This window comes from Pristis pectinata, chromosome 9 (genome assembly GCF_009764475.1).
Source record: "Pristis pectinata isolate sPriPec2 chromosome 9, sPriPec2.1.pri, whole genome shotgun sequence".
Classification (NCBI taxonomy): Eukaryota; Metazoa; Chordata; class Chondrichthyes; order Rhinopristiformes; family Pristidae; genus Pristis; species Pristis pectinata.
Window position 1 is genome coordinate 100,804,225 of NC_067413.1, and position 121,896 is coordinate 100,926,120.

General features: G+C 42.3%; 4 protein-coding genes across 8 annotated transcripts; 1 reads left to right on the forward strand and 3 right to left on the reverse strand.

Moving 5' to 3' along the window:
• Positions 1-24,160: 24,160 nt before the first annotated feature.
• gdf6a (growth differentiation factor 6a) lies at positions 24,161-36,542 on the reverse strand. The gene is made up of 2 exons (XM_052022924.1): positions 36,061-36,542; positions 24,161-27,027 (listed from the first exon to the last, which is right to left on the reverse strand). The coding sequence occupies exons 1-2, from the start codon at positions 36,410-36,412 to the stop codon at positions 26,144-26,146; spliced, it is 1,236 nt and encodes a 411-aa protein (XP_051878884.1). The 5' UTR covers positions 36,413-36,542; the 3' UTR covers positions 24,161-26,143.
• Positions 36,543-55,900: 19,358 nt separating this feature from the next.
• LOC127574161 (cytochrome b-c1 complex subunit 7) lies at positions 55,901-62,410 on the reverse strand. Its single transcript, XM_052022928.1, has 4 exons — positions 62,298-62,410; positions 58,012-58,083; positions 56,951-57,117; positions 55,901-56,286 (listed from the first exon to the last, which is right to left on the reverse strand). The coding sequence occupies exons 1-4, from the start codon at positions 62,404-62,406 to the stop codon at positions 56,209-56,211; spliced, it is 426 nt and encodes a 141-aa protein (XP_051878888.1). The 5' UTR covers positions 62,407-62,410; the 3' UTR covers positions 55,901-56,208.
• A 2,578-nt stretch (positions 62,411-64,988) lies between these two features.
• mterf3 (mitochondrial transcription termination factor 3) lies at positions 64,989-86,256 on the reverse strand. Of its 3 annotated transcripts, none has more exons than XM_052022920.1 (8): positions 85,921-86,256; positions 82,213-82,561; positions 80,033-80,185; positions 74,696-74,885; positions 71,786-71,933; positions 70,528-70,599; positions 68,225-68,386; positions 64,989-66,745 (listed from the first exon to the last, which is right to left on the reverse strand). In XM_052022920.1, the coding sequence occupies exons 2-8, from the start codon at positions 82,538-82,540 to the stop codon at positions 66,551-66,553; spliced, it is 1,248 nt and encodes a 415-aa protein (XP_051878880.1). In that variant the 5' UTR covers positions 82,541-82,561; positions 85,921-86,256; the 3' UTR covers positions 64,989-66,550. The 3 variants fall into 3 exon arrangements, with proteins under 3 accessions (XP_051878880.1, XP_051878881.1, XP_051878882.1); XM_052022921.1 differs by having other exon boundaries at positions 85,909-86,256; XM_052022922.1 differs by lacking the exon at positions 85,921-86,256 and adding an exon at positions 85,372-85,523.
• Positions 86,257-86,698: 442 nt separating this feature from the next.
• On the forward strand, positions 86,699-119,389 carry ptdss1b (phosphatidylserine synthase 1b). 3 transcript variants are annotated; one of them, XM_052022918.1, is made up of 13 exons: positions 86,699-87,138; positions 87,953-88,044; positions 88,166-88,210; positions 91,278-91,402; positions 93,550-93,708; positions 95,197-95,348; positions 98,306-98,447; positions 100,557-100,669; positions 103,221-103,286; positions 106,947-107,046; positions 110,890-110,958; positions 112,880-112,958; positions 117,914-119,389. In XM_052022918.1, the coding sequence occupies exons 1-13, from the start codon at positions 86,960-86,962 to the stop codon at positions 118,021-118,023; spliced, it is 1,431 nt and encodes a 476-aa protein (XP_051878878.1). In that variant the 5' UTR covers positions 86,699-86,959; the 3' UTR covers positions 118,024-119,389. The 3 variants fall into 3 exon arrangements, 2 of the variants coding, with proteins under 2 accessions (XP_051878878.1, XP_051878879.1); XR_007956872.1 differs by having other exon boundaries at positions 86,929-87,138; positions 106,967-107,046; positions 117,914-117,972; XM_052022919.1 differs by having other exon boundaries at positions 87,002-87,138; positions 87,953-88,019.
• The last annotated feature ends 2,507 nt before the right edge of the window (positions 119,390-121,896 follow it).

Here is a 121,896-nt window from a genome sequence, read left to right on the forward strand (position 1 = left end):
CAAGATAAGAGAGAAACAAATTTTTTACTCTAATTTGCTCCACTTATGTCTTCCACTTTTAATTCTTAAAATAATTCCATGGTACTAAAACACTAACAAATATGTAACAGTACTAGGATTATTTATTTGTATTAAGTTCTACCTCCACTTCAACCTGTGAAAGATTTGTTGCTCTGGAACTCTTAAAATGTGTATTAGCCTGTTTTACCTGTCATCAACATACAGAGGTCAGCCTTAGGTATGAACACCATTTTTTTAATTAGTGCCACTAATGCTGAGGTACAGTACTTCAAAATAATGGGTTTGAAGTACAGTAAAGAGTGAAGATTGCAGAGCAGGCTGAGTTAATTAGACAGGTGGCTGCATCAACAAGAACAGGAATGATTAAAAGGCTTAAAACCCACCACCACCTGGGTTAATGGGTGGGAGTCAAGGGTCAGGTAACCAGTTTGTACGGTGGATTGGAAAGCTTGGCTTTTGGTCTGATCCTTCGGTCTGGTAAGAGTCAACCAGTTAAGCAGCAAATAAAAGAACCAATTCAGTGAGACATGCAAAGAAGCCAGGCAATTCTTGTGAACAACTGAGGAGAATTTTGTTTACTCACACCATTCATCCATGACAGGCTCCATCTCCCTTGCTAACATGCCCTCTTCAGCTGTGAGACAGACCAAACTAACAGTATGGATGCATCACAAAGAGCAGTGAGACTTTTCTTCTCACTCTTCCATGCAGTCCTTACTTTGCTTTTGTGTGGAGCTGAAAGACATTCTGCTAGTGGTGCTAGATTTCTTCAGCTGAGAGTTGCCTTTCACTGAGATGAAGTTCAAATACAGGTCAATCACTGCTAAATAGCAATTCCTTCATCAACTGACCAATCACTCAAAAGCTTTTTATATCATCTATTTTCTTACTTTCAAGTAAGGAAGCAATGATAGTACAAACATGAAATGGAAACCCCATCACAGCATGATTGAAAATCAAAAAAACTTTCAGATTTGGACATCTGAAATAACAGCAGAAAAGTGTGGAAACATTCAGTAGATCCAGCAGCATCTGTAGAAAGAGAAATGGAGTTACACGCACAAAATGCTGGAGGAACTCAGCAGGTCAGGCAGCATCTATAGAGAGAAATAAGCAGTCGGCGTTTCGGGTCGAGACCCTTCATCAGGACTGGAGAGGAAGAGGGCAGAAGCTGGAATATGGAGGTGGGGGAGTTGATATTTTAACCTTGAAATATTAATTCTGTTTCTCTTTCTACTTCCCAGCATTATGGACTTCTATCTGAACACAGAAAGTTATCCAGGATGATTCAACTTGGCTCCTGTTTTATCCAAGAAATGTATATTTTTGAAATGGGACTCTACTGTGGATGTTAGATTTGTAGTCCATGGAAGACTAAGTCGACATAAAATGCATTAAATATCTTGTTGAAGACATTTTCCAATTCCAGTCAGGTTATGCAGATAACATTAGCACCAGACCCACCAACCAGTTTAACACAATAGGAAGTCCTTTCAGTAATATTGTGTGTGGGGTGGGAGCATGTGTTTAAACATGCTTCACAGTAAATGTTGAGGTCAGGAACTGGAATCCACTATTCTACATGCTTGTGAAAACCTGCCCTGAATCTCCTCTTTTCAGCATCAAAATGTGCAGTACAGTGGAGAGGTCTTAGTGTGAGATTTGGCCTCAAACATGTGTCAAATAAAATTACCTTTATCCATCAAGGAATTGTTTAACCATTAATTACCAGCTAAACTGCAGTCACTGCAGTAATCATCAGCAGAAAGATATTCATGGCTGAGTATAATCACCTAAAAGTTGCTTGTGTTAACTTTATGAGCTACCCCACCTCATGTTGCTATCTGCAACTGAATTCCATTGTGATGCAGCTGGAAGAAGTTAATCCTATCTGTTTGCTGTGGTGGAGTGCTGTCTATTAACGTTAATTTTTTATGATTATCTGCTGAAGTTCTATGATCTGCAAGTATTGAATTCCCACCCAATGTGGCCTTCCAGTTCCATCTATTTTGCACCACCTCACTTCAGCTGGTGTAACCAGCATCCTGTCATTACCACATCTTCAGGGTGAGCTGGGCAGTGAGTCGGGGGGCACCAAAGTCCTCTCACAATAACTTAAATTATTCCCATCTGAGCCTCCTCACAAACTCACATCCAAGCACTACAAAAGCTGACATACCTTTTACCCTCCTGACTTCTTGCAGCAGCTGAATGTTAAACTTTAGTCACTTCAGCACAAAACATCCAAGTTCCTTTGAAAATCAACATTTCCCAATCACCAGAATTTCAGAAATACCCCACTTTTCCGTGATGTGCACCAAAGCGATGGCCTCACCCATCTGCTGGCCTATCTATTTCTGCCAGAAGCCTCCTTAAACCCTTCTCACTACTCACAGTCCTGCCCAGTTTTGTATCATCAGGTCTATGGATAGAAACGGGGCCATGTTGTAATATCTCAGACATAAAACAGCATCTAGATGTGGCATATTATTGCTACAAGTGTAATGTAATATAACAGCAATATAATACAATAAATCAGATTGTAGCATATCATAGAGAATAATAATCCTGCCTCATAGGTTTGATCCTGACCTTGGGTACTGTCTGTGCAAGGTTTGTACAGTCTCCCTGTAAGCGGGTGGGTTTTGCATTGATACTCCAGTTTCACATCTCACATCCCAACATTACGTGCTGGTAGTTTAACCAGCTGCTGTAAATTACTCCCTGACAGAGCTAAGTGGTAAAGAAATCAAAGGGGAGTTGCTGGACATGTGAGAGAGAATAAGTTGCAGGAGGGCAGGGAAGTAAGGAGGGAGAATGGGGCTGACAGGTTTGTTCCTCTGGGAGCTAGCATGGACTTGGTAGGCTCAATGGCCTCCTTCTGTGTCACAATAAGTATGTATCTCCTGCAGTAGTCAGTCAGTAGTTGCTGATCCTGTACCTTAATTTTCATTAAAGACATTTTATAGCGCAAACGTCAGTCTTAATCTTTGTATTCCGAGTGTAAAGTTTTGTTAACAAAGTGGTCCTGACTAAGAATATTCTGACCTAAATGCAAGAATGCCACCAAACTGAGCCACAGCAGATCCCAAGGGTACAAAGATTCTCAGTAAGTGATGAATCAATAAAAATATTGGCCAGATGCTGTTGTATGTAAGAACATTAAAAGCCATTATCCAATGGAGACACTATTGTTGCAAAGCCCATTTGACATAGGATGACATATTGTGTAAATATACCACTGAAGTGGTAATGAAATATTCAAAATGGACAACTCCATGTGGCACACTTTCTACTTCTGGTCTATTCTTTCTTAAGTCCTTACAATTATGGAATGTCTTAATCTCTTCTTAAGCTCCTTCTCAGATTTCTCAAACCCAAGGCTGGCACCAATAATTACTTATTAATTTTACTCATCCACTTTGCTCTTTTGTCTCTTCACTTGAATATTCAAAAGATATTTAATAAAGTTTAAACAATTCTTGATGAAAATGAAAGCACGTGAATTCCAATGGTTGGACTGGGGACATGAGCAGGTGCAGGAAACAGATGGAGCACTGCAGATGCTGTCAGTCCTGATGCATGGTCTCAGCACAAAGGCTGACCATCCCTCTACCCTGGCAGATGCTGCCTGGTCCACTGAATTCCTCCACCTGTTTGTTTTTTTGTAGAAAGCAAATATTAGGGGCAAAGATGTGATTGTAATCTGTAAATAACAGTAGGATCGGGGAATCAGCGTTAGGATCTCCTTAATCTTTTATTTAGTGACTATTCAATCTCCTTTGAGACATCATGTAGGGGCTCTGTGTCAAGTCTTCATGTGAAGCAAATGAATCTGAGGGTAATTGGACAAAGGCTCAGAGATGTGTGACAGGAAATACGACAACACCAGCATGATAACGATGTGTAAACTCTGTGTTAGGTTCAAACTTGCCACATAATGGATAAGTATGTGAGAGCTCACATTAATGCTCAGGGTGTTACTCTAATTTGCACTACTGAGGGGGAGTCCTGCCATACACATATCTGTTCCTCCAACCATCCATTTGTGTGGTTGAATAAATTACGTGCATTCCACACTCAAATGTACCCCGTGGTTCTGCAGACAAGGCCAGCGCAAGTCTGAAAATTATCCCTTTAGAAGATACAAGGCAAAGAAGAGCCATTGGGTGGATAAGAGGAAACAGTGTTCTTAAGGGGCAGGAAGATCTCAAGAGCACATTTAAGGAGAAAAATGATGAACTAGAAAGAAGATCATTTGAAAAGACAATGTAAAACAAGGCAAAGGAAACTATTCCCTGGTAAGAACAGGAAGAAACTATATATCCCTTTAAAAAAAATCAAGATGCCCTAACAGCACTGAAAAGTTGTGTTTCTTGAAATCCTTTGAAAAGTACTTCTTAAAACATGGGGCCTACGTTTCAGTCCTGTGTATGAGCATTATGTACACTTGGAGATCTGCAGGGTTCAATGTTGGACCATTCAGGTGTGTTGAATGTCTGACAGGGGCAGCATTATCAACCACCATAACATCACATAAATAAAACTCTATGTCTGAAACTTTTTTGGCCCCTGTTTGTACTTTGAGCACATCGGCGAGTGTATTTAGCATTCGTGTATTGAATAGATGAAGAAAAGCTATGATGTGAGGAGATATTATTTCATTCATGGGATATGAATGTTACAGGCATTTCCAGCCCATCCCAATTGCCTCAGGACTGAGGAGACAGTTAAGAATTAACCGTGATGGTGGGTCTGGAGTCACATACAGGCCAGACAGGTAACGATGACCAATTTCATTCCCTGAAGAACATTCGTGAACAAGGTAGGTTTGTGGAATAATCTGGTTTCAGTTACTAATACAAAACTTCTATTAAATATCGGAAATTTTTATTTAATTACTTGAACTTTAAATTTCCCATCTGCTAAGGTGGGATTCAGACCTGTGTCTCTGCACCAACTGTGGCTGTCAGTCCAGGGTTAAGACCACCATGCCGCAGCAGTCTGGAGTGGCTCTGTTTGGGTGCAATCACACTGCCACTTTCACATTGACATAAGCTGCCTTAGGTACACGTCGATGCAAAGGTAGCCATAGGATCAGATCGACAAATTAACTAAATTAACTGCACAAATGGATCCTTGTGTGCAATTTCACATCGTTTCAAGTACATACCACGTGTGGTGCAGCTACAATAAAATGTGAAGCTGCAATGAAAGTATATTGGACCTCCTGAGGATTTAAGTATTGAATTCTGTTCCTATTTAGAAGGGAAGTCATATATCCCTTGAGAGAGTTGGCTAAAAATTGTGGCAAAATGAAGTGTGGCCAATGGTCCTATTGGAAGAAAAGCTTCCCTAGTGTGTGCCAATTAACTTAACATTATATTGTCACAACTCTTTTTACCTCAAGGTTTAACTTCCCTAATATTGACTGGGGCTGCCATAGTGCGAAGGGATTAGAAGGGACGGGATTTGTTAATTGTGTCCAGGGCAGTTTTCTTAAGCTATGTGTCGATGGTCCTATAGAAAGGAGGCAACACTTGACCAGCCCTTGGGAAATTAATCTGGGCAAGTGGCAGAAATCAAAGTCAAACCAGTGTAGGACTTATATTCTGAATGGTAGGGCACTAGGGAGCGTAATGGAACAGAGGGACCTAGGACGGCATGGTAGCGTAGTGGTTAGCGCAATGCTATTACAGTGCCAGTGATCGGAGTTCAATTCCCGTCGCTGTCTGTAAGGAGTTTGTACGTTCTCCCGTGTCTGCGTGGGTTTCCTCCGGGTGCTCCGGTTTCCTCCCACATTCTAAAAAAGACGTACGGGTAGGTTAATTTGGGGTTTAAAATGGGCGGTGCGGACTCATTGGGCCGAAAGGGCCTGTTACCACGTTGTAAATAAAATGTTAAAAAAATATTTTTTTAAATTTAGTACAGTTGCATAGTTTGTTGAAAGCAGCATCACAAATAGACAGGGTGATGAAAAAGGTGTTTAGCATGCTGGCCTTTATCAGTCAGGGCATTGAGTATAGGAGTTGGGACAGTATGTTGCAGTTGTATAAGTTGTTGGTGAAGCCGCACTTGGAGTACTGTGTACAGTTTTGGTCACCCTGTTATAGGAAAACTGTGGTTAAACTGGAAAAAGTGCTGGGAAGAATATTTATGGGGATGTTGCCAGGACTAGAAGGCCTGAGTTATAAGGAGAGGTTGGCCAGGTCAGGTCTTCATTCCTTGGAACGTAGGAGAATGAGAGGCGACCATACAGAGGTGTTTAAAATCATGAGGCGCATAAGGTGGATGGTGACAGTCTTTTCCACAGGGTAGGGGAGTCCAAAACTAGGGTCATAGGTTTAGGGTGAGAGGGGAAAGATTTAAAAGGGACCCGAAGGGCAACTTTTTCACACAGAGGATGGTGAATATATGGAACGAGCTGCCAGAGGAAGTGGGTGAGGCAGGTACAATAGTATCCTCCAAGAAGCACTTGGATAGGTACATGGAGGGGCAGGGCTTGGAGGGATATGGGCCAAAAGCAGGAAATTGGGACTAGCTGGGTGGGCACCATGGTTGGCATGGACTGGTTGGGCCGAAGGGCCTGTATCTGTGCTGTATTGCTCTATGACTCTCTATAGTTACTAAAAGGTTTGATGGAATGAAAGACTGTATCACACCAGGGTTGGATTACAAAAACGATGCAGAAATGGGTTGAGTATATGTAAGGCAGGATACGATACGATATCTTTATCAGTCACGTGTACATTGAAACACACAGTGAAATGCATCTTTTACGTAGAATGTTCTGGGGACAGCCCGCAAGTGTCACCACATTTCCGGTGCCAACATAACATGCCCACAACTTCCTAACCTGTACGTCTTTGGAATGTGGGAGGAAACCGGAGCACCCAGAGGAAACCCACGCAGACACAGGGAGAACGTACAAACTCCTCACAGACAGCAGCTGGAATTGAACCTGGGTTGCTGGTGCTGTAATAGCGTTACACTAACCTCTAAACTACCATGTCCGCCTAGGCACCTTGGTTGGCATTAAACGAGTTGTGCTGAAGGGCCTGTCTCTATGCTGTATAACTCTACCAATTTGTGACTATATCACTACCTTTGTCTCTGTCCACACTGCTATGGGCAATTTCTAACCCTGATAATAAAGCATGGACAATAGAAGTTGGAAGAAAATTATTTCTGTCAACAATAAAAGAATCTTCAGCTTTTCTCAATGAAAACATTTGGAAGACATTTTGGGTGAATGAAGCCAACTGTTTTGCTGCCTAGATAACCTCGGAGTGCCTGTTGTTTGTAGAACATTGTGAACTATTAAGTGTCTTCTGGCTGCATCAATTTCCATGGGAGAAGTTTGGGAACCTCACTCTGGTGGAAGTTTGGGAACCTCACTCTGGTGGAAGTGAAGAACCAGGACACAAAAGTAAGGGGAATAAACAGAGCTGCAGCTGCAGACTGCCCAACCAACCAGAAACACTTATCTTCCCCACACAGTTTCTAAAGCCAAGGTAACATGCTTGTAGTTCTCAACAGCAGCAGAGAGAGGGTTTTTTCTCCCAAAATTGTGTCATCACTGGCAAAAAAAGGCTTGTGATCAATTATCAAAGGAGCACAGTATAGCTTGTTGGAGACAACATCGGTACATCCCTCAACCTCTCATGGTAACCCTCAAATTCTTTGCCTCTGACTCCTTCCAGGTGTCCTTTAGCTTGATTCAATGTAGGATGATGGGTCATGTCAAACTGCACACCTCTCACAAGCAATGAGAACGCAGCGTACAAATCTCACTGGATGAACGATTTAACCATGATGGTGGCACAGAGAACATCAGGAAAGTAGTAGTAGTCTAATCATTGCCTCCAGAAAAGGTCACCAGCTCATTCATGTTCCATCAGCCAATGTATGCAGTGCCTGCCTTGAGACAACTTATCAAAAACATTTTAAAACTCCTGATATTTATCTAGTCTGCCCCTTCTCAATACCTTTGTCAAATATAACTTGTGTTCAACTAAAACATGTCCCAGATTATCAGATACATTTCCAACTGCTCGTGAGTGCTTGAAGATATATGAGTTGTAAAACTTTGCCTAAAACTGACTTACTTTGTTACCCAGTTTATCCTTTCCCTTCCTGGCAGAGGTTTTACACTGACTACCCTGCATTGATCACGAGAATACTTAATTGATGTGTCAGCAGTTTGGTTATGCATCCAGAGAACTGGACTTTTAAACCGGAGATGTGAATTCAAATCCAATTCAAACAGTTAAGGAATTTAACTTTAGTAGTATGTGGAATTTCAACAACTAGTATCAGTAATGGTGTTCTTGAAACTACTGGGTTTTCACCCTTCTACCACCCCACCATCACCTGGCCTAGGTGTATCTCCTGATCCATCAATGCGATTGACTCCTTGGTTAAGTGCAAATTCGGAATGGATAATAAATGCTGATCTTGCAGAAATGTCAGCATTCCCAGAACGAACAACTGTTTAAAATATGTACATTATGAGGGTTGTCATCTCCTCTCTGAATTCATGCAACTATCCAGTATTAATAAAAATTAAAAAACTGCAGATGCTGGATACCTGAAACAAAAGTAGAGAAGGTTGGAGAAACTCGGCAGGTCAGGCCGCATGTGTGAAAGGAAAACGGTCGACGCTGTTCTGACAAGGGGGCTGTGCTAGCTGACCCACTGACTTTTTCCAGCATTTTCCACTTTTGTATTTAATACACATGTTAGTTTCTTCTAATACTTCAGGTCAGGGGAAGGAGATTGATGACATTTGAATTACTCAGAGCTAGTCAGCACTTTACGTACCTTACAACCACCACCACCGTGGTGTAGAATGCATATTGAGGAGGTGGCCCAGTGTAAGTATCACAGCCTGCAGATGAGCAACAGCAGAGTGATGCCCAGGAGGATCAGCCAGCAGCACCATACATCACCAACAAAGCCACAGACATTGGGCCAAGTTGGACAGCCACATAGCAGCATGGTGCTCAGAGGAAAGGAAGAAAAAGGCTTAAAAATACAAGAGCAGATCTATACTGCCACAGATAAGACCATTACTTTGGGAGCCTTGTCTCCAATAGTACTTCGACCTAGCACAGACATGTGGCTGGAAGTTTTTTTCAGGGCCAGTCATGAAACCCAAGATGAAAACAGTGTGGTTTAGCCTCTTCCAGGGAGATGGATCACATCAGTGGCGGAGTCTGGAGCCAATATCTTTGGTTATGTCAAAAGTCACTGAGTGGACATTTCACCTTATCCAGTGCCAAAGAGATACAGAGTTGGGAAAGTTAACTGTGAGGGAGTGCTGTGGGGACATCAGTGCACACATAGAACTGACATTGTTGGGGAGCTATTGCAGAGGAGTGCAGCACAGTTAGATTTTAACCACTATATAGAATGAAAAGGTAAACAGGAAGACCTACCTTACTTCACAAAACTGCTTTCTCTAGCATTGGTTGCTGAAGGGCAGGAAGAGGAGACATAGAAAAATCTAAAAAAATGGATCCCAGTCCCTTTACTTAAATGTAACATATTAAGTGGGGTAAAAGGAGATAAAACTGCAATCAAAGTTACATACACTTTCTGAGTTCAAACTTACAGTGAAAAGGCTAGGTGACAAATCAAGCAGGCATTCTAACTAATTTTTAAAAATTGATTTTCAAAGTATGTAGATAAATACTAAAGGCTGACTCAGTTATTTATTTAAACTCTTTTAAAATCAATGTTAATAAATGTTGATTTGTCAGTCAGCTTTTTCCCAGTTATCTTTATGCTTTGATGTGGTAAAACAAGTTACTCTATTCCCTTAGGTAATTGCATGTGACCTTTAATGCAAGCCATGATCTGTCTTCTTATAATCTTATAAATCACTTTAAATATTTGGTGGTATACAACATGTAACTTCAATCCCTTAGGTAATGTGTAATACAAGCTGTGATCTGCTTTATAATTTTCAACCAAGTTTTATTTCTGTGTTCCTGTACCTACCCCTTAAGCTTCCTGCTCTGTGGCAGACTTACCAAAAAATGTAGTTATGTATCTAATTATCAAGCAAGTACCTTTCCATCCTCTATCCAATAATGGTAATTAGTACATAGTAACACCATTCATATCACACAATTGCTCATCAAAGACCAACTGAAGAAGAGAAAGCTTCACTACTATGCCTTGATGTTCAACAGTAGAAACATTGTTGAATCCCCCAGCTTCAACACCTTGGGATATCACCCAGTAATTTAACTGGATCAGACATGTAACTATTAAAGCTAAAAGGGCAGGTCAGGGAGTAGATTTTCTGCAGCAAATGGCTCAGCTCCTCCAAGTCTCTTCATGAGTTCAAGGCACTGTTAGGATTGTGATGAATTGTGACAATGACGGCATCACCCACAGCACCTGGGAGTTTGAGGGTTAACTAGTCTAACGTGACCAGCATCTCTTCTGTCACCTCAAGAGTTCATTTGCTTCACCAGCAGTACACCACAATAACATCAACACTTCTTTGATGGCCGTTCCCAAACCCACTAACTGCAACATTGAGAACGAGAGCATTAACCACCTGGGAAAACCATCATATGCAAATTTTAACCAATCATTCTGTCCTCTTATTTAATACAAAGAACAATTTGCCAAGACATAATGCTCAGTAGGAGCATAGGCCATATTTAGCATTAGGAAATACCCTGTTATTTTATTTCTCTTTTAGTAAATGTTTAAAAACAAAATTGGTGTCACTTCAGAAATTATTTTTAATTTGCAGGCATCCAAACAAGGCAATCAGGACAACAATAATTTTTGCAGACTATTCATTCAAATCAGACATTTAATGAGAGTCCTGTATTTGCTCTCAGGTGAACTTAAAAGACCCCATAACACTTTTTGAAGAGAGCAGGAGAGTTCAGCAGAGAGATATCCTATGATTATAACCTAACGATTATGCTTCAAAAATACTTAATTGATTCCAAAGTGCTTTGCTCATCCTGTGATCAAATTGGGTGTTTTATAATATGTTATTTTGTAAAACACCCATCTCACAAGAAATTTTATATCTCATCTTTAGTGACCCCTATTGGAAACATAATTTGCCAAAGCACTGCCCTTTGTATTAATATATCACAGCAATCGGCAAGCAGTTCACGTGTGAATGATGCTCAAGTGCTGTAATTATTATCCAGGCAATACAGCAGTGTTGCAGGACACCACATACAGCAGGCAGATGACTGACCAAATCATCTATATTTTTTATGGTGTAGTTTGATAGAGGAATGTTGGGCAGAACATTCGAAGCATTTTCTGCTTTGTTCGAATTGTTCAATAACCTGCAGCATCTACTTGAAGTTTCTAAGAGGAAGAAGTCAGGTTAATATTTAGTATAAAGGATGAATCCTCTGACAACATAGCAGTCACTCAGTTCTGCATTGAAGCCTCACTCTGGATCACAGACTGCACGCACAGTGGAAATCACAGAGGGATAAAGCATCTGCAAATTGTTTTATGCTGGTTTGGACTGAACACCAACTGATGTCACTGATATCTCCACCAATGGCATGGAGGAGGTAATTGTGATATCTCCACTGTGTATATGTCTGTTTCCCTGCTTTATCTTTGAGTTCAGGTTCAAAAGCACAACTGAAAGTGAGACAACCTGCCTTCTATTTATTGGCAAATCAGCTTCCATATTTTAAGTTTAGGCCCTTATGTATGAAGACTGCTTATGTATGAAGACTGCTTATGTATGAAGACTGCTTATGTATGAAGGCTGCTTATGTATGAAGACTGCTTATGTATGAAGGCTGCTTATGTATGAAGACTGCTTATGTATGAAGGCTGCTTATGTATGAAGACTGCTTATGTATGAAGACTGCTTATGTATGAAGGCTGCTTATGTATGAAGGCTGCTTATGTATGAAGACTGCTTATGTATGAAGGCTGCTTATGTATGAAGGCTGCTTATGTATGAAGACTGCTTATGTATGAAGGCTGCTTATGTATGAAGGCTGCTTATGTATGAAGACTGCTTATGTATGAAGACTGCTTATGTATGAAGACTGCTTATGTATGAAGGCTGCTTATGTATGAAGGCTGCTTATGTATGAAGACTGCTTATGTATGAAGACTGCTTATGTATGAAGGCTGCTTATGTATGAAGACTGCTTATGTATGAAGGCTGCTTATGTATGAAGGCTGCTTATGTATGAAGACTGCTTATGTATGAAGGCTGCTTATGTATGAAGGCTGCTTATGTATGAAGGCTGCTTATGTATGAAGGCTGCTTATGTATGAAGGCTGCTTATGTATGAAGGCTGCTTATGTATGAAGGCTGCTTATGTATGAAGACTGCTTATGTATGAAGGCTGCTTATGTATGAAGGCTGCTTATGTATGAAGACTGCTTATGTATGAAGGCTGCTTATGTATGAAGGCTGCTTATGTATGAAGGCTGCTGATGTATGAAGACTGCTTATGTATGAAGGCTGCTTATGTATGAAGGCTGCTTATGTATGAAGGCTGCTTATGTATGAAGACTGCTTATGTATGAAGGCTGCTTATGTATGAAGGCTGCTTATGTATGAAGGCTGCTTATGTATGAAGACTGCTTATGTATGAAGGCTGCTTATGTATGAAGGCTGCTTATGTATGAAGACTGCTTATGTATGAAGACTGCTTATGTATGAATTGTGGAACTCCTTGCCACGCACAGCAGTGGAGGCCAGATCAGTGGGGGTATTCAAGGAGGAGATAGACAGATATCTAAATAGTCAGGGTATCAAGGGATATGGGGATAAGGCTGGAAAATGGGATTAGAATAGTTTTTTTTTCTTTTCTTTTCTTTTCTTCTTTTTTTCCCACCCCATTTCTTTTTCCCTTTTCCTTGGAGCAGACTCGATGGGCCGAATGGCCTGCTTCTGCTCCCTTGTCTTGTGATCTTGTGATCTTGTGACTGCTTATGTATGAAGGCTGCTTATGTATGAAGGCTGCTGTTGGGAGAAAGCAAGACGTTTAAGGTGCAAGTGGTCCTGGCTTTCTATGTGGCTTGAACACTATCGGCCACACTAATTACATCGCTGCTATCAAAAGGACCACTGTAATGTTTGTTTTCTCTGCAGTTTTAGTTTATGTTTTGTGTGTTGCCTGTGATGCTATTGTAGGTGAGGTACAGGTACAGCTTTTCACTGCACCTGTACCTCACCTACTTGTGCACATGGCAATAAAGTGGACCTGATCTGACAACCATGTGCAGTGGTAGTGTCAATACTGCCAACAGCAATGCTGTGGCAACTTGCATCTATATTTTTTATTGTGAATAAAGTTTATTTTTGAAATAAGAAAGGCTCCTACATTAACCAGATAATTTGTGCAACAGAGTGAAGTGTTGAAAAATATTGTGGGTCTTTAAGGCAATTTTTTATTGGAATTGGAGCTGATTGATTGAGGGGCTGGACTGAGGATCGTAAACTTTACAGGCCACCTCAAAAATCATCAAAACATTTCAAGTTCTCAAATTCAGCAATGCATAAAACAACGAGTCACTATGTGGGTGAATCATAGAAACACCCTGGCATGGGTAAGTCAGCAGGACTGGCTTGTGTGAGTGAATCAATGAATAAAGCACAGGCAAAGGTGACTGAGACACCTTCACGTGTATGAAACAGAGAGAAACCCTGAGAATCGGTGGGAGATTCAGTGACACACTCTTGCCTGGATGATTCAGTGAACCAATCTTGCGTGGGCAGATCAGTGAGTCAATGCTCAGTAGAAGAATCAGTGAGATTCTCCCATGTGAGTGAATCAATGTGACTCCACCATGTGGGTGGATCACACTTACATGTGGATGAAACATAAATGAACATTCTCATGTGAGTAAGTTAGTGAAACACCATCTTGTGGTTGAATCACACCCTCACATTCATCTGGGTGAACACAGAGACATGCCCTTTAGTGTGCATCAGAGACACACACTCCTGTGGACAAATCAGTGAGATACCTTTGTATATGAGGGTCAGTGAGACAGCAAATGAGGACCAGGGCAAAAGACGAATGTAAGTAAGGTCACCGAGAAACATAACAACAGGCTGTAAAAACTTCTCTAAGTATGTAAAATAGAAAAGATGAGCCAAAGTTTAGATGGACCCCTTACAAAGTGAGAGCGGAGAAGCTATATTAGAGAATAAGAAAACGCAGAGAATTTTTTTTTCTATCTTCTTGGAAAAAAACTCAGAAGACTACCTGGAAATTGTGGAGAGCTGCAGGATGAGTGTGAATGAGAAACTGATAGAAATTATCATTAATGAAATATTAGTATTGGAGAAATTCTACTACTGATGCGTCCCCGAGATCTGATGACATACATCACTGAGGGGGTCAGTGGTGGAAAGGGTTGAAGTTTCTGGTTGTCAACATCTCAGGGGATCAATCCTGGGCCCAACACATTGATGCAATCATGAAGAAGGCACGCCAGTAGCTCTAATTCATTGGGAGTTTGAGGAGATTTGGTATGTCACCAAAAACTCTTGCAAATTTCTACAGATACACGATGGAGAGCATCCTGACTGGTTGCATCACCACCTAGTATGGAGACTCCAGTGGACAGGATCACAAGAGGCTGCAGAAGATTTTAGATTCGGCCAACTCCATCACGGGCACAACCGTCCTTACCCAGATGAATGTATCTCACAGGTTCATCGAGGACACCTTCAAGAGGCGGTGCCTCAAGAAGGCAGCATCTATCATTAACGACCCTCACCATCCAGGACATGTCCTCTTCTCATTACTACCATCGGGGAGGAGGTACAGGAGCCTGAAGACCCACACTCAATGATTCAGGAACAGCTTCTTCCCCTCCACCATCAGATTTCTGAACGGTCCATGAACTCCACCTCATTTTTTTTTGCAGTATTTATTCACTTTTGTAATTTACAGTAATTTTATGTCTTTCACTGTACTGCTGCCGCAAAACAACAAAATACATGTAATCAAAGTCAGTGATAACGAATCTGATTCTGATTCCTAATGTTTTAAGTGAAGTGAGCATGGAGATAATGAATGCACCGGCTTTCATCTTCCAGAGTTTCAGAGATTCAAGAACAGCTCCCAGAGACTGGAGGGGAAAAAGTGTAACCCTGCTATTTAAGAGAAAAGGAAATGATAGACCAGTTATCCTGACATCCGTAGCAGAGAATGTGCGAGAACCCAGTGTTAAGGAACTGGTAACAGAGACTTAGAAAACAATTGGGCAGAGTTGATGCGGAGTTTTGAAAGGGAAATTATGTTTGACAAATTTGTTAGTTTTTTGAGGTTGTACCCAAGAGAATAGATAAGGGTAAGTTCATGTAATGCATATGGACTTTCAGGAGATCTTCAATAATGTTCTATACATGACATTATCAACCAAACTAGTGCAAAAAACTGTCACTCAGACATCTGCATGCACATGAATCACAGACATACATTCTCACATATACATCAATGAGGCACACTCACATGGGTGAAGCAGTGAGATGTGTCTGAACGTGTGAATCAGTGGGAGACTCTTATTTGGATACTTGAATGAAAGATCCGTCTGTGATTGAATCAGCAGGAGTCTCCTGTGTGAGTGAACCAGAGTACACTCCTTTATGTGAAGATCATCCTATTGTGGGTAAATGGCAGAGGCAGAACTGCTTGGATGAGCCACATAAATATCCTTGTGTGTGTTAATTTGGAAGACGTGTTCTTGCAGAAGGAGAATCAGTGACACATTTCTGTGTGGGTGAATCATTGTGAAACATCATGTGAATATGTCACAGAGTCACTCTCAAATGGATGACTCAATGAGATGTGCTCATCTGACATAATCAGTGAGAGGCTCATGTGTGAGTGAATCATTGAGATACCTTTGTACCAGTGGATCAGTGAGACATTCTCATATTGGTGAATCTTGGAGATACCTTCATACTGGGGGAACAGTGAGAGATTCTCACTTTGGTGAATCACTGATCAGTGAGAAATACCCATATTGGTGAATTGCTGAGATATCTTCGTTCTGGATGATCAATGAGAGATTCTCATATTAGTGAATCACTGAGATACCTTAGTACTGGTGAATCAATGAGAGATTCTCATATTGGTGAATTGACCCATTTTTGATGATAAAGTAATCAAGGGTTGGGACAGGAAAGTGAAACTGAGGCCAATGATCATGAACTAACTGATAAACTAGCTGAAAGGGTTGGGGTGTGGGGAAGCCAACTCCTGCTCTTATTGTTATGTTCTCCTGTTCTTACTTCTGGATCCTGATCTCTCCACATGAAGAAGAACGTGCATTGTAAGTACATTATAGGTTCACCTCATTAATTGCAGTTCTCTTTTCTTTCAGCATTTGGACATCACTGCCACATATGGCATTAATTTTCCATTTCTTTTTACTCCAAGAGGGAATGCTGTGACAGATTACAGTACGTAGCAATTTTGACAAAAGACATAGTTGGTTTTATACAGCCATCCATCTCCTTCAGTGTTACTGATACCAGCTTTTCCTTGCTGAATATTTTTAAATCAGTATTGATATTCTCACCGTATTCTCAATAGTATTGATATTCTGACAGAGCTGATTGTTGACTTCAGGAAGGGGACAGAGGGTGAACATGCACGAGTCTACATTGGGGGATCAGCGGTGGAGAGAGTCAGCAGCTTTAAATTCCTGGGCCCAGCACATAGATGCAATCACAAGGAAGGCGCACCAGTATCTTTACTTTCTTAGCAGGTTGAGGAGGTTCGGTTTATCACCAATCACTCTAACAAACTTCTACAGATGCGCTGTTGAAAGTATCCTGACTGGTGCATCATGGTCTGGGACGGCAATTCGACTGCGCAGGAACGCAAGAAGCTGCAGAGAGTGGTGGACTCTGCCCAATACACCACGGGCACATCCCTGCCCACCATTGGATGATCCCCACCATCCAGACCATGCCATCTTCTTGGCAGCTCCCATCGGGCAGGAGGTACAGAAGCTTGAAGTCCCACACCACCAGGTTCAGGGACAGCTACTTCTCTTCAACGATTCGGTTCTTGAACCAACCTGCACAACCCTAATCTCTACAGTTTAGCAACACTATGACCACTTTGATCACTTTGATCACTTTGCATCAAAATGGACTTTGTTTTTTGTTCTAATTGTGTTTTCTTGTAAATATTGTGTATAATTTATGTTTAATTTATGTTTTTCTTTTGAATGTTGCTTATCTGATGCTATGTGCCTGTGATGCTGCTGCACCTCTGCACACATGGACTTGTGCAGATGGCAATAAAGTTGACTTTGATTTTGACTTTGACTTTAACCTTCTATTAGGAGCTTTGAAAACATGAGTGTCTGTTTTCTCAGCAATAATCTGCTCCAGCTTTGCAACCCCTCTAAATACCTGCCCTCCACTAATTCTGGCTTCTCGATCACCCCCAAATGTAACGGTTTCACTGTTGGTCTTCACCTGCCAAGTCCTGTGTTACAATTTGTTCTCTAAACCTTCTGCATCTTTACCTGTAGCTCCAGCTTAAAGACACTTTAAAAACAATGACCTCAACCCTTTTGGTCATCTGACCTTACGTGTCATTATGTGGCTTGGTGTCAGTTTTTGTTTGATAAGGTTCCTGTGAAACATCTTGGAAAGCTTTGTTTCATTAAAGGTGCAATAATAGCTGTTGTTTTATTGCTTTTTATGTTGCAGCATAACAACTTGCACTGCTGTAACCATCTGTAACCACTGGTGCCTGAGATATGGACTGATGAGAGAATACCCCCAGTTATGAATGCACATTACAGTATCTACAGCAGCCTACCAGACGTAGGACTCCACTCCCTTCAACTTCTGCTTTGCCTGTTACTTGTTTCACTGCCTAAAATGCCAATAATTGCAAGTTGGGAGGGACTCCTGGGCCACTGTTTCCTCACATGAGTTTGGCTACATACTGAATCCAGCCATTTTAATGAGGATCTGTAACCAATTGCTGGAGAATGTTGGCTTCATCCCTTCATGCACTTAACTTTATAGCATCCAGATATTTATGACCTTGGTTACATGCATTGTGGCTCATGTGCTCACTCCAGCACCAAAGTTTCCTACAGCGCTTCACGCAAAATGCAACCATTGTAGAATAGAGCATTTCCCAGTTATGGTAGTGTTGTGACCAGCTCAGAATCAATTAATGTAGTGAGCATTTGCTTTTATATTGAGGGTCTCCCACACTTTAATTTCTGTAATTAATCCTGTCTGTTGATAATGTAAAGTGCCACACAGTTCAAATGATCACTCTCATTAATCAAAGATGCAATAAAACTACTACAGTCATTGGCAGGAAGACAAGAATCCATTAATGATTGTATGGTATCCAGCAAAGAATGTAATTTTAAATGAATAAACAGAAGAATAGACAGAAAGTGAAAACGGGCTGTTTCTTCAGAAGTTTTAACATTTAGTATGTTGATAACTTTTTTACATAACAGATTGGAAATCAAACATATTCAGCCATAAAATTTATTTAGTTCAATGATGCCAGTGAAGAATTAAAAACTAATTAAACAAATTGGCAAATTTACAGCAAATGTTAATATTTGGTCAGTTAAATCCCACAGAGGAAAAGCAGGCTTTCATTGCAGCAAATAACCCTCATTCATGCTCTCTGATCTGAACAAGAGTGACTATGTACCCAGTCCCACATCACATCGACCCACTGCCACGCCAGCAACTACTTGCCCCCACACCAGTTACCCCCCCACCACACCAGTGACCACCTACCCTCCCCCATACCAGTGACCAACTACCCCCAACACCGGTAACCATCTACCCCCCCCACACCAGTGACCACCTACACTCCACACCAGTGACCACCTAACCCCCCCACACCGGTGACCACCTACTCCCCCGCCGGTGACCACTTACCCCCCCACACCAGTGACCACTTCCCCCCCACACTAGTGACCACCTACCCACCTACCCCCCCCCACACCGGTGACACCTGCCCCCCACACCAGTGACCACCTACCCCCCTCACACCAGTGACCACCTACCCCTCCACACCGGTGACCACCTACACCCCCCTACACCGGTGACCACCTACACCCCCCTACACCGGTGCAGAGAAGATTTACGAGGATGCTGCCAGGACTCGAGGGCCTGAGTTACAGGGAGAGGTTGGCCAGGCTGGGGCTTTATTCCTTGGAGCGTAGAAGACTGAGGGGTGACCTTATAGAGGTGTACAATAACATGTGGGGCATTGATAGGGGGAATGCGCTCAGTCTTTTTCCCAGGGAAAGGGAATCAAAAAGAGGGCACAGGTTCAAGGTGAGAGTGGAATCAATTTAAAGGGGACCTGATGTGCATACATGGAACGAGCTGCCAGAGGAAGTGGGTGAGGCAGGTACAATCATAACAGTTAAAAGAACTTGGACAGGTCCATGGATAGGAAAGGTTTAGAGGGACATGAGCCAACCGTGGGCAAGTGAGACCAGCTTAGATGGGCACCTTGGTCAGCATGGAAGGGTTGGGCCGAAGGGCCTGTTTCCGTGCTGTGTGATTCTGTGACTCCACCTCCCCCCACACCACCAAACATCCACCTCCCCCCACACCAGCAATCATCCACCTCCCCCCACACCACCAACCATCCACCTCCCCCACACCAACAGCATTTTCCAGACCAAACTAGTCATTACTTAAAATAATAGCATTACATTATAAAAAGTGCTGCATCAAACTGACAAATTCAGTGGTTTGAATATATCAGAAGAAAATAGTTTTTTTTCAGTTTTTTACTAAAGTATTAAGTTAAATTAGGGAATTCCAAAGTGAGGTGTAAATGAGCCTTGTCAAAGTAACTTTAGATTCAAATTGTTTAAAAAGCATTCCAGCACAGAGACCTGAGGTAGGAGAACAAGATGGCTTAAATGAGTGAACTTTCCTTGGAATTACCAATCAATCTGTTCTTTCTTTTACACTCTTCTTTGTAATTTCAGCTTATTCTGCACTTATTTCAAGTTCCCCATCTCCAGCCTTCCTCTACAATATGAAAAGTCAGAGTTATCTGACAATGTTTCCAATTAATATGGGAGGTAAGTTGAAATAATGAAATTATTATCATATGCTGGCAGCGTTAAACAACACATTCCATATAATTGTAAAATCTCTATTTGATGCCTTAATATTTAAATGTTACATAACTTTACAGGAAAATATCAATTATTAGAATATAATTATTATGGACAGATTAATTGCTACTTTGCAAATACCATGTGCTCATCACACAATAGTCCATATGAAGTGTTACTGAGCCCTGGCTTTGTTGAATGCCACTGGAATGCTCCCATGGCTTTGAGTGTTGTGATCCGGTTAATGGTCAGGCTCCCGGCCTCCGTGCCCCATTAAAATAAGGTCATCTAAAACTTGATTCAGACCAAGGCCTTTTGATATAACACCCCCAAACCAGCTGACTTACAGTAGCTCCCAGTGAAATAGTGCCTTCGTTTTAAAATTCTCATCCTTGTTTTCAAATTCTTTCAATGCCATGTCTTTACCTATCCCCAAAAACCTCATCCACTCCTTCACGCTGTTGACATGTCTGCACTCTTCCAGCTTATTTATGTGAAGGAATTTGAATTAAAGCCGACTGCTTTTAGACATGTGCCCTAATGTCTCCATACCATGGAGAGAAGATTGGCTGACAAACAGGAAACAAAGCAAGATGTAAAAAGTAGTGTGCTACCAACTTTTTACAGTTCATGTCGATAACTTGGATGCAGGCACCAAGAATATGGTTGCTAAATTTTCTGATGACACAAAGATATATGAAGAGTGAGTTGTGAACCTGTAATAAAGCTATAGGTAGGATAAGTGAATGGCACAGATCCAACAAATGGAGTATAATGTGGCAAAGTGTGAAATTGTCCTTGTTGTCAGGAAAATTAAAGAAAAGCATTTCATCCACCTAGTGTAAAACTGCAGAGCTCTGAGATTCAAAGAGATCTGGGTGTCCTAGTGCATGATTCACAAAAGGGAAGAACAAGAACACATAATTCAGAGAGCTAACCAAATGTTACCATTTAACATGATGTAACTTGAATACGAAAGTAGGAAGATTACGTTTTGGTTATTTTGGGCATGGGTGAAACCACATTTGGAATGCTGTGTGCAGTATTATTCTCCATATTTAAGGAAGAATGTTAATGAGTTGAAAGCAGATCAGAGAAGCTTTACCAAACTAATATCTGGAGAGGGCGAGTTGTCTTTTGAGGAAAGTTGGACAGACTAGGCTTGGATCTCAGAAGAGTAAAAGGCAACTTGACTGAAAGTCTGGGAAACCTTGGGAGAGTAGAGGTGGATGCCCATTGAGACAGAACTGTGGGGATTTTTTTCTCTCAGAATGTTGATGAGTCTTTGGAACTCTCTTTCCCAAAGTAGAGTCTTTGAATGTTTTTAAAACAGAAGTAGTTTGATACTTGTGACACGGGAGTGAAGGTTGCAATGAATAGACAGGAACATAGAGCTGACATTATAATCAGTTCAGCTGACTGAATCGAGGGGCTGACTGACATGCTATTGCCATCTAATCACATGTTTCTATGTGAATCAGTGTCATATTTTGCTCGGTGACATTCCTTGAAGCACTGTAAGAACTTTTACTGTATTAAAGATCCTGTATAAATGCAAGTTACTGTTGTTTATGAAGGCCCAGATCTAATCTCATCCTGGGCTCAATTTCACCAGGACAGAGTTTGGTTACCAGAATATGCCTCTTTGTGGCTGGATTACAGTGATTTCTACCTAGTGATCCATCCTGTAATGTGTGCGAATGAAAGGATTCTATCTGGCTATTACCTTCCCCCCACAATGGGCCTTCACAGTCCTGACTCGAGAATGTTTAAAAGCCACTTGACACAGGTTCTGTAAAACGGTGTCACTGTGGAACACCCCTTTAACTGAATCACAATCTTCAAGACAAATAAGAAGAAATTATAACAAAGTGCTTAGCAAAGAAGCTGAAGATCCAGCAAAATGTTTCTCTACATAGTTGTGTGAAGGGTGACACTCCAAAAGTACTTACAAGAGAATTCCACCTCATAGTACAATAATTCCTTTTCCCGAGAGCAATTCCAAATCCCAGGTGGGCACAGTTCCTTCCTCACTGACTCTCAACGGGAAATGGTTCACCTGGCACTGACTGTGACTGAGATAATGTTCCACAGCCTGCAGCTGCCTCGCATGGTCATTCTTCATGTACAAGTTTGGCCAATGTCACCTGATCAAACATCATATGATTGAATCCCCAATAATACGTACAAGTATTAACAACCTTACCTAGGCTTCCTTCACTCAACAGACAGCAAAGTGTTTGTCTGCTCAGTCTGGACTGGATGCACCTTGCGATGAAAGATTAATGCCTGGTTCAATAAGCTGTTCTGTTCCTGAATCTCCAGATGAACTGGTTAAAAACAGAATACTCCCCTCCAGAATACTCCTCCCTCACACACACACACACACACACACACACACACAGTCTCTCTCTCTCACACACTCACACACAGACATACACAGTCTTACACACACACACACACACATAACTTAAAACAAGATCTTTGAATTTTTTTGTTTTTTTCATTTTGTATCAATTGCAGTTAGTGAAAAGCAAAAAACTGCAGATACGGAAAATCTGAAATAAAAACAGAAGAAAATTGATAAAAGTTCATTGAGCTGAAATACTACTGTATCTGCCTGCTCTTCAATCCCCCCCCCCTCTCTCTCTCATGAGATGCTGAGGATTTACATCACTTACTGTTTATATTTTTGTTTTTAAAGTATTATTTCTTGGCTTTATGATTAATTTTAAATTTGCAAACAGGTGGTTAAAGGCATGATTCTCTATTTAATTATAGTATAATATCTAATTAATTGAAGTTTCATTCATCTTTCCTAATTAGCAGCTAAATAAATCAGATATCCAATGGAGATTTAACACAATTACTGTGTACATGTGGGAATTTTCCATATTTTTTGTGGACCAAGCAACAGAGAAAATGATTTTATGACATCTTTATGTTTACCACTGATGCCATGATTTCTGCTCCACACTGACACTCCACTGTGGCTGCATTAATTTTGCAGGTCTACCATTCACAAAGCACACTCCAGCAACTAACTTGTCAATATTTTTTAACAACATCTCTCCTGTCTTAGAAGGACAAAAGCAAGAAGCTCCCATACCATGCTGAGGTGGGAATACATTGCTGAAGTAAAGTCCAGGAAATACCTACCGACAGAACGGTGCCACAGACATGACTGTGATTTAAAAGGACAGCTCCCCACCCCCCACCCCCCAAGGGCAATTGGGGAAAGGGGAAAATGCTGTTTTTTTCCTCAAAGACATCCTCAACTCATGAGTCAACACAAGGTAACCACCAGGTGGAGTGGCCTCACATCACTCTGGTCTGAATCCAAACAGGCTGCAAATCCAACATGGCGTCAAGCCTCATTCGCTAACTGTCCGGATACTCCTGTTGTATCAACTGAACACTTTGTAAATCAACCTGATATTAATTTAAAGAGAAAATCAGTAATTGAACATAGGTCCGAACACTTCCTAATCAGTATAGATGAAGCTGTTGTCAGCTGAGTCAACCCATGGAAATGGGGTACCCCTTGGTTGGAACCAAAAGTGATATAGTCTTCAATCCTGACCCAGATGGAGAGCTGTAATTTAAGTTCACACGTAAACCAGCCAAGGTTTAAAAAATCCTTACGTGCAAAAATATGTTTTACAAAATATTTCCTTTTCATACATACGATTCATGTTGATTGGTAAGAATGGCAAACGATCTATCTGATATCTGAACAATTTAACATACGCATTGTTATGTGCAACAGACAGAAAATACATAACGAATTCATATGAAGATGACACAAAGTATGATCATTAAAAAACATAGAGATATCGCCTTTATACGTCTAGTTCTATAGAAGATAAAACTGGATCCATCGGTTCAAAAGCATGAGCGATTAATGCGCTCCAGAGCAAATACACTGAATATTTCACTTCTTCAAATGTCGGAGTCTAGACGAGGTTTTCAATTAGATTTACAAAATAATCCCAGGAAAAGACAACAAAATGGTCAAATTAAACATTTAATGATACAGCAATAGTGAGAATATGGTTCTATGGTTCTATGGTATAAAAAATCTACTTGAGCCGGATTATCAGAAAAAATTGGAGTGAATTTGCCAGATTTCTATGAAATTCCGAACATTATGATATAGTGTGAGGTAGATAATGAAAGATGTTTCTCCACCCTCGGTACAAAAAGTAAACATATTAATATTTTAGAACAATTACAACCTTGGGAATGTCTGATATTGTTTGATTGTCGTTTAAAACCCTGTACAACTCAAATATTATTTTTAAAAATATTAGAAATATCACAAAATTCCGAGTGCATACAAAGATCTATACATTATTCCTTATATACTTAGTGTAATTGTTAACTTTCCATTTTTGCACATTAAAGTCTTGTTTAAATACGTAATTATGTACAGTACAGCATATGAACAACAGTGCATCAAAGCTAATGTGCATTTTTATACATATGGTCCAGGGTCGAGTCGTTCCCCACTTCCCAGTTGTAGGATCGTGCAATCCAGGCAATTTACAGCTTGCAATGTTGTCCCTTGGGGATTACCAAGCAAGTGGTGATTCAGCCGAGCAAAACGTTACTAATGGAGAGAGTGCACTTTTTATTATCCTGGTTCAATAGAGTTTGTAAGGTGGTGCGTTCTCTAAATGTTTTCCCGGCGGAAGGTAAGTATTTATACAAGAGTTTGCTTACTTCCAACCTAAATTTGCAAATACTGTACTGTTTACAACTGGTGAAACGCCACCGATTGCATTGTGATCCCTTTCTTTACCAAGGACACCGAATGCAATGTGGTTATTTCTAGATTCGGTCTTTTTCTGGTCCCCTTCCGCGGTTTTTAATCACACCAGGCATCTTAAATTCCACCATAGATGTAATTACAATCTGCTACAATTCCTTTTTGGCCGACGGCTCTTTCGGGCTGGTAATCTTGTCGGAATGTCAGAAGCAGAAAGAATGGCTCTTTAAACAAAAAACCTTGGGGGCGGAGCCGTTCCCTTTCTTCATTGTATCGGGAGGGGTGAGGGAGCGGGGAACTGGTGATTTGGTAAATTACCTTCATCTATATAAAAAAAAGGCAATGGAGATCGGCGGATAATTGTGGGGGAAAGGCAAGGGCGACTTTCTGCAGCTTTTGCCTCCTGCTCGCCGGACCCAACACTCTCTGTGCGCCCGCCCATCAAAGGCCTTCGCCTCATCCACAGTGGCTCGGTATGAACAGGTGCCCGTCCTGTGTACACTGCGATAGTCATCGGAGGTGGGAGTGAACGGAATCTCCCTTCCACCACCACACTGACCCAGACTTGACTGTAATAATTTAATGGTGGTGGGTGGTGAGGGAGTGGGGCGTGTTGTGATCATCCCCGGACGTGGCCATTCCCGGACGGGATGTGGGTGGGGTTCATACATTGACGGGTACAATAAGCGGGAGATGTCCCATTATGGTGGCTGCGGCTCAGCGCAAACTTTCACTTGAATCCATGAAAATGGTTGCGTGCAGGGAATGGCATCTCCCTAAGGATTTCTGTGATCAACATTATGTGGTGAATAACATCTCCATGTGTAACTACTCTGCTTAAATTTAAAGCAAGTTTTCTCCCGTCCCTGTGGACGGAAACCGATGGAGAGCGTCTTTATTGCTTGTAATATGACACCTTGTGCATCGTGATAATATCTGGGTGCATATAAGTTAGATATCGCCTTACGGGTAAATTGTAGGTAGTGTGTGAAAATATCGGTGTCATTGCAACTAAATGACTGGTGTATGAGTAAATTATAGAGAGCGTTCTAGGTCTGTAACTCTCCCCTTCTCTTTCACTTGCCTCGATGGATTATTTACGGGGCCCCGCTGTGAGAGCCGTCGCTATTTGAGTATAAGTTAAATAGCGCGCACCATCCTCCAGCCGACCGGCTCCATGACGTCCTCGGTATTCTCGCTGCCTCAGAAATTCGGGACAATTTGCTACCTGCACCCACACGATTCCACCACCATGTCCTCGTACTGTTTATAGACAACATTATTGCCTGCATCGATGTACAAAATGCTGATAGGGCTCAACTTGGTGGGTACGCAACAACTCGGAGGAGTGGAATTCGGGTCCATGGAGTTCATGAGGGTTTGGATAATGGCATGGTTCGTGGGCTCTAAGTGAGACCTCAGAGGGAAGTCACACACTCCCTCGCAGTGATAAGCTTCGTAGTCCAGGGGAGCAATGATCCAGTCATCCCACCCCAGTTCCTTGAAGTTCACATGCAGGGGTTTCTTACTGCAGCGGGACTTGGACTTCTTGCCGTGTCTCTTCCCGTGACGATTTGTAAAGGCAGTCCTTCTCTTCCTTCTACCCTTCAACTGCACTTTACCTTCCTCGTCCGAACCCTCTGATGACTTAATTTTTTCTCTCATTTCGCTGAAGAGATTTTCTCTTTTCCGAGTTCTGGTAAAAACCACTAAAAGGGCTCTTTCCTGAGGCTGCCGCCCTTTCCGGCCAAATCCCACTTGCCTTGGATCGACATCAAGCTCGCTTTTTCGTGATGTCACCTTAATTTCAAAACAGAGTTGGGCAGGATGTAGGATCTTAAAGACCTCCCAGACATCAAAAACTTCCCATCCTTGTTTCTTTGAGTGGTAGATATCCAGCGTTCTCGACTGCAACAATTTGGATGCGTGCCCCTCGGTAAAACAGGAGGACAGTTTAATGTCGTACAGGCCTGTCTGTGTCCTTCGAAAATCCTCTGGCGTTTTTCTTAGGATCCTCAACTCAGCCCCTACTAGTTCCTCTTTGTCCGACAAAGTCGCTACATCAAACAAATAATTTTGCTTTCTTAAATGTGAATGTGAAAGTTGGTCTGCAAAAAAAAACAGAGATCAGAAAGTCGTTAATGACGTGGATTGACTTCTTGGAAATCCTTCGTGTCAGGGGAAAAATGCCCCTCTGCAGTTTGTATGGGAGAGGTAGATCGGTTCGGGCACTTTGTATACAATATATTGCATCTCTAATTAAAAGTTATATTTCTGCAGGATGGATGTTAAATAAAATTATTGTCCTGTTACAGATATAATTTGAAATCTTCCCTTCTGAACCCATAATGAAAACCTACATATCACAGGTTAACTCCGTTGACTTGAGAAGCTTCATTCCGGTTGTTTGATGTATCTCTTCAACTATTTTTAAGTTTTACGCACAATGCATCCGCGCGTTAAACTCAGCAAAAAGTACAACTTGTTATTGAGACTAGTAATAACGTTCGCCGTCATCCGATTTATGTACCGCCACCCGGCAACAACAGGCCGACTACTGCCCAGCGCTCCGGTCGTTCTAAAGGAAGCCGGCTTCAAGATTTGAAAATCCGATGCTCCCTGTGCTGCTCGTAATCATTAGAAAGTCAGGAATTATTGACACTACACTCAACAGGTCAAGCTTTTACGGCAAAGTAGCTGCAAACAAGTAAGGTTTAAAGTTACTGTCACAGGTTCGTACTTTTTGCCGGCACAAATCCATCTCATGCGGGCACTTGTTTGATATAAAATGTTGTTGCACCATCAGCTGGTGCTACGTGTATTAAACACTCCGATACAAATGCGGTTTCGGTAGAAGCAGTGCCGTTACCGAGAGGCATTGAGACCGAAAGGACTTCACGAGAGTTGTCACAAATTTACAATTGAACTTCTATAGGATACCAGAACCCAAGACTAGAATTTAAATACCGTTTTGAGTTTAAAGGACATGTTTAATGTTCCAGTGGCTAGATTTCGAGAATATCTGCCTGTACATTTGAAGATTGCTTCTTTTCTGCGATACACACCAAAATTTCTGCGTATTCAACTTAACTATAATAGCGTGTGCTTAAAATTCCCGTCTTATTCCCGTAGAACTGTTGTTTTAGAGTTTTCTTTTATCTATAATAATCTGGTTGCAATTTCTTTCAGTCTGCTCTCTGGAATACCTTTTAAAGAAAATGCAGCAGTTTGGTTGTCTGCCAGAAATGTCCTTGTCCAAACTACCTATTGAAATAATTATTAAAGTAGCATGTCTTTCTTTCCCTCGCACAAATAACGTTTTGAATTATTCATATGATCTGCTGTGGTAACCGTAGCTGACGCTTTATATGTTGAAATCACAAGCATAAGATAAAGGACCGATCAATATATATATATATATATATATAGATAGATAGATAGATAGATAGATAGATAGATAGATAGATAGATAGATAGATAGATAGATAGATAGATAGATAGATATGGGCACGGTTATATGCAAACCTGTGGTTTACATTTTATCAAGGGTACAATCTCATCTCAGGAAGTTGTCCATAAATTGGGAATAACTAATAATCGGACAGTTCGCTCCGTGTGGGTCAATCCAGATAAGCTGCATGCAGCAATCACAATAGTGTTGGCCCATGATATACAGAACTGTTGCTCAGTCCAGAGGGGAAAAAATGACCAATTCCAACCTAAAAGAGGACTGCATAAAGTTGTTTCCAACTTATGTTACAAATCAAATCCTCTGTGATTAAACAACCAAACCGTTTGGTTCTGCAGAATATTTGGCTATCCGGGATGTGCTGGACATGCAGATGGTATGCAAGGTAGCGGCACTTCATGGACTGTGCAGCGACTGCACAGCACAATCTAGTCATATGCTTTACACAGATGTGTTTTGTTCATTAGCACGGTACGAATTTCCAGTGTTTCTATGAGTGTTTATTTTTTACTGCAAGGCGTGGATGTAAAATAATAGCCCGGATGTTTATTCAATGTAGATGGCGCAGTTAGTTTGCTAATACAATGCCTTTGTCCAAATACTGATCGCAGCTGGCAGATGGATTCATTTGGACCAGAGGCGTTTCTAATAAAATGTGCAGAATTGAAAGGATTATTATTGATAGTGCACTTGTGTGTTATACTAGGGAATTGCCTGCGAGTTTCCTTTCCAGAAAGGAATCAAGCTATACCACACAGGCCGAATGCTGCCAATTTTAGCAGATTTGAAACAGATGACCAATTCTATGTTCTTGTCTCTAATGTATACACTTTGATTAGGAATGCATTTTAACAATCTGTTCACTCACGAGTTGACCCGTGCCTGTGCGTGCGATAACCATTGTGAAATTACATTTTAAAGACTGGCGCGAAGATCAGTATAGACCGCATAGTATAATAGTATAAAGTACTATTATATAACAGGATAAGGTACTATTATATTATATATAATAGCATAAAGGTGTTTTTACTTTTATTTTGATCCAATTCCGTACTTTGTCAGTACGGTTTAAATTGAGAGTTCTTCTCAAATGCAAAAACTGTACATGTCATTCACAATTTCTTTGCCGCGACAAGAGCAAGTGGTACCTTGCCCTGGTGCTGGAATCCTTGCAATAAACTTCTGCCCAGCTGACTTCCCTCTTTGAACCTCTCCCTGCTCCTGAAGGTTGCAGACCCTCTCGGTCAAACCTTAATGAAGCTTTCCTTTCATGAAAAGGCTCTGCGAGGTGACGTGTGGAGCAAAGTGTACGGCCAACCCGTGAGTGTGCATAAATTACATGAAGAAGCTTGTCAACCTCTGCAAATCCAATTCATTCCGTCGCTACATCAATTTTGTAGCGGAAATGAAACGAGGAAGAGAGTATACTCCTGGCAGTCATACGTCTGTAAGCATTCGCACCGCCGGGGTACGGCTTGGATCTGTAGTGTGTTACAGACAGACGTTCAAAAGGAGCCTACGTTAAACGTGGGTCCTGTCGTGTAATCAGTCAAAGTACCTCGTGTATCTCCGCATAAAACAATAAACTGGTCGGAGAGCATTCCCGACAAAAACTCCACCTGTCCCCTGTGATTGAATGGAGCGCCGGCCGCCCCTTCCCCCCCCCCCCCGACCCCCACCGGTCGCCACCATTCACTGCCCCCACCCCCACCTCCCACCCCCCCCCCCCGCCATTCGCTGTCCCCACCCCCACCTCCCACCCCCACCATCCACTGCCCCCACCCCCACCTCCCCCCCCACTCACTGCCCCCACCCCCACCACCCCCCCCCCGCCATTCACTGCCCCCACCCCCACCTCCCCCCCCCCCCCCCCCACTCACTGCCGCCCATCGAACCTGGTGCATCAAACCCATCGAACTTTCGTTGGGAAAGGATTATAACTACTGGATTCTGTAGGGTTTAATCAGTGACCATTCACGGTCCAGTTTGCTAATATCGATAGTCTCTCAATATTTTAATTCGAAAATTAAAAATCACGGACAGAATCCTTTGAATTCTAATAAAATGTATTTTTGTTTTTCCACAATAAGCAGAGGTTGACAAAACTTGCTACGAGCGTTTTATTTTGACACACGGGGACGCCTGCGAATCACTAACTGCTGTACATTAGAATGCATCCCTTCATTATCTACAGTCGGAGGGAAAGAAGCGAGTGCCAATCTCAAGAAGAAACAAAAAGCTTATATCTCGGCCCTTCAAGCTATACAACTTGTATCTGAAATGAGACAAACGGTTATGAGATACTGGAAAATTAGTTGGTCGTTGGCGGACGTATGGAAACAAGGAGATGGCAAATATATACGCAGCATGAAGCAAATAGACGGGTTAATAAATAAGAGCAAAGTGTGTATATTTTATTTTAAAAATCTCCATTGCAGAAAATAATGTTTAAAGTTATTTTAAAATATTCCTGTATATTAAGGTGTTACCTTGCTCACGAATATTCCTTTCACTCAAAAGACATGCAGCGAATTTCCCTGAACCCACGGAAAATGTGGCGACTACATTTGGGATGTATATGCAGATTTACATATATGCAGATATATTTACATATATGCAGATATACATATGCGCAGAGTTAAGCGTGACAATTACTGATCAGATGGTGGTAAATTCGGTTTGGTGGGTGTTTTGAGTCTTGCTCTTTTAATGTCCACGCAAGTGTTAAGTCGAGCAAACGAACAATATACAATGCGCCTTACTGAGGCGTTTGAGTATCGCAAAAAGATACCATGCAGTTAAGCAAATAATTTTGAAAACTAACAGAATATTATCGCTTATTGAGTTATCTTCCAGTTATATAGGACATTGGTGAGGCCACTTCGGGTGTAGAGTAGACACAGTATCGGTCTCCTTATTTAAGGATGATAATCTGTTGGAAGCAGTTCAGAGAAAATTTACGAGACAAATACCTGGAATGGGCAGGTTGTCATTTGAGGAAAGGTTGGGCAGTATAGGCTTGTATCCGCTGGAGTTTAGAAGGTTGAGAGCCGACTTGATTGGAACATATAAGATCCCGAAAGGTCTTGGCCCAGTGGTTGTTGAGAGGATGTTTCCTCTGGTAGAAGAATCTAGAATTAGGGTCACTCTATAAAAATAAGGAGTCGCACATTTAAGACAGAGATGAGGGTTTTCCCCGAGTAGTGAGTCTTTGGGCTTTTGTTTTTTATCAATGGGCAGTGACAACTGTCTTTAAATATTTTTAAGGCAGAGGTAGATTCTTGATATCAAGGGGGTGAGAAATGCCTGCGGGTAGGCGGGAAGGCGGAGCTGGGGTTATCATCAGATCGTCTCTGAACTGCGGGACAGGTTTGAGGGGCCGACTGGCCTGTAGCCTTTTTATAGCAGAATGAATCCTGAAAACGAAGCCACTCCCTCAACTCGCCTGTTCCTACCGATAACTCCCATCATAAACTTCTAAGAATCCGTCAGACTGATTCCGCCGGGCTATGTTATCTGGCCTGCTGTTGTGTTTGGAGAAGTGAAAATACAAAACTAAAATCCCAAATGAGTCAACTCAAACACTAATGCGCCGCGCTAGACGAGCAGTACAAATCTTTGTTCAGTGATTTGCTGCTGTTGTGTTGAATTTGAGGACAACATCTACTTCCGAATTATGGAGCCGTTAGCTCTATGAAACCGTGCTGCTTTTAGCTGTAGCTAAATCAACCGCCATGGTAAAACGATGGCGTGGGATGAACAAAAAGATCTGGTTCTAATAGTTATGAGAATAACATAATGATGCACGCGTTTCACTTGGGAAAACACGGAAGGGGTTTATAAAGACAGAAAGTGGAGTTGTTTGCCATACACTCGGCTTTTACAACTGATTCACAGTGCTTAACGTCACAACCTCTTGTTCCGAACTATTAAAGTAAAGCAAATGGAATTGAATTTTCAACAGTAAATGCAAGTTTGAAAGGAACACGACCCTCAAAAATTCAGCTATCAATCTTTCGTCGAGAATTAAATGCATTCCGTTTCTCCTAGTGATTTATCAGCAGCGGTCCCATTCAACAAACACAATATGTAAGACATTCGTACAGCGTAAGTTTAGGCCCTTTCTTACCTAAGGTTCAAGTTTCGGCTTGGTCAGAGAACGTGTTCTTCTGCTTATCCCACTCATCGTTTTGGTATCCCCTCTTCCTTTACTTCCCCTCAACACGGTGTAATATTAAACTTAGATTGGAACCTTCTGTTTGGGCAGTTACTTCAAGCGTCTGTTCCGCATTAGTGTTTTTATATAGGTCTCAAACAAATCGAATACAAGGTCACCAAATAATTAACAGTTTCCAATTCTCTCTTCATCCATTAAAATACTCTCCTGCTTATATTTCATTTCCCCCTACGTCTTAGAGATTATAAAGACATCAGTTTTTGCGTTCAGTTACATGGATAGAGAAAGAGGTTCGCTCTTCTGGTTAGACCAAACGTCAGAGGTTATTAAAATGTATCCTATGTTCAGCCCTCGACCGTTTCCCAGCATTGCATTACACTTGGCATTACCATGTCACTCTGGGATCGGAAACCTGGCGCAAATAAAAAGATTTTGAATTGCACTAATGATGCCTTTTTAAAACCCCAAACAGGCAGACGGGGTTCCTGAAATAAAGTTGTTGTTTCTGATTTGAAACGCAGCGGAAGATTTAATGTGCTCTCGATATACAACACGCGGCCGTCCTGTACCGCTATCACGAGGGTACCACGCGTGCTTGTAATGAGACTAAGTAAATCATCGCTTGATTTTAAAGTACTTTTTTTCTCTCGGCTTTAAACTCTGCTAGTAAAGCCGTCGTATTTTCTTTAATTCCTTCCACTAATTGTTATGTTTTACTCTGCAAGCTCGGTTGCTGGGGGTCCCGAGGCCAGCGCGCACCATCTGCGTTTTAATGAGTTACTTCGTGTGCCAAAAGTAATTTTGCCGCATTCAGCTTGTTCTTGTCTGATCTTGCGACCGTAACGAACGATGAAATTCGCTCGTGTGCTTTACTTTTTATGCTGAATGCCTCTAACCTATGACGGGAGTTACTGTTCGAGCGAAACGGCCGATTGGATATTGGACAGAAAGTCCAGCTTTTGTTTTATTTTCAACGGGCCCATCGCTCAAAGTCTGCTATGTTGCAGGGAGCAGCGGAATCCACATCCAGCAATTAATGCCTCGCAAGGTAGCGATGGCGCAGGGTGGTGGGCAGTGAAATAACCATTTCAGAGGAACGGAAGTTCGGTTGAGTTTTCCTGAGGTGCCATTGGCTGGGCCACTTCATTACGGGAGAACAGACAATATTTGATATATTGTGACATGAACACTCAATTAGATCATTGAGTTCAAATACTCAAATCGCTGTCTTTCTGCTAAACAACCCTCAGAAGGTCCAGCGCGGGGTCACGGCGGTGACACATTAAATCACATCAGCGAGGAGACTGAGGCTCGCACCGCAGCCACTGGCACGGTTCACACAGGCCCAACATTCTGCTACCGCCGAACCCCATCTGCAGCAAAAACTAGCAGCTACTTTCTGTACTTAACCCGGACGGTTTGGCAGATACGTTAAGCATATGGCGCTACAGGAATTTACTTCAAATAAATGTAATATTTTAAAGCTGATTACTGGAGAGAATTATTAAAGATCTGTCGGGTCTGAGCGGAGTGTTAATCGGTTTACAGCTGATAGCACATATCTCAATATTGTCAGAATCACGTCCCCTGCACAGTGCGGGCACGGCGGCAGTTTAGTTCCCTCCCGTCAGGTCTCTGTTAACGATTTTTGACGTTCACCTTTCAGCAATGAATAAAAAAACCCAAACAAGATGAAGTAAAGGAATGCAGGATCCAACGGGCGACTTTTAACTGAGATGTCATCATTTAATGTCAATAAAACTCGCTTTCCAGCTTCTCCTCCTCAAACCACGGTGTCGGTCATGCTCCTGCCTTGTTCCATTAATAACTAAATGTTCTGATGTTCTGTTTGTCTATTACTCTGCAGTTTACCGCACTGATCAATGTACTGATCTTCGGAAGGTTTGCTATCAGATTACATTCTGCCGCTTTCATCACTTCCGTTAACCGCACAACGCATTTATCTTAATAAAACCTCTCGAGCTGATTTGATCAACTATGTTTGACAATAAATCCTGTAGCATCAATGAAATGTGGCTTCTTCTATCTTAATAACTGCACATTATGATCCATAAACGTTACAGGGCAGCTTCAAACTTCCGTTACGTGCCTAAATAGACAAGTTCCAAATGCCATAGTATCCCAAAGTATTTACCCTTTACTCTTAGTTTTTCGTCTTATTGCAAAATACTTCGGGTAACAAAACCACGCAGGTACACATGCCCTTTAACAACAAAAGGAACTTCTAAATCAAGTTCCAGATGAACCACAGTCCACAATCTGAAGAGCCGAGTGTTTATTCCTCCCAAGGCGGGACACGGGATAAACACCAACTTGAAATAAATGAAGGTAACATACATCAACCTCTTTAAACCACCTTTCAACCCCGCTGATTTAAATTACATTTGTGAGGCTATCCGTGGTTTGCCTCAGTGTCGCTCTAAAACCAGACAGACGGTTGTTCTACTTTACGGATAACACGGCAAAAAAAGACTTTACAACAGTCATTAAGGCCAAGTGTCAATTAACGGAAATAAATGTCAACCTCGGCTCAAAAACATTTTTTGATGAAACTAGGTGCGAAGTAAATAAACCCGCGCTCCTGCCTGTACTGTACGAGAGGTGTGTCTTGTGGATTATTGAAAAATGTGCCGTTAACTGTAAACCGATTATAAACCTGCTCAGAACGACAGCTTCTAATTGTAATATCCAGGAATCAGGTTTGAAATCTATTAGGTTTACTTACACTATGCTCTTTAAAAAGCTTGAATCTCGTACCTGTTGAATCCTTCAAGTGCAGAAAGCAGCTGCTCCTTTTAACTCCCTTCTTGTGAAAGGATCATTGCGTAGGTTTCAGTTTGAAGCGGAGAATGCCATTTTAACGAAAGCAGAGATCAAAGTGATCTTTCGGGATCCCCGTACGGGAAGTACACAATCTGCACCAATCTGGTGTTTCTATTTTGCCAAGCATTCACAGAATGCAGCGGGAAAGTGCTCAGAACAATTACACCAACTCCCAGGTACGGCACAGCAGGTAACACTGATAAAGCAACAACACTGATGAGACAGCCCTGGGTCCAACAAGTGTTTGTGTTCATTCGCGTTGAGCTCTGCTTGCTTTAAGATGACTTTTAAAATATATTTTAAAAACAGTTGAAAATCAAGGTACAAGTGACCCTACGTGACACTCTGCTTGTTGGGGATGTTAGCTCAGAAACTGCTACTTTAAACTCTGCAGAGTGCCCCACTGCTTCTGAAGCAACCACGCCGACAACTTTCTATTATTCTTATTTAACTTTTCAAACATAACCCCCCCCCCCCAAAAAAAAACGGCGAATCGTTCTGAGATAAGCAAACATGCCTCAACCCGGCAGAAATAAGAACGCGGCAGCAGTGGTTGGATCTGAGAGTGGACACCTGAGGGACAGGACACGGACCCGGGGCTCGGCCGACGGCGGTCGCAGGAGAAGGAACGGAGTCGTGGTCAGGACCAACCTTCTGCTCGGTCCACGAAACTTGTGACCGTGTTGGCAGACCTTGCTGCGCGGAAGAGACTGGCGTTTATCCCAAGTTTGCCGGGCGCGGAGTAAGTCCTGTACACAGACATCATGAAGTGGTGAGGGGTCACAGTGTCGGCTCGCCGCCCTCTGCCAGCCCTCTGGCCGCTCCCTCTGATCAGCAGGGTGCGCACGGTGCCGTCCGGTCGGAGCGCCGCGCCGCCGCCCACTGTCCCGGCAGCGGCGGCAGCGGCAGCCGGGGACAGAGCCGCCGGCTCCACGCACTCTAAGTCCCACCAGCAGCAGGTGACGGAGCACAGGAGCAGGGCGGCAGCCCGCAGCGGATCCATCCCGACCGAGCCCCGCAGGGAATTTCAACCGCTCGGTGCGGGCGCGTCGCGGTTAAAGCAGAGAGCAGAGTCCCCCGGCGCAGCGCCTCACCTCACGGCCGCCCGCTCGCCCGCCCGCCGCCCACTGCCCGACGTCGCGCCCGGCCCGCCCACTCACGCACGGCGCGCACACGCGGCCGCTGGTTGGTCGGGCGGCGCGCACTGCCCACACCACCGCCCCCCCCCCGCCCCCGCCCACCGCCCCCCGCCGGGGGGAGGGGGAGCGGCCGAGCGGAGCTGCGCCCGTCTCTGCGGGCAGTGGCCCTCGGGGTCCTTGGTGTCAGCGTTCAATCAAAGCACGTCCTTTAAGACATGACGGTAGAAGAAACCCAGCGTGCTTAAGGAACGTGAAAACATATTTTGCAAATAACTCCTCAAGTAATAACTATCCTTGATTTGTGCTGTAAAATGTGTAAAATCTCCAGGGACAAAATAACACGCATGAGAAGTAGTCGATGACAGACGATGGAAGCACGGTCACCTCTTTGGTTTTATGATGTACTTTTCCGTCCAAGTGGAGATTTGAAACTTATGTTAATAAAATGATTGGTGAAGTGTGATAATTACAAGGATCCGAGGTTCGGAATTAAGGTTTAAAGCCATATCGTAAAATAATTTATGCCCCTTGTCATCGAAGGGATGACATTATACGTGGAACCAAACACAAACTGTGGCAGGAACTCGGTGTTTCAGGACATCAGGAAACGTCGGCCGTCCCTCCGCCTCCACAGATGCTGCCTGACCCCCCCAGCGGTTGGAGTTTTACTCCAGATGACAGCATCTGCAGACTCCTGTGTCTGTGTGGACGCAGACAGTGAGGACTGTTTGTGGATGGTCACATTTCAACAGTGCAAGGACATCAAATATCCACGCAATTATTAACGAAAAAAATGCTGATTACTAAATGTGGTGAGATTTGAAATCATTGGTTTATCACGTTGTTGGATGGCTTAAATATTGGCTTAAGTATTGGATGGCTTAAGAGGTGTTGATGTGTTTACTTAATTGTAGAAACTGCTTGCGTGTATAGGTGAAGTTATGAATTGAGAAGATAAATGGGCCGTTACACAGCGTGTAATTCATCGTTACCAGGCTTAAACTTCCGCTAATACTGCCCAACTGACCGCCGCACATTCAATGCCGTGAATCAATTGCAGGTTGTTGCCTGTAGAGTTAAAGTTGACGGTGCCTAAAACATTAAACGATTCCCCCATCTGGTGGCAGTAGGCAGCAGTAATGCATCAACTGCACTGTGAGTGAAAACAAGAAGATGCTATTACCCAATCATGCACTTTACATGGGATTCTGGTGCCGGTTTAAGTTGAATCCTCTAACGTTTTGTAAACAACAAAATGATTTTGCTATTTAGAGAGTCGTACTTTAACTCATTTCGATTGATTTTCGATGTTAATTACTATGACCAGCACAGATTGGACACAAGTACGATATGGTGGATATTTAAGTTGAAACCAAAGCAGAAAATGTTGGGAATATTCAGCAAGTTAGACAGCGAGAATTGGAGCCAAGGTTTCGGGTCGAGGTCCTGGCATCACTGTTGTACTGTAGTTTTAATAAATAGTTGTATCGATTCTGCCATTTAAAAGGATGCAACTTACTGTTTATTCAAAGACATAATTCCTCATTATATCGGAATATGTATTTTTAGCATTAAGTTCCCACTTTGCCTTTGTGTTTTGCAATACCCACTATTTAATGTTGTTGCCCAGTTATCGGGAAGTGGATGTTCCCGTTCACTGTACTTAAAAAATAAACGTGCTTTATCTCTTCCGTTTATCTCTGCAGAAATTAGCAGAGAAACTAATATAACTGCCAATATTGGAGATAATGAGCACGTCGGCAACGTCTGCAAAGAAAGCTGCCGCTGGTGTTAAGAATAGTATAGCCACGGCTGCCTCAAATATTTTTAGAAACGGTGGCTTCTTTGAAAAATTTAACACGAATAAATACATTACAGGAAATTCTGTTTTAAAACACAATTTAATTTGGAATACAGAAAACAGACAATGCTGATACATAAAGATATCTTAATAATTAACCCGTTACTTAGTTCATTCAGTCATGAAACACGGATATATGGAAGAAAGTATTTGACGAGCCATTGAGGGTACCGGCAAGACATTGCACATTGCGCTCTCTCTCTCCTGGACAGGAATGCTTTAAAGCCCGGCGCAGACAAAGGGAAACAACATTTGTCACTTATCACGGTTTAATGATGTAGTTAACATCTTTAATTTATTGTGTCATAATTTTATGTTATTTTATTTATGTTTCATGCAAAATAAAAAATTAGTATAAATTCACTAACTGTTGCAAATTTTGCTATTCTGCTAGTTAGTTAGTGTGGCCTTTTGCTGCTGAATTTATTCACCTTTAGTCAAGTTCCTTCATTTGTCAGTGTGATACTGTACTGTGACAATTAGATTTCCATCCTCAAATTCCTGTGTGGACATGGTGACAGGGGTTTGCACTATTCTATGTTTATGTATTTTTGGGACAGCATTTAGACTGAAGCCTGGACTCATTTGAAATTAACTACTCTGAATGAACATAAATTTCGTTAAAGACATATCGGAACTATCCATATAGTGGTAGAAGGTCACTTTTTTTGCCTTCCTGGGTGTCTAGCATGTATGCAAAAGGCAAATATTATTATTTTACTGTAGAGTCAATTATGGTACAAATTAGAAAGATGCAAAAGAATTAAAGGCATGACCAAGATAGAATGAAGTGACATAAAATGTGAATGGGAGAAACCAGCTATGCTCTAAAATTAAAAAAAAACTGTGTTCAGGCTAAACTGGTTTATTCCTCTGAAGAACGGGATGGAAAACAGTTCCTGAGTTTGCAACATTTGGAGTGGGAATATAAGAGGGTGCACAAATGGTGGAACAAATTGAAAAACCTTGTTCTGCGATAGAATAGAAATAACTGTCACATTTGTTTTACGATCAGAGCTTGGTGTCCTCAGTACAGGGCATTTTATCTCATGAACAGTTGGGGGGAAAGATGTGACTCACTATCATGTGCAACAATGTCTGGGTTTTGGAAAGTTGTCTGGAAAGAATCTGAAAGGGCAGGTGTTCCAGTTCTGGTGGCTGCATGAGAACGTGCATAGGGAGCAGCAGTCACAGGCAGGGGTGGAAGTGAAAGGGAAGTGAACAAGGCTGCTGTGGAAGGAATCTGTTCACAAGCTATTGACCTCAATAGCTGGTTCTTTGTAGCAGCATTCAGAAAATTTGATCTGCAGCCTTTACCTGTCATTCACCCACAATCTTTGTTTTATCAGCCCTTTATTAGGACTTGCCTGACTTCATTTATCAGTCTCATAAAGAGCCTTTATTAAAACGTAAACATGCCTTTTTCTTTTCGGGTGCTGTTGAACTTACTATTTACTTGAAGCATTTTCCCAGGTCAGCTTTGAAATCCAATGAAGCTCAGGCTTCTACCTCCAACTGCCAGATATGATATGCACAGCCTTGGATGAAAAGAAATTGAGTGCTTGGATCAAATTCTGCCATCAATTTTAAAAACCTACCCTTCAAAAGCAGGGAGTATATTCTTTTGCTGCTGTTAATATGACTGCCAATTCACCCTTGAGTGTAAACACATCTGATTTTATTTTATGGGATTTAATTCAAAACTTCCTTTCACTGGAGACAGGTGTTGTTTCCTTTTAAAATTAGGCAATTGAATTCCCCATTAACTGTGTCAGTGAAATTGAAAATAATGAAATTGCTCTCAGAATTTATACTAATTATGTTTCATAGGGAAATGCTGAGGTAAGTTTTACAACAAGAGTGCTGATTGAGCCACAGAGGTAATTTAGTGACAAGCTACTAAAACACATTCTATTTGGATGTGGATCAAACCCCATAATTCATTGCTGATTGTACCTATTGCTATTGAAGTAGATTGACTAGCCATTGATTTATTAGTTTATCATAAATGTTTGTAGTTCTTGTTTTAATTTTTGTCTTACTATTTCTCATCAACAGATTGAATCACTCCTAGATTTTTACCAGTGGGTGTTTGATTCCCACCACCCCCCCCCCCCCCCCTTCATTAAGTTCATCATTGAAGCATCATCTAGAGTAACATTGTCACTTTCATATTTGTCCATGGTACCACATGAGTAGTACAATATCCACAATAAGCAATTTAAAGAAACTACGATGCAAAAGTAGCAACATTTTTTTGCTAAATCACAATGATAATTTTTGAGAGGTGGGAATGGTAATGGAAGTGTTAAAATGAGGGAATAATCTGTTCATATTTTAACTTCAAATTTCAAATACAAACTTTTCAATAAAATTAATACATTTAGTATTTGATCCCAGTGAGCAGAAAGCAGAATCAATTTCACTTGGAATAGATCATGCAGGTAGGGTAATCAGTCCTGGTCAGTGTGTTCATGGTGATATAAAATACACCCAATTCATCCTTGTTACTTGAAGCACAATACATTTTTCTGGAACACAGCCTAATACATCAGTTGATTTTCTGTTTAACCAGGTATTTGACTCTCTTCTTGGGAAACTAAAGACTAATGATCCTTCAAAGGTGCTTTTCATTAAAATAATGAGAATAAGTCCTTTAAATATATAGTGTTGGCAACTCCTTGTTGAGAATGAATAGAGGTCACACTTATTCAGCACGGAACCCTACATCATTTGAAAGAAACATAACAATGAATGTACTCCCATCCTCCTCAAAGTGGAGGCTCATTTCATTGCCAAAACGTCAAGCCTTTATTTTTCTAAGATTATCTTGATATCGTTTGGAGATTTAATATTGTATTTAGATGTCACACAAAGATACGTTGTTTCATGTCAGAATTTGTACAATGTATTTTACAAAATATTTCTAACTTAAAATATTAAACTAAACCATTATACAAATTTATCAGAAATAGAACTTTATCAGAAGAGAGAACTTGCATTTATACCTTTTATGATCTCAGCATGTTCTAAAGCATTTTACAGTCTTTCAGTATATTTTGGAGCAAATTGACTGAAAAATAATAGTGATACCCATTTCTTCTCATCTCCTTTACAGATACATCATGTCTATGAGGCCCACCTGATCTTTTTCCCACTGGACTTCTGAATAGGAAACCTGTTTTCCTGGCTTCATGTTGACTGATGCTGCTAATGGATCCTTCTCCTCCTGATTAAAAATGCTGGAAAAACCCTGAGTCATGCAGCTCCTCTAGAAAGAGAAAGGGACTTCTCCTCAGGTATTTTAATTGTTCCATTGTCAAACATATTCTTGTAGTCCTCTGACCTTCCAGATTAGAGTCCTGTTTTATACTTCGCCTTTCTCTCCAAATTACTCAAATGTGTTTCTCTCTATCTAATTTAGGATTTCCTTCTCCATTCGTATTTCCAATTATATAACTGTACCAACAGGGCTCTTATCAAAGTGACTAATGAAGTTCCATGTTAATAGAATCCTCATCCTTCTCAAAATGTCTGCTACCTGGTTGACCATGCCCCTTCCTCCAATGCCTCTGCACACCTGGGTGTGGTGTGCCCACCTGTTCCAGTCTTAATTATTAAGTCATAGTTGGAGAATCACCAACAAAGGTTTCTCTTCCAATCCCCATATCGTTGTTAGCTGTCTCCCAAGGATCTGTCACTGAGGTGTCCTATTTCTCATCCGCATGTTATCCATCAGGAACGCCATCTAAAGATCCACTATCAGTTTCGACACATGTGCTCATGACACCTAACTTTATCTCAACAACATTTTGATAGCATTTCTTGAAACCATTTAGCACCATCATCTCCTCTCTTGATCCCTCTATTTTCTTCAAGTTATTTGATTGCTTGTCTGACATCTAGGAATTGATGAGCAAATGAGCTTCCTACTAAATGTCACATAGACTTAAGGAACCATCTCTGGTGCCATCACAAACTTCAATCCTAGTTATCAACATCCTATTTCCTACCAAACGATTGTTCACAATGTTGAGATGAGCTTCAGAGCACATATCCATGCCAATTGCTAATCACCTATTAACACCTTTGTAACAATACTAGAATATAGAGTGCCTGAACTTGCCTTTGCTGCATCTAGACATGACTATTCCAAGTGGTCCTAGCCTTCCTCACCCATTCAATTCTTCATAATTTTCAGATTATCCAATACACCTCTGCCTAAATACTAACTCACAGCAAAATCCATTCACCAATCACCCTTGTGGATTTCTAAATAACACAATTCTAATACTAAACAATATTAGAATGTTTACCCTTGTTGAAAGTTCCTGCCTGGTTGTGGCCCTCCCTGTCTCTGTACTCCTCCAGCACCGAAACTGTCTGAGATACCTGCATTCCCTGAATTTGGTTTGTTCACCATCATCAACTTCATCACCTCACCTTTGCCAGACAATCTTCATGTTCTAAGCTCTACAAAGTGCTTTTTAAACCTCTCCACCCTAATTTAGCTCTTTCCTTCCCTACCACACTCAATAAAAACTATTTTCTCTGGTCAAATTTATGTTCATTTAACTTAAAAACATTTATTGTGGCCCAGGATTCAATCTTTATAGTTGAGAGCTATAATTTCTTTCTAAAATAATATTTAGAGGGCAGATTCACATTGCAATTACAGAGGCCATTGACCCAAAAAGTACTTGCCACAAATCAGCAGCCATGTGTTGTATACAGCAACAGTGGCTGTACTTCAGAAACAATTCACTGGCTCTGATGTGGGCTACTCTTAGGATGTGAAGGTCAGCAAAATCATCACCAGTTTGCCACATTATTTTGGTTATGTCGGGAGATTAGCTCACATCACTCTGGTCTTGAACAAATTGCTGAATTATTATGGTTTTGAAAAATCACATTGCTGCAGCAGTCTGTGATGCTGATGTTATAGTTGACCACCAGACTCCAACCTGTGGTAAAAGAAGGTTAGTCACACTTATCTGGGCTAAACTACCACCTAGGAGATCGTATGCCTTCATCACTACCACATGAGAACTACCTAACAGAGGTAAAGTATCAGTGTGAATCTGGATTCCCAGTGATGGAAAAGTGGTCTTTAATGCTAAGATCCAAGTTTGCGTAGACACGATTCATCATGTTTTCATTAAAGAACATTTAAACAAGGTTTGAGATGACAGATTGTGTATCTGGGTGCTGCTGCAGGTAATTTTCTCACTGACCTGTGCAGACGTGGTCTGGTGCAGGAGATAATGAACTCGGCTTTGACAAAGAAAGCAGTTCGGGTCGCTGTTCTGTGTTGTGTCGATTGTAAATAACTACTGTAAATGACCTTAAACGGCGAAATATATGACGTGACATTATCCGATATTGAGCAATGTCAAGGTCGCAATAAATGTTAGGTGAAATCACAGGGCGCTTTATGCGACGTGAGTAATTGAAGGATCACCAACAGGCCGTCTGCGGTAAGTTGGTCACACAATATCATTTCTCAGCATTCCCTGAAGTGAGCTGGCGCGCTTAGGAAGTGACATGTGATCTATTTCTACGATATAGGTGAGGAAATTTCCTCAAAGACTCAAGCTGTAAGGCATCATGTCAGACGTCCCGTCCCCCGCCCCCAGCCCGGGTCAGGCTTGGGATATCCAAACTCAGACGGAGACGCTGGAAATGAAGACTGCCCCCGGCACCAGCACACTTGGCTTTCTGTTAGATGCCACCAGACACCAGCAGATTGACCAGCGGTCATTGTCCTTCAGAGACATCGGAGGCCGGAGCTGCCAGCCTTCACTGATGCCCTGTTTATTATCGCTGTATTGACAGCTCCATTAATACCGAGACATTCGACACAGGGGTCTGGGTTTGGTTCTTTGATCGGGGTGGGGACCGATGGACTCTGACACCTGAGACGGATGTGAATCTGTCTCGGTTCCTACCTCCCACGAAGTCCGGACAGTCTGACAGCCAACACTACAACCGCTCCAACGCTTCAGGTGGACTCCGGGACAAAACACCAAGCGACATAAACCCAACCCGCTTGCGTTCTATTATTTGAAACTGGACAATGAAAATGGAGTTGAATACTCCTAGTAAGTACCAGCAGGAACGTACGGGAGAGAGATTAGTAAAAGGCGGATAAACCAATCTGAGTCTAGCAGCGCATTATTCACCCCGAGAATCTGAATGTGTCAGCTGAATTCACACCTTCTCGCCGCAGAGGCGACCGTATCATATCCCGACAGTAAAGTCTCTCCAGTCCCTCTCAGGGCCGAGGCGTGAGTGGGGACAGTGTGCAGTTTACTCTGTGAGTGTTTGCTGGGATTCCGACCTGGCGTGGCGCAAGGACAATGCGGTATTAGCCAAGGAAACCGAGATCCCTTAAACTAGTAACACATCACAACCAGTGGTTTACTGGTAGCTGGTCTTAATAAGTTGAAGTGGTAACTAATGCAGTTACAAAAAGCATGTGAAGCCTTTGCCCCAGCATGTGTGTAAAGGCGTGGAGTTACCTTACCCCAAATATTCTGCTGTTGCCGACCGGTGCTTTTCCTTTGATGTGCCGACGTTAACCTGCAGAATGAAGCGGGAGCTGTGCAGACGGAGTTGCGTTTGCAAGAATAAAACTGGCGCAGCAGAGGTGTGAATGTGTGCGGTAACATTCCCTCTTGGGAGAAAGATTGTGCGGGGTATGCGGATGGATGAAGCCGATTACCGATCGGTACTCAGGGGGTAGAGAACTGCCGCACATCTGCACTGTGCCCCGGCTGCGGAAGGAGGCTAGTTCCCGCAATAAAGCCGTTACTGCTCTAAATCCTTTCCAGAGTGTGGAATGGCAACCGCTGTTGCTCTGTCCGCGTCGTTTACAGAAGCGTGCCGGCCTTTTCCGAATCTTTCCATCAGTAGACCAGGCCAAGCCTGTCCGAGCGCGGTTCACCACCGGTTCCTATCCACAAACTCGAATTTCGACAAAAATATTCAGTTTCGGAATAACTGATGCTTTCGGAGAGATTCGGACAACGTTAACGTGTGGCAGCGTTTGTTCAGACAGCACCGTGCAAATTTTTTTTTCGAAACAGCGTGGTGTTCGCTCCAGTTTGACTTGGCGGTTTTTGAAAGATAATTAAACATGAAAGAATAAAACGAACCGAGAGTTTGGCAGTCGCACGCCCTCCATATAGTTAAATGATGCAGAAATATTTTATAAATGCATAAAGAGGGGATTAAACACTGAGATAATCTTTGTGAGTTTTGCAGATCAGGGGATATGCGCGGGAAACGAAACAATGGAAGGGTATGAGTTTATTGATGAATATTCAGAGCAACAACCTACAGCTCTGGGACTGTGTTTATGTTTTATAAACAGAATACAGCGCAATTACATGCAATTGTGAACGTTGTAATTGTACAATTTATATGCTGACAAAATGCAGGAATTGTTTCAGTTTTTGTAATTGCAAATATCGAGCTTTGAGCATGTGATCGTGATTTTGAGAGGACTGTTACTCCTGGTTCTACATAATTCAGCTCAGGTCAACTTCAACTCCAAATCCACCTGGTCATGCGCTGCGAGGATTTTGTCCATATCTGTTACTATGGTTACTTGATAACCCAGGTATTTTACCTGATATGGTAGACACATACATGTGCATGCAGATTTACATACATGGCGCACCGATATTCGGATTGCATTGTCGGAAGTTCAGTGAAAAGACCCACCTTTAAAACTTTCCAATACCCTGAAAGACATCTGCGATTATATTAATGTTCACTTTGTTAAGTCAGTAAAGCAGGAAAACAACTATAGGCTAAATCGATAATTTTAAATCTAAAATGCACTAAATAAATTGCATTCCCAGTGATCGAAAGACTATCATTTGTGCAATAATCTGGCTTTTTTCTGATAAAAGCAAGATTTGATTTCCCATCAGCTGTAGCCGGGACGGATCTGGGTGCGAGCCAATGTGTAGAGCGACTAGATGTTTAGAAGTCTGGGAGGAGTCAATTTCATTTCTGGGATTCAGCAGAACTATTTTGTTTACGCGGCGGTTAGGAAACTGTTCCAGTGCATTTCCTTAATCCATGGGCACGAGAATTCAGAGCGTCCAAGTTTGTCAAAGACGTCCATGTTACCATTAAGTTTAAGTCGATAAATGGGTGGTGTCTCCGAGACTGAATGGACTGAAACCGAGCGCCAAAATGCACCACGCAATCAAGCAAGGGCCATTGGTAAATGTCAGTTAGTTTGGTACCAGTCTCCATTACGCATGACCAGGTCGCCTTATAGGACCTCCAGTTCCAACACATTGACACACACACAGACAGACACCCCACTCTGGAATGAAACATACTAACCTTCTATTGTTCATAACGCCAAGGCAAAAAACTACACCGACCAGACCTGTTTTAATTTTCCACAGGCAGAGCTTTGAACGCAGACACTACATTGATTTTAAAAATAACTAGAAAATTACGATGAGGTTTGTGATAATCTATGTGCATTTTCAATAGAGCAACAAGAAATAAGTCCGAGATCACTTGGCGTTTGGAGAATTGACCCTCACTGCCACATGCTGAAACCTGCGCGCACCGGAGAGGGTTCACAGACCAACAGAGGGGACATTCATCGAAGCGACGACTGGCGTCGGGGAACAAACTGGTTCGACGCTTCTGTGATTTCCGTCAATCCAGAAGGGGGTAATTTAAAAACCTAATTTCATCGGAGGCGGGAAGGGATTGACTTTCTAATGACTGCGCCACATTGTGTCAATGACATGTCATTTGCTTTACTTTGTGCTCAGCCTGAAAGGAGCAGGTTTACTGGGGGATCCACAGCTTGGTGATACATCGAGGTAAAGTCATCACCGGCATCACACGGACACCAGCACGGAGCTAGAGTGGAGACTGGTCGGTGTGAACACTGAAGTTAAAGAGTTCAATGGGAAAAGGTGGGCTCGGAAACACGTCTGCGCGCTCCCGGAGCCCGTGGATCAGGAGCGCGCTCCCCGAGCCCGTGTTATCATTCCATAAGGGCAGGACGGCTCCGCAACCCAATCCCAGGCATCCTCCTTGGCTCCTGACCAACAAAAACCAAAAGCAAGTGTAAACATCAATAATTTACTTAATTACCACCCGCGCCTGGGGGATAGAGTTCTACATTTCAATCCGTCGCATGAACTCGAGTTTCTCGGCTTCCCTCCTGAATTCCTTAACTCTAATTTTATTATTCACCCTTATCCTGAACTTTCCCACTGGAGGAAAACATTTCTGTTTTACCCTATCAATTCCCGTCAAAATCCCAAAACCTGAATTAAATCAACCTCTAATCTTTTCATCACCCAGGGAAGGCAAGCCTGCAGACGGAGTCGCCCGAATCCAACTCCGCTGAGCTGCTTATTATTTTCCATCATTTTCTTCGCAAAACTGAAATGTCTGAACATCAAGTAGACCGGATTTGACGGATAGGGGGTTCCAGTTGGAAACCTGAGGGAAGAGAGAAACAAGAAATGTCTTCACCCAGAGAGTGGGGAATCTTTGAACTTGCTTGCCCGGGGACTGTGGAGGCTCCGTCGCTGGGTATATTCAAGACGGAGATTGATTTATATTAAGGAAATCAAGTTATATGGGAGACACAGGAGACTGCAGACGCTGGAATCTGGAGCATCAAACAATCTGCTGGAGGAACTCAGCGGGTCGAGCAGCATCTGTTGGGGGGGGGGGGGGGGGGGAGGAGTTGTCGACGCTTCGGGTTGAGGCCCTGAATCAGGTTACAAGGGGTTTAGTGCAGAAAAGTTTCACTGAGGTGAAAGATCTCATTGAAGGGTGGAGCTTGCGGGTGGGCGAATGACCTGCTCCTTCTTCTACCTGTTATGTTCTTATATTCAGCACACGGATATTTAACAATATCCTCATGTGAATGTGCTCAATGGGATCAAACCTGCACATCCAACCAAATAGCCGTTTAGTTTTGGCAAGATCCCGCCCGATCCAAAATCAGTCCCCTTGTGATTTTCAGTTTGTGCTCCTAATATACTGTAAATAATCTCACCATTTCCTTTTCTAAAAAATATGCATAATTATAAGAATATCAGATCGTTAGTTTGTAAAAAGACCACATTTTCAGAACTCAAATTTTCTGCTAACATGGTCATAAATGTTTTTATGTTGTTTTTCATGTTGTTTATTTTCATGCTCCATCCAGGACATCTTCAAGAGGCGATGCCTCAAGAAGGCAGCATCCGTCACTAAGGACCCTCACCACCCGGGACGTGCCCTCTTCTGGTTACTACCATCGGGGAGGAGGTACAGGGGCCTGAAGACCCACACTCAACGATTCAGGAACAGCTTCTCCCCTGCGCCATCAGATTTCTGAACGGTCCGTGAACCCATGAACACTACCTCATTATTCCATGTTGCACTATTTATTTATTTTGTAATTTATAGTAATTTTATGCCTTTGCACTGTACTGCTGCTGCAAAACTACACATTTCATGACACATAAATCAGTGACAATAAACCTGATTCTGATTGTTGCTCTTACATTTAATTTATTACCCTTTTCTGTTCTTTGTAACTTTCCCATTCATCAAGATCAATGGTATTTACATTATTTAATGCTTTTATGTTGTCTGTTACTTATTTACCTATCCATAGGTGTTTTATTTTCTAAAAGAAGTCTTTCAATAAAAAAACTAGTTGGGAAAGTAAGCTGTGAAACAAATTAAAAGTTCTGCAAGGGGATTACATGCAGGTTAAGAGAATAGCAAGAAGGTGGCAGATGAATTGTAAAGATAGTAAAACTGAGAATATTAATTTTGGTAGGAAGAAGAACAAAAGAGTTATTTTTTCAAATAATTAGAAACACTAATGTTTTTATACAGTGGAATTTGGGTGCATTAGTACATGAAACTAAATCAGTTAATATGTAGGAAGAGAGGAAATTCGGATATTAAATGCAATGCGGGCCTTTATTTCAGAGGGGAGGTTGGAATATAAAAGTAAGAAATTCATGTTGCAACTGTGTGGGACTTTGTTGACATGACATCTTGCCTACTGTGTGCAGTTGTGGTTTCTGTACTTAAGGCAGACTATACCTGCCTTTGAAGTGCTGCAATATAGATTTACTAAATTGATTCCTGGGATTGGGTGGGGGGGGGGATTGGGGGCTTGTCCAATGGGGTGAGATTGTGTGCAGGGAAGCCCTGATACACTAGCTTGGCAAGTAGACCAGAACTGATTCACAAGGCTTCTTTCTGGGTTGAGAGAGTGGTCCTGGGATGAAGAGCTAGAAAAGGTAGATCTCTCTGTTTTGATGTGCAGAAGAATGAGGGCTGATTTCATTGATGTATACAAGATCCTTAGGGGCCATAACAGGGTAGATGTCAAAATGTTTCCATGAGTGGGAGAGTCTCAACAAGGGGACAGAGTTAGAAGGGGACAATCATTTAAAACCGAGATGTGCAGGACTTTCTTCTCCCAGATGGTGGTGGATCTCTGGAATTCTTGACCCTGGAGAACATGGAGGCTAGATCACTGAAGGTATTTAAATAGATACATTTTTGAAAGATCGAGAAACTGGCACAGAAGAGGCACAGACCAGCCACAATCACATAAAATAGTGCAGCAGACTTGAGAGACAAGTGGCCTACTCCCGCTCCTATTTCCTTGTGTTCGTGTGTGTTAGTGGTGTTCAGGGCAACAAGAGTGATCTCAGTAAAACATGGGAATGTGAAAGGTTTGGAAGGGTAAATGCAAAATGTCTTTTCCCCAGGATTAAGGGCCATTAGCCCAATATAAAGAGTCAAGTCATTTAAGACTAAGATAGGAGAAATTTCTTCACTCAGAAGATTGTGAAACTTCAGAACTCCCTACTCTGGAGGGGTGTGGAAGGTCAATCACTGGATATATTCACAACTGAAATTAATGGTTTTGTTTTACTCTAATAGAATCAGTGGATATGGGACACTAAAAGAACATGGGTTTGAGGTGGAGAATGACAAACTCAGGGACTGTATGGTTTATTACATATAGTCATAGAAGTTGTCCCTTAGGTGTGCAAATTGGTGCTGTATTACATTCAGTTCTTTGAACACCTCACACTTATTTTCTTCTATTTTATCCATTAACAAGTTTGCTCAGATCAGTGAGGACAGTCGTCTCATTCAGTTGAATTTGACATTTCCTAAATCTGTAAACCCAGCAGCTGTTCTGAATTTTCCTTGGAAATACTTTGTTTCTTGGACATATTGTAGTGGGAAAAAACAATGTGCACAGATTCACTAACTTCTTGACATGATTTTTTTCTCATCCTGATCTATATAGAAATTAAAATCCCTCATAAAGCTGTTCTGCCTTTACCAAATGTTTGTCTAATCACTGTGTTAACACACTGACAAATCACACCTGCTAGTGGGGCCCTTTGCTACAGTATTAAATTATGACCAACTTTTTAAAACCTACCCATTCTCTTCATTACCTCTTCACCTCTTGAAATTTGATTTATTATCATAGAAGCAATATCATTCTTCATCATTAATGATACATCACCTCTAGCAAATCTCATATCTTACTGTGGAAAATTTAATAATTATATCAAATGAGTTGGCCTTGCATGAGACAGTTTTTCTTGGTATTATGAATTTTGTTGTTTGATGTCATTTAGTGCTTCAATTTCAGGTTAAAGGCCCTTCATCAGTTCAACCCGAAATATTTACTCTGTTTTCTCTCCACAGACTCTGTCCAAACTGCTGGGTGTTTGCAGCAGATTCTGCTTTTATAACAGTTTTTTCAAAGCAGAATCACTACATGACATCAAGCGCAACATTCATAAGCCCAAAGAACGGAGGGCCATCTCATCTGTTACATGGAGCAAATTGCAAACCTGACATTTTCAGATTTCCAGCATCTGGAATTTTTGATTCTTATTGAATAGACTGTTCTTTACAATACCCCCTGTACGCCGTAATAAGTTACCGTTTATATTATAACATCATCAATTATGTTACTCAATTCATGGTTTAAATTGTATTCATATTACGACACATTTTTTATTTTCTGATTTGTTAAAGTGTTTTGTATATTATAGTTCATAGTATATTTTAGACTTACACTCCAAATCCGAAATATTTAAACATTCCTGTTTTGTTTTCTATATTTATAATTATATTACATTATTTTACATTGCACCAGCATTGTATTAGTATCATTAAAATCCATGCTACATCATTCAGTTGTTTAGCATTTAGTGTTACATTTTTCTGCATTATCTTACATCACTCTCTATATTCACTTTAGATTTCATTCTGGCTTTGAATGATGACCAACCATTTTATCTTACATTTGAATGCTATTTGTATTATTCTATTTTAAGCAATTGTAATCAATAACATTTCATATTTCATAATATCACCATACCATCCTGATGCTATTTCATTCCTTTCAACTCATTCTGGTTTGAATCCAATATTCAGTTGTATTACTTTTTTTCAATTACTGTGTTCCACTTTGTCTTTACCACTTTATACAATATTGTATGGTATTTACATTACATTCTAGTGATCTTTAGTTTAACAATTTATTCTTGCCTTTTACAGAGTAATTTATGGTAAGCATTTATTTTACACAATATTTTCTGTGGCACAATTTATATAATTGTCAAATACACTATTGTACGAGTTTTATTTTACATAGTATTCTAGGTAAGGTGCACTTATTCACAGCTTCTTTGCAGTTAATACTGTACGTTTAAGATGTACTTAATGATTCAACAGGATAGCACATTCCCCACAACCTACACATAATCTGCGTTCTTTGTGATGTTGGAGCAGGGACCAGTATTGGGTAGGACAGTCAGGAGAATTAAGTTGGCTTCCTCTGAAAAGTGCAAATAGATGTTTTACGTCCACTTGAAGGTACAGCTGGAATCTTGGTTCAACAACGCAGAAGATGACTTCTCAGACACTGCATTCTCGTGATTCTCTGGAGCGTTAAGGAGTATCACCTCAAGCTTTTGGAGATGTCTTTCTCACTGGAGTGCTACCACCGAAAAAATACTGAAATAACGGTGGTACTTCATTAGGACATTAAATTTAGTTTATACTGAATGTTATGTTGTACCTGAAATATCCCGTTCTGCTCTTGATATTTTAGTTTGCTGGTATTTCTATTCTTAAACGTTTTGGGCTGGATTTTGATATTTTGATTTTTTAAATTTTACATTCTCTCAGTCAGCAAGCCATAAGGTGAAACACGAGCAAAGGCTTCTTCAACAACCACTGTTGTCCGAAGATAAGACCTAGATTTAGAGAGAACATAGAGAGTAATTACAAAATCCAAATGATCCACGATGGAACCCAAATGACACCTCAGTGTTTACTCGGTAGTGACTTCCTCACCCCGAAAAGCATCCGAATCGTGGCCGTCCACACACAAATACCTGTTTCCTTCTACAGGTCAGCAACAAAGTGAACTCCACCGGATTACTTCAGATAATCCATACATGGATTGTAGTGACAGACACAGTTATTGTTTCTCATCCATCGATAGGGAAACTAGCAGGCTGCTCTCTCTCTCTCTTCTGACTGACTCCTTCAACAACGTCCTTTATCTTCTGCTGACGTAAGCACGCCACACACACACACACACACACACACACACACACACACACACACACACACACACACACACCACTATGCTCTATCTTAAAGGGGCATTCACCAATAGTAATCTAGTCCGTAACACGATACATTTTTTCATGCAAGTCGCAATGTATTCCTTGTTGGACCAGGGTAGGTATTCTATATGGTTCTTTGAAATAACTTTCAAACACATGGTCCTCTGCTGTATCGGCACCTGGATCATGGGGTGGGCATCAGGTAAACCAGACCGCTCAGTGCACGATTTATTTGCTGTCTCTCTGCTTCCTCAAAGTCCGCTGTTCATCGAAACTAAACCTTCTGATTCATTCCTGGATCTGTGTAATTCCATCTAAAACTACAAATGTTTCGGACTTTTCTTTTGTTAACCATTCTGCTAACCTTCCTTCAATGCTTTACTTGTAACCCTGTTGCTTTCCCTCGACAACAGAATCACACATGCAGGCACATGTTCCGCAGGTTCCCAGTGACACCTGGTGGGCATTGAATACACAGCAGGTTCCTCCACACCAAGCTTTGCAAGTGTTTGATATTCGAAGGTCCCATGCATCCAAATCCTGCGTCTCATTTTGTGAACACTTATGCGGTTTAACAGAGGGAACATTCCCCTAGGATTTATATTTGAAATATTACTGATGAAATAAAATGATGAAGCCCAGATCATTTCGTCCTGCGGTGGAACAAATGGATGGATTCTGCCTGATGCGAACTCACACTTGGTCAAAAAACGGAATGAAAGGAAAAATCTTTGGCCAGTTAGTAATGAAATGTTCATCGAAAACCACGGTGTACTTAATCTATTCTTAAGGTCTGGAACTCTCTTCCCACACTCCTTTCTTTCCTAACTCCACAAATATATTGCTGGCTGCAGCCACGGAGCGGTTGGCACCTGTGTCCCAGTAACTGCGAAGGTTATTGTTGTCTTGAATTTCACTGCCTCCAAGCTTTCCTGGGAGGGTGCGGGATCTATCAGCAACATTCACAGTTTACAACACTGTTGCACAAGGGAGTTTAAAAAACTTTAATCCAGGAAAAGCAAATTCTTCAGTTCTTGTAGCAGCAATGTATAAATTTATTAGATAAAATACCTTTATTAGTCACATGTACATCGAAACACACAGTGAAATGCATCTTTTGCGTAGAGTGTTCTGGGGGCAGCCCCCAAGTATCACCATGCTTCTGGTGCCAACATAGCATGCCCACAACTTCCTAACCTGTACATCTTTGGAATGTGGGAGGAAACCGGAGCACCCAGAGGAAACCCACGCAGACTCGGGGAGAACGTACAAACTCCTTACAGACAGTGGCCAGAATTGAATCCGGGTTGCTGGTGCTGTCATAGCGTTATGCTAACTGCTGCACCATCATGCCTGTGGCATTGCAGGTTCCTAATGGTGCATAAAGCCTTTAACAGCCCCACCTCAACACCAGGGCGTCAGGATCTGGAGATATTGATGAACTTCACTAACCCAGTGTTCAGCCGGCTGGTGGACACCGTCAGATGCTGGAATGTGGAGCAACAAACCAGTGGCTGGAGGAGCTCATTTTTAATACATCCGGCTTGGGAACAAATTCACCATTTTGATGCCTCATATACATTTTTTACTCTGGATGGGCAGAGCTGTGAATTACATCTGTGAGATGAACATGTATTGCAGAATTTCTCAGCAATGTCACTTTGATTCGCCAGAATCTTTTTAAGTAAAATTGAGATTGAATTATCAATACTTTATTTCAGAAAGGTGCTTATATTTACAAGTTAGAATGTCCAAGATAGATTTAACAACATCTGCCAAGGACACCATATACAGACATCTATGATCAGTAGCATGTGACTGATTGCCTTTTTGTTGTTGCTTATGAAAAATTGTTGAAGTTTAGCAATGTTAAAATTTTTATCCATTTCAAATTTAAGATATCTTTATTAGTCATGTGTACATCGAAACACACAGTGAAATGCATACTTTTGCATAGGGTGTTCTGGGGGCAGCCTGCAAAAAGGTTTTCGAATTTCTCTTTAAAATAACACATAAAACCTTTCAGAGGCTACTTTTGTTGATGTACCTTTCTTAATAAATTTAAAAATACATGTCACAAGTATTGGGTAGAATATTTTTGATATATTCCTTTGTCTCCACCATTTATTTTCAGCACCCAGGACAACTCCTCAATACCCAACTCTGGACTCCAATCCCAAAGCTTTCAAATCTTAAGATCACCTTCCAAACTTCTCTCGAACTTTTTTCCCCAAGCAATGAATCTGGGGGATTGCCTCACTGTTCCCACAAGACTTTCAGTCTCAGTAGTCTCTTACTTCAGAACTTCCTCCAATGTTGTCAAACCTGGAAACCTCACTTCCCAATTATCACAAATCCTGAAAGCTGCAATCCAATGTCTTTCCTCCTAACACCCCACATTCTGTCAATCCCTTAGAAGTATAACGAGGCTCAGATCCACAGCAATACAACTAGGACTTGCACTCTATGACTTACAGCCACTCCAAATCAGTGTTCTCGTTGACACTATTATTTAGTTTAATAAGAACCAGTGGTGTTTTGCTAGTGTACTGCGAGCCACACCAGTTTGTGTCATTTTGTAATCTTCGTATTGAAGAACGGAAGGATCTGCTGGCCAATTTACAAGCCAAATGCAAAGTCAAAATAAATTTATAATCATTACTGAATAAGATGGCAGAACCATCTGTACTTTTCATTTATTTCAAAATGAGGAACAATAATAAGGATGAACTTAAAATGATAATGACTATATGACTATAAATTCAATGTGTAATTTTGCATAACAACACTAGAAGAACAGATTCAAATACTGCAATGTACTATGAATTTATTTTTTGAATTTATTTTAATCTGCTTATCAAACACATAAATGAGGAACAATATTTATTTGTAATTGATTTTTTAAATAATTCACATGGATTAAGCTGGCCAAAAGAGCACTAAAGAATGAGTTTTAAACTAATAATTCAGTGTCCAAACAAAAAAACTTTCCTGCAGTTTAACAGTGGAATTTATTTCTTCAAGAATGGAATCTATTACCCTTTCTGTTGCAAATGGCCAACACAATTCAATGCATTTTAATTTCATAACAGGGATCAAACACTGTCAAGACTCCAACTTATTTTTTATCCCATTCTTCTTTCTCCTTCCGTTCACAAATAACTTCTTTAAGATATGGTTGAAGGTAGCGCTCATCCTAGAAGACCAACAAAAACATATACTGATCATCTCTACAAAATCACGTCTTGTGAAGCAGAAGCATTTATATAAAAAATGTTACTTTTTCATGTTTAATAAAAAATTGTAACACGAGACAAATAGAAATGGCCGATAATAAGAGGCATAAATAAGAGAGATGTTAGTAAATACGTTAGGAAATACCTTTACCAGGAGGATAGTTAGAAAGTAAAACTCATTACCACAAGGAGTTAAGTTGAAAGCATGGCTGCATTTAAAGTATTGCTGGATTAGAACAGACTCTACTGATAACATTTGATGAAAGGGGGTAGAAAGGGTGTAAAAGTGGAGTATAACCAATGGCAAAAGTCTCTTGGACCAAAGAATGTACATTATAAAAGCAAGCCACATATTGGTGATACAGTGATAAGTTCCTGTACCAATACAGCTCAGAACTTTCTCCAATATTAAAGGGTTGGAGAACGGGAAAAAAGGACAAACAGCAAGTCAGCCACGATTGCAGACTGATACATCTATGCACTGAGCTTCTGGCATATTACCACATTGCTATCATCTGTACGGTGGCAGTAGGTGGTTAGAAATGATCCAAACACAGATCAGTGTGGTGCTTAATAAAGTAAATATTAATCCAGCTAAAAAAGTCAACAGAAGTCAAATTTTACCTCTTCATACTTGACCCACATCTCTTTTGGAAGGATTTGGTGCTTCATGCTCAAGTCTAAAGCTCGCTTTAAGCGGAACATTCTGTCATTGTAAAGGTTCTCAGGCAACCTTTTCACCGCCTCCTTCACATCATCATTTTCATACAGTGTGTCATCTCGCATAAGACCTGGAAAAGCATACATGGCACTTACATACGACAGATTTCTGAATGGTCCATGAACCCATGAACACTACTTTGTTATTACTTTTTTTTATTCTGGAACTTATCGTAATTTGATGTCTTTGCACTGTACTGTTACCACAGAACAACAAATTTCACAACATACAAGTCAGTGATAATAAACCTGATTCTGATCAACCGACTTGTGGCAAATTCAGAAAATGTAACTTCATGGCATTTACTTTTTTAAATAAAAACATTTAATGTGCTTAAGGGATATGCTTTCTGGCTAGAAAGGCAGCTCCTCCGCAACCAAGCAGATTTTGCTCTCTTTCCAATAAGTGAGAGTATAATGAAATTCATATAAATCATTTAAATATGCAAGTAAGAAACAAATGGTCGCACCTGGGAAAGATGCTGCTGGAGCCCTTGGAAGAGATTTCTGCTCATTGCTATTTGGATGAACAGAGTACCGTTATGTGACTGGGTTAGTAATCCAACAAATACAATTTCAAATCCCACCATGGCAATTCAACAATGTGATTCAGACTTGAGAATGGATTACAGCAACTTCAAGTCACCTTTAGCAGTGACGTCTACCACATGGAGGTGGGAAACAGATGCATGGAGATATGCATTGCCTCTAACCTTTGCTTCAAGTCATACACTATACTTGAATAGATAATTGCAGATGTTCAGTACCTTTGATCTTTCTACCCAACAACATTATGGGAAAATATTCTCAATAATGATTGCACTGGTTGAAGGAAGCTGTTTCTGACAACCATCTTGAAGGCAACAAGGGATGGGTAATAAATATGGCATGTGTGAGCAACCTCTATATCCTGAATATTGAAAAGGAAAATGTGGAAAAAATCAATAATATAAATAGAAACTTACCCAGCTTATTAAATCCTGCAGCATTAAAGTACCATTTCTGAAACTTCTGAAGCAAACTGGTTGTTGCTTTGACTACAGGAAGAATAGAAAACATGTTACTCCTCTATGGGAGAAACTTCCGAATTAGAGGATTGAACTGCGGTTAAATGTTCCTTTCTCTATGAATTAGAAGAACACAGAACAGTACAGCACAGAAACAGTCCCCTCGGCCCACCAAGACTGTGCAAATCATCATGCTCCTATTTTTACACTAATCCTACCCCAACCCATTTTATTTTCCCCACTTTCTCATCATTCCCTTCCCTCAACACCCCCCATGATTCTGCCTCACATCTACACACCAGGGGCTATTTACAGTGGTCAACTAACCCACCAATCTTTGTCTCCTTGAGATGTGGAAGGAATCCAGGGCACCTCAAGGCTTAAGTTGTAGTAAACTTTAAGGTCACTGTTGGTCATAAGGCAGTGCTCTTGCATGCGTCCGAGAGCTATCAAGCAGGTTTAAGTCCAGAGTCAGGGAGTTGAGCACAATATTCTGGCACTTCCATCGGAAGTGATATCAAAAATCCTTTCAGGGAAAGACGAAAGATCCCAGTTTGAAAAGGCAATGTGGTGCTCTCTCAGTGTCCTGATTAATCCCTCAATTAATGCCACTAAAATGAAGATTAGCTGGTCATTATCACATTGTACTGGCATGCTAGTACGAACTTCCTGCACTCCATTAGTGACCATGTTTCCAAAGAACTTCATAGGCTGTACAGTACACTGGTGCATTCTTGGACTGCTAATAGAACTATACCACTGTAAGCCTTATTTTCTTTCATGGGTGTAAAAAGCGACAGACCATAATTTCTAAGACAATAGGTTGGACAGAGGGAGATGTTAGAGGTCACCACCACACCCAGAGACAATCAGCAATTCCTTTCACGTCTACCAAATCCTAACAAAACATAAGCACCCTCTACAATCCTATTTGTGCTAGTCCTAGATGAGGTCTGATCAGAACACTTTCTTAGGATTTGGAAAGTGGAGAAGTCTTGGTTCTCTGTGAGGTTTGCAGGGAGAGAGGAGAAGACTCGCAGAGAATCCAGTAAGACTTTAACCTGGAAATGGTTAAAAGCCATCAAGAAAACATATCGCAGTTACTTACCTACACCACTTATTACCACAATTCCTACCAAGGAAGACAAGGGCAGCAGGGGCATGGGACAAACATGACCCACAGATACCCCTCAAGTCAAATTTCACTATTGCTTCATCATCACTGGGTCAAAATCCTGGAACTTATTACCTAACAACACTGTAGGGAGTATGTTCGCCAGAAGGACTGTAGAGATTTAGGATGGATGCTCGGTTTTCTGAAGGCCAGTAATAAATGGTGGCCTTGTCTTCAATGCCCACATCCCATAACATGAAGAAATAAAAAATAAGGATCAGACAATCCTTGCTATGAAAAGTTATCTGGATTGAGAAAAAGTAAGTAGTAGGAGAATTTCGACCCCACTGTACCATTCAACAAGATCATTGCTGATCCGACCTTGAACTCAGCAACACTCTTCAACTTGTCCTCCACAACTCTAATTCACATACATATCAAAAATATGTTTATTGCAGCCTTGAATATATTCAGTGACTCTCTCGATGGAAAATTCTAGAGACTCAATAGTTGGGCCTCTGTTGTAGGATACAGGTATAAATTAATTGGGCATACATGAAGATGGAACCAGTGAACTGTAAACTCTCAAAAGAGGCAGCGAGCATCCAAAATGTCAGAGATGTAAGAGACTGGATGGGGGAGAAGCGATGGAGTCAATGTAGGAAGAAATAAGTGACAAGGGACAAGAGGGCTGCCCAGAGTCCTATTGTGGATCTTGGGCAGAAGGTAGAAGTGCACTGTGTGTGAGTGGGGCACCACAAGGTCAGCAGTTTGGAGGGAAGGTCTTAGGTGGGGCTAAAGTGCTGGAGGTTGAGTGCTCAACAATGGTAACTGGTTCCGACAAAGTGAAGCAATACTCTTCCCAATGGCAGCAGATCAACATCTGGAGGGGGATGGGGGGGGTGGGGGGTGGGGGGACAGGCAGAGGGTGGGAGACACAGGGGGGAAGGGGGGGTATGGGCAGAGGTAGGAGGACAGTGGGTACGGGCGGAGGGTAGGGGGACACGGGGACGGGGAGAGGGTGGGGGCGAACAATGGGGGTGGGAGGGGGACACGGGCAGAGGGTGGGAGACACGGTGGTGGGAGACACGGGAGGTGGGAGGGGGACACGGGAGGTGGGAGGGTGGTGGACGGGCAGAGGGTGGGGACATGGGGGTGGAGGGGCGACATGGAGAGAGGGTGGGGGACAGGCAGGGGGTGGGGGGACACGGAGAGAGGGTGGGGGACGGGCAGGGGGTGGGGGGACACGGAGAGAGGGTGGGGGACAGGCAGGGGGTGGGGGGACACGGAGAGAGGGTGGGGGACGGGCAGAGGGTGGGGGACACGGGAGGTGGGGCGGATGGGCAGAGAGTGGGGGACGGGCAGGGGGTGGGGGATGGGCGGGGGTGGGGACGGGCAGGGGGTGGGGGCACAGAGGGTGGGAGGGGGGACGGGCAGGGGGTGGGGGACACAGGGGGTGGGAGGGGGGACGGGCAGGGGGTGGGGGACACGGGGGTGGGAGGGGGGACGGGCAGGGGGTGGGGGACACGGGGGGTGGGAGGGGGGACGGGCAGGGGGTGGGGCACACGGGGGGTGGGAGGGGGGACGGGCAGGTGGTGGGGGCACACGGCGGTGGGAGGGTGGGGGACACGGGGGGTGGGAGGGGGATGGGCAGGGGGTGGGGGACACGGGGGGTGGGAGGGGGGACGGGCAGGGGGTGGGGGACACGGGGGGTGGGAGGGGGGACGGGCAGGGGGTGGGGGACACGGGGGGGTGGGAGGGGGGACGGGCAGGGGGTGGGGCACACGGGGGGTGGGAGGGGGGACGGACGGGGGGTGGGAGGGGGGACGGGCAGGGGGTGGGGGGGACGGGCAGCGGGTGTGGGACACGGGGGGTGGGAGGGGGACGGGCGGGGGGTGGGGGACACAGGGGGTGGGAGGGGGGACGGGCAGGGGGTGGGGGACACGGGGGTGGGAGGGGGGACGGGCAGGGGGTGGGGGACACGGGGGTGGGAGGGGGACGGGCAGGGGTGGGGGACACGGGGGTGGGAGGGGGACGGGCAGGGGGTGGGGGACACGGGGGGTGGGAGGGGGGACGGGCAGGGGGTGGGGGGACGGGCAGCGGGTGTGGGACACGGGGGGTGGGAGGGGGGACGGGCAGGGGGTGGGTGGGACGGGCAGCGGGTGTGGGACACGGGGGGTGGGGGGGGACACGGGGGGTGGGAGGGAGACGGGCGGGGGGTGGGGGACACGGGGGGTGGGAGGGGGGACGGGCAGGGGGTGGGGGACACGGGGGGTGGGAGGGGGGACGGGCAGGGGGTGGGGCACACGGGGGGTGGGAGGGGGGACGGGCGGGGGGTGGGGCACACGGGGGGTGGGGTGGGGGACGGGCGGGGGGTGGGGGGGACGGGCAGCGGGTGGGGGACACGGGGGGTGGGAGGGGGGACGGGCGGGGGGTGGGGCACACGGGGGGTGGGGTGGGGGACGGGCGGGGGGTGGGGGGGACGGGCAGCGGGTGGGGGACACGGGGGGTGGGAGGGGGGACGGGCAGGGGGTGGGGCACACGGGGGGTGGGAGGGGGACGGGCGGGGGGTGGGACACGGGGGGTGGGGTGGGGGACACGGGGGGTGGGAGGGGGGACGGGCAGGGGGTGGGGGACACGGGGGGTGGGAGGGGGACGGGCGGGGGGTGGGAGGGGGACGGGCGGGGGGTGGGACACGGGGGGTGGGAGGGGGACGGGCGGGGGGTGGGACACGGGGGGTGGGAGGAATACGGGCGGGGGGTGGGGGGGGGACACGGGGGGTGGGGGGGACGGGCAGCGGGTGGGGGACACGGGGGGTGGGGTGGGGGACACGGGGGGTGGGAGGGGGACGGGCAGCGGTCAGGCCCGGACGGACAGCTGCTCCCCGGAGCTGAGCGCCGCCACCGCCGGCCCCGGGACCGATCAGCGCCCGGGCCGCGGCCCCGCATTCCGCCCCGGTCACCTTGGGCCCAGATCCCGGCCCGAACCAAACCTGAGGCGGGGCCCCGCCGCCCGCGGGGGCCGGGAGCCGCGGCCCAGCGGACCCGGCGCTGAGGGCCGCTCTCACTCACCCCGCCCGCCCGCCGGACCGTCCGCCCCCCACGGCAGCGCCCGCCCGCCCTGACCTGACCTGGGGCCCGCGCCGCCATCCTCACCGCCCGACTCTCCCGCACCGGCGGCGTGACGTAAGCGCGCGGGCGTGCGGGTGCACGTAGTACGTGAGCGCGTGCACGCGGCATGCAAGGGAGCCCTGCGCGTGCATGTAGTGCGTGCGCGCCGTGCCTGGCGCGTGGGGAAGGTCCTGGGCTGGTGGGTGGGGCTGGGGGGTAGGGGTGGGGCTGGGGGTTGTGGGGGTAGGGGTGGGGGTGGGGGTTGTGGGGGTGGGGGTTGTGGGGGGTAGGGGTGGGGCTGGGGGTTGTGGGGGGTGGGGGTTGTGCGGGGTAGGGCTGGGGGTTGTGGGGTTGGGGGTTGTGGGGGGTAGGGGGGTTGTGCGGGGTGGGGCTGGGGGTTGTGGGGGTGGGGGTTGTGGGGGGTAGGGGTGGGGGGTGGGGGTTGTGGGGTTGTGCGGGGTAGGGCTGGGGGTTGTGGGTGGTAGGGGGGTTGTGCGGGGTGGGGCTGGGGTTTGTGGGGGTGGGGCTGGGGGTTGTGGGGGGTAGGGTGGTTGGGGGTAGGGCGGTTGGGGGGTAGGGCTTGGGGTTGTGGGGGTGGGGGGTAGGGTTATGGGGCTTGTGATGGCTACAGGTGGGGTGGGTTGTGGGGGGTAGGGGTCGGGGGTTGTGGGGGCGTAGGGGTAGGGGAGCTGTGGGGGATAGGGGTGGTGGGGTTGTGAGGGGTTGTGGTCTGTTGTGGGGGGTAGGGATGGGGGGGTGAGGTGGGGGTGGGTGTGGGTCACTGTTGGCTTTCTGTGTGCTGTTCACAAGAACAACCAATTTCCTTCATACATTAATATTGATCATTCTTTTACCATTTTCAAATACCGTTTGTTTTCTCGGTTTCTTGCAGAAAGTGAATAATTTAACTTTTTCCCTATTATACCCTGGCAAGGGCATTGTTCTCCTTCCATCATGTGCTGCTGATGCATGGACTCAAAGTTCTCAATGCCACATGGAATCTCCCTCTCTACCTTGTGCTGGAGATTTCCAAGAATCAGTGGGGATTTTACATTCTTTCAAGGAAGTCTTAAGTATACTCCTGAACCCTTGTGTCTACCTAATAATCCCCTCCCATGACAGAGCTTGGAAAAGACTACCCGTTTCAGGAGCATGGTGTTAGGCATGCAAGTGACATGGTGTGTTTAATGCAACAGAATGAGTGGACTAAGGTCTCATTGCTGCTGCTGTGGTCTGCGAGAGGATGCTGATGTTAGTTTGTTCATCCTTCTCGTGGATTTAGAGGATTTTTCAGGAAAATGTTTGGTGGTAACCCTTCAGTACTCTGCAGTGCTTGTCATTACTTACACATGAACCACAATTATTTACTGGTTGATTTTGATGTAATTATTTATTGTAAACCCACACTCCAAGGTAAAAATGGCCATTTGGAAAAAGGCCAATGTGCATGGGTTGAGAATAGACCTGGCCTGCATCAGTTGGAATCAAAGCTTGGCAGGCAAAACTGTAATCAAGCAATTGGAGGCCTTTGAAATGGAGACGTTTGACTGGGTACACTCCCCTGAGGGCTAGGACAAGGACAAGGAAATCAGAGCTGTGTGCATGACCAATAACATGGAGACACAATGGAGCAGAAAACATGCTCATGGTGGATGGAAGGTTGTCAGAACAATTGAGAAGATGGCTGATTATAGAAAGCCCACAGGAGAAGGAAGAAAGGAAACAAAGTGCATTAAAAGAAAGGCTTGCAGCAAACACAACAGGGAATACAGGCATGCGAAGGATTGGAAGAGGTGAGTTGTGGTGAATCAGAGACCAAGAAGTAAACATATTCATGGAAGCAGGGACCATGGCTGAGGTACTACATGAGGACTTTGAATCAGTCTTCACCAGGAAGAAGTTGCTGCTGGAGGGTCAACAAAGGAGGGAGTAATTGGAATTCTGAGTGGGCTAAAATTTGATAAGGAGGTACTAACAAGGTTTAGCTGCTATTAAAACAGATAAATCACCTGGTCCAGTTAGGATGCATTAGAGGTTGCTGAAGGAAATAAAGGGATGAAATTGCAGAGGCCTTGGTCATAATCTTCTATAACCCAATAGGTGGTGTTGGTGGACTGGAAAGCTGCAAATGTTACACCCCCATTCAAAAAAGATATAGAAAAAGATAGACCAGTCAGCTTAGATTTCATGGTCGGAAAAGTTCCTCAAACAGTAATCAGGGACAGATTAGCAGTCCTTTAAAAGTATGGATAGATCAGAGAAATCTAGCATGGATTCCAAGACAAAAATCACAAATGAAGATCCATGTTATTTGATTGCCACTCGAGTTTAAATAAGATGCTGCCAAATAAAAATCCAAGTAGCTTACATTAAATGCATTTAACAGCTTTCACTTGCATTGAATCTTTAATGTAGCAGAATATTCCAAGGTGCTTTTTTGGATAATGTATTTTCAACAAAAACTTGAAAATTCAGAGATACACAAAGAACCAAAAGTAGAGGAGTGCAAAGAAGAGGTCTGTGGGCTTTATGAGATTTCAGAGAAAGGAGAAACCTGTGAATGGATTTGAAAACCAGGCTGAGAATTTTAAAAAGGCGTTTCTACACTTGGGATTAGTATAGCTCCACTAGTGCAGGAATAGGAATGAATAGGATCAAAGTTAAAGTTGAGTTTATTGTTACATGCACAAGTATATGTGTGCACAGGTTCAATGAAAAACTTACTTGCAGCAGCATCACGGGCATATAGCATCATACAGGCAGCATTCACAAGAAAAACAAATTAAGCATAAATTATACACAAGTTTTACAGGAAAGAACACAATTAGAACAAATAAAAACAAATCCCATTTTAGTGCAAGTGGTCATAGTGTTGCTAAACTGTAGTGATTAGGGTTGTGTAGCTTTGTTCAAGAACCAAATGGTTCTCTAGTAATTTAATAAAAGTTAGAATGCCCACATCAAAACTTTTGATGAACTCAAATTAAAGGGTGCAAGGGGGAAGCCCAGCCAAGAGATCACTGATAAATCTAGAGTTAAAAGGGCACATACATGGGTTTTAACATCAGGTGAGTTCCAAGGTCTGGAGTCTGGTGGGGTTCAAAAGACATGGTTTCTGTTTTCCAAATATTGAATTAGAGGAAATTCCTGCTGATTCCATGCTGGATATTGAATAAGCACTGTGACGAATCCAGAGCAGCAGAACGTTTGAGTGACGGTAATAAGAAATTGATGGTGAAACATTTCAAACAAGGTAATTTATTAATAAAAATAAAAAAAAATTCTGATCTGAAAACATGAACAGTAACCGTAAATACACATTCTTATCATAATCTCTGTATGAATGCTGATAGACTTTCAGCAGTAGCTTATTGTTGAGCAAATTCAAAACCTGATTTGAATAATACTACAGTATAAAATTAATCTTTGATAGTACTTGTATAGTTATAAAATACCTATGTTCAGGCCTAATCCAGAGCGTGGCTTGATCCATGCACAGACGCACAGCAAATGAATGTCTTTCGACATCAGAAAAATTCATGGTGAAACTCAAAAGATTTTGCCAAATTTTTAACACTGTAATGATGCATCTTTAGGTATTCTTAATGATTGTACATGTGGTGGCATGTTCATCTTTTGCTCATGGATTGAATCTTTCTAAAACAGACTAAGTAGGTGGCAGGTTCTTAGTAATTACTGACAAATTAGCCGTGGGAAGTTTATATTCAGTGAACACTGGTCCACAATGTACAAAACTGCAGTAAAAATCTACAATCCCAGAAAAGTTTACAGATGAAAATTATTTTTTTTGTGTGTTATCAAATACGTCTGACCTTGTGGCTACAAGTCTGGAGTTAGTTTATACAGTTTGAGGGTACAGGAAAAATATTCGAAGCCTGTAATGGTGCAGGTCATAGAGTTGCTGCCTCATGGCTCTAACAACCTGGTTCAATCCTGACCTCAGTGCTGTCTGTATGGAGTTTGCATGTTCTCCCTGTGATCCCATGGGTTTTCTCCCACATCCCAAAGACGAGCAAATTGGTAGGTTAAGTGACCTCTGTAAATTGCTGCTAGTGTAGTTGGACGGCAGAATCTTGGGGCTGGTGTCAGTGGTGGAGTTGTTGTCAATGAGAGAATAGGTGACAGGGAAAATTAGTTGGGGAAATGGGATCACTGTGAGCCAGTATTGTCTACATGGGCCAAAATAACCTCCTTCCATGTTGTAAGGAAATATGGATATTGATAATCAGATTTTGAAATCATGTAAAAGAATTTAGAGTGTCTTTTGAAAAGTTTCAAAGTCCTGCAATGTGGCTTTTGCTAATGTCACACAGAATACATCATCAGGCGTTGCAACCAGTTTATCCAGGGAAATGTAGTTCGGCAGAGATGGGTCATACTGGGCTCGTCCCAGATATTCAAGAAACAGATGTCTGTCTTTTACTCTCAGAAACTTGGCATTGAAAACCTAGGACAGTAACAAGAACCTTTTATTAGGTGTAGGATTTCTCAAGAAATAGTTATACAAAAAAAGTTTTGACATTTTGAATGCCTATTTTTCCATTATACTTGACAAAATTAAATAGTACCCAATGAGAACGATACTCTTCAATTGGACAGTTTCTAATATGTAAAGAAAATTAACTCAAATTAATTTTAGCACATTAAATTTATTCACAACCATGCAAGTATTAACATCAGGGGTATGACCCCTTCACCTTGGATGGTTTATTATAGTTAATGAAAGTTGCATTCACTAGAAACTGCACGTTGAGTCTATATTGAGAAAATAGGAACTTCCATTCACATGAATATGAACATTTAAAATTATTTAAAAGCAAGAACATACATTTACAGGGAAATAAAAAAAACATGTTGTAAATCTGAAATAAAACAGAAAATGCCAGAAACAAAAAGCAGGTCAGTCAGCATCTGTGGAAAGAGAAACAATTAACATTGAACATCTGGGACCCTTTGTCACAATTGGGAAAGAAAAATACAAGTTAGTTTTCAGCAGGTGAGAAGGTGGGAGAGAGATGTGTATAACAAAAGGAACATTTTAAAAAGAACTGCAGATGCTGAAAATCTGAAACAAAAAAAGGGCTGGAAAACTCAGCAAGTCAGGCAGCATATGAGGAGGGAGAAACAGTTAATGTTTCAGGTGAGAGACCCTTCATCAGACCAAAGAAAGGGAGAAGTTAGTTAGTCTGGGTAGCATCTATGTGGTGAAACTAAGGGAATTTCTCCGATAGATTGAACACACGTGGCACATGGGATGAGGTTCTATGCTAGTGTAATCTGTGGATGGTTCCGGTGTACTGGGGCACGTTCAGCAGGTCTGACTATCCACAGGAGAGGAAAAGAAACTGAAAAAGAACAAGAGAATATCCCTGACTGGGCGAGTCCAAATGGGTTAATTGGAGCAGCTGAAGAACATTAAGTTTCTTTGTCTGTGGCCAGGCTGTTGAGAGTTCCTGGCAGGCCAGACTATAGAAACAGAGTAAGAAAAACCAAGCCAAAGTGATGGACAGGAAGCAACGGCGAGTTCTGATACAGAGTGGAGAAAAGGGTGAGAATTCGATAGTCCAGTGTGCCTAGATAAAAGGTAGATGTTGTTCCTCGAGGTTGTGCTGGGCTTCATTGTAACTGTGCAGGAGGCCACAAACAGAAAGGTCAGAGGCCTGCGATGGAGAATTCAAGCGACAGGCAACTGGAGACTCAGTGTCACTCTGCAGACTGAACACAGCTACGGTGTAAAGCCATCACTCGATCTGTGTTTGTTTTCTCCAGCACAGAAGAAACCACATTGTGAAGACTGAATGCTGTACATGCAAGGGAATCACTGCTTCACTTGGAAGGACTGTTTCCATTCCTGGGTGCTGGGAAGAAGTGAAAGGACATGTGTTACATCTCCTGCAGCTTTGGTGAAGTAAACATTTATACTCACCTGAGGAAATGTTGTAATCAGATGGTGAGGAATCCCCATTGTATTATGCAAGTAATCAAACAATCTGGTTACTTTACTCTTACTAGCAAGGAGAAGCTTAGGGACACAAGTGACCATGTGCTGGATTTCATTATCACGAAAACCCAATTCAATCCGACAAACCTGGAAAGCAATAAGGGAGCCTGCATGAGAGGTTTGCAATGATAGAACTGGTGTATAACCAGATTAAATCAGAATCAGTCATTATATAAAGTCAAAACTAACAAGTTCTATTTCAGCTCCCGTCATGTAATGAGCAGTATTTATTATATATAGTGTGTGTACAACAAATATGTTTGTGAAATAGAAATAATACAAAATACATTAAAATTTTCCTGCCTGATCCACTTCTTCTCACAGTTCTGAATTAAATTACCCTGACAAGCATTTACTTTATTTGTCTTGAGGAAATGGTGAAGAAAAAGTTCTTAAATCCCTGCGGTGGTGATACTACTACTGGGCAGAGAGCTGTAGGATTACAAGCCACTGATGAAGGAGTGGTGGTAAATGTCCATGACGGGACTGTGACTCAGAGAACAGGACAGGATGTTCAGCAGTATAACCAGTGTTGCTCTTACTGTCTTTTTCAGCTCTTGTGGTTTCAGGGTTGGGATGTGCTACAGAAGCAGGTCTGTCTAGTAGCTACACTATCTTGTAATTCAAAGCCAAAACAAAGCCAATGAGCATTTAGTTTGTGAGGCAGTCAATCAGTGACTGAGGCCCAGCTAAGGTGGAATATCCTGGAAAGCTACACATTTGTTAGAGGATGTTGCAGCTCACCTAACACACTTCTCATACTTTTCACATTCACTGAAGAACTTCGCAGCTATGGAAAGTAAGTAAAAAATTAAAGAGTGCGCCATTCATTACAAGTTGTCCATCCCTTTTCTGCAGGAATGTGATGGTGGAGCCTTGGCAGCAATGTCACCATCGAAGATAGGGGGAAACTGGTTGTGCATTTCTTGTCGATTGTTGCCTGCGATTTGTGTGCCGTGTTACTGGATATTTTCCAGGTTCAGTCATGAGCTGCCAATTGCTGCTTTTTGGAACAGAATTACTGAGTTTTATTTTCAGTCCCTCTCTTGAACTTTTATTCTGATAGAAGGTCATTACAGAAACAGGGTCAAGGAAGCAGCCCCAGGGAGCTCCAGCAACAATATCCTGAGGATTGAGATAACTGGCATCTGACTTAAGAACATTTCCCCATGTGTTAAGTAGGATTTCAGCCGTGGTGAGTTTTCCGCCATTAACCTAATTTTTCATTGGAATTCTCGGTGTTGCATTGTGTTAAAGGCTGCCTTATGTCAATGGTAGATACTCATATTTCTCCCATGCTCTGCAGATCTCGGTATCAAAATGAGCATTTCTGTTAAATTTATGTAACTTGATTACTGGGTGGGTGGGTGAGCATGCGTGACACCAGCATACTAACCATAAACACAAAATGCTGGAAATACTCAGCAGATCAGGCAACGTCTGAAACAGGTTAACGTTTTCAGGTTGATGACCTTTCATAAGGGCACCAGCTTTGTCCAAACTGGAAATTGAGGAGGGTGGGGGAGACTGCCCACACAAAAAAATAGCAGCTGAACAAAGGAACCAGTGATGGAACAGACTCAGTGGGTATAACCATTATATACATGTCCGACAAATATTAATCACAAACTACAAGGAGAGAACACCAAAGACTTGGCCAAAGTAGGCTTTAAGGACATTGTACAGGAGGAAGGTGAGCTAGAGAACATTAAGGAATTCCAAAACCCATGGACTTGGCAGCTGAAGACATCAACAACAGAGCACTTCAATTCAAGGATGGACAAAATATTGAAAAGAAGCATTAATACTCACTCTGCAGGCTTAAGAGAAAGGACATTGTGACAGAGCTGGGGGTGGAAGAACGAGTAAGTGGGAAACTGCTTCTATGTGCAATCTCTGAAGAGAACATGGATTCTAAACTGGAGTCAGGCCTTCTGAGACTGAACTCAAGAACCATCTCTCCATGCAAAAACTAGTAGAACTTGGGAAGTCTCATGCAATCAGCAACTGATGCCAAGTCAATTGCAAATTGGTAGATTTCCTTTAACCAAATATACATAAAGAGAGGTGGGTATATAGAGTTAGTGCAACCACGATTTTAATCAATGAAGGATTGTACTCAAGGGGCTAAATGACTAAGTGATTTTCTCAAAAAGATCAGACTTTTATTAGAATTTGATATCAAGAAACACAGCACCTTTAGGCAAAATTAATGTTGTTTCACTTACTTTAAGATTTTCCTTTACTGGCTCCAAGCTGCCAGTTAACAACTTGGGGAGTCGAGTGACCAGCTCACGAGTCTAGGAAAGAAGAAAGGACACATTCACCAGAAATATCATTTGAGATAAAAAAAACAAAATTAATATAAAATTAAATGCCAGAATTGACACGAGTAAACAAAATCTGAAAACAAAAGATAACATCACTTCAGTTATTGGCTTAAATCAGCACAGCCCAGTAGTGTGAGAAGTTAATAATTCAAATGGAAACTTATGGTTTTGTTTTAACAAGTGCAGAAGGACCTGTTGTGTATTTCCAGTAGTTTGCTTTCATTTAATTTTCTCCTCATTTAGGTATCTCCAATTTTATTCACTCAAGTTTTCTCAAGAATCATTGCAATAAAACTCTGAAGTGTCCTCAGATTTGTTGTGTTAACTTCAATATAACAACATGGTTATGGAGAAGTCCTGCTGAAAGCTCTAATTCTGGCCTTTGCAAAACCTTGACTGCTCCAACATTAGCTGCTTTAGGCCTAAACTCTACAATGCCCTCTTCAAACCCCTCCAACTTCCCCCTTCCATTTAGATGCTCTGTAAGACCCAACTCTTTAACCTAGTTCTTTGGTTATCTGTTGCAACGTCCCTTTACGTGACTCAATGTCAAATTTTGTTTGCAAACGCACCTGTAATGTTCCTTGTAAGGTTTCACTACTTTAAAGGTGTATAGTTATTAATGTGTTTTTACCAATGCAGCACCATGGAAAGTCCTACATTATTGAGGATGCCGTTCTTTAGCAAGGCATTAAAATAGAGGTCCAGTCTACTTACTTCAGTTAATTAGTCAGACTTTAGAAGTTTATATTCTATGATTTATGGGGACCAGGGAAATGATCTTCTGTGGAGGTCAACATTTATTCTTCAAGCATGACCTTCAGAAATGGATTAAATAATGATCCATCTCATTACCATTGGTGGCATCTTTTGGTACATAAGTAGAACTAATTCATGTGAATTACTTTGAGAGATGGTGTGCCCACATTGCACGAGTTGACCATTCCAATAGACTTATGCCACATCTACCATCATTGACTGATGGTCATGCTCAAAACCAAGGCACATTTCACTGAGGTGCAGTTAATCTGGCTCTATGACTGATGTAGAAAGAGAGTAGTTACATAAAGCCTCTCACTCAAAAATGTTAAGTCTCTTCACATGCAACTGCATTTTCCTGATGGAAGTTGTGCATTTAGAGAATTTATTTGCTTACCTTTTGCGTACTTAGCCCCAATTCTTTCTGGTAGAATCCCAACCTATTGTCGAGTCTTTCCACACTGAAATTTAACAAATAAGGAGCCACTGACACCATCCGTGAAATGGCTCCTTTGTTGAATTTCTTAGATTGCAGATATTGCACTCTATAATGGAAAAGCATATAGTTTCTTAAAAGATTTAAAACATTCACATTACAAGATTTACTAAGTTTTACACATGTGTGAATATTATAAGATTCATATGGAAATACACTACACCTAGTACAATAAACAATCCTTACAGAGCAAATTGTAAAGAAACATTATGTAATGATGTTTTGTAGCTATAAAGAAAATATTCTTTCAATTTTACTTAGCCAAACTTTTCTAACAGTTAATATGTAAAGGATTATTCAATGGCTTTAATACTAGTACTATTATCACTATCACCACAACAACAACTACTATTTTGCATTTACATCTGTTCTTTAGGAGAAGTGTCACAGGCACTTCATGGAACCATCAAAACATTATAGGAGTGGTGGGGTTCCAAAAACTTGCTCAGTTGTCATTAAAAGGAGAAAATTACCATGGAAAGGATTACAAATGGAATTCCGGAGGATAAAGACAGGAGCCATTGGTTACCTGTGGCCAAGGTGAGTGCATGAGAAGAATGGGTCTGATGATATGGATGGTTATGGAGATGGGGAGAGAAAATGTGGAATTATCCAGGCACAAAAAAAGAATTAAGAGATTGGGAAAAAAGATAATCAGTACTTGGTAAAATTTTGTATTAATTTTAGTATAGGAGGTCAGCAAGGAAATCATTTGACTGGTTGAGCATGGAGATAACACTAGCATGGACAAGAGATACACTGCAGCAGGGCAGGTAATGGAAGTGTAACCTGGAGGGGAGGCTTGGCAGTGGTACCGACACCTCCAAGATGAGTCTCAGTAAATCAATACTGTGATCGACAGCAGTTGAGGGGACAACAAGGCTCTTGTTCTTATGGAACTAGAAATTTCAGCAGGAGATTCAGAAAAGGCAACAAGAAAGAGCCCAACTGGGAAGTGTGAAGGAATGAGAAGATCGACAAAGTCCTGGGAATGGTAAATACAAACCAAACAACAGAAGAGATGAAAGAAGGGAGGCATGTTCTTCAGGGGAGTCAATACCATGGCTGCAACCCAAATAGCCTAAGAAAGGATGATGATGCAGGGTGTAGAAAGGAGCAGGCCGTTTAATAATCAGCTGCACTTTTCTCCTCATGCAAGATTGAAAGTGAACTCTTGGAAGTTCAACTTGCTATGAAATTTTCTTCTTTATTCATGAGGAAAGACAGTATTTATCTCTCTCCCTACCTTTGACCCATCCCCCGGTGGATCTGCTCTCCCCTCCTCCCCCGCACCTGCCCATCACTTACCTGCATCTACCTATCACCACCCTGTGCCCACCCCACCTCCCCTCTTGTGTCCACCTATCACTGCTCTGCTTTCCCCTCCTATATATCGGGCTTCCCCTTTTCCTATCTTCAGTCCTGAAGAAGGGTCCTGACCCGAAACATTGACCGCCTGCTTTTCTCCACGGATGCTGCCTGGCCTGCTGAGTTCCTCCAGCATCAGTGTTTTTCCAGTAATTTATGCCATTATGCTCCAATTCATTTAAACATTTGCTTACTCTGAATGTAATGGATGTGATAAGCTACAACAATGGTACTTCTCCCTGAATGTGTTTCATTTAAAAATGCGATACGTCATTGAGCTGCAACTTAAAATGTTTATCACGTTCAGCGTATGACCACAATCACGGATTGTGGATGTCAGTTAGGTTAAAGCAAACAGTCAAGTTTAGATTCCCTTTTTGCTTTTTGTGCAAGAAATAATTTATCTTCAGTGTTGTCACATATTTGCAAATACTATTTAATTTGCTCAGAACAAGTCTCTTTTGGTGGTGGTTGTTGAGAAACAAATGCAAGACAAGGCACTGAGAGTACCATCTGCTTTTTCTTTTAGAAAAGCACTATGGAATCGTTTGCATCCATTTTAGGAGCAGATTGGGCTGCAGTTCAATTTTTAATGTTTCCCACATTTCACATTAAGTGAGGAGGCTTATCGGCTCCTTGAACCTGTCCTACCATTTAGTTGGACCCAATAATCCTGAATGTTATTTGCTGTCCAGAACACAGCTCCTTCCATCTTGAAACCTAAAGTTTCTTATCTCATCAGAGGTATTGCATTTCCTATCTGCTCTTCTTCTTGAGGTAAATTTTAAACTCCCCCTTGATAAATTCTGCGCATAACAGAAATCTTCATTTATATCCAAATTGTTCAAAGCTTTTATCATTTTCTATTCAAACCTCTCTCACTCTTCAGATTTCAAGACACAGAAGACCCAGGAAAACTAATGTTACCATTAGCTTTCCTTATGTTCTATGATCGACCAGGCAGCTCTTCTCTGTACTCCCACGAATAAATGAATAATAATTTTAAAATAGATGCGGGCAGTCTTATCAAGGCCAAATGCAATTTGAAAATAACCTCTCTGGTTACAAAATGAAGTTTAATCTAAACACTTCATTCAGTTTAACAATCTGGGAGCATTATGTTAATGCATTTAATGACAGGTTCAAAAAACCATCAAGGTCTTCCTCCCACATGTTAAAACTTTAATTGTATCCCCATTTAGTATGAAATCCACAGCTTTTCTTACGTCAAGTCTTATAACCCAACAATTTCCTAAATTAAAATACACCTGCCATTTCTCTAGCCACTTGTACAATCTCTTCGAATTTTGTGTATCTGTATTTATCATTTCCCAGTGGTCCCAATCTGATATCATCTGACCAAGGCCCAGTGAGGCCTGGAAAATAGTTGCAAGGATATACTCATTCAGCTGTCTCTGTAGATCTCCTACTTCTGTCCCTTACCTCTTCTGCAAATTCTCCATGTCCTCGGTCAGAATGAAGGGATTTCTAGTGAGGAATGCTCCAAGCAAATCCTCTTCTACTCCTACGTCTTTCAGGAACAGAAGTCGCTCCTTTACATCTCTGTCAAAATCCAGTCGCAACAGCATGTTGGCCACATTTGGTCGCCCTTCTAGTTTAGACAGATCTACACCTGTAATTGTAAGTAAAGTGCATAACAGTAAAATGTGTCTGCTATTGTAACAATTAGACATAAAGAAAGCCACAACCCTACATGTTAATCTTATAATCTCTATATACAAAATAGAGAGACAAAGACACTGCTGGTCCCAGATACCTAACAAGATTTATACATGTATGGAGACACACATACAGATAGAAGCAGAAGAAACCAACAATACTACAAGAAAAGGAAAGCCAAAAGTAACCCAAGAGGGAAAAAAAGCATAATCACAATTTCAACTTTTCTCAGGCGTCTCAAGGTTAATGGTGAGCGCTGCCAGGCGTTTGTAAAGACAATTTGAGACTCGGTTACATTGTGCAAATGATCTGACAAGGCTGTGGACAAGCTCCATCTGGGATATTGTGTCAAGTTTTGGTGCCTTCACATGGAGTGAGATTTAAAAGGCCTGAAAAAAACTTCAAAGAACCACTACTAAAATAATAGCTTGTTTAAAAGCAATAGTTGCTTGGATGGCCTTGGAGGGCAGAGTCTTTTTTTTGCTGAGAATGACTTAGGTTTTGGAGAAATTTGACTGAAGTACTAAAAATTATGAAGGAGTTGGTGCAGACTCTCTGAACGATGTATCGGCAGGAAACAGGAGAATTAAATACAAAATACATGGAAATGCACTCAATTAATTGATAAAAGATTTTTCTTCTAGTTGAGAGTCATCAAACTCCAAATCAAGATCACAAGACAAATAGCAGAAGTAGGCCCATCGATTATGTGAAAGATAGCTGGGAACGCAGATCCTGACACGCAGTTATGGACCACCCCTGCTGGACAAGTTTGTGTACCAGATGCATTTTTATCTACTTTACTGAATTACATACATGCAATGACTCATTTGGGCAGGGAGGGAATGGTGGGAGTGGCACTACAAACTTGGTGGCCCCCCAATCTGAGGAAGGAGGCTCAAAGAAAGGCACAAGAATGTAGTATTTGCCAGAAAAACAATCCTGGTAAAGCAGTTAAGTGTCCTCCGGGTAGGACAAAAATGCCTACGGGAATGCATACAGATTGATTTTATAGAATTGCCAAGAGTGCAGGGTTACAAGTACTGTCTTGTTATTATTGATCTTTTTAACAGATGGATAGAAGCAATACCAACAGCAAATGCCACAGCAGAAGCAACGGTAGGAATTATACTACGGGAAATAATACCTTGATTTGGGCTTCCTACCATTATTAGTTCAGACAATGGACCACATTTTACTGCTAAGATAAATGAGGAGCTATGCCAGCATTTCAAAACAATTTCACTGCACCCATCATCCACAGGTAGCTGGGATTGTGGAGAGAGTAAATGGTACTCTAAAGAATAACTTGGCTAAATTAACTGAGGAGACAGGATTGAATTGGCTGAAAGTACTGCCTTTGGCTCCCTTTGAAATAAGAGTTACACCACATACTAGTACAGGACTAACTCCAGCAGAAGTATTGTTTGGAAAACTGCTGCACACACCATGGGCTGCAGATAAAAACATAGATGCGTATCTTGTTGATCTTCATGCCCTTAGTGAGAGAATGATTACTTATGTACAAAAATTAACTGATGTTCTTAAGATTCTACAAGCACAGGTTTGCAACGCTCAGAGAAAGGAGGAGGACAACACCAAGGAATCGAGGATCCAGCCTGGAGATTATGTCCTGATAAGAAATTGGGAACGTAAAAAGTTGGCACCAAGGTGGAAAGGCCCCTTTCAAGTGCTACTCACTACGCCCACGGCAGTAAAGGTCGAAGGACAACCTTGGTGGATACATCATTTTGACTGCAAAAGGATTGGTCGAGGGAAAGGACAACATGTTGGGGGGAAAATGGACACTTAGTGCATCCCTAAATATTCTAGAACTTGGTTTTGGCAGTCTCGTAGTAGTTAGGGCCATCTCTGATAACTCCTTTCTATTCTCTCTGTCACACATATGCCTCACAGGTGGGGTTGGGAGCCTGTTGGGTCTGTGCCGAAATCCCGCAACATAGCCATACCATGTTCCCAATGTCAGTAGTTCCTCTTAACGACAGTGAAGAACTCTCCATTCGAATATTCTCGAATGCAACTCGACAGCATGACCCAATACTTTGTGGCTTGGAAACAAGTATGTCAAATAATATTAGGGATTGTGGTTGTAGGTGCTTTGATGGCTGGTATGTCAGGCCTCCATTAACCAAAACAAGGCCTGGCCCATTGCCGTATCTGCAGGTGCCTACAGATGACGAAGTGATAAAGGTCACATGTTATTGTAATTTCAAGGGAGATAGAGATGCAGTTTTCCTGGGGAACAGTACGTGTACCACTATGAAGGTTGGAGAACCAGGTTCTCGTTTTCTAGGACCGTCCCCTCCTGCACCAGTAAATGGTACCCAGTGGATATGTGGAGATCGGGCTTATATGTGGCTCCCTGGAGAAACTGGTAATAGGTGGAGTACACAGAGTTTAGAAAAGGCATATAAAAAGTGGACTGGTTGTTGTTATATGGGATATATAATACCCCATTTGAGAGCTATGACCCAGCTGCAGAATCACTCCCATTGGACCAGACAGCTACATAACTGAAGCTGAGCAATTTTGGATGATCGCTTTCCCTTTTTATGGGACAGCCAGGAACTCAAGGGAAACAATAAATCTAGCTGCAGCCTTTGAGAAATTGGCCAACAATACTGCCAAAACCCTATCACAAACTCAGACCCAAGTAACTGAAATATCCACTGAGATGATGGCAACCCGGCAGACAGTCCTGCAGAATTGTATGGCCCTTGACTTTATTTTAGCAGAAAAAGGAGGAACATGTGCTATCATAGGTAGCGAATGTTGTACTTATATCCCTGACGAGTCTGCCAACATTACGTCCCTCTCTGAGCACATTCTTAGAGAACTTAACAGCATTAGACAAATAGGGCAGGACCTGCAGTGGGTTCACTAAAGAGTCTAAATGGCAATGGCCATTCGGAGGCCTGTTTAGTAGCATATGGGATGTGATATTGCATTATGGCTTAATAGTAGTACTTATTATTATTGTAATCATTATAGTACGCTATCTCTTTCCGTTATTAGCACAGTATTGTACTCGGTCACTTGCTTTATAGAATTTTTTTTATCATAGAATGATAAAGAGGAGGGAGTGTGAAAGGTAGCTGGGAACACAAGGGTTAACAACTGGCAGTGTAAGGGTTAATGGCATGCTTTTTTTTTAGTATGGTTCTCACTGTGAAAGGATTTTCAAGGTAAAGAATGACCTCATTATGGTGTGATTTAGTTATGTCTAGTTTTAATAGCAGGTGCAAGTGGGAAGAGGTAGTTTTTTTACCTACATCTTGTTATGTTCGAAACTTTATGTAAACAATTGCCTGTGTAAGAGTAGCTTCTCACCTAGCGTTCCCACAAAAAAGGGTATAAAAATACGCTGTAGCCGAGCCTTCTTTGAGTGGGTCTTGGTATAGGGTTATGAGTTACATGGTCACTCTGTCTCTGTATTCTCTCGCTCCCGCTAGTGAAAGCTAATAAAGCATTTATCGTAAGTTCTTTGGCTCTGCTGCCGTCTGATTCTTTCCAGAAGCGCGGGTTGACTTTGACAATTCTGCTCCGCCACTTCACCATGAGCTAAACTATTCTCCCATCCAGCCCCAATTCCTGGCCTTTTCCCCATATCCCTTGATACCCTGACTAACTAGATACCTATCAATCTCCTCCTTAAACACCCCCGATGATCTGGCCTCCACTTCTGTACCTGGCAAGGAATTCCACAAATTCACCACCCTCTGGCTAAAGAAATTTCTCCTCATCTCTGTTTTAAACCTGTACCCTCTAATTCTAAGATTGTGCCCTCTGGTCCTGGACTCACCCATCAAGGGAAACAGCTTGGCCACATCTACTCTGTCCAGTCCTTTCAATATTTTAAATGTCTCTATGAGGTCCCCTCTCATTCTTCTGTACTCCTGTGAGTACAGTCCAAGAGCCGACAAACGATCATCATACGTAAGCCCTTTCATTCCGGGAATCATCCCCGTAAGTCTCCTCTGAACCGTCTCCAACATCAGCACATCTTTCCTAAGATATGGGGCCCAAAACTGTGCACAGTATTCCAAATGAGGCCTCACTAGTGCCCCGTAAAGCCTCATCAACACTTCCTTACTTTTATACACTATACCTCTCGAAATGAATGCCAACATAGCATTCGCTTTCTTTACCACCGATCCGACCTGGTGGTTAACCTTTAAGGTATCCTGCACGAGTACCCCCAAGTACTTCTGTACTTTGAATTTTCTCCCCTTCTACATAATAATCTGCCTGTTTATTTCTGTTTCCAAAGTGTACAACTGCACATTTCTCAACATTGAATCTCATCTGCCATTTCCTTGCCCATTCTCCTAAACTATCTAGGTCTCTCTGCAACCTTCCTGTCTCCTCAATACCCCCTACTCCTCCACCTATCTTGGTGTCATCCGCAAACTTAGCCACAAAACCATTTACTCCATCATCCAAATCATTAAAGGACAAGGTAATAAGAAGCGGCCCCAACACCGACCCCTGCGGAACACCACTAGTAACTGGTAGCCAACCAGAACAAGATCCTTTTATTCCCACCCTTTGCTTCCTGCCAACCAGCCAATGCTCCACCCATTCTGTTATCCTACCTGTAATTCCATGAGCTCTCATTTTATTAATCAGTCTCTTATGCAGCACCTTGTTGAAGGACTTTTGAAAGTCTAAATACACAACATCTACCGCCTCTCCCTTATCCACCCTACCTGTGATTTCTTCAAAAAACTCCAATAGGTTGGTCAGGCAGGATCTTCCCTTCACAAAACCATGTCGGCTAGGACCTATCTTGCCTTGCGCCTCTAGGTATTCCATAACCCCATCCTTGAGGATCGATTCCAATAACTTTCCCACCACTGACGTCAAACTAATAGGTCTGTAATTTCCTTTATGCTGCCTCCCTCCTTTCTTATACACCTTTCTCTCATTTTCATGTTTGTATATCAATGATCCAACTTACTGGAGCTTGATTAAATGAAGGTGCCTCCACGTATAATTAACAGCCAGCTAACACAGCTTCCAGCATTATTGTTCAAAAATACAGGAATTTATTTTTCTTTTATCGACTTTAGCACTTACCCAGAAGCACCAGCTTGGTGAGAGTCTCAGAACTGTCCACATAATCACGAAGGGTGAAAGAGGTCAGGGGGAGTGGTGGACTTGCTTCAATATGCAAAGCTTCTTCTTCAGATATATCTTCAAACAACGATCGAGATGGGGCATCATCAAATACTGGAATTTAAATGGAAAATCAACACATTATCTGAAGAATGCAACTCTTTAGTAAGCAAATGCCAATAATAATTTGATGAATAATGAAGTGAAACACAGTTTGAACAACCTATTCACCTCTGTTCTTTCCTATCATTAGGCAGGAGGGCATAAATGGAACTAGGAATTTACCATTGTCCTTCTAGGCCATTCTATTCAATAAGCTCATGGTTGATCCTCTACCATAAGTCCATGTTCTAGCACAATCCCCATAATGTTTAAAAATCTAATTGTTCAGCCTTGCATATAATCTACAACTGAGCATCTACAAGATTCCAGAATAGGGAATTCCAAAAGTTCACAACTTCCTTAGTAATCAAATTTCTCCTGAAGCGGGCTCACTCTTAACTTTTAAGAGTAAATTGGATAGATACATGGATGAGAGAGGTCTGGGATGGGGGCAGGTAAATGGGACTAGCAGAATAATGTTTCAGCCAGACTAGAAGGGCCGTACGGCCTGTTTTCTGTGCTGTAGTTTTCTATGGTTCTATAGTTCTATGCCCCAAGGTTTTTCCAGCTCAGGGAAGCAGACTCTCAACATCTCTGTCAACCCCTCTCAGATCCTTATGTTTGAGAGACAAAGGTGATTGGAAAAATGGGGAAAGACATGGAGTAGGAGAATTGATCCTGCTCCCAGATGCCAACATACTAACCGAGTTCTCTACCATTTTAGCAAATTCCCTGGGTTTTATTTTAATCTGTGATCTCTCTAGCAGATTTCCTAGGCTTTGCAAAGCAATCAAATATTCTGGGCAGAAGTTTTTTTTCTAAAAACTTGTTCACAACACAGATTTTGCTGATGACGTCAGCATTTATCGTTCATCTCTAACTCCTGCTGAAGTGAGGTGGCAGTTAGGAATCAACCACGTGGTGGGTTTGGAGTCACATATCAATTAAACTGACAAAAACATCAGTGAATGGAAATCAAAACACTGCAGAATGATCTTTGACCCGAAACATTAATTCTGTTTCTTTCCATAGATGCTGCCTGCCCTGTGAGAATTTCCAGCAAATTTCTGTTTTATTGAGTACATTAGTGAAGCAGATGTGTTTTTAAATTCCACAAACCTCTAAACTAGTAAATTAACCACTGCACTACCATGGCTACATGAACAAGACTTGCACATGGGTACATCAGTAGGAAACTCAGTTATAAGTAGTACATTCATCTCTGAAGTGTTATGGGAACCAGTAGATGCAACTTCACAGTAATTCAATGAATAGAAGTACCACCTAGTGCATCATTGATATTTAGGTACTTGACACAGAGGGTAGTGGAAGTCTGGAACTCTCTGCCCCAGCAACTAGTGGAAGATGGATCATTAGAAGTAGTTAAAGTGGAGGTGAATAGATAGTTGATAGATGGAGGAATAGAGGGGTGTGGAGAAATGGCACAGAAGAGGAGGTGAGGGCAGCACAGATCAGCCATAGTCATGTTAAACAATGGGACAGGCTCGAAGGGCCTGATGGCTGACTCCTGTTTACTTGTCTTCTTGTATGATACAAATTTTAGTTCTTAGTAATGCTATCATCATGTGTATTCAATCGTGGAGTAGAGATTAAGTTCTCAAGTTCCGACAATTGGCCTTATCGCAGCTGTTCAGAAGCGGTATAAACCAGAAATGCAGACCACAGGCATGGATTCAACTGCAAAGATAGGGAGAGGAAAGGTCATGGAGAGAGTCGGCTAGTTTGGGAAATCAAAGCTCTGCCACACCAAGACCCAATGTAGATCAGTGAGCATGTGAATTATTTACAGGGACGTACAGACTAATGTTTTCAATTGACTACGGACAAGTCAATATACAGATTATTACACGTGCAGTTTATATACTTGGTAACTTAAAATGATTTATCAACACGGTAATTCAGAGTGAAAGAAATGAATATTCCAATGCTGGTTAACATCAATGAGTTTAAACCAGAATACAATTTTGACTGAAAAAGTCTAAGCATCTACAAAAGATACAGCTACTCTGTCAGCTTACCTATGGGTTGCAAGTCTCCATCCAGAGTTGACAGTTCTGCTTTGGCATCATTATACTTTGTATTTTGCAGTGAACTGTTTTCCATGAAGCGGACAGTGCCACCTTCTTTACTGGGTGGTGAATCTGCTACTGAAGAGCTGAAGTTAAAATTTTTCAACCTCCAGTGGTTTTGAACGGGGAAATATTGATGCATGTCTATCCCTGTCTGAGAGAGAAGGCCATATGATGCTGCAGGCATCACCTTTATCTTTCTGTTTGAAGAAAAAACTAGACTGGGGATTCTCAATGAAGACCATCTGCAGCAAATGCAGCGATACAGTGACGACATTCTTTTATTCAGATTAAGATTCTGTGAACAAGAAAGTTAATGCATAAACTGCAGGTTGTATTCATTACCGAATGCTTTAAAAGTTAACTTTCTAAGTATTCATTCTAATTGTTCAAACATTTTGAACAGTGCACGCCCGATTTCTGGTTTGTTCTATCAACAAAGTTTAAAAACTATCCCTTGAATGTGCAGACAAAAAATTAATAACTGTCACTTAGCACAGGTCTCCCCATCTCCATTAAAACACTTTGATGGACCAGCACACCAGTGTTCCAAAAGATTAAGAATAAACTTTCATAACCCCAAACAAAAGAGCTAATTATGTAACAAGTACCGGCCCAGAGTCTGACAACATTCCACAATGTTGATTTTTCCAAGTGTGATGGAGGGAATTCCAGAAGAAGTCTTACGATAGACTGGTCTTTCCTTCTACTGCTTCCATTAGTTACAAAGTGCTGCTTTACATGCTATAGACCATAAGACATAGGAGCAGAATTAGGCCATTCGGCCCAACGAGTCTGTTCCGCCATTCGATCACGGCCCATTCTCCTGCCTTCTCCCCGTAACCACATTGGAAAAGCAACTAGCTTGATAAAGGATAAGATAAGATTCTTTATTAGTCACATGTACATCGAAACACACAGTGAAATGCATCTACTGCGTAGAGTGTTCTGGGGGCAGCCCGCAAGTGTCGCCACGCTTCTGGCGCCAACATAGCATGCCCACAACTTCCTAACCTGTACATCTTTGGAATGTGGGAGGAAACCGGAGCACCTGGAGGAAACCCACGCAGACACGGGGAGACCGTACAAACTCCTTACGGACAGCGGCCGGAATTGAACCCAGGTCTCTGGTGCTGTAAAGCATTACGCTAACCACTATGACTTTCTAAATACAGTCACTAAAATGTATTTATTTACACCACAGTAACACTTCAAATGACTCCCATTTTCTAGCTCTCGGACGGTAGGTCTATAGGTTACAGGACTTCAGGTGCTCATCCCGGTACTGTTTAAGTGTAATGAGAGTTTTTACCTCCAACATGTTTTCAAGCAACTAGTTCCAGACATCCAGCAACTCTTTAGGTGAAAAAAATTCCTCAAATCCCCCCTCATCCTACCAATTAACTTAAATCTGACCCCTTGTTAATGACTTACATAGAACAGTACTGCACTGGACAGGCCATTCGGCCCATGATGTTGTGCCGATCTTGATGCCAATTTATACTAAATGTCCACCTCCTGTGTATCATCCATTCCCTCCATATTCATGTGTCCGTCTAAAAGCCTCTTAAACTCCACCAAACTGCCTGCTTCCACTCCTACCCCTGGACTTCTCTGCTAACAGAAACCAATTCTTTACTGCTCACCTTTTCCAGGCCTCTCATAATTCTGTACACCTCAGTTAACTCTCCCATCTTCTTCATTACAAAGAAAACATTGTCATTCTCAATTATAATTCAACAGCCCTGGCACATTTTCTTAGATCTCCTCTACAGCCTTTCTCATCTCTATCACATTCTTCCTTTAGCAGGGTGACCAGAATTTTACACGGTGTGATCTAACTGCAGTAAAACTCCAATGAACCCCAATCTTATTGTTTAGAAATCCCAATGATTTGCCATCTGCCTGGTTGTGTTTCTGCACTGGGGTCCCATCCCCACCCTCCTTTTAAACTCACCAGGGCATTATTTCCCATACTCCCTTTAAACTCACCTGGTTCAGTGGAAAGTTTATTATACCACTACGTAACATCAAATAATAAATTAAAAGTGTGTTGGTGTATCCATAGGAATAATAACCAATAGTATGGAACAGTCTGGCACTGAAGTCCCGAGGGTGCAATGATCTCCCTGCCCTTATAGTCTATGTTTCAGAACATAATGGGAAATATTCATATGTCTTCTGAACCACCATATCCACTGTCACACCAGTTATGATACAAGGATACTCACTCCAAGATCCCTTGCTTTATTTGTCTCTCCAACTGCATTCTCTCTCTTCCCTGGGTTGAATTCCATTTGCCACTTTTGTGCTAGCCAAACCATTGATATCTTCCTGCAGCAAGGAAGTGTCCTCCTCATGAATCACAGTGCCAAATGTTGGTACCATCAGCAAATTTCTTAGATATTAACAACTTAGACTTTATCACAAAAAATAAGGGATCGAGCACTAAATCTTGACAGGCACGGTAGTGTAGCGGTTAGCGTAATGCTATTACAGTGCCAGCGACCCAGGTTCAATTCCGGTCACTGTCTGTAAGGAGCTTGTATGTTCTCCCAGTGTCAGCGTGGGTTTCCTCCCACATTCCAAAGACGTACGGGTTAGGAAGTCGTGGGCATGCTATGTTGGTGCCGGAAGCGTGGTGACACTTGCCAGCTACCCCCAGAACACTCCATGTCAAAGATGCATTTCACTGTGTGTTTCGATGTACGTGTGATTAATAAAGAAATCTTATCTTATAAACTTTACTTACTGCACTGAACCATCCAGTCAGTAAAACAGGCAGGGTACAGAATTAATCCAAACTGTTTGAAAATACTTGTTACATTTTAGCTGACTACTGCATTTCACTGTGTGTTTCAATGTATATGTGATTAATAAAGATATCTTACATTCTGGATACCACACTTTGTCAACATTTTAAGAGGCATGCAGAAGGCTTATTGTAATGAGTATCAGAGATGAAACAACTCACATAGAGAAACTTGGCTTGAACCATCCCAATACCGTGCATAGTTGAAACAATTGATCGCTGGTCTGAAGCCACATTAATGATGCTGACAAATATTGTGTAAAGCATTAGGTTTAAATGTTGTGTAAAGTACCTACCAGATCTTACTGTTGATAGTGACTTTCAGACTGCAGAGAGTTGTGGACACAGCTCAGCACATCACAGAAACCAGCCTCCCCTCCATGGACTCTGTCTAGACTCCTGGCTGCCTTGGTAAAGCAGCCAGCATAATCAAGGACCCCACCCAGCCCAGACATTCTCCCCCTCCCATCGGGCAGAAGATACAAAAGCCTGAAAGCAACATACCACCAGGCTCAAGGACAGCTTCTATCCCGCTGTTAGAAGACTATTGAACAGTTCCCTAGTAGGATAAAATGGACTCTTGACTTCGCAATCTTCCTCGTTATGGCCTTGCACCTTATTGTCTGCCTGCACTGCACTTTCCCTGTAACTGTGACACTTTACTGTGCATTTCGTATGGTTTTACCCTGTACTAACTCGATGCACTGTGTAATGAATTGACCTGTACGATCGGTTTGCAAGACCAGCTTTTCACTGTACCTCGGTACAGGTGACAATAATAAACCAATTCAGAAGGGGTTTCACACCAGACCCAGCGAACCTGTTTGACTCACCGCCCTACTTACATCGATAACGCAGGAAGACAAACCTTGCTGTTACCGATCGCTGCCGGAGGCCAGAGCCGGTGAGGGAGCGCCGCCGGGCCGGGGGCCGGTGAGGGAGCGCCGCCGGGCCGGGCGCCGTTGAGGGAGCGCCGCCGGGGCCGGGGGCCGTTGAGGGAGCGCCGCCGGGCCGGGCGCCGTTGAGGGAGCGCCGCCGGGCCGGGGGCCGGTGAGGGAGCGCCGCCGGGCCGGGCGCCGTTGAGGGAGCGCCGCCGGGGCCGGGGGCCGGTGAGGGAGCGCCGCCGGGCCGGGCCGGGGAGGGAGCGCCGCCGGGCCGGGGAGGGAGCGCCGCCGGGCCGGGGAGGGGAGGAAGCGCCGCCGGGCCGGGCCGGTGAGGGAGCGCCGCCGGGCCGGGGAGGGGAGGAAGCGCCGCCGGGCCGGGGCCGGGGAGGGAGCGCCGCCGGGCCGGGCCGGGGAGGGAGCGCCGCCGGGGCCGGTGAGGGAGCGCCGCCGGGGCCGGGGAGGGAGCGCCGCCGGGCCGGGGGCCGGTGAGGGAGCGTCGCTGGGCCGGGCCGGGGAGGGAGCGCCGCCGGGGCCGGTGAGGGAGCGCCGCCGGGGCCGGGGAGGGAGCGCCGCCGGGGAGGGGAGGAAGCGCCGCCGAACCACCTTCAGCAGCGAGGTTTCCCTTCCGGGAAGCGGGAGGAGCCACGCCATTGGCTCGCCAGCAGCCAATCCCAGGGCGCCGCCGACCACGTGCGCCGAGGACGTTCCCGTGTCCAGGGCGGGACAGCCCACGGCAGCCGCCGGGGAGGGGGGTCGGATCGGAAGCGCTTCTCCCCTCCGTGATTCTCTTCACATCGGAAAGAGCGAGGACTGATCCCCGCCCATAACCTGCGGCGATAAATCACTTCAACGGCGCCAGATTCCGTCCAGGCCGCACTGAAGGGACGGTGTGCGGTGCTCGGCCGGCCGAGCCCCCCTCTCGGTGGCCTGAGTTCCCGGGGCCGGGTCAGCGGGCGGGCGGCGGGCGGGCGGGCGGCGGGACCCGGGCGGAGCTGCAGCCATGGCGCCCGGCGGCGGCAGCAGGACCATCAGCAAGGACGACGTCAACTACAAGCTGCATTTCCGCATGATCAACGAGCAGCAGGTGGAGGACATCACCATCGACTTCTTCTACAGGCCGCACACCATCACCCTGCTCACCTTCACCATCATCAGCGTCATGTACTTCGCCTTCACCAGGTACGGGCCCCACCCCGGCCCCCGGCCCCACCCCGGCCCGGCCGGTGTAACCCTCTCCCTACCCCGTCCCCCGCCTCTGCCCCGGCCCATGTAACCACCCCCCTCACCCTCCCGTCCTCGGCCCCGGCCGGTGGGACCCCCGGGGACTCGCTGCAACCCGGCCCCGGCCGGTGGGACCCCCGGGGACTCGCTGCAACCCGGCCCCGGCCGGTGGGACCCCCGGGGACTCGCTGCAACCCGGCCCCGGCCGGTGGGACCCCCGGGGACTCGCTGCAACCCGGCCCCGGCCGGTGGGACCCCCGGGGACTCGCTGCAACCCGGCCCCGGCCGGTGGGACCCCCGGGGACTCGCTGCAACCCGGCCCCGGCCGGTGGGACCCCCGGGGACTCGCTGCAACCCGGCCCCGGCCGGTGGGACCCCCGGGGACTCGCTGCAACCCGGCCCCGGCCGGTGGGAACCCCCGGGGACTCGCTGCAACCCGGCCCCGGCCGGTGGGACCCCCGGGGACTCGCTGCAACCCGGCCCCGGCCGGTGGGACCCCCGGGGACTCGCTGCAACCCGGCCCCGGCCGGTGGGACCCCCGGGGACTCGCTGCAACCCGGCCCCGGCCGGTGGGACCCCCGGGGACTCGCTGCAACCCTGCCACTGCCCGCACCGCCACAATGTATCGCTGCCGGCGCTTGTTGTTGCCGCTCGATAACCCATCGTCTGGACTGTCTGCTCTGAGAAGTTCGGTACAATGAATGCATTTGCTAAATGTCCTGACAGGTAGTTTCATGACGTTCTCTGTCCTAACGTGTATTTCATGATCTAGGGATGATTCAAGTCCGGAAGACAATATATGGAAGGGCGTTCTTTCTGTGGTGTTCTTTTTTCTAATTGTAAGTGTTTTAGCATTTCCTAATGGTAAGTTTTTGATTGTTATTATCGGGAATTGTGATCAATTACAATTCTTACAATTTTCACATTCTTCAACTTTTTTTCTGAAATGTACTGCTTAGCGGCTCTTTTTGTTTCAATTTTTCAGGTCCTTTTACTCGACCGCATCCAGCAATATGGAGGATGGTTTTTGGTAAGGCTGGACTGCTGTTTCACCCACTGTTTCTGAATTCTAATTCCTGACCTGTAGGCATATGCCTTCGGGTATTTGAACTAAAGATTTCATGGACTCATACAAAATTCTTTTCCATATCTTGAATTGATAGATATTTTTGAGAGTATTTAGTAATTACATTATGCCTGTGTCTTTTTGGTAGCTTAGTCAGTAGATCAGAGGACTTTGTTTCTGGTTGTCTGATGTGATTTGACTTGGATGAATGATTATCAGTGTTGTATGTAGTGTCAGCTAGATATGGCTGGTAGGTCTCTGAATGGGAAAGTTGATGGGTTTATAAAGTCAGCTCCAGGCTCCCAGTCTGCAGTCCGGTATCAGAGAACCGTGTGACACAGGAGGAGGCTGAAAGACATGTCCAGTTGGTCCGATTTCCCCTGCCTTGTACCTATAACAGAGCAATGTTTGTTTTCCGATGGAGTGTTGCATTGTTGGGAATGTTAGCATTTAGATGGACAAGAACTTTAACTATACAAAGAGAATATCAAATCCGATGAGTGGCCTTGCATTTGAATCCAGTGTGACTTTTATTTTTGGTGTGCCCTGATATATTTCACCACAAGTTGAATTGTGTATTCAAACAAAAAAATGTTGTATATTTTTTTCCTGGGATGTAAACATTGCTGGCGATGGAGGCATTTGCTGAATGTTTTTTGTCATTGTCTTGTGTGTTTTTCTATTGAAATCTGTTCTGCAAATTACTGCTCCAGTGATAAAAGGTGTAAATTTACCTCTGTCGTTCAGTGAGCCCTACGCTAATAGATCAGGGGCAGCAAAACTGAGGAGCTGCTTGTAGTTTTAGTTTTGTCCAACTGACAAAGTTTGGATCCAGAATAATGGAATTTTGATAGAATGTGGACTGGAGTTTATTTATCTTAAATGTTTTAATAGGAATATGAATTGCTCTGAAATCTTATTTTTGACTATTGAAGTGCAGCCTCCATGTGGAATTAACAGTCGATGAGACCACTCTGGCATTTGGGCCCATTAACTGATATTTCTTCATAATATTTAATGTGCTTTTTTTGAAATATTTATTCCTTTTCGAAACCATCTGGATTCATCCCATAAGCATGGATAGTAAGGATGTGACTGCAGATGAGACTTGCTGGGATGTTGCCTGGGGTGCAGTATGTTGGTTCTGAGGAGAGTTAGATGGGTTGGGCTTGTTTTCTTTGAAGTATTGGAGACCTCCCTCTGTCCTGATAAGAGGTACAAAACCTTTGTAGAAATCCTCCACTTAAAACTTTCTCCCAATCATTTCCTCCTCCATTTTAGGGCAATAATATTGGTATTGGTTTCTTTATTGTCACTTGTACCGAGGTACAGTGAAAAACTTATCTTGCATACTGATCATACAGGTCAATTCATTACACAGTGCAGTTATATTGAGTTAGTACAGAGTGCATGGATGTAGTACAGGTAAAAACAATAACAGTACAGAGTAAAGTGTCACAGCTACAGGGAAAGTGCAGTGCAATAAGGTGCAAGGTCACAACGAGGTAGATCGTGAGGTCAGAGTCCATCTCATTGTATAAGGGAACCATTCAATAGTCTTATCACAGTGGGATAGAAGCTGTCCTTAAGTCTGGTGGTACGTGCCCTCAGGCTCCTGTATCTTCTACTTGATGGAAGAGGAGAGGAGAGAGAGTGTCCTGGGTGGGTGGGGTCTTTAGTTTAACCTTAACAATTCCTAATGCTGAACCCATTTGCAACAACTCTAAGGTGCTCCTGAAAAATGGTCTAAGCACGTTAACTGAACCACAGTTGACCAAAGGTTATACTATGCAGCCAATTTACATTCTGCAAAGTCCGGGTAAAAATTAGATTTTTAGCTCTGGGAGCTTTGGCTGGGAAATGTGTATTGGCCAGAATAGCCTGACAACTTCCCACTCCCCTTCAAATGCGTCTAAGTAAGAAGGCAGATTTCACAGAACACCTGCGGTCTGTCTGTAACCGCGATCTGCATCTCCCTGTTGCCAGTCACTTCAACTCCCCCTCCCACACTATCACTGATATGTCAGTCCTCGGCCTCCTCCACTGCCGGGAGAATTCAAAGCACAAACTGGAGGAACAGCAACTCATTTTCCGTCTTGGAACCTTGCAGCCTAATGGCGTGAACGTTGAATTCTTCCACTTTAGGTAATCCCACCTCCCCCCCCCCCCCCCCCACCACCCCCATGCTTCTCTTCTGCCCTTTCCCAGCCTCTTTTTTTTCTACCCTCTTTCGCCTCTCTCTCCTTACCTTCGACCTATCCCCCAGTGGATCTGCTCTCCCCTCCTCCCCCGCACCTGCCTAACACTACCTCTTACCTGCATCTACCTGTCAGCACCTTGTGCCCACCCCACCTCCCCTCTTTTGTCCACCTATCACTGCCCCGCTTTCCCCTCCTATATATTGGGCTTCCCCTTTTCCTATCTTCAGTCCTGAAGAAGGGTCCTGACCTGAAACGTTGACCACCTGCTTTTCTCCACGGATGCTGCCTGGCCTGCTGGGTTCCTCCAGCATCATCGTGTTTTTCGTCTGGATTCCAGCATCTGCAGTCCTTTTGTTTCTGTAGTCTTAATTTAACCTCTCAGCTTTCATGTGTGGTATTAAAATAAAAAAGCAAGTTTTTTTTTTAAGCATGTTCATTGCTAAGTGGTGCCACGACACCGGTTCCTGGTCTTTGCTGGCAGGCACCAGACAGACAATTTTGCGCAGCAGTTATCTGGTATACATTGTCTCAGTGAACTTACAAATATCTTTAATGCTTGTTTACGTCGATGCGCAGCTTGAATTTTGTTAAGTTAAAAGCTAAGATTTTCCTTTCCCGCAGAGGATTTAATTAACTGTTTTGTAGAGTTGAGGATCAGCTAATTGTATTCATCAAAAGCTGTAAGTTGGTGTACAAGTTCTCTTCTAAAATCATGATTGGATTGATTTTTTTAAATGAGAGAATATCTGAAGACCACTGTATAACATAACTGTCCTGAATCTTGGGAATGGTGATGTTTACCCTGTATTTTGTTTTGTACAATACTCCAGGCCTCAGCGTACTGTATTTCCTATTCCTGGTGTTCCTGCTGTTCCTCAATTTTGAGCAGGTGAAATCGGTCATGTACTGGCTGGACCCCAATCTGCGCTATGCCACTCGTGAAGCTGATGTTATGGTACGTTCTGTATGGAATAACTTTTGAGTGTCACGGAGGTGTGTGTGGCTCAGATGTTGTCATGAACCATAGAAGTGTGAAATAAAACAGAATATGCTGGAAATATTCAGCAAGTCAGGCAGCATATGTTGAGAGAGAAACTGTTGCTATTTCAGGTTGATGCTCCTTCGTCAGTGATCACTGACCTTTCCAGCATTTCTAGTATATTGCTTTTGAAAGTGTATAACAGTATATGATTTTAATTCCGCCACTAATTCTTTGCCATTTTAAGATGAGGTGAAAAATTAACAATGCATGAACTGTTTTAAATCATTAATTTACTGCATTTGATTTACAATATCCAGTTTTATTTTATCTGTTGTTAACGTTTCAGTATCGCGGCATGCTGAGTCAATTCTCCATGCTCAGTACTGAATTGTTTAGAATTTTTGTAAACATCAGGTGTTCTGTCGTTTCACTAGATGCAAACTTCAATTCTCAAGTGATCATCGTTTCACTTGAAGGATGAGCAGAAGTGTTGTTGTTTTGCAGTATATTAAGTCTGTGGCAAATTGCCTTTCCTTAAAAAAAAATTACTGGTCCATCAAGACTGGGTTTAACAAAAAAGCATTGATGCAGCGATGATCTGAGAAACACACAATAACATTGTTATTGGCTATATTTTGCATTTGAAGCTGTGAATGTATGACAGTGTTCTTTTTAACTATTGGGAGATAAACTTTTTTAGTAGGTCCTCTTGTATTGCTCTTTAACAGCATTGGATTAGACCTTATTAATAAGGAGCTGTGAAGGATACTGGGCTGACCTATTCTGTCATAAATAATAGTCCTTTGAAATGTAATTCCTATGGAAGCTTTTGGTTTGAGGTTGCTAGTTACTTATAGTGTAAGTAAATTCCCAGGAAGCAGATCTGAAGTTTGGCTTTGATCATTGCTAGTGTTTTGCATGTGGACTTGCTCTGTGTTTTGGATTAGCTTCTCCAATCTGTATAACACTGTTTGTAGGAAGAAAAGTTCAGCTGATTTATTGGGGTGGGGGTTTACGAAGAAAAGGAAGAAGAACTTATCAACTTTGTCAAGGAGTCTGGGTTGGCTGACACTTAAATGCTGATTAGAGAATATTATGTTTGGTATAAAGTAATCCATTTTATAATTCCAGGATTTAATCTTCTCCTTCTCAACAGTTGTTGTTTTCCATTTAAACAAGAATGTACTAAAACCAAACAGGGAAAGTCAAATCCATTCAAAGCAGCTGTGGTGCCTGAAGTACCAAGTTAAGAGTCTCCCTGACCTGTTGATTCATTCAACAAAAATTGCATTACACAGGTCCCCAATTGAGAGGAGAAACAGAATTTGTAGCTGAGATCTTTGAATTGCTTTTAAGAAAATATTCATCTTAACAAACCATAGCATCAGATGGTTTGTGTTGGCCAGGATAAAAGTTACACAAGCTAGGACATTTGTTTCCAAAGTGTTGAACTTTCTCAATAATATTGGCCTGTTTATTGACAGAATTTCTTGACCTACCTCTGTAACTGCACTCACCTTGTGCAGATCCCTCAGCAAGAACTTCCTTGTAAAAAGCCATCCTCGTCCTCACTGGTGAGGTCCTGTGAATACGAGGCCCACTGAAGAAACTGATGAATAAAACTTTGGTGACTAGTTAACTCACTCACTCACACAAAAATTGATGTTTCTGAATATCACCTATCAAGAGTTTAAAGCAATTAAAAGCACTTAAGAAGACTTGGTAAATTGTCTTGTACCAATGTGGGAGCCTTGCAGCCATTCCTCTCCATCTGAATTGAGTGGAATCACCGTAGGCACCATCAACAACTGTAGACTCCAGGACTTTCTTTCTCCATCACTAGGGTGGATTATAGTCAGCAAATCTTCAGTGAAAAACTTCTGGATGTGAAGAGAAATCCAGAGAAGGCAATCAATCCTCAGTAAAGATTGCTGTCTTTAATGTTTTAGACAACGCTTCTCTTACTGGTCTACTTGGTTGTTAGCAAAAATAGCATTCTAATATCTTTTTTCTCTAACTGTTTAGGAGAATACTGGAAAACCTAATTATTTTTGTTGACCTCTTAACAGGGCTAACTTCAAATATTAAAATATTTTACTTGTGTTTTGTTTTCTTAATAGGAATATGCAGTAAACTGTCATGACATTACTTGGGAAAGGATTCTCAGCCATTTTGACATCTTTGCCTTTGGACACTTCTGGGGGTGGGCAATGAAAGCCTTGCTTATACGGAGCTATGGGCTCTGCTGGACGATCAGCATCACTTGGGAGTTGACCGAGGTACGGCCTTCAGTCAGTGGCTAATGCAAATTATTAAATTGTACTAATCAAATTGTAAGACAGAGTGGTTAAATATCTGGAGGTCTGGATTAGTCACCCAGAGATGGGAGTTGGAATCCCACCATCATGTAGTTCAAGAAATAAATTTGGAGTAACTAAATAAATCTGGAATAAAAGATCATTATTAATAATGGAGATTAAACAAACAACCGACTGTCATACAAAAATCTGGTTCACTAATATCCTTACCCAGTCAGGCTGGATGTGACCCCCAATCCCAGCAATGTGGTCAACCCTTAATTGTCCTTTGAAATGGATGAACAATAAATGCTGGCATTGCCAGTGACGTACATATTCCATGGATAAATGTAGAGGAAAATTTACACATGAAATTGCTTCTGAAGATCATGTAACAGCCATGTATTCCTGTTCTTAAAGAAAAATGAGCAGACTGTGCATACGTTATGGGCCATGCCTCCTGATCAAATTATCAAGCTCAGCTGGTTATTTTGGGATGAGGGGATAATAGGAAGAAGGTATTCGTCATCACAAAACCAAAGCATAAAGTAGCCAGCAGATGAATGGGGGCATTAAGAATGTCTGGTCTGGTGAAACCCGTGGAACTATACTTCAGTGTTTCTTCAGGAACAAAAGGGCTAAGTAATACTAGAGGCAATAACAAACTCTCATTGGTTGAAATATAATATTCAATGTGCACAAAAAATAAGAAATTGGTACACTTAAACTCAAAACAATTTTGAAGAAGCAACATGTATGGGGTAGCATACCACGTTTCCAAAAGCCCATTTTAGTTTGGCTTGCTTTGTTGCACCTTGCACCTTATTGCCGCTGGGTTGCATTTTACCAGGGAGCAATGCTTTAGACTCCAGCAAGTGTTGAGTTTACGTGTTTGTGGGTCATGGAGCAGCTGCTCAATGGGTAGTCAACATCAACAACATTTTGTGTTGGAGCCAACAAGTATTCACTGGAGAATACTGTGACTTGCATTTGTTGGTTGAGTTACTGTTCATTGCTTCCAGAGTTGCAGTCTTGCCGTACTTGTAGTGAAGAATCCAATTTTTCAGTTAGAATCAAGCAGTGGGAAAGCATTGTTTCCATAGACATTTTCTTTTAAATAGGTTCTCAGCACTGTCAAAACTCTGTGTAATGGCCTGGGTTGTTTTCCCATTTCTCAACTGGATTGCAGGTATGGTTTTCAGTGAGAGACAGAGAAGGCAAATCAATTTCCCCAATGGCAGGACCTGTTCTGAAGAGGCTGTGAATGGATTTGTAGCAGCTTTCTCTCTTTGCCAATTTGAATCTGTCATTGTAAATGAGAGAGAAGTTCAGCTTACTTCTTGAATGCTAAAATTCAATAATATCACAGAGACAATATTCAGCATTTGACTGTTGTAAATTAATGCTGATTTTCTTATTCTTTGTGTATCGAATATGCCAAGTTTTCTTCCCCTTGTTGTTTTCTTTCAGCTGTTCTTTATGCACCTGTTGCCAAACTTTGCTGAATGCTGGTGGGATCAGGTCATTCTTGACATCTTGCTCTGCAATGGTGGTGGCATCTGGCTAGGGATGGTGGTTTGTCGTTTTCTAGAAATGAGAACCTATCACTGGGGAAGTTTCAAGTAGGTATCGTCGAGTTCTCTTTTTATAAATAATACAAAGTATTTAGGCATGTGAGAAGGATCTTTCTCCCAATAGGTCCAAGCTGCTGAGTTGTACTTCACACACTTGTAACTATGTTTCACATGAGCCTCCTTCCATCTTTCTTCATTTAACCCATCAATGGCAACATCCTTCTGTCTCGTGCTTATCCAGCTTTCCCCTTCATACAACTGTGCGATAGACCTTTCTGGTCACGTGCAGCCTAGCCACTGTCAAAGTGAAGTTATAAAGAAATCATAAGTACTATGTAAACATATAAATAACAGGATAATGTAAGAAATGGACTGGGTAATTCAGGTTTGTGTGATAAACTTAGTAAATGGCAAAACTAACAAAACATCACCTTGTCTCAATAATTACCAGGGAGACGAACAGAGTGAACTTGATATGAGAAGAGATTAAAAAAAGATATAAAGAGTAAAAACGTCCCCTGCTGTAATTATTTGTGGCAATCTTATTTTCATGACCCTTGGTTCTCAGCCACATGTGGTAACACCTTCTGTGGTTCTAACAAACCCTTTCATAACCTTAAGACCTTTACAAACACACACCCCCCTCCCCTTCGTTTTTTCTCTCAGGTTTTCTTGATGATCGGAGCTTCGCAGTTCTGAATTATCCAAGTAAATTTTTTCTGTCCTATCTGCAACGTTTCTGTTTGTAAGGTGGAAAACCAGAAGTGATCAGACTACTATCAAGTGTGGTCTAACCAATGTTCTGTATGCTTAACATAACATTTCTGCTGGTTAACTCCATGTCTCCCAGGATGAACCCTGGTACTTGTAATTGCTGTGGCCTTGTTTGCTGCTTTTGCTGAATTATCCATCTGGACACTATGATCCTGTAGACACTTATTTTTCAAGGAGTCTGATCTCATTAATCTGTCTGCAAAAATACATCACCATGCATTTACCTAAATTGAAGTTCATTTTGCCAATTTCTCCAGTTTTGTTTTCTTTGTCCAACTACCTGTATTTTGGCGCAGTCGATCACTATACGAACTGTAGCTCTGACTGTTTCAAATGAATGTTGGAATTGTGCTTCCAGTTAAGAGTCCAAATTGTGCATATAAATAGTGAACTGTGTTAGCCCCTAGCACCATGCACCTCCATTTGTCAACATGTGTTTAACCCACTTTATACTTTCTGTTTTGCAGCCAGGTTGTCAACCAATTTTTTTGAAGTTTGCCTTATCCTCTTGTGCCCCAGTTTTAGTCATGAGTCCCTTGCTGGAAATCCAAATATTAAGTCTGTTGTATTATTCCAAAATTACACTGCCATTGAAACTAATTCATTGTTCTTGACCTTTCCTTTAGAATCTGTGCTGAATACTTTGATATTATACTTTCAATTTTCCAAATGTTCTGCTAAATCTTTTAGGGGAAATCAATTTTCTTTCTTATGCTGATATTAGCTATTTGGTATATAGTTCCATGATCTTATTCTGTTTTCTTGAAGACCTGTTCTTGGGCACATTTGCCTTTTCTAATGAATTTTTGTATAAATGTGCATATACTATATTGTCTGTTCTCTTTCCTACATTCTTCTAATATACAATCTGTTCAGACTGAATTTATTTGATCTATCAATTTCCTCACCACCCCCTCCCCACATTTTCTGTTTTCAACACCTTCATGAATTTCTCTTCTTCTAACGTCACTTCCACCTCAGTGGATAATAAATAACTATATTATTTCTGTCATTTCACCGTCTGTATGTGTTTATCAATTAACTGTGTTTACCCTACCTATTTTCTACCTATTCTTTTGTTTTTTGTGTGTTTACAGAACACTTTTACTATTTTTTTGACAAACCAGCTTTATAGCTTCTCTTTGCTTTCCCAATTGTTTTTAATTTCTTTCCGAATCCTCTTATTTCCTTGTCTTCCTTCACCAGCTTGTCTGAGCATTTTTGCATCTTGCTTTTATCTTTAGTTTAAACGTTGCTCTCATTTCAATTTTCCCATCTGTGTCCTCACTGGTTGGAATGTTGTAGGTAGTGTGAAATATTTCTCCAGACTCTGTTTATCAGTTTTGCATGGTTGTCACTGCTGTTTTACTTGTCTTTTTCTCTCTTCCCCCCCCCCCCCCCCCATTCCTTTGTCCTCCCTTATTCCCATGGCTCCCCTCCCCTGCCTTGATGACCTGCCCATCTCCTCTCCTCCCCTCCTCCGTCCTCTATTCCATGGTTCACTGCCCTCTCCTACTGGATTCCTCCTCCTCCAGCCATCTGTCTCCTCGGCCTATCACCTTTCAGCATCTTCTCCCCCTCCCACACCCCCCACCCCCTCACGTGGACCTGCCTATCACCTGGACTCGCCTATCCCCATCCTTTGTGTGCTCCTCCCCCTCCCCCCATCTTCATAGCCTGGCTTCTGCCCTCTTCCTTCCCAGTCCTGATGAAGGGTCTTGGCCTGAAATGTTGACTGTTTACTTCCCTCCAAGGATGCTGCCTGACCTGCTGAGTTCCTCCAGCACTTTGTGTGTTGCTCCAGATAAATCCAGCATCTGCAGAATTTCTTGTGTCTTTATTTCAATATCTGTAATTTTTCCAGTTCAATTTCCCTATCATTTGTCTAAAATTTTGTTTTTAATTTATTGTTAGTCTTTGTCTTTCTTGTGTCTTTCTTGATTTTTATTGTAATATGGCAGATTGCTTAGATTTTCTGCTACACTTGGAATCAAGGAAATTTATAGCACAGGAGATTATCATTTGACCCATTGTGTTCATGCCAATCTTTTTATTGCTACTCCTTCAGAGCATCAAATTATATATTTTATTTATTATAAATGGCTTTTGCAATAAAATTATAAATGTTATTTTGAATGATTTAGAGTAAGTTCTGATGTATATTTCTTGTGGGGTAGAGGAAATGTGTGCTTGAAGTTACATCCACAGTAATAATATCTGCTTTTATTCAGGGCGATTCACAGCACCAGTGGAAAGCTGAAGCGAGCAGTGCTGCAGTTCACTCCGGCCAGCTGGACGTACGTCCGTTGGTTTGACCCAAAGTCCTCTGTTCAGAGGGTGGCTGGAATTTACCTCTTTCTAATTATCTGGCAGGTAAAGAACAAACCTAGAAAATGTCTACTACATTCCATTGTGATAAAGATTTTTCTGCTTTATTTATTGGGTGCAGTTTTCAACTCCAGATGCTCAAAATGGTTGGTAGCAGATTAGCTGTCCATTGTACATCCTATTTGATTCTCCCTTTGGGTATACAGCAGATGACTGACTCATTGCTGCCTGCTTCACACCTGCACTGAATTTGGAAGTACTGTATTCAAAGCATTTCTGAAATCTTTCTGTAATTTAGCCTGCTGGTTTTATATTGTTTATGCAAAGTACCAACCAGTACAGGGGGAAGGCAGATACTACCATAACTGGAAGAGCAGTGTGGTACAGGGAGCTTGGTCTCTGTGGTAATGCCTTCAATAGGTATTTAGTGGCCTGAATTTATAATGAATGATTTGCATTTTCATTATTAGCGGCTCATTTAAGCAGAGCTGTACAATGAGAGCAGACGTGGGTATTCAGGGTGGCCCTTCTGTTAGTTGCCTGGTTATCCATTAGCGTATATGAGTGGCCTTGTTTAGGTGTATGGAGAGCCTTGCCCTGATCCATTGGTTACTGGACTCTGCATCATAATTCAAATCTATTGCATGTCATCTGTTGCTACTGCTTTTGCATAGTTCAACAAAGAATAAGAAGTTTTTAATCCAATCTAGTGGTTTGATTTATCTGCTTTGTCCAATATTCCATTCTGTATGAATTACAAATTGGTTTCTCTCCATTCTCTCCAAGCTAATGTGAATATCTGTTTGATTTTCGCATCACCACTTGATCGCAACCATGGAAATCCATGCTTGATGACATTAATGGCTCCCCTTGCTTGGATACCATGTCTATTTGCTTCAAAACCACTAAACCTCACCTTTGGTCCATCTATTGCCTCTTATGAGCATCTCGTCCCGAATCACCGATCCCATACCAGCTATCGTAGGCACTGTTGTCAGCAGGCTTGTTCTCACTGTTTTTGAAACTGTTTCTAAAACTTTCATTGTCCCAACTTGTGCTGTGCATTCGATTCTTTTGGAATGACAGTGATGTGGGAAATGGGGAAGAATAAGCAAGGAAAAGGCAAAAACAACAGAGGCAGAAGAGAAAGCACAGTCGGGTAGAGAATCACAGCGAGAGGGAAGTGATATGTGCCAGTGTGGTGGTTATAAAAGCCTGAGACTTTTGCAGAGTGCTTTAACTGGTGATGTGAGTATTATTAAATCTCTTTGAAATCCAACGTGAAGTACAATGAGAACTAGTGTTCTTCATTATAACTGTTCATCATTCTGCTGATATCTGTTAGAATGGACACCTGTTTAATGCTCATAAATGCAAAAATGTGAGGTTGTCTTTCTCAAATGTAAATTCTGCCTAAGATCTGACGAGCAGGTCTTTATTAATTGTGGAGACTTGAACTGGTAGATGTGCTAACTTTGAGAAGTTTAATCTTAAATTGTGATTAGGAGATGGGATAAGAAAGAAGCCACCTTACATTGAATACTCTCTGTGCTTTACCTTATTCAAATAGAAAATCTCCCTATCCCCATAATCACAAACCTCTCTGCAGCACTTTTTATTTACCATGTGTGACACTGCACATTCCTGTCATAATTTCTTTTGCTAGCTTAATGACACAGCCTTATAAAAATGTCACTGTTTTTAGTTTTTGTGTGATAAGTGCATTATTGGTGAACAATTTATAATTCCACCATCAACATGCAGTTTTATCGGTTCAAAGATTGTCACAGATATGGAAAGATGAACTCAAATATTTAAACTGCTGCATTAATTTATTCAACGTTAACTATTTCAGTATGTATTCGCAGTTTCACATCAATGACATGGTTCTTGTGTATCCAACAAGATTTGAAAGCTTGCATAAATATCCACCAAATATTGAGAGACCTAGAATTCCACATTTTAGTAATTTATATAATTTCCCCTCTTGACAATCTAGGGTGTGGCAGTTTCGTGCACTTCTGTTGTGAAACATTTTACCTCTTTTAGAATTGCTGAACAGTACAGCAAAATTCCTAATGATTTCCGGTAATGCTCAGAAAAGCTAGAGAGTTGTTTTGGAGAGTGTTATATGATTTTTCTCTTTTGTTTTAGTTGACTGAACTGAATACCTTTTTCTTGAAACATATCTTTGTGTTTCAAGCAAGCCACGCCCTGAGTTATGGTAGAATCCTCTTCATTGGTGTGATCACAGCTCCCACTGTACGGTAAAAGAATTTTACACCTTGTATAAAATCTTCTTTTGGTCTCCTGTGGTGTTGCTTATGCATAACAATAAAGATGGTTTATTTCCATCGACTACAGTCTGCTTTGCAATTGTACTGTCTTTCTATTTACCTTGTACTTTTCCTAAGCTACCTTCCCCTTACTTTTCCTTTCTTTGTGTATTTACCATTTCTCAGTTTATTTCTCATTGTTTATTTAACTCACTTAATCCTCTATCATCTCCACATAATTTGTATCTCCTTTAATTTCTCTTAATATTTGAAACATTTTGTGTTGTACAATTTTTTATGGTCAAATTTGAAAGCCAAAACAGTGGGATGAGCAAGGAATAGCTGGCGGGAGCAGGTCGCAGGGCAGGCTTCAATGCGAGAGAAATGAGGATTAAAGGTAGGTTTTGAAGAACTGGAAATGGGGGAAATAGTTGGTGGGCTTTCACTGCGAAGCTATGGTAAAGGTGTGGCTAGGCTGAATTTGGATGGGAAGTTGGAGCCTGTTTCACAGGAGCAAGATCATGAACTTCTGGTCTCTCTCAGAATGACGGATTTAGATCTGTGGCTTTGTATCTTTTTGGACCTGATGGTGAGGATGAAATACCTGGGAGAGGGACAATTGGCCTCAGAGCAGGGTGACTTCGAGAAGAGAGTCTTTACATAAGACAGGACTTAAGAACACAAAGTCCAAACCTAAAACAGATCAACTTTTTGTCCCACTGGTTCTATGTAGAGGGCAAACTGGACCTGAGCACTAATATAGGAAGTCTGGTGGCATCCTACGGAACGTTCTACAACAGACTGCTTAACTACACGCACTAGTCCTCCTCTGGCTTTGGGAATTTGAAGATTTATCATCAAAATGAGATCTTTATTAGTCACATGCACATCAAAACACAATGAAATACATCTTTTGTGTAGCGTGTTCTGGGGGCAGCCTACAGGTGTTGCCACACTTCTGGTGCCAACATAGCATGCCCACAACCTCCTAACCTGTACATCTTTGGAATGTGGGAGGAAACTGGAGCACCCTGAGGAAACATGCAGATACAGGGAGAACGTACAAACTCCTTACAGACAGCGGCTGGAATTGAACCCAGGTCTCTGGCGCTGTAATAGCGTCGCACTAACTGCTGCAGCTTTGCTTTTTCACCCAATGCCTCCGTTACGTTGTTGTTGGGTTTATTTAGTTGGTTATCTTCTGAGAAGAATACTGGAAGTGTAGTGAGCCCCCTCTGGTTATGCCGTCTGTTGAGATCGTGGTTGATCTGTAACTTAACACCAATTGCTGCTTTTTCACCATATTCTTTTAATACCTTTTGGTTATTTAAAAACTAATTGATCTCAGATATAAAACAATTCATTAACTTAGTATCAATTGTTGTTTGCCAAAGAGAATTCTAAACTACTACCTCTGAGTATGATGTGTTTGTACTCTTCCTCTGGAAAGCTTGGCTCTGATTTTTGGATCATAAGCTGTAGCTAAATTCCTCAACCAGCAGAAACCTTCAATCCATCATAGCACTTCCTTTCAAAATTGTGACTTAGATCAGATCACCCTTTATCCTGTAAGTTCTATACACTATGTCGTCCCAAATTTGTGGTGCCCAAAGCTGTTCTCCATACTCCAGGTGTGATCTGAACAGAGCATTTTGTACCTGCAGCTAAACATCCTCCGTCCTCCCTTGGAATCTGGTCTTCACGATGGATGTAAAGGCCTGCATACCAATAACTTCGTAAAATAGTTTCCAGACCTGTACATTTTAGTGACTAGTGCAGATAGTTGTTTCTATACGTGAATTTTTACTCTCTTGAAACAGAAGAAATGTCATTGTCTTAAAGCCCAGAGTGAAACATAAAACTCTGTCATTGTGTTTGGGTCACAGGCAGTGACTGAAATCCTCACGTGATCTTCTTGGTTTTGGATGATAGAAATAAAGAATTTTACTTTGAGAATTGTTAATTGAATGTAGTGGATAGCCAACAGCGGTACACGAGCCGATCCAACACTTGATTCTACTGTTAGAGCATGTAGTGGCCTTCAGTGACACCACCTGTCGGCATGGAACCAGCCGAGCTACCTACCATCAGCCTTAACTCTCCAACCCCTCCCTACTGGTTTATAGCATTTCTAAGGTAAAGCTTCATCCCAATTTCCTGTTCATTGAACAACAAACTCTAACCTACAGACAGATTCTAAACTATTTTTCACCACTGATGTTGAAGACTTTAATTGTTTAATGGCATCCATTAAACTGAACTCTTTTTGTGTTGGCGCTGGAAGCGTGGCAACACTTGCAGGCTGCCCCAGAACACTCTATGCAAAAGGTGTGTTTCGATGTACCTGTCACTAATAGATATTTTGTCTTGTCTTATGTTCATGAGCTCTTTGTTATCTAAAGAAATGCTGAATGGCAAGTTACTTAATGCAGAAATTTATGTAATACCAGCTCTCCAGGATGGGTTTGACCTGCATTTTGATTTGGTTACATCTTTTGCAAGCAATTTCCTTCTTCAGTGATATTTTGTGTTTTGTTTACAGGCAGTATTATGCATATCTTACTGACAGTCAATGCAAAAGAGTAGGAACTCAGTGCTGGGTATTTGGGTAAGTGTGCTTGTTTCTAAATTTTTTCCACAACTGCATTAATTTCATACTGGAATTGTTTTATTATTGTTAATTGTACCGAGGTACAGTGAAAAGCTTGTTTTGCATACACTTCAGATCAATTCATTACACAGTGCACTGAGGTAGTACAAAGGAAAACAATAATAGAATGCAGAGTAAAGTGTCAGTTATAGAGAGAGTGAAGACAGACAGTGCAAGGCCATGACGAGGTAGATTGAGGTCAAGAGTCCATCTTATCATACTAGGGCACTATTCAATAGTCTTATAACAGCAGGATAGAAGCTGTTCTTGAGCCTGGTGGTACGTGCTTTCAAGCTTTTGTATCTTCTGCCTGACAGAAGAGGGGAGAAGAGAGAATGTCCGGGGTGGGTGGTCTTTGATTATGCTGACTGCTTTACTGAGGCAGTGAGAAATTATTTAACTTCATCCTATGTTTTTTCTGTCAATATCTGGCTAAAGGCAAAAGTGGGTGTTCCTCCCTAATAAGTGTTCATGCATGAGGTGGAGTTGAGTGTGTGTCCTGTTTGATGGCAATAGCTGGTACTGAACAATGAGGTATGGTGAATGAAGTAGCATTTGAGGTTCTGGTTCAGTTGCCAGAAGATAGCCTGCTGACATATACCACCCTAGTGAGCTGATTGAACACTTTGTGGCTTGACTCCTGCATTGACCCCTATGGCCATCTGGTTCCACTAACTTTTGACTGTGAATGGAGTATCTTCTGCATAAAAACCTCTGTTTGAAGATCAGACGTTTCTCTCCCATGTTGTGCTGCACTTCACTGTTACCCAGCTCAAAATCACTTTCTGCATGAGTGCCAGAACTTGCTAATATAGTGCAGGGCAGTTTTATCTGGTCTGGGTCACTCACGTCATAGCTACACAGCACAGAAACAAGCCCGTTGGCCCAACTTGTCTATGCTGACCAAGTTGTCCACTTGAGCTCGTCCCATTTCCCAGCGTTTGACCCATGTTGCTCTAAACCATTCCTTTTTCAATCTTTTTATTAATTTTCAAATTAGTACAAAATAATGTATATCGCATTAGTAATTATACATGGTGTAAATATCAGGTTAGCAGTCATAATAGTTAATATATAATCACAAGGAGTAAAAAAAAAAGTAATCTAGACCTCCCATTCTCTTAAGTGAACAAATACAAAAGGAAAGATTGAAAAGAAATGAAATTTAATTGTATGGAAGAACCCCCCAAATCAAAAAAACAAAACAAACTTCAAAAAAAAACTGGACTGATATTTCTTCAATTAAAAAGAGAAAAAGAAAACATCATTATGTTGTCAACTCCACTCCTCTGTGTTCAAGAGTTATTGAAAGGGATCTGAAAAAGGTTAGCTTATATCATATGGAAGTATTGAATAAATGGACTCAACTTCCTCAAATTTAAGTGAAGGATCAACAGTACCACTCCTAATTTTTTTCTAAGTTTAAACATGATATAGTTTGAGAAAACCACTGAAAAGTGGTGGGGGGTATTGGATCCTTCCATTTGAACAAAATGGATCGCTTGGCCATTAATGTGACAAAGGCAATCATACGACAAGCAGCAGCAGATAAATGGCGAGATTCCATCATTGGTAACCCAAAAATTTCAGTAATAGGATGAGCTTGTAAATCAATGTTCAATACAGATGAAATAATGTTAAGTCTTTCCAATATTTTTCCAAAAGGGGACAGGACCAAAACATGTCAGGGAAGCCACCTTCGAATTACATCTGTCACAAATAGGGATTTATACGATGATAAAAACAGGCTAACTTGTCCTTGGACATATGGGTCCTGTGAACCACCTTAAACTGTATCAAAGAGTGTCTGGCACACATAAAGATATATTAACTAATTGAAGAATTTTCTTCCATGTCTCTGTAGATAAAAGTATCTGGAGTTCTCTTGCCCATTCGTTCTTAATTTTATCAAGTTCCTCTGAATGTATTTTCATAATCCGATGTAAATTATTGCTATCAAGCCCTTCTGATAAGGATTAAAACCTAAAATTTTTTTCCATAATTTTGATTTTATAGCTCTAAACCATTCCTACCCATGTATCTGTCTAAATGTCCTTTAAATGTTAGAACCTCTTCCACTTCCTCAGGTAGCTTGTTCAATATACCCACCACTGTCTGTGTGGGAAAGTTGCCCCTCAGACCCCTTTTAAATCTTTCCCCTCTCACCTGTTTCTTTTGTGTTCTATTTATAATGTTGGTATTGAAATAGTTGATGGAATTCTTTTGGCTATTCTACCAGTCTCCTTCTCTTCCCCAAAAAACCAAGCAGTTTGTTAACTGCCAAATCTAGCTAGCTATCCTTACCACAAATTTTTTTTTACAAAATTTCCAAACCATGTTGTTACAGATTTTACTGAAACCCAAATTTTACGCTGTTCACGTGGAGGTGTGTAAAAGAGAAAAACACAACTTTGTTTGAATAAAGTTACAAAGAATAATGTGTTACTGGTTATAGATCATTGTTCTTTGTGAAACTGTGTTGTGTGCAATTAGCTAGTATGCTTTCGATGCTACAGTGCAAAATTGCATTATTGGCTGTGAAGTTCTTATAAATATTCTCTTGGGATTTGAGCATCACATAAGAATTGTGTCGGTACATTATGGAAGGATATTAGACGAGTACAATTTTCCTAAAGTTTCAATGCCAAAACCAGTAAATAAGCTTAGTGTAATTTGTAGATATTCACTTATTTATAAATCTCCCCACCAATCTAAGTAGTTAAGATTTGCATCTAGTCCAGATTAGTTTTATCGGTTGTGTTTTAAATGCAGGTGTATCATTGTTCAGATTGATTTGAGCAATTGGTAATTAGCTGACTTTCAGTGAATATGCTAATTTGCTCATATCCAACAGTTGCAGTTCAACCTGCATTGCTGGAGACACATGAAGTGGGGGAAGTTGGGGTTGTAGGTTACAAATGGGATTTGGCTTGGTTGTACTTGCCCAGGCACTGTTGTGATTGTCTTAAGGGTTGCTATTTTGTTGGAGGTGGTAAGTTTTTAAGAAGTGGCATCTTCTTTGGATTTACTGATTGGGGTCATCACTAGTTCTTTCCTCTATTGCTGCTGTTGTATGTTAACTACCCTGCCTCTAGTTTATCTGTGAAGTGCAGATTCTAGCGCTCAGTCCGAGGCCCAGTCACCAAAGGACCAAATGGTCGTCTTCTGTTCCTTTACGGTTTCCATTCCTTTTGTTTTCAGGGGCCCTTCCAAACACTGTAGTTTCAGCTATCTCACCTGTTTGCATCCAGTTTTCTTGTCAGGATTGCTATTTACACCTTTTGGTTACACATCAGAACTTGTATATAATGCAAACAAAACTTGCACATACTAGTTCCTCTAACCTACAGTTCTCCTAAACTTTGACCTTGTTCCCGCATGCAAACCCACCCAAATACATTCACACCCCAATGAAACAATCTCATTTCTGATTCATCATAAACACTCTGTGGTCATTGTATCAATCTCTTGGAGTTTGAACTAATTTATTCTTATTAACTGCATTTTGCAATGCCAGAAACCTTTAACTTAATTCCAAAACTATTAGATTGTGCACCTGGCTGTGACTCAATGTATTGATGAGATCTGTCTAACTTTCTTTTTAAAAAATGTTAACAGTGCCATTTCCTTTCTGGAAGCAATAGTGTGCATCAAATCTGGTCAGGATCTGTTCTCCAAAACCGTGGGATTGTATGTCATCCTTTGGCTACTTTGCATGGTAAGAGAGTTCCTTGTTTACTAAATTCCTCGTTAAGTGATGGTCCCAAAGAGGATCTGTAATCCTACTTGAGCTTGGATTGGTAATGAAGGCCCTGATGTACACCTGTGGCTCTGTTTCTGGATGTGACTGATAAATTTACTGGAACTGAACAACAGCAGAGAAATACATTTTTCCCATTATAAATAATTGAGTTGAATTCGTTCTTGGTTTCACCATGGGAAAAATTGTCTCTAGCTGGTTTATTGTTCCAGAAAATATGTAACTTAATTCATTCTCAGTCTTGATTTGTATTGAAGAATGTTTTGCTATTCTAATGTTAATATAATTACAGACACTTTTGGTGGTTGTTCAGGACTGGCTGGATATGTGTTGTTCCAATTAGTGCCAATTATTTCAAGGCAGTGGGGGGAAAATATTTAAAGTAAGATGAGATCTCTTCATTAGTCATGTGTACATTGAAACACAGTGAAATGCATCTTTTGCGGACAGTGTTCTGGGGGCAGCCCGCAAATGTCGCCACACTTCTGGCACCAACATAGCATGCCCACAACTTCCTAACCCGTACGTCTTTGGGATGTGGGAGGAAACCGGAGCACCCGGAGGAAACCCATGCAGACACGGGAAGAACGTACAAACTCCTTACAGACAGCAGCTGGAATTGAACCCAGGTTGCTGGCGCTGTAATAGCGTTGCGCTAACTGCTACACTACTGTAATCAACAAAGAATAATGTACCATTTAATATGATTAAGAAAAAAAATTTTTGTGAAATGTGGTTTCTAGTAATATATTTTAAAACGTATATTTATGTTTCTGTTAATCAATTCTCAAAGGCCTTTCTGTTAATCAATTCTCAAAGGCCATGAAAATCACAAGGTTGCTCATAGCATATTCCAGGAAGCCAATATATCAAGGGTCATGTATTCAATCCCATGGTCTTTGTCACTTCCCCAGCTAAACATTCAATTAAGTTGTACCTCAAATCATTGGAATTGCAAGGTCTGCTTTCTGGAGCGGAGGTGATGATGGAACATTCTAGCATAGATTGAAAATTGTGACATTAGCTGATTATGACATTTTTAAAAATGGTATTTTGACCCTGGATTATACTAAACACCTTGATTTTTTAAAAAAATACATATTTAATTAAATTCAGATGAATTAACTCTTAGAGTCTTAGAGCATGGAAACAGGCACCTCAGTCCAACTCATCTGCGCTGACCAAGTTGCCTACCTGAGCTGGTCCCATTTGCCTGCATTTGGCCCATGCCCCTCTAAACTCTTACATCCAAATACTTGTCCAAATGTCTTCCAGACGTAATTGTACCAGCCTCCTCCACTTCCACTAGTGGCTCATTCCATGTACCACCACCCTCTTGAGGGCCAGGATATTGTAAATGTCCATTGCGTGGTATACAGAGTTCACTCAGTATGTAAAACAAAAACCCACCAACAGATCAGAATCGGGTTTATTGTCACTGGCATATGTCGTGAAATTTGTTGTTTTGCGGCAGCAGTACAGTGCAGGATGTAAAGATATAAAAATGACTACGTTACAAAATAGTGCAAAAGAGGAATAATGGTTCATGGACCATTCAGAAATCTGACGGCAGAGGGGAAGATGATGATCCTGAAATGTTGAGTGTGGATCTTCAGGCTCCTGTACCTCTTCCCTGATGGTAGTAACGTGAAGAGGGCATGTCCCAGGTGGTGAGGGTCCTTAATGATGGATGCCGCCGCCTTGAGGCACCGCTTCTTGAAGATGTCCATGATAGTGGGGAGGGTTGTGCCTGTGATGGAACTGGCTGAGTCTACAACCCTCTGCAGCCTCTTTCCATCCTGCATGTTGGAGCCTCCATACCAGTCAGTGATGCAACCAGTCAGAATTGCTCTCCACCAAACATCTGTATCTGTAATAAAAAATTTGCAAGACTCTTTGGAGATGTACCAAACCTCCTCAAACTCCTAATGAAGTAGAGTCACTGGCGTGCCTTCTTCGTGATTGCATCAATGTGTTGGGCCCAGGATAGATCCTCAGATGTTGACGCCCAGAAACTTGAAGCTGCTCACCCTGTCCACTGCCGACTCTTCAATGAGAACTGGTGTGTGTTCTCCCAACTTCCCCTTCCTGAAATTCACAATCAGTCCCTTGGTCTTGCTGACATTGAATGCGAGGTGGTTGTTGTGACACCACTCAACCAGCCAATCTATCTCGCTCCTGTACGCCGCCTCATTGCCACCTGAGATTCTGCCAACAATAGTGGTGTCATTGGCGAATTTATAGATGGTGTTTGAGCTGTGTCTAGCCACACAGTCATGAGTGTAGAGAGAGTAGAGCAGTGGGCTAAGCACACATCCTTGAGGTGTGCCTGTGTTGATTGTCAGTGAGGAGGAGATGTTACCAACACTAGCAAATCTGATATAAAAGCAGAAAATTCTGGGTACATGTATTGGGTGGGTATGGAGTTCTGACCTGCCTGGATACAGGTTGGAGGGCTATGTATTTGCAGTATTTTGTTTTTAGTTGTTTGCTTTTGTATTTAAAAAAAAAAAAATCACTTACCTAAACATCAGATTGCACAGTGCCACACTTTTGTGTGTGTTGCAATCCAATTTCAATGAAAGGTTTAATCACATAGCATACAAAAAGAAAAATCAGGCTTGCAGTAAACTCAAAGTCCCAGATTCTCCTCCAGCCCCTCAATGCATCTGCCACCCTGGGGCTAATTTTCAGCCACACATTGTGGCCCATGCCTTGTGCAGCCCACTTATGACCTTTGCTATTGTTTGAAGCTTGCTTCAGCACCAGCCCGAGCAGAATCCAGTGTGCAGCGTGGACCAGGGTAACCACCTCACTTAGGTTCTTCCTTGCATACTTTCATATTGCTTCATGATACAGAAGGAGCCATTCAGTCCATTGTGTTTATGCAGACTCTGAGCATGTACATCAGTCTTGTTCCCACACTTATCTCCCTACAACCTACTGTCTCATGCCCATCAACTCCTCTCAATTCTCCTGCCATCCACCTACACTACTGGCAATTTACACCGGCCATTGAACCTACCAAACATCTTGAAGATGTGGGAGGAAATGGGAGGAAATCGGAGCACCCAGAAGAAACCACATGGTCACGGGGAGAACGTGTAAATTCCACACAGTATCCGAGGTCAGGACTGAACACTGGATCTGTGTGCCAGCTGTGTAACTGGGCCGCTGTGCTGCTTTGTTATCCAAATACCTGTCTCTTGAGACTGCTTGTGCTTGAGGAGCCCCAATACCACCCCACCCTACCCCCAAACTGCTGGTTTTAACTGCTTTCTCTGTGTGATTGGAGCTCACTCACCAGTATCAAATGGTGCAAGTGCTGGTCCTCGTTGCAACTGTGCAGCACGTTACCTTTGGGCCTCATCTTTCGGAAGAGGAAAGCCTGCAAACAAAACTTTCTGGACCCACCTTAACCAACAAGTTACTGCACTGTTACCAGTTTCTGGGCAATTTTGTTACTAATAGGTGTCTGGGTAAGTGGCCAGATTTTAATTATCATCATTGTCACAGTGTAGATAAAACCGACACATGTATTCACTGTATAAAAATTATTCTGTTTTTCAAGGGAAATAAATGAAAAAGACCTCTCTAAACTAATCATACATGAGAAAGATTCTTGTCCACTTCAGGCCAACAGTAGGAATACTTCTGTTTTGTAGTCCTCTGTCACCTTCAAACTATTGAAAATGAATGAGTTAAAACATTTTGTGATATCTGCTGTTTTGTAAAATTGTGTGTAATTTGCACCCAGAAGAAGAATGAAGACTATTTAGTTGGGTTTATTGTTTGTTTCAGGCTTTCATTACCTTCCTTTGCCTTGCTGGAATGGTGTGGTATGCTGAACATACTGGGCAACGTGAGAAGGTGAGTTTGTGAACAGGTTCATTTCCCTCCAGCTTTCCATATGGCTCTTTTCCAATGGAGAAGTTGCATCCTGTGGGATTTCTAAGCGACTTTGATTGTATACTTAGAATATGCACAAGATCTCTGGTTCAGTTCCTGGCTCATTCTGAGCATGCCAAACTCTCAGGCCCAGAACTGGAGGAAAAGCTCCAGCATAGCATTGTTTCTAGACTAGAATGAGAAAAATCACCAGGGCTTCTGGTCCTAAAGTTATCTACCAGTGTGATTTACTGCTTCCTTTTCTGGTACTTGGGACAGGGTTGAATCTTTCACACATTCTACTACACCAGAAATAAATTATGTTCTTACTCTTTTTATGTCATTCATGAGTAGTTTGCTTGGAAGCACCGGCCTCAATGTTCAGAGATGCTTAATTTTAATATTAGAATGAAGGCCTATCAGCCTTGCATTGCAGTGTCTACTGTAGCAATGGGCAGGAAAGCTAACAAGGAAAATACTTTTCACTGAAGAAGGGACTTGGGGCAATCAGTAAACAAGTTGCAGACAATAGGAAGAAAACCGTGGCAAAAAGGTGAAGGTAATTTTGGCATCTCTCAACCATCAGAGGCCCAGAATTGCCAGTCTGTGGTGAACATTTCAGGGAAACATTAGAGAATGCAGGTACAAGAATCTAGAGCAACAGTCTGCAGAAGGAACTCAGCATGTCGAGCAGCATCTGTGATGGGTAGGGAATTGTCAACGTTTCAGTTCGAAACCCTTCATCAGGACTGAACATTTTAGAGTCCTTGCTTGCTTATTACAATGTGGAAAGAGGCCAATCAAGACCATGCCAACAGAGTAATCCCAAGGGTACCATTCCCCCTCTCATTTCCCTTGAGCCCTTCAACCTTTCCTCTATCAGAGGCCCATCCATTCCCCTTTGATTGGTAAAGACAAAGGTGAGCAATAAGATAGAAGCTGACGAATCATAATTTTTTTTTTTACAAACTATGCATACACCAAAGTTCTGAGGTTCCTGATGGCTTAAGCTCATCAAATGGCGATAGTTTTGCTATGACAATTTCATTCTTTTTTTTTGGTCTTGGGTTTTAAGTTATAATAGACCTTCAGTATCAAATGATGCAATTATGTCCCCCACCTCAGGATCACAATAGGCACTCCTGGATATACCAGAGGGAACTTCCTGCCCACCATCCCCACCTCACTCCTTAACTGACTTGTCTGGAAGAAAAAGTGTGACATTGGGCTCCCAAATGGATATTTTGTCCCTGGCAGCCAATTCCTAGGTAACTACATCTTGAATCAGAAGCAACATGATCTTTCTGTGTCTGATTATAGAACAGGGACAGACTTCTCCAATTGTAAAGTGCATATTCACACCTCGACAAACATCACCAAAATATGTGAATGATTTCCTGAGGATTTCCTCCCATAGTCTTCCTCTTCCACTACTGATGAACAGGTTCATTCAAGCCTGTAGCTGTCGTTATTCTAAATGAGCTAACAGAGAAACAGGACGTGAACAACCTTGTCCACATCAGCTAGAAATCTGTAAATTACACAGGTGGGAGATCCAAAAGAATTGCTGTTCAGGTGAGGTACATAAATTCTGATCTTTTTAAAAAAAAAAGCTGGGCAAAAGGATTTTTCAGTTTGCTCAGTGCAGCGATGCTTTATTTTAGCTCCACTGTTTTTGGAATACAGGTAAACTTAGACAAAATAGGATGGGAGCAAGCTCCTGTGGGGAAAACAGGAAAAGACCATTGGGTGATTGGTCCATTTCTTTGCTGTGAAACTGTTCAGCCAAACATTTCATCGAAGTATGCAAAATATTGGCCATGAATCCACTTGCATCACAACTGAACATGTGTGCACTTTGCTCAGTTAATGACCCGACTGGTCAATGTTTTCTGTGTTTCAGACCCTTTCAGAATGTGAATGTGAAGAGCCAGCTAACAGCACTGATTTCTCACCACTGCCTAGTGACACATACGCTAAAGGTTTGTGCATTTGAATACACTTTGAAGTGCCTCTTGCTAGACTGCTTGTTACTAGTGGAGAGGTAACTGGAGGTCGATAATGACCAAGTTGTTTCCGTGTCAGTCGTGCCTATGATTGTTCAACTGTTGTCAATCATGAATGCTCATCCATTGAATAGTTCTTAAGTCACATCCCATAAGTCATTCATAAAACTTTTGTTGACTGAAAAAAAACACAGTAGATTCAAGAACCCTTATAATAATCAGCATGGTGCCACAAAATAACCAAAGTAGCTAAGCAGAGGACCAGCAGTTTGCAGCAACGATGTGAGAGAGCATGATGTAGAGATCCTAGTTCACATCTAGGATTCAAAACCACAGACTTTCTCACTTTGGCTGTGAGAAAGTGCAGCCCGTCATAGTATCGTGTGGGGAAATGCAGGGCAGAGCATTGTTGGGCCATGTGGTTGAAGTTGGGATAGTTGGTGTGGAGCAGGGCACTGAAGAACCCATTCTCTGCTGCAGCTGAAAGGAAAAATGTAAGATATTACCTTTTGAATTTAAAAAAAAAAGCACCTTTTTATATTTTATGCCTTCAGCCTTCAATTGTATCCTGGATGGCTTAAGTATTATGCAGTAATGCTGAAAAGGGCACAAATATTCTTGTATCTGTGCCCTTTTCGGCATTGCTGCATAATGCTTGAGCCATCCAGGATACAATTGAAGGTATAAATAAACTCTATTGTTTATTTTAGTTTGACCACTTCTGACATAACCTGAATAATAGTCTTGTAGGTTAGTCTGAAATCTTATAATTACTTGTTATGTGTGTATATTTAAAAGCTATGATTAAAAATGTGACCAAAGCTGCTTGGCAAGTTTGTGGGAAAGTTGCAATTAATGATTTACAGTAGGAATTATTACATGCTCTCGAAGGACCATTAAAGGGCACAGTAAAGGTGGAGGATTCCAAAGTGTCTTCGTTTGCTTCAGTTAGTCTCTCTCTCCATCGAGCTTTGGAACAAGTGAGTTTGCATTTAACCAATGACAAATGCTCAACAAGTGCAATGACTACTTCAGGCCTAGGATAGTTGGAAAGGTAATCCTGCCTCTCTCAGAAACATACCCTAATGAAACCACAATCTCTGTCTGCACAGACACTGGTGAGCAGTATTTGAACACTAAATTGATTGTTTACTCTGCCAAATTGAAGCTATGGCTTTTAATTTACTGAAGCCATAAACTTGTTTTTTAGATTTGTTGCTGGTTAAATGTGGCTTTTAAACTTGATTACTTCTTTGGGGAATGGGTGCTTAGACCACTTGTGATCTGCATTCGGCATCTCTGCTTAATTTGGGATATTTCCCACTCTTTGCTGCCCGTATCCTTTGATTAGGTATAAGTACCTAAGATTGTTGATGCTTACTGAGTAAAAAAGCAAAACTTTGTTTAGTTGGATAATAGTATTGGTTAGATGTTTGTCTTTAACTTTGGGGACTTGGGTCAATTATGACTTGGGCAGTTAGAATTAATGGCCTGGATTTTACAATTGGTTGTGAACAAATACTCTTGCTAATCATTATGCTTGGAGCTGCTTACAATTTCTTAATGGAACTTGGTGTGGCAACTTATGATAGACCAGTTTTACAGGGGATCTGAGACCTCTGTGTACAGGGCAATCAAAAGCATATATCTTCAACCAATCAGAATGAAACTTTCTACTGAGGTACATAGGATTTAAACCAGGAAGGTACAAGTTAGAAAGCTTAACTCGATATAAAACCATCTGTAAAAGAACAAAGTGGAGTCAGAGTTGTACAGCACGGAAACCAGACCTTCAGCCCAACTCGTCCATGCAGACTGTCTATGGTTATCCCATCTCCCCACACCTTTACACCTTTTCTACCCAAGTACTTGTCCAAACACCTTTTATAACACCCAATTGTATCAACCTCTACCACTTCCTCTGACAGCTCATTCCATATAACCACCATCCTTTGTGGGTGAGGGGAGATTGCCCCTCAGATCTCCTTTAAATCTTTTCCCTCTCCCCTTAAACCTGTGCCCTCTAGTTTTAGACTCTGCAGCCTAGGAGAAGGCCTGACCATGTACCCCTATCTAATCCCTCATCATTTTATAAACCTCTACAAGGTCACCCCTCAGAGTAAACCTAGCCTATCCCATCTCCTTGTAAGTAAAGCCCTCCATTTAAGGCAACATCCTAGTGAAGCTCTTCTGGTGGAAAAGAAAAATGCAAATTATGAACAGGGAATGAACAACTATCTCAAAGCCAAAGGGAAGAGACACCACACTTTTACAAGTAAACATACAGTGCTTAAGAGCTGTTTTATTAAGCTTTATCACATTTAAAAAGTCACTCGCTCTCGAATGGACAAGCCTTGGCTTTATCTGACCTGCATGGTACCACGACCACCTGCTTTTGAATGTGGAATCTGAGTTATCCATTGTAGCAAAGCTTGTGGAGGATTAGAACAAGTTGGCATCGATTTCCATGTTTAAGAGCATGTTTGTGAATGTAAAATGTTGTTGTTGGATTTCATGAAAATACCAGTGAGCACTGATAATCTTTCTGTTGTTCTTGCCACAAAACAGAGCCAACATCATCATGAACAGATGGTACAAAGATCTTTAAGTCTAGTAAATTCATTAAGTCTAGTAAATTCATGATTTTTGTTCCAAACTGAAAGTAATTTTTTGTAGTGGGGATTCCTGTTCAGAATTCTCACTCAAACAATATGTAATTAAAATTAAGAGGTGACATTTTTACACTGAACCAAATTATATTTCAAATGTTAAACTTTGCTTTGAACTAAGCCTTAACTAACATGAGAGCACTTGCTCTAGCACTGAGGCTGTCATTTTGACAATCACTGGGGCAGTGGAGCCTTGCAATTGCACAGAAGCCATGACACCAATCTACTGAGGACATGAACAGTTGCAGTTACTGGCCAGTCCAAACAGACTGAACTGATACCTTCACATTCCCAGTTCTTGTCTGAACTGATACCTTCACATTCCCAGTTCTTGTCTGAACTGATACCTTCACATTCCCAGTTCTTGTGCAGCTGATCTGCATGGTGGTCATCAGCAGCAAAATCGGGTATTGAATTTGGGTGATGTAACTGCACAGTCACTGATCCAACCCTGATCCAGTTCCCTAGGTGAATCATTGTACAGAGCCCAGCAACACAAAATGTGGCCTGGACATTCCTCCCCACATCAGTGGAGGGTTGGCTGGGAGGTGCTGAGAGAACAATGCTCTGCAGCTCAACTGCAGATTTTCTGGATGTCTTGGTGCCCATCAATAAATTTGATCCTTGACATTTTGGTGAGATTATCATTTGTTGTTATCTCTGCTCCAATGTACAACTGTTCAAATGATGTCAGCAGTGCTGCAACCACCAAAGCTCATCTCCAACATCGCTTTCAACCTGACTGGCCTGTAAAATGATAATTCAGTTACTCACAGAACAGCCAACTTTTATTAATACAATTTTCCCTGAAACTGTTCTGTAAAGGGCCAACATTCAAGTCACATGCTTTGAGATTTTCAATACCTTGCAGTCTCAAACAATGCCTACATGTGAAGGTCAAATTCACAATCCCTCTTGACATAACTTTAGGATCACACCAGGCTACTGCCACTGATAACTGCCACATCTCGCAATTTGTTGCTAATTAGTGCTTTAGGGAAATCACTTAAGTTTCAGACTTGAGGAGAGGACACTATAGCCATGTTTCCTTCAGCCCACAGTTGAGAGCAAAATGGACACAGAAAATTGCTAGAATTGCATGCTTCCCCCAAGTACAGGTATTACTAACTGCACTGGTATTGTTGACAGAGGCTTTCCTACCCACTACCTGGCTATAGCCCCAGAGGACCTCTGTGACCCTTTTGTACAAAGAACATGCTTCCTGCAGCTACGGTTCCTCCTGAGCCCTGGGAGTGCACTCCCCACCAATCACTGCAGCTGTCTTTTTTTAAAGCATCACTCCTAAGTAACTGGAACAATGCTGCTTGTATCATGGTATGTTCCTTTAAGAGCTGGTATGTTCCTTTAAGAGCTGTCACAACTAGGGTAGGTGTCAGCGAGCATGGGATAGATCCAAACTAGTAGGCACATTGAAGCTTGCACAGTTTGGTGTGTCAATTCTGTCCTAGGAATCTCACAACTGAAGATCACAGCTTTTTTGGATCGTCTTAAATATTGTTATGACAATACACAATGCTGCTTTAACCTGGTTTAATGGCATTAGAATGTAGGAAAGTAATTTCCAGTCCTACCTCCCCTGATGGGAAAAGGTAGAACAACAGATACAGTCACAATAATCTACTTACCAACTCATTCCTACCACAAGCTTCTTGGTTGTGATTTGGATGGAACAGTCAGCAGCACAAATGTAGGACTGGAAGTTGGTTACTGTGTTCAGATACCCCACATATTGTGTCGGTCTGAAGTATGAAGGGCAGGAAATATACATCAGAAATATGGTTTTTGGATTACTAAGCTTAAAATAAGTCAAATTATATTTTTAATGAGGAGGAAAATCAAATTTTAAGAATAATAGTTTAAAATTGGTTAAATTTTATTGCTGTTTAACTTGGACCTTCTCCAGCCTTTCTCCCCCAGCGTGCTTGTACTCCTCTTCATTCTCTGCAATCCAGGAGAGAATACTTTTCATTGTATTTGAAACCTTGGCTCATTGCCATGAATAATGTTCTTTTAGAGGTTCAACTCTTCCTCGTACTGATAAAGATTGAGTTAGAAATTGGCTGTGATATTTGACAACACTGTTGGAGGAAGAAAGTTCAGTTCCATTGCAGCATGACCTATATTAGAACAATGTTCTTGTGTCTTCTATAACTGAGCTACTCAGCACTTTGGGTAAAGGGAACTTGGGAAAATTTAGCCCTCCATTTTGATGTATTCACAGAATCAATTCTTTTTATCTAGGTGATGGAAACTGTGAAGCATCAGATGTGAATGTAGCAGACAAAGGTGCAACAAAACGTAAAAGACTTTCTGGTAAAAGTAGAATGAGTAATGGCTTTGGCAGGAAGTAAGGTGATTTCACACGTATGGAGTCTGCCTTCTATGAGAAAGTTCCGAGCTGAATCTGAAAGCATTTGGAATGCTGACAAACAGAAGGAAAAGGCTGAAATAATTGACTATTTCAGTAGCCAAGGGCTGGTGCATGAAGACTGAGCAGTTTTACTGTTTTGCTGCAGATATCAATTCATAGGCTTAAAATGTTCCTACATGGGTTATTGCCATTTTTTTTAAGGTGCAAGGAAAGGAAGGAATTCTGGAAGACTGTATATTTTTATTTAAAACATTTTAAGTGTTTGCAGGCAGTTTTGTTTTTGAGTTAATAGAACCAACTACAGCGTTAACAAACTATTGAAACGTATTTAGGTTAGTGGAGTGAGGTAAACAATCTTTAGTAAAGCACATGCTTTATGCACTTTCTGACTAGTTTTTGCTACGACATTATCATTCTGAACAATTGCTCTGTTAAAAGTTTGCGTGACACATGCTTCAGCCATACATATTATTTGTGCCAAATGCTGTAGTTATTGATTTCAATTTGCATTGACTGAAATTGCTTAATACTGTTTGGTTTATGAAGCCACAACCCCTTGCAGACTGTGTGTATAAGTGGTTTTATAACCTTTATTCCAGGTGGAATTTTTTTCCTGAATTTTCTTTTAATTCTTGAACACTTCACCTATTTTTATTCAATAGATAATATATATGCACAATAAAATTAAATGAGGGACACGAAGCAAATTAAATCCTGCTGTAACTTCAATCCAGTATAAAGGGGAAGTCTTGCATTGATTCTGTGTGCATTGATAATTGACGTACACCATTGATTGCATAATATGTCACTTTTTTGAAAGAATGAAATCTTGTTTTACTTGCTCTTGTTATAAGATCAAGTCATGATTGAAGATAACTTGCCATCCCTGTTACAATGAGCAATTTGAGATGGAATGTGATTACTCGTTTTTACTTCAGTTCCTTGGCACATCTGTAATTCTGATAAATGATAATCCATCAGAAGATTTGTGTAATGAAATGCTGGACAATGCAGAATGTAGCTTTGATGCCACTCTGGAAAAATATGTTGATTGTTGTCTGAAACTGCTCTCTTTGAGCTTCTGGTACAAAATCCATACAGACAGCTGCAAATGAACTGTGTTTGGCAGGTTTGATATACAAATTAACACCCAATCTTAACATGAAACTTCTCTGAAAACTGTCTTCTCTCAGGAAACTATTACATTTGTGATACTAACAGGCAGTGGTTCCAAATAAAACACTTGAGGAATAATGTAATCTGCTTATGTGTGATATCATGAAGTAGTTTTCATTCAACTTGAAAGATTTTAAGGTGCCTTTTTGCAAGCGTATTTTGGCTACACCGACCACAGTCCAATAAAGGAAGAGCTCGTGTGGATGAAGTATTTGTATTACGTGGTATTTGGTGCAAGCAATCCAGGAACTACATCACTCAACTCTGTCAGCTGTGGAAAGAGACTTGCTGCAGTCCATAAGACAGGGTCCATTCCATGAAGAACAGTGTAATGGATGGGGACCATGCTGCCTCAATGTCCTGTGCTCAATATTCACTGATCTTCCAAGGCATTTCTTTGTGGCTTTCTTTGTAGCATTTCACATAGATGTGGAGTTTCTGGGACAATGTTTACAATAAATTAAGAATGTTACAGAGGAGCATTGGATTTGTTGGTGATCTTCAATCAGTATAGAGATGGTTAGGGGAGGGGAGTGGTGAAAACTTTTAATTCTTGGGTAAACAGGTGCATTAGAGAGAGCTATCAAAGGGTTAGATAAGCACACATATTCAGGACCAATAATTATCCCTCTATTGCCTTGCATCAATTAGTTCAGATTACATTTGCATTTATACCATACTCTTCCCATCAAAACATTTAAAGCTGGTGCCTGAATTAACTAATCCTTTGTCAATTCTCAAAAAAAGTTGGCTGACAAACTCATGAACTAACACATTTTTAACCTATTTAAAACCATTGGATTTAAAAATAAGTAGTAATGTGGATTAAAACTGAGCTACAAATAAATCAGTTCAAGCAGTAATTTAACATTAACTGCATGTGGATTTTTATATATACAACAAAGGTTGTTATCTAAGATTAATATGAGGGTTAAATAGCATTAGACCCTTAAAATAACATTATATAACATCTACATGCTATAGCATATCTGTATGGATGATGTCCCCAGCTGTGTCCTCGATCCTGCACAGATCAGCTGGTGGTGGTATTTGCAGATATTTTTAACCTCTCCCTGCTTCAGTCTGAGGTTTCTACCTGCTTTAAGAAGACCACTATCATCCTGGTACCTAAGAGGAAAAAAAAAGGTGACCTGCCTTAATGACTACTGACCGGTGGCTCTGACATCCACCATTATGAAGTGCTTTGAGAGGCTGGTCATGGCACGCATCAACTCCAGCCTCCCAGACAACCTCGACCCACTGCAATTCCCCTCCTGCCGAAACAGGTCTACAGCAGACGCCATCTCCCTGGCCCTACACTCAGCTCTGGAGCATCTGGACAGTAAAGACACATACGTTAGACTATTGCTTATTGACTACAGCTCTGCCTTCAATACAATAATTCCAAGCAAGCTTGTCACCAAACTCCGAGACCCAGGACTCAACACCTCCCCCTGTAACTGGATCTTTGACTTTCTAACAAACAGACCTCAGTCAGTGAGGAGAGGCAGCAATACCTCTGGCACGATTATTCTCAACACTGGTGCCCCACAAGTCTGCATCCTCAGACTCCTACCCTACTCCCTGTACACTCACGACTGTGTGGCCAGATTCTGCTCTAACTCCATCTACAAGTTTGCTGATGATCCCATTGTGATAGGCAGTTTCTCAGATAATGATGAGTTGGAGTACAGGAAGGAGATAGTGTCATGACAACAACCTTCAATGTCAGCAAAACAAAAGAGCTGGTCATTGACTTTAGGAAGGAGGGGCGATGCACGTGCTCCTGTTTACGTTAATGATGTAGAGGTCGAGAGGGTTGAAAGCTTCAAGATCCTAGGACTGAACATCACCAATAGCCTGTCCTGGTCCAATCACATAAATGCCACAGCCAAGAAAGCAAACCAGCGCCTCTACTTCCTCAGGAAGATAAAGAAGTTCGGCATGTCCCCGTCGACCCCCACCAATTTTTAACAATGCACCATAGAAAGCATGCTATCTGGATACATCATGGCAACTGCTCTGCCCGAGACCACAAACCACAGCACATCACAGAAACCAGCCTCCCCTCCATGGACTCTGTCTATACTTCTCGCTGCCTTGGTAAAGCAGCCAACATAATCAAAAACCCCACCCACCCTGAACATTCTCTCTTCTCCCCCCTTCCCATCAGGCAGAAGATACAAAAGCCTGAAAGCACGTACCACCGGGCTCAAGGACAGCTTCTATCCTGCTGTTATAAGATTATTGAATGGTCCCCTAGTACGATAAAATGGACTCTTGACCTCACAATCTACCTCGTTATGGCCTTGCACCTTATTGTCTACCTGCACTGCTCTTTCTCTGTAACTGTAACACTTTATTCTGCATTCTGTTATTGTTTTCCCTTGTACTACCTCAATGCACTGTGTAATGAAATGGTCTGTATGGTTGGCATGCAAATCAAAGTTTTTCACTACCTTGGCACGTGAGAATAATGAACTCATTTACCATATCAATATCAATGATTGTAATCATAAATATTGCCAGATATGAAATCGGATTCTAAATGAACATATAATGTCTTTGATGTTTCTAAAGACAGTTGGATAAATTACAGCAAATTTGAGGACTGGTTGTCAGCAACACAAAATACAACAACACTGAGGTATCGATTCCAAGACCGTGAAGAAGTATT

Excerpts from the sequence above, each read along its gene's own strand:
- mterf3 (XM_052022920.1), bottom strand. The coding sequence starts at position 82,540 with ATGTCGTCACTGTATCGCTGCATTTGCTGCAGATGGTCTTCATTGAGA. Across the intron at positions 80,186-82,212 it reads TGGAGACTTGCAACCCATAG|TATTTGATGATGCCCCATCT; the intron begins GTAAGCTGACAG and ends TTTAAATTCCAG. Across the intron at positions 71,934-74,695 it reads ATGGAGAATTTGCAGAAGAG|AGTGCAATATCTGCAATCTA; the intron begins GTAAGGGACAGA and ends TTTCCATTATAG.
- ptdss1b (XM_052022918.1), top strand. The coding sequence starts at position 86,960 with ATGGCGCCCGGCGGCGGCAGCAGGACCATCAGCAAGGACGACGTCAAC. Across the intron at positions 91,403-93,549 it reads CTCGTGAAGCTGATGTTATG|GAATATGCAGTAAACTGTCA; the intron begins GTACGTTCTGTA and ends TTTTCTTAATAG. Across the intron at positions 100,670-103,220 it reads ATCACAGCTCCCACTGTACG|GCAGTATTATGCATATCTTA; the intron begins GTAAAAGAATTT and ends TTTTGTTTACAG.
- LOC127574161 (XM_052022928.1), bottom strand. The coding sequence starts at position 62,406 with ATGCCGCGTGCACGCGCTCACGTACTACGTGCACCCGCACGCCCGCGC. Across the intron at positions 57,118-58,011 it reads TGCAGGATTTAATAAGCTGG|GTCTTATGCGAGATGACACA; the intron begins GTAAGTTTCTAT and ends ATGCTTTTCCAG. Across the intron at positions 56,287-56,950 it reads TGTGGGTCAAGTATGAAGAG|GATGAGCGCTACCTTCAACC; the intron begins GTAAAATTTGAC and ends TTGGTCTTCTAG.
- gdf6a (XM_052022924.1), bottom strand. The coding sequence starts at position 36,412 with ATGGATCCGCTGCGGGCTGCCGCCCTGCTCCTGTGCTCCGTCACCTGC. Across the intron at positions 27,028-36,060 it reads TTTCGTGGACCGAGCAGAAG|ACCAACTTTCACATTCACAT; the intron begins GTTGGTCCTGAC and ends TTTTTTTTGCAG.